General features: G+C 39.2%; 1 protein-coding gene across 2 annotated transcripts; it reads right to left on the bottom strand.

The window, feature by feature from the left end:
* Positions 1-9069: 9069 nt before the first annotated feature.
* On the bottom strand, positions 9070-91688 carry LOC139462408 (uncharacterized). 2 transcript variants are annotated; one of them, XM_071244105.1, is made up of 31 exons: positions 91603-91688; positions 91411-91487; positions 61002-61059; positions 55765-55836; positions 51000-51074; positions 47148-47220; positions 46428-46503; positions 45354-45454; positions 44456-44565; positions 41070-43413; positions 40645-40897; positions 39862-40272; positions 37383-37483; positions 36490-36585; positions 36110-36234; positions 34952-35048; positions 34463-34564; positions 31921-32055; positions 30930-31010; positions 29079-29228; positions 28555-28662; positions 27524-27689; positions 26216-26505; positions 25483-25591; positions 24114-24215; positions 23093-23148; positions 21086-21676; positions 19810-19896; positions 19011-19144; positions 18150-18298; positions 9070-17469 (listed from the first exon to the last, which is right to left on the bottom strand). In XM_071244105.1, the coding sequence occupies exons 1-31, from the start codon at positions 91686-91688 to the stop codon at positions 17345-17347; spliced, it is 6540 nt and encodes a 2179-aa protein (XP_071100206.1). In that variant the 3' UTR covers positions 9070-17344. The 2 variants fall into 2 exon arrangements, with proteins under 2 accessions (XP_071100206.1, XP_071100207.1); XM_071244106.1 differs by lacking the exon at positions 39862-40272.
* Between the last annotated feature and the right edge of the window lie 10321 nt (positions 91689-102009).

Below are 102009 nucleotides of genomic sequence, written 5' to 3'. Positions count from 1 at the left end.
TGAATCTACAGGAAGTAGAATCTGTCTAAATTCTTTTTTTGTATGGGACCAACATTTTAGAGTTTTTGGACCGATGCACAGATAAGTGGGTTCCATGCCTTTGTTAAAGTAGCCAAGTAATTTCGAAACAGTAAATGGCGTCCAGTAATAACTGCAGTGCAGTTTATTCAGGGTCTGTTTTTAACAGATTCAATTGTATATGATTACAAATTTTGTTGGAGCATGACCCTGGTTACTGGTATAAACTTCATAGGTATGAATATATGATCTCAACTTACGAAATAAGCCAGTAGGTCTAATGTGAAGCCTCAAGCTGTAGTTGTGTGTAGAATTGTGTCAGCTTTAAATATGTTAATCACCGTCTGCCAAACTCAACAGTAAACTTAATTTACACAGCATTAGGCCAAAGCAACCAAAAGTAATGTTTCTCGCTGTCATGTCATTCATTTTAAACTGAGCAAACAATGCTATTTTTCCCGTTCCGAATGCAGCCATTCCTAACTTTTCTCTTTTTAATCTTCAAGGCTGCCAGCCATGACATACTGTGTACAAAACTATTACAAACTGGTTGTTGCCAAGTTCATGGAATATACTTTCTTTTCTTGTTGGACTCAAATAATTACTCTTAGTTTCAAGCTGGAATTGATGAGAAACATTGTTTTATATTTTTGATGGCCTCTTTGAAGTGTTTCGATGCCAATGATCAAAGGTGTGATGTAGAAATGCAGTACCAGTTCCAGTGTTATACTGATACCATCTCCAGGTCAACGAAGACAAGAGGACCATGGATGTGTGTTTAAGGATAATGGCAATATTTTGTTTTCAAATGTTTATTTGATGTTTTAAGCCCAGTGTTCATCATGGTTATTGTGTTGTCATGTGTCTCTGGCCAATTTACATTACTGATACTTTCTTCTATAATTGTCTATGTTCTTAGATTCGCATAACCTAATTCCTAATAGTTGTGGAGCACATCACTCGTGTTGTCATGGTTTTAGTGCAGATATTGCAAATCCCTCATAGTTTTTCTATATTTCATCAAACTTTCCTTTTCAAGGCCAGATCAATTTATTTTCTTGTTTTGCAGATGTATTTACCCGGATTTAAAAACACTTGTTTGACAATGATATAAGATCATACACTGAAACATCACTATTATGATAATTAAGAATGTCATCATCCTTACTATCTTTACTAGTAAAACATCCTTTGTTTACTTAAAATACGCCATTTATAATAATTCCTTACCTCATTACATCACAGCCATAATTCTGCCTGTTGGCTGCCCTCACACTATAAATTGTTAGATTGTAGTTCTCTTCACTGTCAACTATCCAATACGTAGTTGTGAGGAAAACAGCATTAAGAATGCACTAAAACAATTTTAAGTAATTAACGTCAAACCCTCGCAACATTTGATAAAAATATCAATTTCCCCCTGCTTTTTGACATATTGATCAAGAAATTCTGAAAACAAGATTTTAATGTGAAATGGCTGAAGGCAAAAAGTAGAACCTCCACATGACAATTTAGAATCAAATCAAGGTTTTTTGTATAGTTCTGTTGTTTTTTTTCTGGCCAGTTATTTCTGGTATTCATTCAAATATTACTTCTGCAGCTCATTTGGGTCTAATTTTGATAATATCAACGCAATTAGCCTACACAATGCAGTCTTTGCAAGAATCTTACCATTTTTTGTCTTTGAAGTACGATGAACTTTTCCTATGAGTGTTTCCTATTCTTGTTTCAGATACATTTCTAGATGTTTAATGAAATATTTATATCACCTGTCATTGTAAATATCATTGAAAAGTCATCTGTTTCACACACCCAATGTATGTAGTATGTTACGTTTGTGTAGATTTTATATCTTATTTTGCAAGTAGTCTTCATATAGTACATACTGGTAGATATATATCGACAAGTGCAGTATTATATTGTGATATTTCCCCAACCTTTTCATGTATGTTTTGTAAAATGTTGCAACCATTGTGTTTTGTACTTTGTAGAATCTCCTAATGACATACTGGAATTGCTGTTTGTTTCCCACAAGATGTCAAAAGAAATGAATTTTAAGAAATAATTCAAATCTGCAAACATTTACAAAATGGTAAAATTAAAAATTAAATTTTTTAGAATTCAGCATGTAGAAACCCTGAGAATTTTCGTTTATTAGTTTCATCCTAGTCGGGATTGCTGTTTGTTGTTGAGGCAAAATAAGGCATTAGTTTTTTACATTCCTTATTTCAGGAAAATTGATGTGATGTGGGTTTCTTAATTAGGGATGCCCTGTATTACCGGTAACCTTTGGAGATTTAAAATTTCATTTACTTTTTCACCAGTTTGCGTCTTAGCAGTAGAAACCACGCTGAGACTTTAGTTTGAGTTTTGGCAGATGAAAGCGGTGCTACTGGTGTTGTTTTCTTCACACTGGGTAGGCTAGTGTGATAACTGCTGTTAACAGTGTCACACTGCAGCCATTAGTCATCAAAACTAGTCTCAGGAATCAACAGAGTAATTGTGTCTTCAGCCTCCCATATATATCACTTCTTCTCCCGACACCCCAGGGGTACCTGCGATAAAATGTATGAAAGTGTTGCTTGAGATAAGAGGCGACTACAATGTATACTAAGACGACTAAGATCGGGTGTTGGGGCTTGTTGACTTGGTTGAATGCATGTCATTATGCTCAGTAGTAAGTGGGTAGGGGAGGAGATGGGGTGGCATGTACGAGGGGGTCGTGTCAGGTGACATGTGGCATATTCCACTTGATTTCCAAGAATGTCGTGTCTTTTCTTGTTTTGTTTGTTGTTTAACGCTGCACTCAGCAATATTCCAGCTATATGACAGCGGTTTGTAAATAATCGAGTCTGGACCAGACAATCCAGTGATTATCATCATGAGCATCGATCCAGGCAATTGGGATACCATAACATGCATCAACCAAGTCAGCGAGCCTGACCACCCGATCCTGTTAGTTGCCTCTTACGACCAGCATAGTCGCCTTTTACAGCAAGCATGGGTTGCTGAAGACCTATTGTATCACGGATCTTCACGGGTCTCATGTCTTTGCACATGCTCAGAAGCCTTTAGCCTGTTATAGATGGGAATTTCAATGTAAGAAAGACACATCGGGTATATTGCATAACAGAATAGAAAAGCTTGTTGTAAGAGGCGACTAAAAGGATCAGCTGGTCAGGCTTGCTGACTTGGCTGATGCATGTCATCATATCCCATGTAGATCAATGCTCATGATGCCAATTACTGGATTGTCTGGTCCAGACCCGACTATTTACAGACGGCCATCACAAAGTTGGAATATCACTGAGTGCAGCGTTAAACAACAAACAAACAAACCTGAATAGAAATGTCAGTTGTGTGTGACACACACTCTACAATTTTTATTAGTTTTAAGGATTCAAACAGCCAGACCATTTCGCATCCCCGGGACTCGCAGTGTGTACTGTTTATACCATTCACTATTTGTATGCACATTGTACGCAACATTTTCTGTCTGCTAAACCCTGGAGTCAGGAGACAAGATCTAAGCAGAGAACTTCATTTGTCACACCCGTTCATTTTGTAGAATTTGCTGTGGTGTTTTGTAGTGGAATTTAGGGGCGGTCGGGTAGCCTCGAGGTACAAGTGTACCGGTGTCCCCTGCTGGAATATTGCTATAAGCGGCGTAAAAACTCACTCACTCACTCACTCACTCACTCACCCACCCACCCACCCACTCACTCACTCACTCACTCACTCACTCACTCACTCACTCACTCACCCACCCACCCACCCACTCACTCACTCACTCACTCACTCACTCACTCACCCACCCACCCACCCAAGGAAAAGAGATACAAATCATGTTTATGTATGGAAATAGTTATTGGAACAGTTATTTAGGACGAAATGCAAAGTTTTATTGTCAAATGCTGGGCTGGCTCTCGGACGCCGGTTGACATCGCCAGTTGAAAAAATGTGAGATCTTCGACTCCGTGTATAAGACGACCCCCCTTCTTAACCCCCTCATTTTAGGTACGAAAAACTCGCCTTATACACAGCGATATACGGTATGTGCAAAAATGGTTCATGATTGAAGTGTTAAAGGGTCCAGCTGTGCTTCATGATCTTGAGCTGATTTACAGTCAATTAACTAGTACCAAGTGTGAAATAGACATTAGTTTTAGGTAGCTGAGGTAAAGATAAACCGCTAGATTGTCACTTTTACTGAGTCTAGTCCCCACAAACTGATTATGAATTTTGAACATGTTCATAAACTCACAACATTATTGTGCTATATTCAAAGCACAACTGTGTTTTGAAAAGCAGAGTTAGAAAAAAATAGCTATGAGCTGAGTTATTGACCTTGAATATCCTTCTGTTTAAATATGAAATCATTTTATATTGGCAGAGCGGAATGATTTAGGGAAGGCAATGAGAAGCTTAGTAAAATACAGACTGCCCAGGTGTCTTGCTGTTACAAATATGTGTCAATGAGTGTCGCTGTCTGTGGTGTTTATTCATTGCTATGAAGGAATTTATTTGCATGGTTGATTGTTAATAGCTTGTTGATATTAGACTGTGATAGTAGTACAATGTTACTCGGAAGGAAGTTCATGTCAATCCAAAAAGTGGATGTGTCAATTTTTTTAATGCATTTAATTAGGATAAAACTAGTTTATTGATAGTCCCTGGATAATACCTACATTTTGAGGTAATGATGACAGAAAACGTTCTTGACACTGGACTCACCATTGATGTTTTGTTTTGCTTGATATATTGTTTGTGTTTGGAGATGGTACACAGCTTTCTGTATTGTGGGCTACAGAATTATGATGGCGCTTATGTAAAAAATATTTTAACAAATTATTGAATTGAGGATGTGTTTGACATTTTCATTTGATGGCCTCTTTGTTTAACAGGTTAATATACAATTGTCATTTTGGAGATAATGAATATTTTGAATATCATTGTTACATCTTATCTTTTTTCACTGTCTTGTTGATAATTATTGATTGTCTATACATGTCTAGATGTCTTTCCATTTTGTAATATATTTTTAGGAATGACAATAGTACCAGACAATGTACCTGTGTACGTATACTGGTGCTACACTCTTCATACTTTTAACAAACTTCATGATCAAACAGTTTACATTAGAAAATACATTCTTTTTCTGTATTAGTATTATCAGGGTAATTATAATACTGACATAAAAATTCACTCTGAAACATAAGATAGTTATATTTGTCCATGAGAAAAGTTGTTGCTCTCAGTCTAGTCTGTGTTTGAGTCACATCCTGTGATATGTGTACCATCGGAACTGTAACAGCCATATACATACATGGTTACCAATATTGTGCTTATATTTCCTTACCAACCTGTATCCATCTATACTCCGCCCCCTGTATTCCCTCGAACTACCCTGTGTGTTCCCACTTACTATAACCCTGCATTACTCCCCATGGTTTCTGCTATGCCCTATATTCACAAGAAGCCCTCCCAAATATTCACTAGAAGCCCTCTGGTGTAGTAATTCTTTGTAGGCTCTCCCCTGTATTCATTCCAAGACAACCCTATATTTACTATAAGCCCTCCCCTGTATTCACTATAAGCCCTCCCCTATATTTACTATAAGCCCTCCCCTATATTCACAATAAGCCCTCCCCTGTATTCACTATAAGCCCTCCCCTATATTCACTAGAATCCCTCCCCTATATTCACTTGAAGCCCTCCCCTATATTCACTTGAAGCCCTCCCCTATATTTACTATAAGCCCTCCCCTATATTCAAAATAAGCCCTCCCCTGTATTCACTATAAGCCCTCCCCTGTATTCACTATAAACCCTCCCCTATATTCACTTTAAGCCCTCCCCTATATTCACTTGAAGCTCTCCCCTATATTCACTTGAAGCCCTCCCCTATATTCACTTGAAGCCTTCCCCTATATTCAGCCTGAGACTTCCTGTACTCAAAAACTTTCCATCTATTCACTGTAATACCACCCGTGTATTCATTGTAAGACTACCCCCTGTATTCAATCTAAACTTTCTTTGTTCAAGACTTTCCATATAGTCACTCCAGGAAAACCCCTGCATTGAATTGTTGAACCACTATTCACCATGTATCCCACTATTATGCTATATATACTTATACACCCCACCAGCAGCTGGTGCTCCAACCTGTCTCACTGATGTAGATATGTAGCTGTATTTGAAACATGTAATACACAATGTAGCTGTATTTGAAACATGTAATACACAGTAATAAATAACAACAGTCTGCATTATACTAGCTTCAGTTAAAAACTAATGAGAGAGTCTTGACAATATGACCCTCGTATCTATGACTTTGTTTACCATGATTCAATTTACCGCAAGCTTCACAAATGTGATATTCTGGACAAGATGTGTTTAAATCTAGCACATGGTGTATCTTGTGTAGACATACACAATACACAATCAAGCATTAATAATTCAAATAAAACATCTTAATTCAAACCTTTACACAGAAGTTTTTTTTAACTGTTTTGACAGCTATCGCCAACGCTAATTTCTGTATTAAAATGCATCTTGCATTGTGTGTGTATATATGTTGCATCTGTTCCTGTTAAATGGTTGTACACATTTGATCAAAATTTACCTCATTGTAATTATCATGACATTCCATCATCACCAACGTTCCGTATAACCATTCCCTGTGTCAGGTCAGGACAGCTCTTTAAAAAGGCCAAACACAATCAGTACAGTGATAATGGATGATGGTGTAGTGTACTTGTTTTATGTCTATCAGCAATTTTTCTGTTTCTGACACTGTCTACTGCTTCTGATAACAACAGTAAATGCTTCATGTGAGGTATGACTCATAGCCAGTTTGCGATTAATGTTTTTAAATGTTTTAATAACAATATGGTTTTGTTTTTTTATGGAAGGGGAATAAATATTTGTCGATGACATAGCTGTGGAAAAACAGAATAATTTTTTAAATGCCTTGCACATATTCCTGACAACTGATTGTGTATGGCCTCTAATTATTTGCAATATTCAGCGTATTGACACAATTATGTTTCATTCTATTCTCACAAATATCTTCATGGTGTCAAGAAATTGTTTACCTATTGTTGGCTGTAACATTGTTGATTGTAAACATGTGTAATTATTCTTATATATCTAATTGTAATATATCCAGATGTGTTTGTTTCTGAGTAGATATCAGGGACTGTCTCAAAACATTCCCTTTACCTTTATTGAAAGGAATTCCAAACGGACTGAAAATATTTTATTGCCCTAGTAAAACACTAATTATTCACATGCTTCATTCGTCAAATCCTTGAACTATTAATAGCTTTACATAGAATAGATTACCCACCTTCGTTTAAAGCTGATAAGTGGAATTTTTAGTTTAAAACGCACATGGTGGAAGCTTTTGCCTTTTCAATTGATGCCATATGATTATCTGAGAGTTTGCTTTGAGAACATGGGTCTTGAGGAAAATCAGCTTAGAAACATAGTGTGTATTAAACTAAAAATCATCTGAACTTATATATGTATAGCAAAAGGTAGGATATCTTTATGAATACAATATGTTTAGCAAAAGGTAGGATATCTTTATGATAAGAATATTTTTCAGCAAATTCTGATCAATCAAATCATGTTTTATCTCAAGGAAAACAGTTGACAGTTGTGATCAGAATAGGGGACATGACAGTGACTATATTAACCTTGTGAAGTAATTCCTGATGTTTACAGGAACTGCAATATATTCCTTTTATTCCATCATCCACCAACATGCATAAGACATGCATCTGTAGACAGTATGAAATATCGATGTACCCTTATCAAACATTGGGTAGTATATGTTAACATCGGCATCCTATCTCCACTGCCTAGTCTGGAACTAGACAGCAACTTTAGTGCTTTATATGTATTGGACATATACTACTCAAAAGAGGTTAAGGACCTCATTTTTTCATATTACTGTAGTTAATCGGAGTATTAACTATAGTAATATGATAGAATGTTTTTTTGTTTAACCTCTTTTGAGTAGTATACGTAAGAGGATTGTTGCAGATCATGATGCTATCTTTGATGATGGTGAAATATATTGAATTAGGACTGATATTAGGTTTTTGAAGTTGAATATCTGTCAGTGGTATTAGAATCAGGAAGTAGGATGAAAGTTCCGCTTTTAATATCTCTTGACGATATTTGCAAGCTGTGTTAGTATTTGTACAATGACATGTGTTTGATATGCTTTTGCCCCCATAATACATGTTGCCTAGTGAGTTGTTATTGCTGGACAGTTGAGCTTGTTAGTCTGCATGACTGAGATTTGGTTATGTTTTATTGTTTTATTATGTGAAATCTTATTTCAAGAAAAAAATAAAGCAATTTTGATACACATGTAAGTTGTGTTCTGTATACATGCTGGCATATGAAGATGCTTTGATTAGCATGCCAGTTATATCACTGGTGTTATAGCTATATGTTATAAGCTTGATGTTGGAGAAAGCCCTGCAGTATTGCAGTTCTGACATTTTTCCACTTTGCTGAGTGAGTCAGTTGGGTTTAACGACGCTTTTATCAGTATGACATTGCGGCGTGTCAGCTTAATGTGGGAGGAAAGCCAGAAGTGATGCAGGTCCCAGTGTTTACAACTTTGGTGAAACCAACGAGCACGGGTACAGTGCTGTGCTGACATAATCGGGGCAAACCAGGATTCGAACACACAATCATAGGTTTCTGGCTTGCCCAAGGGACGCAACTCTGCACTGCAATTCGTGGCACCTTAGACGACTGGGCCACCTGTGCCCCCTCCACTTTTCTGAAATCCATGAACATGGGTAAGGTTCTGACAGACTAAGAAACATGATAGGGGAAAACTGATTTCAATTCACAATCATAGGTAATGAAACCCCAAGGGCACAACTCTGCTCTGCGAATTGTGGTGCTTCGACGGCTGGACCACCAACAACACCCATGTGATAAATGGCTTAAACACCGGCACATCCACAAAGATCACACAACACAACAATGGATTCTAAACATTAGATAAAACAAACAAGACGGATCAGATGGCATGATGTTTAATATTCACTTCAACAAGTGGTATGAGTGAGTACACGATGTATATGTTAGCTATCTAATATCATATTGATGTGAGGCATTAGATAATGGTATAGAAATATATATACACTGGCTGGTAAAAAATTATGCTAAAAGTCACCAACAAATAACAGAATAATTTCTCACTGGTCAGCAGTCTGTGTCGATAGTCTGTACAAGTTTGATTTTAATGTAGCTTCACTCAGTTTTGTGGGGACATGTTACTTCATCAGACAAGAGTCATTGTCTTATTGTAGGAGTACAGGGAATCTTATTGGGAAGGGGTATACCAAGTTGGTCACACTGCCATACTGGTACAAGGCAGAGTCTGTTTAACATAGAGATTGTAGTGCTAAATTGACTAACGATTATTATAGCACAACCATCACTTTACGTACAGGGCTCTGGATCATTTAAGAAAATAATAAAATTTCCAAAATTTAGCTTTTAGCAATATTCCAGCAATATCACGGCGGGGGAAATGGGCTTCACACATTGTACCCATGTCGGGAATCGAACCCGACTCTTCAGCGTGACAAGCGAACGCTTTAACCACTAGGCTACCCGACCGCCCCTCATGGAACCATGACACATACCTAACATTAGTGTGTGCCATGTTAACATGTCTACAGGAATGTGACCATGAGGCAAGATGGGGTTAATCTTTTCTTCAGTGAAACCAATGATGTAGCTGTTCGAAGACATCACCAAAAGAGTGACCTCAACTTCATCATAGCTATACAAAGGGCGACAACTTCCTCGGGGATAAACACCTTTAAATTTCAAAGTGCCTGTCAACACAAAATTAATTTCAAAAAAGTGTTTCACTGCTTCCATAGCTGCTGAGTAAGATGGCTTAACACCTAGTTGAACAGTATTTATGTGGCTTTATTCAGCTTTATGTGGACAATATTGACAATATTGAAGACTCTCAAGACAGAACGGGGTAATCAAGGCTTCATGGGATGCTGGCCTGCCAGGGGGGAGGACACTGTCCTGAAATAACATGCCCAGGCAAACACCAAGTGAAGCTACCATACACACAGGCTAACAAGTTGCTTCCATTGCATTAACATGGATTCTTACTAATAAAGGTTTGATTTGAGCAGTGATATAAATCTATTATAGACTGAGCTGACATATTACCCAAGCAAAAGCTATCTATTGTTGAACAACCATGACCTGTTATCACTCCACACAGACAACCTAAGGATAATTACCGGTACTTACAACATAATGCCAGTTGATATGGTGGGCAGCACAATCTGGCTTGCTGCTTGATCTTGGGGCTGCAATGTGTTACTACTCAACATTAGCTAAGTGTTATGTCTTTATGTACACTCAATGTAGTGGTCTATGGGAGATAGTACCGGACGGCTTAATGTGTTCATGGTGTGGTCTAGGGGAGATAACTCCGGATAGCTTATGTTATAAAATGTACTCTTCAGTTTGGGAGTAAGAAGAGGGGTGGGAGGAGGGGTGGGAGGGAAGTTCCAATCTCTGCCTGCATGTATACCATGTGCTCTGTGTGAATTACAACCCGTATTCTACATTTCCTGAATCCATTATACAACACTAAGGACCAAAATAGTCATCTTTAGTCAAATATGTGATCCTTAGCAAATGTTGAGTAGAATAGGTGACTGACTTCACAGTCATCTTAACATCAACTACAACATGATCACAATATGTTTTCTGTGAATGTGTGTGTAGCATGGTTTCCCGCCTGTATCTTTGATTTTTCTGGCCCCGATATAACGATGCATAGATTTGCTCAGTTTATGTCTGGTTGTAAACTATTGACAGTTGCTGAGTGTGTGGCTTAGGTCTTTCACTGCTTTTAGCATTCTCCAGCAATATCAGCGTGGAGAATGGACTTCACACAGTGTACCCATTTGGGAAATCAAACCTAGGTCTTCTGTGTGACAAACTTTAACCAACTGGCTAACCCAGCCCCCTAGGGACACATCATGTCATATTTGTGGGAGCTGTCATTTTTGTTAGAGAAAGTGTACTTTTTCAGACATACCTAAAAAATACAATTTTTCACTGGGAAAGTGATTCTTTCACATTTCTATAGTTCATCTGTCCTGCTATGACAATTTTACCATAGTAATATGAAAGAATAGGTGATCCTTGACTTTTTTTAGTGGTATATTAATTTTATGACATCCAGTCTGTCCAGCAAAACAATTATTTTTGGTCAAAAACCTGAGGGCAAATTAGTTCGGGAAAAGTACACAAAATGTTAGTTTTGGTTTTCTGGAATAAGAAATGGATTCTTCCATCCTCAGATTACATCCATATCTTATGAGATATAAGTTCACATCTAACCTATGGATGTTGGCATAGCATCTATATTGTAACTAAGATGTTGAGGATAGCAGCGACATGGTCAGGTCATGGTAGCCTCTATAATTACTATGCAGTGTAGCACCCCCAGGATGGGGCCACTTGGCACATTTACATATATACAAGCAAAACACTGCCAGAAACACTGTACATCATTTGTTCAAAAGTAGATACAAGACAGTTGTCTTCAGAAACAGGGCAAACTGTTGGATAATGTCATTCTGAACTGCTCTCAGCAACACAAATGTGTCTCTTGAAAATATCATGCGAGGCTGGTAATTCATACAAGCTTCTGTGAATCTAACGATGTCAGTAGTGTCGAATAAAAAACTAACCTTTACACATTTCTACTACGAACTAAACTATACTATTAAGCAATCTCATTGGATCACAGAGGGTTTGAAGGCGGGGAAATATGTAGACAATTGACAGTAATATATATATATATAATATGGGTATATATATACCCATGACTGTTCAAGTTCTCTTACATAGCGAACAGGTTATCTCCCCTTCTGAATACTCTCAACTGGTGAGGTAAAGAAAATAAGATATTCAGCAAGTGTGACAGGAGATAATTGCCAACTTTGATTTATTCAGTACGAAGCCAAACAGCCAGGAAACAGGTAAAAAATAAAATTAAGTACTTTTAATTATTCTTAATTCAAAATCATTTCTAGGACATTTACTGCTGTTGATACATGATGTGCCCAGCAATATTCCAGCTCACATAGCGGCTGGTAAATATTCAGTGTCATACTGAAAGCATGAGCAACGATCCACACCATTGGGGCAAAGTGACATGCAGTCAGCCAAGTCACTGAGTGAGTGAGTTGGGTTTAAAGCTGCTTTTAACAGTATTCCAGTCATATCACGGTGTGTCAGCCTAATGTGGGAGGAAAGCCTGAAGTGATGCAGGTCTCAGACATTTACCACTTCGGTGAAACCCACGAGCACGGGTATGGTGATGACAAACTTAGAAACATAATCGGGGCAAACCGGGATTCGAACCCACAAATATAGGTTTCTGGCATGCCCAAGGGACGCAACTCTGCACAGCGAATCGCGGCGCCTTAGACGGCTGGGCCACCCATGCCCCTGCCAAGTCACTGAACCTGACAACCCAGTCATCTCTTACAAAAAACATAAGATGCTGAGAAGCTATTCTTCTGGATTCCCACAGGGTAGGATGCTAAATAAACTGGATTCAGGGAGCAGGAAACTTTTTACCATACAAAGGAATCTTTCAGACTGTTGACTATGGGGAACATATGGACAGGACCATGTAGTGAGTGAGTGAGTGAGTGAGCTGTGTTTAATGCCACATAATACAGTGTGTCAGCTTAACATGATAGGAAAGCCCACAGATCACAGAAAGTGACACAGATCACAGAAAGTGCCACAGATCAAAGATGTTTTCCACTTTGGTGAAACTCACCTGCTCAAGCACAGTGCTTATGCCAGCAATTATGATCATGGCGAATCTGGTAATTGAAACCAATGATCAGCAGATCCTGACCTTAGTAAAGGGACACAACACTGCAGAACAAATATCGACACCTATGATCCACGGGCCATTACGCCCCTTGTGCCATTTGAATGAGTGAGTGAGTGAGTGAGTGAGTTTGACTTTATGCCGCTTTTAGCAATATTCCAGCAATATCACGGCAGGGGACACCAGAAATGGGCTTCACACATTGTACCCATGTCGGAATTGGAACCCGGGTCTTCGGCGTGAAGAGCGAACGCTTTAACCACTAGGCTACCCGACAGCCCCCCATTTCAATGAGTAGGGTTTGGCGCCACTTTTCACTGTTCTACAGTTATATCATTGCATCAGCTTACAATGAGGAGGACAGCCCGAAGTGATGCAGGTCTTATGACGTTTACCACTTTGGTGAAATCCACGAGCACAGGTATGGTGATGACAAACCTAGAAACATAATCAGAATGAACTGGGATTCAAACCCACAATCATAGGTTGCTGGTGTGCCCAAGGGAAGCAACTCAGACGACTGGGACTCCGTGAGGAATCAAACCTAGACCTACTTGGCTACCTTGTTTTAATCTTACATTACAGGTATGTACAGAATACTATTTCTTGCTTTCCATGATTAGCACCATCTGGGTAACTATCTCCTGTAACACTGTACATATGATTGCAACACAGATCACAGTTGTAGATATCACGAGGGATGGACTCACAACCTGCACGATAACAACGCTGACTATCCCAGCATATACGGTCAATGATGCTGTACTTGAACTGCAAAACTACAAAACTGTTTACAATGAAAGGAATGGTTATGTAAAGGTTTCTTTATACAAATATGAGCTGAAAATAATTTACACTAATATATCACTATTTAAATGGAATGTAAACTAAATTATTCACAAATACTGTACACTAACAAACCTCACAGCTACAAATATCAATCTGTTTGGAATCTTGAGAACCATTCAATTATAAGCAAGACTTTCTTTGAGGGGGTAAGGATTTATGGCCCAAAAATTCAGGTCAGCAGATCAAAATAATAATAATAATAATATAAATATAACAATTTACAATATTTTTGTTTATGTCCCCTCGCGATACATCATAATTCATTTTGAAATTTTTCAGATAAGTTCTTACTAAGGTTTTAACCATAGTTTTTTAAATAATTTGTGACAGTTAATGAGTTTTTTAAAAACATTTTACCAATTTCTGGTCGGCAAAATAAAACCTCAACTGATTTTCATTTATTTTATTTTTTCACATTTCAATTTTTTTTTGAGTTTGTGAATCCATAAGCCAGGCTTAAAAATGTCTGGTCTTCCATGGTTTCTGTCACAAATAGGATTAACCTATAAACCATATGAGGTATCACTAAATATTTAGACAGGCTCCCAGGAGAAGGTCACTGAAACGTTACTAAATACTAAGGGTAACACTTGATTAATATTTCCACGTGTAATGTTAGTATAAAGACTGCTCATCTGATTCCCAGTAAATGTATAGAACTTCACCATGATTATCCACTGTAAAATTCATCCATTTTTTTATGATAACTACTCTGGACGTATTCGCCATCATACCTTTGTTCAAATGTTCACATGACACGCCACCAGTCCAATCCAATTACTAGAGGTGATATCATCAGTACACGACTTGTCATGCCGATCAGAAGTACCACGTGTTCAGGGTGTATATCATAACCAAAGGGAAATATGCTACACGAAATAATCAAGATGATACTGCTCCTATTGTTCAGGAAACTAAGTCCAATTCTATCACTGTCATCATTCACACTTGCACCTACATCTAAAAAATATCAAGAATAAATCATTCTTTTTTTTCTTCAAAACTAAAACAGTTCTGTCTTGTATGTTAATTATACGCACATGTGAAACCTATACAGAAAAATCACATCTATCTCTTACAAATAACATGGAGCACTATGAGAAATGCATTCATTGTAGTGATCTCTGATTTCTACTCGATGTAAACTACCCTGGAACGACTTCAGTACTTCCTCAAGATATACACTGAAACGTAAACCATTCTTGTTTAAGTCCACAATAATTCCTGCACTCTAGAAATGAGTAACCAGTAACACATAGTAACATTTCAAGGCATAAAGCAGTTTGTTAAATGCTTAGAATATACCCTAAATAAATAAGATGGAAATTACACAACGTTAAGCAAAATCCATATCCAAAGTTAAGCATTTGCCATATCTATAATTTTCACAAAACTTCGAACTGATTACAGTGAAACATGATACAGACCAACTTGATAAAACATTATCAGTCACTTAAGAAGACATACATGAATCAACACAACAGAAAGCCTAAACAATCTTAAAAGAAAAGTTTCCGTGCATGCTCACTTCATATCCGCCCCTAATTAAGAGTCTTGTCATTAAAATATGAATCAAACATATAATGCTCAAAAACAAATGAATTATACTGACCATCTGATTCTACTCTAAGAGTATTTGTCGTGAAAAGATTATAAAACCATTTAATCAAAATTCTGATATTTACATCCATATTAATAAAATTAACAAAAACAATTCAGGAAGGCAAATACAATTTACCAAGAACTTCACAACATTCTTGAATTGCATTCAACACATGTCCAAGGAGCTTTGATGAAGAAACAATTTTTAACGATAAGTTCTACATCTTGCAAACTATCTCCTGACCGCCATCTTGATCATACAAACTCAACATCTAATAAGGCACACAGCTTCACATAATGAGCTCATTGTCATCACATGAGGCCACACCAGGTTTAATGCTCTGATAAAATACAGCATGGTACCCTTAAACACAGATTTGATCATGAATAAAACTTACAAAACATCCACAGAACCCTTCAACGTGCATCATTAAAAAGTTGCATAGATGCAGACACACAAAACACAGAGGTTCCATCCACTGTGTGTTCCAATAGCTTCTTGATTAGGAAAATATAACACTGATCCAACAACATCCTGACACCATCAAATGCTGTGGGCATTAAAATTCCTCAAATTTCTAGAATAAAAACGGCATAAATATACATAAATGGTATCAAAACTGACAGTTTCATGTAACAAGATGGCAAGATTAGGATTACACACCCACTTGCCTGTGTTGTAAATCCAGTGATCCTGTAAACTAAATCAAGGGCAATGGGTTGTCAAAAAGACACAATGGTGATGATGGCGTTGTCTTGCGTAGCGTCAAGTTATCCCGCGTAGGCTTCCAGTTACAACAAAGTCATCCTTGACAGCTCTTGCTTACATGATAAATCTGGCATTACATGGATAAGCTGGAAGGTTTGACAATGGTGCACTGGATTGTGGTCATGAATCTCCTGCTCACTTTCACTAAGTTCCAGTGCCACGATGTCATGAGCTGCTGAATCTGCTTAGCTTCTTGTCCTCTTCTTGTCCCGTGATTGTGTGAAGGCACATGATATATATACACTTAGTCTGTTTGCAGCAGCCTTCCGTGAATTATCTGCAACTATTCTATGAATCTTGCGGCCTTAATTCTATTCGTAGTTGACCTTGTCTGTCCAGAATGATTGAATTTTGTTTAGAATGATGATGACTAAAGTCAATTGGTTAGAAAACACTGTAAGACACATTTGATTTTTAACATACAATGTGGAGATGTTTTTCAGTTTCCAATACCACAGATATCCAACTGGGAATCTTCTTCTACTGTTGCAAGATATATTCCTGCTTATGTACAACCTCTAGACTACAGAATGCACTCTCATTGGTCAGGTGCATCAAGGATTATTCTCTGAGAACACCATATAATGGCCTAGTGTTCTGCATGTTAATTCTGTATATGAACCTTAAGACACACAGGACATATAATTTGTCACAAGAACATGTAGGAATGTCACATGATCATGACTTGTCCACACTTCACATAATCCTTGGAATGTCACATGATTCTTTGTCTGTCACATCATTCCTTTTGTGTCACATGATCCTAAGAATGTCATGATTTTCGTTATGCCAAATGGTCTTAGAAATGTCACATGATCCTTGATATGTCACATGATCCAGGGAAAGTCACATGATTCAAGGAATGTCACAAGATCCTAGTTATGTCAGATGATTCTTGATATGTCACTGTTATGTCACATGATTCTAGATATGTTACATGATCCAGGGAAAGTCACACGATCCAAGGAAAGTCACATGATCCTAGTTATGTCACATGATTCTAAATATGTTACATGATCCAAGGAAAGTCACATGATCCTAGTTATGTCACATGATTCTAAATATGTAACATGATCCAAGGAAAGTCACATGATCCTAGTTATGTCAGATGATTCTCGATATGTCCCGGGATTGTGACAAGTTCACTCCAGATAGTTGTGCCAGGTGACAAGATCACACAAGGACATTGCTCCGCTGCTGTGTGTAGGTGGTGGGTGATGTGTGATGGATACCACTCTCCACACCATGAGGGAACGCCTCTGCGAACTGCCCCCCAGACCATGTCTTCCGTCTGTCAGCTGAAATCAACACATACGTTTACTTTTCTTTCAGGATTAATGCAAGATGTTGAAAGAGACATGAAGAACACATAATTACAGTGGAATTAGGGGTAAAGGACCAACCAATTGATTTCTTTAGGAGGACGGAGTTTTGGATTTTGTTGGCAAAATTAGATATTTTATTAATTAAAACTGTGAGCCTGAATCATTTTTTCTGAATTTTAATGTTTGTGGCAGACAAGACCATTTTCTCCTAAAAGTCTGAAGCAGAATTACTTTTCTTATACTTTTTGGGGACAATTTATTTTATTCAGTGAAATGCCAGGCCCAACACCACACCACACCACACCACACCACACCACACCACACCACACCCCTGTGTAAACGTTCATGTATCACAACCTCATATTTATGCAGTGAGTTTTGTTTAAAGCCACATTGAAGAGTATTTCAGTTGTATATCATGTCATATTGGTTGTATATCATGTCATATCATCTTGATATGGGATGGAAGTGATGCAGGTCTCAGAAGTCCACCAATGGTGAAAGCCATAAGCATAACATAATCAGGACAAACCGGAATTGTCCCACGATTAGAGGTTTCTTGCACACTTAAACAATGCAACTGTACAGTGAATTGCAGAGCTTTAGACTAGGCCACCTGTGCCTCCACCCTATTGATGAAGCTGTGCACATACCTGCATCTTGTTTGGTCTTGAGTGTCACCTGCTTAGCCAGGTCCTGACCCAGAGCCAGAAGTTGTGACCGCCGCTGTTTCTCAATCTCCACTTTGCGGTGAATGTTTTGACCAATATGACTGATGTCGGGCTGAGACAAGGAGTGTACACTGGAACAAAGACAACATGCAGCATCAGCAATGATCACATACTTCATACCAATATCTTTTGATGCGATCAGAGGGAAGCAAAGGGCCTTGTGGTAAGCCAATTGTTCAAACCACTTAGCACAACTGTACAAGTCAGAATTTTGTACATCCTACCATTCTACCATGTACCTGGACCATTCTGTCCCACACAACTGTGTACCCCGACCATTCTGTACCATCTCCCCATGTACCCTGACTTCTGTACCATCTCATCCTGTACCCTGACCATTCTGTACCATCTTATCATGTACCCTGACCATTCAGTACCATCTCATCCTGAACCCTGACCATCTCATCCTGTACCCTGACCATTCTGTACCATCTCATCCTGTACCCTGACCATTCTGTACCATCTCACCATGTACCCTGACTTCTGTACCATCTTATCCTGTACCCCAACCATTCTGTACAATATCAGCTTGTACCCTGACGATTCTGTACCATCTCAGCCTGTACCCTGACCATTCTGTACCATCTCACCCTGTACCCTGATCATTCTGTACCATCTCAGCCTGTACCCTGAGCATTCTGTACCATCTCACCCTGTACCCTGACCATTCTGTACCATCTCCCTATGGCTTATTTACTACTCTAACCATTGCTGCAAGCTGATCCCAACATGGCCATACCCCTGTATTCCAGCCCCAACTACCTGGATGAATGGACAACCCACCTCTGATTGGCTAGGATCCTCTTGATCTTCTCTGCCTTCTCTATGCGTTCTATTCTCTGTGCATCAGTAAGATCCTCTTCATCAGAGTCAGGAACATAACGCTCGGGGATGTCCACCTTGTCAGGCCGGAACAACTAAAACACAGGTTAATGTTGGTAACACCGGAATAACTAGCAATAACTAGCAACAACTGATCACAGATCATAATGGCAGAACTTCTGCTTCGATGAGTCAGTGGTTCACAGCATGAGCCACATACAATCTGTCATTGTGAGTATTGTTTTACGCTGCTTTTATATTCTAGCAATATCACCCGGGGACACCAGAAATGAGCTTTACACATTGTACCATGTGAGGAATCGAACCCAGGTCTTCAGCGTGACAAGCGAATGCTAATCCACCGCCCAGGTCATTATGATACTGTGACAAAACAAGAAGCCAGGGCCCCATTCCCAAAAGCGATCTCAGCCCCACAACCAGTAGTCGGACTACCATAAGCCTATGTTAAAGTATATGAGTTACGATCATCTTAGCACTAAGATCGCTTCGTGGAACAGGGCCCAGGACACAGTTTAAAGTCTTTCTTGCCAGCTGGTCACACATCCATAAACAATAATATATCATGAGATGTCACGAGCAATGTCCAACACCGTTGGGATACTATGACACACAATCAACCAAATCACCGAACTTCAGCCCATGATCCATGTAGTTATCTGGCACGCCCAACATAGGCTGCTGGGGACCTATTCTACCCAGAAAACACCTGGTTATAAAAGTTAGGCAGAAATTCACTCACAATCTCCCGCTCAATGGTGTATTCATCAAACGGCTCTGTGTCCACCTTCTGGGTAGAGCTCTTCACTATGTCAGGCACATTGTCAATCTGAAGGAAGAACACTAAGTTTAGCTGTTATGTCTCTATGTGTGGACATTCACTACTCTAAAATATAAAAATAATTTCAGAGATTATGATATATCAATTTATATGTCCTGTCTGAAACTTATGGTGTAATAATATACCGTAGAACATAAATAAATGACATGCACTTAGAACATCCTGATGTTAATGATAAACTATTTCCAAAGTGCAGACTACTGTAGATGATAAATCATGAAATTGTAGCGAAAAATGCTACTCTCCCTTGTTCGTGTTTCAATAGTGACACATTGGACATACTGCAAGTTCATTGTCACATCAGGGTTTACTGCTTATATCGGAAACAAGGAAATACATAACAAAGCTCCTAATAAACAATGTAATTGAGCGCTAGAATTAGTGATTTTCCACAAGTACCTTGTCTTTGAAAGGCATTTAGAAGTGATACACATAAGGAAGAGATTTTATGGATGTCAACTTCTATATTATGAGGAACACCACGTTTAGGCGTATATGCTTACTCCTTCATCACCTGATGAATAGATTCTCTTCCTTATGTGCACCATATCAAGTGTGGGTTTGTCTATATAGGTTGATCAAGCAGTTATAAAAGTCGCCAACCATGTATGACACCATAATTGTTGCAGTAACTTTGTCAATTAATCTCCAATCTGATAATTACCAGCTAAACATTGAAAATGTCCAGTACAGTGAGTGAGTGAGTGAGTGAGTGAGTGAGTGTGATCTTTTGCCACTTTGGGTAATATTCCAGCAAACATCATAGCGGGCAGTACAGTAATAGCAGTCGCAGTGTTATTGATTGCTGATTAGTTTATAAAGCCTAAAAGTAGGTCTACTTGCTTGAGTTTTATAACACAGGCCAGGGGTCTTTAATTTAGTAATTATAACATAAATATCACATGTGCAGCGTATTCTGAATAACAAATTAATGGCCATAGCAAACTTATTTTTCTCCCAAGAGACACAAAAATAATTATTTTCTTACTCATAACAAACAGGTCAAATTCAATCAGTGTCAGTAACCATCCACGGTGAATCCAACAACGAGCATGTAATAATCTCATTGTCACTTAACCATGTTAACAACAATTACAGATTGCTGAACTTCAATAATTGTCATAGTTAACCATGACTGGATCTAATAATTTACATATGAACCACCAGCAAGACTTACCGATCTGTTCATGATAAGATCCCCAGCCGAACTGTGCAACGTGTTTCCCAATAATGATGAAGTCTCCCTCTTGTAGGGCTCACTGCTTGATATGGTCATGTAACGACCTTTAGGGGACTTCTTCACATTGAAGATGCCAGCACTACCTTCTCTTGCCCATGGCTTAGGAGCATACACACGTGATGCTTGTGCCGACCTCGCACCATTAGGTCTGAACACCACAGGAGTGGAGAAGGCACTGTTTGACGTCTGCACCATGTCACGGTTCCCATCAGGAGGGCCTTGTTCTGAGGACAAGTCCATTTCACTGAAGAAGGGCCGTGCAGTGAAGATGCCGCTTGCACTGCTGGTTTTGTCTTGGTAGGGGATGAAGGGTTTGGGGGCCAGGAGTCCGATGGAGGAGCGGCGTGAACTTGGGTAGGAGTTGAAGTTGGTGAGGACTGGTACAGAGGCTGTGCGAGCCAGGTGATCTGCATGTGGCAGGTTCTCATACACGGGACCTGGGTCAGCAGCTCGGTCTAGGTGGGAGATCTCTGATGCATAGCTGGAACTGATGTCGGATGGATAGCGGACGTGGTTGGGAAGTTCAGACTGGAGAGAAACAAATAATTGTCATGGTAACTTATGTATTTTTGTACTGTGGGTTTTAAACATCAACAAGAATAAAACAATGATTTAATAAGAGGCTCTGAAGATATGAAGAAGTATGTGAATCTCTGTAAACAGATTACCACTTAATTGATTCTTGTCCAGCAGTTTCAAAATATGAAATTAATATCAGCAATTATTATGCCCAAGCTCTTGCTAAGCCTCATGATTCAGAGAAAACTTCCAGAAAACTCTAAAAATCACTAAAATGGTGAACAGACTGTTTAATTCACCACTATTACATATGAGCAGACCTGTGAAGATTCCGGGGTAGAATAGGTCTTCAGCAACCCATGCTTGCCGTAAAAGGTGACTATGCTTGTCGTAAAAGGCGACTAACGGGATCGGGTGGTCAGGCTCGCTGACTTGGTTGATGCATGTCATCGATCCCTATTGCGAGGATCAATGCTCCTGATATTTATCACTGGATTGTCTGGTCCAGACTCGATTATTTACAGACCACCATCATATAGCTGGAATATTGCTGAGTGCGGCATTAAACAACAAACCAACCAACCAACCAACATATGAGCAAAGTTGTGTGAGTAAACTAATTTTGATTTCTTTTCCAGAAAGTTATTTCAGGCAAAGTCATACAGATCACATCTTCCCATGGCAAGAGAGTTAACTGACTTTAAAAGTCCAGTTTCCACCCTTGCCACACTGTGCTGGAATTCTTGGGCTTTATCGTAGCGCCACCAGTGGTTATTACGAGTTATGTCCCTTCTAAGCCTCTCCTAAGGACCAATCAGATTCCACCTCTCATATCACTTGCATTTGCTTCAAACAAAATTGCGGCGCCAAGTCAAGATGATCTGATCGATAATCAAGATCTATATTGTGATAAAACGAGTCTTACATCGCAAAGTGCATCAAATCAAGTGAGCACCTTGATTAAAAACATGAAAAGACTGTGAAAATATCTGTTGACAACGAGTTGGCGGTGCATATGCTTTTCAAATCCTGCAATCGACCGAAATCTGCATGACAGTTTACCAACCGGATTTCGAATTTGTTGCGCGATTGTGATTGGACTATGCATAGACTCGTTAGTCCAGCCAAAATGTAACTCCATAATATCTGCCTAGTTCGGCAAAGGTGGAAACTGGACTTTTATAGTCAGTTAACTCTCTTGCCTCGGTGAGATGTACAGATCGCTGCATCCTTTACATAATATTCCAGGGGAGGATACATATCTATTATCAGATGAAGGTTATGACCTATACATAAAAACACATCAAAGCTCTCTCCTTTTCTGCCATCAAGGAACAGTCAGTCAGCAAATAGTGAAGACAGCAGTATTTTAGTTCTAGCGTCATGAGGATGAGGGCCTATTGTGTAGAAGAAAACAACACTTACATCACTGTCTGTGGGCAACTGTTGGGAGCTGGACAGGGAATACCACCCAGTGCTGCCTACAATAAAAACATAACATCAAGCTGATCCTCAATTTGCCTAGGTCATCTCAAAGGTCAACATCAACTTAGAATTTGAGACATTTTACATATAGTCTGGAAGGTAATTTAAGGTACCAACGTTTACTACAATATCTGAAAAACTGTCGGACCTACTCCAGTCAAAGTTGGTATGAGATTATTAAACACTCATACATAACTGAATATTACATTAAAAGACAATCGGTGCATGAATAAAAAATCTGTATATTTAGCTATCATTATATTTCATCAACAACCAGACCTGTTTGTCATGGGTGGAACGAGCATTCATTGAAACAGCCATCTGCATAATGCTACCCCTGCATCACAGGGCCATATGACACAGTTGAACCAATCAACTCAACTCGAAAGGGTGCACAGGAATCACGAATATGCACAACAGGTCTGGTTGTTGATGAAATATATAGTGATAGCTAAATGGACAGATTTTTTATTCATGCACCGATTGTCTTTAAATGTACTATCCCCAACGCTATCCACTACACAACAAAGGCGGTCAAGTAAGCATGAACTGAAAGGTCACAACAGCATCCAACAAATTACACATAAAATCTATTTTTATTTGGTTACTACATTTTTCCCCAAATGAGTGACCATTTTAAGACTGAAAAAAAATAATGTAATAATGTTTAAGATGTATGTAACTGTTCTAAATACTAATAGTATATAGGCTTGACTTGTACGTACGCAGAAAAAGCTTCATTGGGGATTTACGCGAGCTGTTTTTAAACATTTGAGTTTTTCATTTAATGCACACGTTTCTGTATGCAAGTTAATTTAAAATAATTGGGATTTGAATATTTTTTGGGGTATTTTACACAAATACTCTGCTTATCTGTAGCTCTGAGCAGACTAACCCCTGTGCTGTCCACTACACTGCCTACTGCACTGTCCCCCACGATGCCCCAGACTCATGTCTATACCTTCATCCTCACGTCGCATCTTCTCCCTCTCCTTCCTCTGTTCAGACTGGCGCTTCACATCACGAACAGTCAGCACCTTTGGTCGTTCTCTGGGAATAATACCTGCAAGGAATTCCATGGTCATTGCAGGTCTTGTAAGCAAGATATCCTTTATTTGGAAAGGCAATAACTTAAGAGAGGCATAAACACAGCACAAAACCCTCAAATAGAAATGGAGCATCCATCATATTAGTGATTTAAAGCATTAGATCATCTGATATATTGCCGGTACACCTGTAAATTGTGATACAAAACTTGAAACAACAATATGTACTGCGATACAATTTGAACAGTTCAGCATATTGAGAAAATATGTACACCGGTATAAATGTGTTTCTTTGGGTACTTGTCGTATAATGAATATCTTCTGGTACAGCATATTTCAGATGAATAGTGGACCCTTGAAGAACCGGGGTACACTAGGTCTTCAGCAACTCATGCTTGCCGTTAAAGGCGACTATGCTTGTCGTAAAAGGCGACTAACGGGATCGGGTGGTCAGGCTCGCTGACTTGGTTGATGCATGTCATCGATCCCAATTGCGTGGATCGATGCTCATGATGTCAATCACTGTATTGTCTTGTCCAGACTCGATTATTTACAGACCGCCATCATATTGCTGGAATATTGCTGAGTGCGGCGTTAAACAACAAACCAAACCAAAACCAGATGAATAATATTTATGGTATGCACTGTCTAAGGTAAAATAGGCAGGTGCCGTCATAACCAGAGCAACGATACAAGCGTTTGTGTCTAAGATTACTTTGGCCAACACATTTATCTCACCAGTAATGGCAGCCCTGCTTGTTATTACAGCTCAAAATGACTAATTTGTTTATGTCTTCGCGCTACATACCTCAAATGTCAATGACAATATATAACAATGACACACCATCAATGTCATACATTGCAACAATGTTCCATTGGTCTGTCCTTGTGAGAAGCATTGTATAATGGGTACATATTTTACTCCATATACCCTGGGATCCCGGGTGAGTGAGTGAGTGAGTGAGTGAGTGAGTGAGTGAGTGAGTGAGTGAGTGAGTGAGTGAGTGAGTGAGTGAGTTGTGTTGTCATTAATGATATTACAGTTTTATCACATCTTGTGAACTGAATGAGGGAGAAAAGCCCGAAGTGATGCAGCTATTAGACATTTACCAATTTGTGAAACCCATGAAGGCTGGTGCTGACAAACAAGAATCATAATCAGGGCGATTCTGGGATTTGAACCCACAACTGTAGGATTCTGGCATGACAAAGTGATGCAACCCTTCACAGTGCAGGAGATGACTGAGTTGCCCATGCTGCTGACTGAACAAAAGACACACTTACCGAAGAACCTCTTGGTGTTGTCGTCTGCCTCACTAATATCCCAGGTGGCATTGGGGTCATCCGGGTCGACCATGTTGTCTGTGGCGTCTGTTGAAGTAGCCAGGCTACTCTGTAACATGAAAGTCAGTGTAAGGTATTCTATCAACGTTTGTATTGTTGTGACATATCTACTAACTACCTTGTCGTCTCTGCAGGCTGATGATCTGGATCCCGTTCAACAAAGCGATTGTAGTACCAAGGTGATCGTAGCTCCAATACTTTGTACAAAGAGGCATGATGACTCACAATAAACAAAGTCACACATTGTGACTAAGTATTCCTCATTTCAGTTTTCCCCAATCTGACCAGGGCCCACTTGCACAAAACGATCTTAGCGCTAAGTTGGTCGTAACTCCAATACTTAAGCATATATAGCCTCATGATAGTTGTAGCGCTAAGATCGCTTTGTTCAAGTGGGCCCTGGTCCCCATTCCACAAAGAATTCTTAGTGCTAAGATCTTAACTCACATACTTTAACATAGGTTTATGACAGGCCTAGCACTAAGATCACTTTGTAGAACAGGAACCAGGAGACCTCAAGTGGGTTCACCAGCTGACCTGCTGTCTCTGGTGGCTGATGACAGAGAGCCTGGTCATAACTCCCATACTTTAACACAGGCTTATGACAGGCCTTGCACTAAGATCACTTTGTCGAACGGGAACCAGGAGCCATCAAGTGGGTTCTCCAACTGACCTCCTGTCTCTGGTGGCTGATGACTGGGAATCTGGACACAGGCTGGTTGAGGCCCTCTGCATAGCTCATGGTCATCATCGGTCGACCTAGACTCTCCGCTGCCTTCTCCTGGTCAGCACCTCCTGGGCTGGTCCCTGGCGACATCATCCGTAGGTCACCCATGCTCTTGGATCTGGGGGTCAGTTGATGGGGGCTACGGGGAGACTTGGAGCCGGACATGTCAATACTCTCCATTGTATCCAGGTCTGTAATCATATAGCTTGTGTTCTTCTTCCTTGTTGGCTCAGAGTCTGAAATCAGAAGAACAGTGGAATAAGTACATAGTGCTACCACAGTGAGTATGTAAGTGAGTTGGGTTAAACACGGCTTTGAACGGGCTTTGAACAGAACAAAGGGGTCCAGTCCTTAGACATTCACCAATTTGCTGAAACCCACAAGCACGGGTATGGTGCTGACAAATCTAGAAACATGCTCAAGGGATGCAACTCTGCACAGCCTTAGACTACCAAGGTTACATAAAAATGTCACTACATACATATAAGTATGGTAATCCTGGCAAAAGCTATCATCTACTTACAAACCTAAAATTTGGCAAAATGTCTGCCTGCAAAATAAAATGTGTTTCAAGTAATGACAAACTGTCAGTACCTTAAGTGCAAGAAATAGTTCTAACTCTGATCAAAATTTTAACATTTTCTTTCAAAGCATACAGAAACATGTGCATGACATGTGTTTTGGGTGAACAATGCATCATTGCACACACATTACACACTGAAAAATCCCAAATAGGCAGAAATGTTTTATAAACAATTACTTATTGTAAGGCGCCCATGTCCAAAATCAACCTGAAGCCATGTCTACTGATTGAGGAGTGAGTGAGTGAGTGAGTTGGTTTTAACGCCGCTTTTAACAGTATTCAAGTCACATCACAGCGTATCAGCTTGATGTCGGAGGAAATCCTGAAGTGATGCAGGTCTCAGACGTTTACCACTTTTGTGAAACCCACGAGCACGGGTATGGTGATGACAAACCTAGAAACATAATCGGGGCGAACCGGGATTCGAAGCCACAATCATAGGTTTCTGGCGTGCCCAAGGGACGCAACTCTGCACAGCAAATCGCGGCGCCTTAGACGACTGGGCCACCCGTGCCCCCTACTGATTGAGGAAGAAGCCATGTCTACTGATTGAGGAAGAAGCCATGTCTACTGATTGAGGAAGAAGCCATGTCTACTGACTGAGGAAGAAGCCATGTCTACTGATTGAGGAAGAAGCTATGTCTACTGATTGAGGAGGACATCCTGTGTACCTTTATCCATGAGGGCTGCAAGCTGGGTGCCTGAAGAGGAGCGTCTGAGTGTGTTCATGGCCTGGGACAGGCGGCCTCTCTCAGCTGACAGTCCGGCCATGATGTTGTTCACCTTGGCGAGTTCCTTCTCCATCTGCTGCTTGGTCTTCTCAGTGTCTCCTCCGCCCTGCAGCACCACATAGGGGGGAGAGTGTTCAGTGGTTACATTTGTTTGTGTTGCTATAGCAATAAATAGTCTGCAATATTCCAAATATATCATAGTGGCCAGTAAGTAACAGAGTCAGGGACAGACAAACCTGTGCTTGATATTATAAGCAACGTCACACACCATCTGGGAATGATGACAAAGATTCAAGCCAGTCAAGTCTGATCACTCAATAGAATCCTGGGGACCTTTATTAAGTCAAGAAACCACTTGGTGTTTTTTGATGTACACAAGTCCATTAATAAACTTCAAAACTGATACCCACACAAACTTTGAACAAAAGTGAGTTGTGTTTAATGTCACTTTGAACAGTATTTCATATCACAGCATGTTGGAAAAGGCCCAAAGTGGTGAAGATCCTTAAACTGTATCACTTGGGCAAGAGTTAGTGAGTTGGATTTAACGCCGCTTTTAGCAATATTCCAGCAATATCACAACGGGGGACACCAGAAATGGGCTTCACACATTGTACCCATGTTGGGAGTTGAACGCCGGTCTTCGGCGTGACGAGCGAACACTTTAACCACTAGGCTACCCGACCGCCCCACTTGGGTAAGACCAACACAAGTATGATGTTTACAAACCATGGGCCATAACCAAATTATATAAAATTAGTATATAAGTAAATCCTCAAAGAGTGATAGAGTTGTAGCGTGAGTGAGATGGGTTTTCTGTTGCTTTTAGCAGGGAACACCAGAAATGGGCTTTACACACTGAACCATGTAGGGAACCGACCAAGGCCTTCAGTGTCACAAGTGAACTCTTTAGCTTTGAGGCTACACTCTATTCCGATTCCTCAAGTTAGTTTGTCTATTCTGTGACCTACCAGAGACACAGCGCTCCTACTCCTGGAGAGTTCTCCATTAACCTTGGTCCTGAGAAGTGCCACCTCATGCTCCAGCTTGTTGTTCTCCGCCGTGGTTTCCTCCAGCTCCTGCAACACATTATCCTCTCAAGTACACATCAATTCCAGCTCAGTAACTCCTACAGAATGTTTGCTTCACAATTCTTGGGTTAACAAGTACACCCGTCTTCAAATTCTCACATCTTTATTTCATTAGGCAGAATAATTACATGGGCGGATATGAAGTTTCGACATTATTTCCTGATGGGAGCCCTTACAATGACATCAATGCTTTGACAACAAGAATGCCTTATTAAATCAAGGTCCTAATGTGATAAGTGACCACTTAACCATTAGGTTATCCCGAAGCCGTCAAGAACTAAGACTAATTACAAGTCAGAGCTGTTTTTCTGCCAAACATCATGGTCCTCTATTGTAAAAGTAACGAGACACTGAGAAACTGTTCATTGTGCCTGTATGTCATAACATTGCATGTGCTCACTGACCTGTGATGCCTCTGCTAGCTGTTGCATGATGAGGGACAACTCCTTCTCAATGGTCAGCTGCTGGTGCACCAGCTTGCTCATCTCACGCGGGTCGTTCCGCCAGTGGTCCTGCTGCCTGATGATCCCCTGCAGGGCTTTCTCTAGCAGCTCCTGAAATACAGACATCAGTAGTGTGATATCCTGGACTGAAAAATGTCAGTTGGTGTCATGTCCTCGACAAAAGCATAAGTAGGTGTCACGTCTTCAGGTGTCACAGAAACAGCAGGTGTCATATGTCTTTGACAAAAATGTCAGTGGGTGTTATGTCTTGGACAGAAACAGCAGGTGTCATAAGTCCTTGACAAACTGTCAGTATGTGTCATGTTCTGAAATATTACAGAAATGTCAGTAGGTGCTATTCCTGGGCAGGAACATCAGCAGGTGACATGTTGCGGAGAGCTATATCAATAGGTGTCATGTCTTGGACAGGCACATCAAAAGGTGTCATGTCTTGGACAGACACATCAGAAGGTGTCATGTCTTGGACAGACACATCAGAAGGTGTCATGTCTTGGACAGACACATCAGAGTGTGTCATGTCTTGGACAGACACATCAGAGGGTGTCATGTCTTGGACAGACACATCAGAAGGTGTCATGTCTTGGACAGACACATCAGAAGGTGTCATGTCTTGGACAGACACATCAGAAGGTGTCATGTCTTGGACAGACACATCAGAGGGTGTCATGTCTTGGACAGACACATCAGAAGGTGTCATGTCTTGGACAGACACATCAGAAGGTGTCATGTCTTGGACAGACACATCAGAAGGTGTCATGTCTTGGGCAGACACATCAGAAGGTGTCATGTCTTGGGCAGACACATCAGAAGGTGTCATGTCTTGGACAGACACATCAGAAGGTGTCATGTCTTGGACAGACACATCAGAAGGTGTCATGTCTTGGACAGACACATCAGAAGGTGTCATGTCTTGGGCAGACACATCAGAAGGTGTCATGTCTTGGGCAGACACATCAGAGGGTGTCATGTCTTGGACAGACACATCAGAGTGTGTCATGTCTTGGACAGACACATCAGAGGGTGTCATGTCTTGGACAGACACATCAGAAGGTGTCATGTCTTGGACAGACACATCAGAAGGTGTCATGTCTTGGACAGACACATCAGAAGGTGTCATGTCTTGGACAGACACATCAGAAGGTGTCATGTCTTGGGCAGACACATCAGAAGGTGTCATGTCTTGGGCAGACACATCAGAAGGTGTCATGTCTTGGACAGACACATCAGAAGGTGTCATGTCTTGGACAGACACATCAGAAGGTGTCATGACTTGGACAGACACATCAGAAGGTGTCATGTCTTGGACAGACACATCAGAAGGTGTCATGTCTTGGACAGACACATCAGAAGGTGTCATGTCTTGGGCAGACACATCAGAAGGTGTCATGTCTTGGACAGACACATCAGAGGGTGTCATGTCTTGGACAGACACATCAGAGTGTGTCATGTCTTGGACAGACACATCAGAAGGTGTCATGTCTTGGGCAGACACATCAGAAGGTGTCATGTCTTGGACAGACATATCAGAGGGTGTCATGTCTTGGACAGACACATCAGAAGGTGTCATGTCTTGGACAGACACATCAGAAGCTGTCATGTTCTGGAATGAAATGTCATAGAAATGTCAGTAGGTGTCATGTCCTGGACAGGAACATATGTTGTGTCATGTTCTGAACAGGTAGGTGTAAATAAGTGAGTGATCTAGAAAACCAAGTTGTTCACTGCATGTTCAGCGACTAACAATGGAAAGTCCACAATACATACATGTGTCTAATTTCTTGGAGTACGAACCTTATCCTCCCTGAAGCTGACAACCTTGAAGGACTGCTCTTGCAGATTCCGATCCAGCTCATAGAGTCTCTCGAGTTTCTCCTGGAACAAAACATAATATAGCAGAATAAAGTGAATGGTAATTGATGTCAGTCAGCAACATTACAGCTATACCAGTAAAATATCCGTCAGGAACATATGTCTGGCCATGCAAAAACAGTTATCAAAATCACATTGGAAACACTATTCGTCATTTCGTCCTTCTGACATGCATTCTGTACTGGAATCTCCATGTGGCTATGCTTAGCCTATGCTATCTAAGAGCTTACAGATAGAAATGACAACAATCTTCATCCACATCACGATGGCCTATGAGTAAAATTGTGGGTCCTGATCAACCATTACACCAACACAGCAAGGTTGTAAATGAGATTCACGCTACCTTTCTGATTCTTACTTTTCTTCAACCTGGGACATCTTCGCCACGAGTACCAAATTAAGTGACTGAGGTTTAACATTGCTACGAACAGTATCTAAATTATATCAACGTAATGTGGGAGCACCGACACAGGCGGTAGACATTTACCATTAGGAATAAAACAACATCCTGGCATATATAAGGGGAACAACTGCACAGTGAATTGCAGCACTTCAAGATCACTGGTACTCAGTACCATACTGAAACATTACTTATTACAAACAGCAGTTTCTAATGAGTGAGTGAGTGAGTCGCTTTAAACAGTATTCCAGTTATATCACAGCGTGTCAGCTTAATGTGGGAGGAAAGCCTGAAGTGATGCAGGTCTCAGACGTTTACCACTTCGGTGAACCCCACGAGCACAGGTATTATGCTGACAAACCTAGAAAAATAATCGGGACAAACCGGGATTTCGAACCCACAATCATAGGTTTCTGGCATGTCCAAGGGATGCAACTCTGAACAGCGAATGCGGCGTCTTAGACGACTGGCCCACCCGTCCCCCCCAGTATCTAATGAATTGTTGAGACAAACCTCAAGATCCACCTCCTCTGCTGACAGCTGTTTGATCTCCTGCTCAATCTCCTGGACAAACTTTTTCTCCTGGTGTTGTCGTGAGAACAGCAGCATGTCCCGGGGTTCTGTGTACTGGTCTGGCCGGAGTAGGTGCTAGCAACAGGAACAAAAAAAGAGTCATACCAACTGGAGGCATGTTCAAAATATTGCTTGAACTGCTCATCAAACCAAGGAAAATATTCATGTAACAAATGTAAGACCATTTTTCAAGGACGAAAATCTGTACAGACATTTTTTTGTGTAAACTTCATCAACATATGATATTACTATTATCCTGTAACTCCAAGAACAGCATAAGAAGCAGTGTACACCCCCTTCCTCAACTGTGAGCTTCATGATACATCAACATATTTCTGATATCTGAATATTCCAAAAGCAGTATCACCAGTGTACACACCTTCATGTACTGAGCATCAAGAGCTATTCATCACATTCCTATTAATTGAATATTCTAACAGACAGGTATAACCATTGTACACACCTTCATGTACTGAGCATCAAGAGCTATTCATCACATTCCTATTAATTGAATATTCTAACAGACAGGTATAACCATTGTACACACCTTCCTGTACTGAGCATCAAGAGTTATTCACCACATTCCTATTAATTGAATATTCTAACAGACAGGTATAACCATTGTACACACCTTCATGTACTGAGCATCAAGAGCTATTCACCACATTCCTATTAATTGAATATTCTAACAGACAGGTATAACCATTGTACACACCTTCATGTACTGAGCATCAAGAGCTATTCACCACATTCCCATTAATTGAATATTCTAACAGACAGGTATAACCATTGTACACACCTTCATGTACTGAGCATCAAGAGCTATTCACCACATTCCTGATATCTGAACATTCTAACAGAGTGGTATAACCATCGTACACACTTTCCTATCCTGAGCATCAAGAGCTATTCAACACATTCCTAATATCTAAACATTCTAACAGACAGGTATAACCATAGTACACACTTTCCTATACTGAGCATCAAGAACTATTCAACACATTCCTAAAATCTGAACATTCTAACAGAGGGGTATAACCATAGTACACACTTTCCTATACTGAGCATCAAGAGCTATTCAACACATTCCAAATATCTGAACATTCTAACAGAGTGGTATAACCATAGTACACACTTTCCTATACTGAGCATCAAGAGCTATTCAACACATTCCAAATATCTGAACATTCTAACAGAGTGGTATAACCATAGTACACACTTTCCTATACTGAGCATCAAGAGCTATTCAACACATTCCAAATATCTGAACATTCTAACAGAGTGGTATAACCATAGTACACACTTTCCTATACTGAGCATCAAGAGCTATTCAACACATTCCTAAAATCTGAACATTCTAACAGAGTGGTATAACCATAGTACACACTTTCCTGTACTGAGCATCAAGAGCTATTCAACACATTCCAAATATCTGAACATTCTTACAGAGTGGTATAACCATCGTACACACTTTCCTATACTGAGCATCAAGAGCTATTCAACACATTCCTAATATCTAAACATTCTAACAGACAGGTATAACCATAGTACACACTTTCCTATACTGAGCATCAAGAGCTATTCAACACATTCCTAATATCTGAACATTCTAACAGAGTGGAATAACCATCATACACACTTTCCTATACTGAGCATCAAGAGCTATTCAACACATTCCAAATATCTGAACATTCTAACTGAGTGGTATAACCATAGTACACACCTTCCTGTACTGAGCATCAAGAGCTATTCAACACAATCATAATATCTGAACATTCTAACAGAGAGGTATTTCCACGATTATACAAACCTTCATGTACTGAGCATCAAGAGCTCTTCAACACATTCCTAATATCTGAACATTCTAACAGAGCAGAATAACCATCGTACACACTTTCCTATACTAAGCATCATGAGCTATTCAACACATTACTAATATCTGAACATTTTAACAGAGCAGAATAGCTGTCGTACACACCTTCCTATACTGAGCATCAAGAGTTATTCAACACATTCCTAATATCTGAACATTCTAACAGAGTGGTATAACCATAGTACACACCTTCCTCTACTGAGCATCAAGGGCTATTCACCACATTCCTAATATCTGAACATTCTAACAGAGCGGAATAACCATCGTACACACTTCCCTATACTGAGCATCAAGGGCTATTCACCACATTCCTAATATCTGAACATTCTAACAGAGTGGTATAACCATCGTACACACCTTCCTGTACTGAGCATCAAGAGTTATTCACCACATTCCTAATATCTAAACATTCTAACAGAGTGGTATAACCATCGTACACACCTTCCTATACTGAGCATCAAGAGTTATTCACCACATTCCTAATATATAAACATTCTAACAGAGTGGTATAACTATCGTACACACCTTCCTGTACTGAGCATCAAGAGTTATTCACCACATTCCTAATATCTAAACATTCTCACAGAGTGGTATAACCATCGTACACACCTTCCTGTACTGAGTGGCCAGCATGTAGTTGTCTCCCCCGTACAGACTGCCCATAGTCACCATGTTGTCCACCAGGTTAATGAGGGGCTTGTACACCTCCAACTGAACAAAACACATCACAGCTGTCAGTCACACATCACACAACAGGGTTACATATAACACATTACACACTGACAAGGAAAAAAACTGTCATATTAGTGTCCTTTGAGCAATGTTGAGTAACTTCAATAAAGTCTTTTTTACTTGTTTTCTTTTCTTGTCCATAAAAAGTGTATATGAAGGTATAATTTGAAAACATTTTATTCAAATCAATCTTAGAAATTGTTGGTCAGACGAATAAAGAGAAAATATCATGAAGTTTTGTCATTATTGATTTTGTTTTAGACCACACTGGATGAAAAAAACAAGTCTGGCTGAAAATAATCTAAAACAAATTCCTTATTAGTTTTCCCTATTTGTACAGGTTTTCTCCTGGTGGGCGTGCCCCACCTTGTTTTCCAGTTCCTCCAGCTGAGTCTTGTAGTCCTTGTACATCTGGTGGTCCTGCTCCACCTCATGGTCTAGCTCTCCCTCCGAGTTGGAGCGCCTGCAAACATGTAGACATCATTACTCCCTCAACGGACAAGCATGCAATTAGTACTTATCATAACCAGTCAACAGACAAAAGTTGCATTTAGAAAAGCATAAGATAATATTGACCAATCGACTGATCAAACAAGTTTGACATTGTTGCCCAATCAATGGGTATGTATACATTCAAACAAGTAGACATTATTGCCCAGTCAAGGGGTATGTGTACATTCAAACCTGTATCGCTCACCTGAATATTTACGCAATCATTGAATCCTCATTATGTCTATCTCTTAGTTCCATGGAAGAAATCGCTTAAAGCAATATAGCCAAATAATCCCTATTTGGCCCCGCACCTTGATTTGTACAATTTTGAATCCTCACCACAGGAGAATGCTTCCAACCAAATATCCTTGATATTTTTCTCCTAGTTCCAGAGAAGAAGTCGAATAAAGCAATAAAGCCAAATTAACCCTATATGGCCCCACTGCTCAGCACCTTGGGGGGTCAGCCCCACCATTTGTACAATTTTGAATCCCCACCACCTAGGGATGCTTCCAGTCAAATTTCGTTAATTTCCAATATGTGGTTCAGAAGAAGAAGTCGTTTGAATAAATTGTTCACGCACGGACGGTGGACGGACGACTGATGCCATGGTATGGCATAAGCTCACCTTGGTCCTTCTGACCAGGTGAGCTAACAAGTAGACATTATTGCTCATTCAACAGATCGCTGTGCATTCAAACAAAAATACAGACATTATTGCCTATTCAATGTAACACTGTGCTTTGAAACAAATATAAAACCATTACAGATTATTAAACAGATCACTGTCCATTGAAACTAGTTCCCAGAGACTGCTCAGTCAATGGATCACTGTGCATTCAAACAAGTAGACATTTGGCATGAGGCTGTTGGCCTTCCAGTTGTTGGTAAAATAAAAGATGTCCATGTCTTCTAGATGCATTCCAAACAATGTATTGCAGACCAGACATTCCTTGTTTTCACTGTATGACCTGTAATCTGGAACTGTGTTAGTGCATATCTCTGTATATCACCCTCACAGGGCCTACTCACTGCCTCTTGTATTCGCGTTCACTGAGGCGCCGCTCCTGCAGTCTCTGGCGGTAGAAGTCCTTGGCCTTCTCCAGGGCGGACTGGTTCCTCCGCAGCTGGATCAGCAGCAGCACCAGCTCATCGTGCTGAATAGTAATAATAATCATAATCATGATGATGATGATGGTGATGATGATAATAATAATGTCCTCATGATGATTATGTGTCACTCATAGAAGGCAAGGCTCTTCACCCAAGAGGATTATGATCAAATCTCTTAACATTATTACCCTTGTCAACTCATCAGAGTTTCAATTGCATTGTCAGCTCCCTGGACAGTACGTGTCTCACACTTTCCACACAAAATATCATAAGGGTACATTACTAGACATTGTACTTACAGTTTTGCCAATGAGGTCCCCAGCAGATATGCTCATCCTGACTCGGCTGCCATTGATTGGGTATTTCTTGTTGAGATTCTTTATTTCTCTTGTGGTCTGAAAAAAAAAGACATCAACCTTTTTGTTATGAATACTTTCTTGAGATAGGATTTACATGTTATTCAAATACAAAGGTGCATGATCTCATCATCCCCAACAAACTAAATGCAATCCCACCACCAAATAATAACAGCACAACAGCCCAGTCCCCCAATTATTCAGCCCCGCTGCTCAACATAGCCCAAACAACAACCATCTACCCAACTGCCAACCTTAAAACAACACCCTAAACACTAGCCAAAATCAGCCCAACTGCTAAACAAAAGCATCAACCTCATCACAGGCACAAACCGCCAGCAACCAACCCAACAGCCTCATCACCAAACAATAGCCCCAAGAAAAACCCATCTGACAGTACCAACATCTAACCACAGCCCAAGGACCCTCTACATCAGCCCCATCCCTTCCTCACCAGCCCCAACTCCCTCCTCACAGCCCCACTGCATTCCTACCAGCCCCACCCCTATCGCACCAGCCCCACCCCCTCTGCACCAGCCCTACCCTCTCTTCACAACAGCCCCACCCCATCTCAACAACAGACCCACCCCCTTCTCACAGCCCTACTGCCTACCTACCAGCCCCACACCCTCTGCACCAGCCCCACCCCACCTCAACAACAGCCCCACCCCTTCCTCACAGCCCCACTGCATTCCTACCAGCCCCAGCCCCAGCCCTACCCTCTCTTCACAACAGCCCCACCCCCTCTGCACCAGCCCTACCCTCTCCTCACAACAGCCTCACCCCACCTCAACAACAGCCCCACCCCCTCTGCACCAGCCCCAACCCCTCCTCACCAGCACATCTCCGTCGGACATGTTGGGATCCTCCTTCACTGTTGACATGGCTCTGGGCAGTTTCTTCTTCTGTGGTCTGGCATATGTCTCCTCTCTGGGACCTGAAACATGACTCCTTACAGTCAGACACAGGTGCAGTTGGTGGACACAATTCCTCAGAGGAATAGGCAAACACCAGGGGGAGGTTACTGCAAGGGTACCCAAACTTAGTCATTAGATGTTTCAGTAAGCGCAGTATAAGAACCCCCCCCCCCCCCCCCCACCCCCACCCCCCCCATACAGCACTGTCTGAGGATGAGCTAAACTTACTCTAGTCAAATGATATTGCCTGAATATGCCAAACAGTGAGTTAATTTATAATTTTGTTGAATAAAAGCATAGTAAGTGAATGAGTGAATTGGGCTTAATGATGCTTTAAACAGTATTCCAGTGTTCGTTTAATGTGGGAGGTAAGCCCAAAGGTCAGAGACATGCTGACAAACCTAGAAACATATTTGGGGTTTAACCGGGACTTGAACCCACAATCATAGGTTTCTGGTGTTACCAAGGGATGCAGCAAATTGCAGCGACTTAGACACCCGTGCCCACAAAAGCATAATAACGGAATTCATGAACAACAACATAACCCATCTGACACACAATCAACCGGTTCACATGACTGAATCGTGACTTGACCTTCATTAGTCTGCTCTTGCAACAGGTCTTAGGGGTCTATTCTGCCATGGAAGCACCATTAGGTGAAAGTTTGATAAAGCTTGACTTAAACATTGTTGATGACAGGCCTCAAAGTTTAAATTATTACCATGTAGCCAAATGGCTACAAGCATTTTGTTCCAGGTAGTCAGTGGTAAAATCAAGAAGTCCAGCCAATATTGAAGGTAGCCAAAAGCATTTGAAATTATCTTTTATCAAATTACTATCATAATATGTACAAGTCATAGCACTAGTCTTGAAATTGTATATTAGTGGAAACTGTACTTTTTGTTATTTGTGACTCAAACAATGAAGCAATTTATGCAATTTAGATATATCCTTACTAATTCAATGAGCATTGTCAACTGAAATAAAATACTAATTTCATTAATATTTCTGTATTTCTGTTCATTGTTGACTTTGGGAGGACTTATACGCAAGTACAACTATTAGCAGAGATGTTTTCCACAATCAGCAGTTATCTATTATTGTGTCTTCAAATGTGAAGCAATAGAATTTAGTCGCCACAAGATATTTTCAAGGTGGTCATTTGGCTACCTCTGAGTTTTAGACAGTAGACAAATTGAAATTTAGGTCGAATTGGCGACTGTTTTAGTCGCAACTTTGAGGCCTGGATGATGCATTCCTTCCTCCTGTACAGATGATGCTCTCCACCATAGCATTGAGTAACCAGCAAGCACTAGTGATTGGCCTGCCACACAGACAGTCATCAAGCTTGCTACTACACAGGGACAAGCTCGCTACAGATGAGAGCTATTTGCAAACTGCTATTATCCATCACCAAATGTCAGTTGTCAAGTGTAAAATAAAATAATAAAATATCATTTTGTTAATGATCAAGACAAAAAAACATAAAATTCAAACTTTCAAGAATTGTTTTCTCAAACAGGTATCTTAAATTTCAAACATCTCCCATCCAAAACATGCAGCACAATCCCTTTTATCAAAAACCATTTGTTCGTAAATAATTTTTGACATATAAGTTGATTAGCGCTTCTTGATGTAACCAGGACGTGCCGCCTGCTTTTTAATCATGTCTACTCATGATGTTATATTTATCAATAAAGATTAGCATTACAATTGGTTTTAAAGATAAGTAAATCACTGATTGAACAATCGGTTGAAATTCCACTGTACTTTTACATTGATGTTAGATGTGTGAGGAATGGTACAAGATATACATGTACCTAGAATTGCTCACAGCTATATGGGATGCCTATTTGGGCTTCTCAAAACTGTTAAAGTTGCAAATGACAACATTGATATAAAGGTACACAATTCTGTAGTAATGTCAAAGTTGGGACCAAGTCCTAGGTTAGAGATAGCGTCAAGAATATTTTTCTCAAATTCAAGAAAAGCATATGTTTGACATAATAGTACAAGGGTACAGGTTCTGCAGTAGTTTAAAGATAAGATTTTGACAATGCAACACCCCATGATAAGTGAAACAAGGAAAACAATTAGTTAATATCAATATCATAGCTGAAAGAAAGTCATCATAAATACTACAATATATCAGCATCATAGTGTTGCTACTGCAAGATGTGTAACAAACTTGTGTGAGTTTGGAAACGGTGCCTCATGCATGATCAGGTGCATTATTAGTTGTAGTCAGCTGACTGGCCATGCACACCCGGGATGAGGTTAGCTGAACTGTATAATGGCAAACATCAGGGCTATGAACTGTTAGAACAGAGTTGAACTTGTCATTAGAGTCAGTGGTGGTATAGATCTGAAATGTTGGCAGCAGGGAACACTAGGGTACCTGTCCATTTGTCCTGAATATAACTTTTGCCGATCTCTCTTGCAATTTCTCTTGTCATTTGAATGTAATTTCCATCATGGTCCTCAGCCTCCCTCTGTCCTGTATCTACCGGACTTTGGTCAAAGTGTGACCTCAAATCATTGCTAGCCTGAAATGGGGAGTTCTCGGTGGGTTTCCGTTCCAAGGTGGAGTTATCTCCCTTGATACTGCTAGTGCAGGACGATGGAGGACGGAATGCTGATCCTCGTTCATACAAGTCTTCTGGTTCATCTAGGTTCTTAACATACGAGCCCCCAGGACTATATACTATAGGGCTGGGTACTCTAGTTTCGGTGTCTGAGTAAATGGGGTCTTCCCGCTTGGTATCCTTTAGTTGAACAGGAGGTTGAATTGTGTCCAAACCTTTCCTTGCTGATCAAAAATTGATGGTTTAAGTATTTTCAATTGGATAACATTTTAAAGTTTTCTACAAGATGAGCTGATAATAGATCGTGGCATATAAGGAACACCTACAATGAGTATTAACATCTACAATGCACAGATATTAAACGATAATCATGAGAGATGAGTTAGAGAGACTTGTGACCAACTCAAAACAACATCTATCAGACTGACAGAAACAACAGGATGACGATTCCCTTACAATGGTCCTCACAAGGAATCTCCCTCAGATTGAAGCAATACAATACATGGACAACATATAATAACATGATAATAACATGATAATAACATGATAATAACATGATAATAACATGATAATACATTTAGACAGTTGGTTCCTACCTGCTGTAAGGTCTCGCTGGCTCTGTCGCAGCTGTTGGACTCTTTCGTATGCACTTCTCAGTTCCTGTGCCCCTCCCCCACTTTGGGGACGACCTTCACCTCTGTCGACGTCTCTGGTTTGCTTCTGAGGTTCAATTCGCCCATAGCCAACTGGGATCTCATACCTGTTTGACATTGATAACTGTTGTTCATCTGAGCCTTGTCCGAAACTGTCTCTTTCCCTGCCTTCTTGAATTACCTCCCTTGGATCACGCTGAATAAAAAGTTCACTTATCAAAATATTATTCAACTTTCCATATCAATGACATAAAAGCTTTACGACTGTAAAAATGGGCTATATATTTTCCAAAACTTACAATTCCCTACAAAAAGACAATAATCTGGTCAAAATAAAATAATTATTCTGACCATGACTAAACTCTAACCTGTTGTGCAGGTTCTCCATTCCGTGGAGATGGGTACTGGAAGAAGGGTGCCTCCTGCCTCCTGCGTGCTTCATTCTCAACAGATACAACTAAATCATGCGATGTTCGGGGCGTCTTTGTCTGGGCAAGCTCTCTGGCCATTTCCTTGCGTATCTGAGTGGGATATGGAGGTCTGCCCGGGGACTCCTCATTTCCCTGACCTTGAGGGTCTGCAGACAAGTTCACATAGGTTGGTGGGATGTTTACAGTGAGGGATTGGTGCCTCCTCGGGGAGTCGGAACCATGTGGGGATCCCTCAGTTGGATAGCCACTGTATCTCATATCATGTGGCCCAGCTAGATTGCTGCCAGATGATGATGGCCTCAAACCTGGCATATCTGAACGTTGGAAGGATCCATCCCTATCATCTGATGGAGGTTGGTCCATAGCCCTAGATGATCTCTCTCCATGGTAACCATTAGCATTTGGGTAATCAGAAGCTCTGGAAGACCTGTCACCATGGTAGCCGTTAGCATTAGGGTAATCAGAAGCTCTGGAAGACCTGTCACCATGGTGACCATCATGTTCAGGATAGTCTGATGCTCTGGAAGCTCTGTCTCCATGGTTACTGCCCATGCCTGAGAACTCGGATGCTCTGGATAATCTGTCCCTTTGGGGCCCATTATTACCAGATTGTATTTGGCGATGCTCTGTTGGTTGATAATTTTCATCTGGATACAAAGCACCATGACTACCAAGTACAACATCATCTTGAGAAATCCTTGGTTCTCTGAAGCCAGGATCTTCATCCTCTGCTGGATATCTATCCTGACTGTAAGGACCTCTGGAATAGGAATCCCTCTGAGCATCTCTCTCATTTGGAGTACCTTGGTAACCCCATCTTTCGGCAGGATTGCCTCGCGGATCCACATGTCGAGGATCCACACCCCGAGGATCCACATCCCTTGAATCTTGGCCATAATAGTCCCCACTGTGTGGATCTTCTTGGTCTCTGCTGCCATACCTTCGATGGTCAGGTTCTTGTGGGTGCCCAAATCTTGGATCTGTATCTTGCCCATATGACTCGGGTAGACCTTGTGAGTCTCTCTGGTCATAAGGATTAAACCCATGTGATCCTGACCTTTGCAAGTCACGTATGCGAGCATATGGGACTTCCCCTTCCAAATGATGTTCTTGAAGATCTGCCCTGGAGTAACTTCCCCTGGGATCAGTAAAACTGTGTCTTGGATCACTCATACTGCCTCTATTTTGACTTAAGCTCCTATCCCTCTCCTCAGTCATCCTATTTCTCTCCATGTTCTCCCTATTATATGGATCATTGACATTGTATCTGCCATCAACACTAGCTCTCGACACTGTCGACATACTGTTTCGGTCGTGAGGTCTCATCATGTTAGGATCACTGGCTCTTGACAAACTGTTCCGATCACTCATACGAGACATACTGTTCCGATCACTCATACGAGACATACTGTTCCGATCACTCATACGAGACATACTATTTCGATCATTCATGCGGGACATACTATTTCTATCATTCATGCGGGACATACTATTTCGATCACTTTGCCTTGCATAGCTATCTCTCTCGTGAGGCCTTGACAAGCTTTCCCTCTCATAGGGCCTAGATAAGCTATCCTTTTCATGAGGCCTTGAAAGACTATCTCTCTCATGAGGTCTTGACAAGCTATCCCTCTCATAGGGTCTAGATAAGCTATCCCTCTCATAAGGCCTTGATAAGCTATCCCTTTCATGAGGCCGTGATAAGCTATCTCTTTCCTGAGGCCTTGAAAAACTATCCCTCTCATATGGCCGCGAATTGTTATCCTTCATATGAGGCCTGGATAAGCTATCCTGCTGATACGGTCTTGACATACTGTTTCTGTCACTATTCCTTGACATGCTATTCCTGTCATGAGCATCCCCCAACCTATCTGGATGGTGGCCATCTTCTGGGCCAAAGTCATCAGGATGTGATCTAAAGTCTCTTGAGTTCCGATTTGAAGGATTTTCCACCATGCTTCCAGCATGACTACTCCGATTACTTGGGGGGTACCCAGACCTGGGATCCCTGGGGTCTTGATGCTCCTGATAGTGGCCATCATCTCTCCTGCGGTCATCGTAAGGGCCTCCCTCATGGTGTGCTGGGTACTCTTGGCTGAAGTCTCTTGGGTCTGGAGGCTCCATGTCCTCCTCGCGATGCATCTTGCGGTAACTCCCGGGGTCCTTCCAAGACCTCTGTAGCTCTGGGTTTGGGGGGTAGTCGGTTTCGTCCTCCCCACCCCGGGAGTGGGACCGATGGCGAGGTCCACCAACACGGTTGTTGTTTGTCTCTCTAACAAACCTTGAGGAAAACAGATGACAAGGAATGAAGGAAGGCAGAAAACATTTGCTGCTGTACAATAAAATTTGAATTATGTTAAAAAACTCAAATTGATTAAGAACATATCAGCTGATAGGAAATTTCTTTGTCAACATACCCAAAATATATTTATCATAAAAATGTGAAACGCTTTTACAATTACATTTTAAAATAGATGTTGACAATATATCAATCGGGCTCATCTAAAAAGATATCAGTAATCTAATGTGAATTTCTTTGTCCCTCCAACATTGGTTTATAATAAAAGTTGAAGCTACTCTACATTTACATTTGGATGTTGGCAAATAAATCAATAGAAACCCATCTCAATGATGTGGGTAAATATCTTTCATATGCCAAATCTATCAAAATATTCGAATTTCCATAAACTGGTTTGGCTTGTTGTTTAACGCCGCACTCAGCAATATTCCAGCTATATGACGGCGGTCTGTAAATAATCAAGTCTTGACCAGACAATCCAGTGATTTACATCATGAGCATCTATCCATGCATTAGGGATATGATGACATGCGTCAACCAAGTCAGCAAGTCTGACCAACCGATCCCGTTAGTCGCCTCTTACGACAAGCAGTCGCCTTTTACAGTAAGCATGGGTTGCTGGGGACTTTATTCTACCCCGGATCTTCACGGGTCTTCAATGAGGTTTACAGAACTGATAAAGGATATCTGATAAAAATATTGTGTAACTGCTGCCTTCTAAATGTTTACACATGGATGTGGATTATTCCCCATGAATTTGTCTTCAGCATCCATGCTTGTTCTAAGAAGTGATCACAGGACTGGATGGTCAGACTTGCTGAATTGGCTAATGCGTATCATAGTATCAGGAGTTGCATAGATTGATGCTCATGATATCAATCACTGGGTTGTCTTGTCCAGATCGATTATATATAGACCACCATCAAATAGCTGGAATATTGCTGAGTGTGGTGTTAAACAACAAACAAAGAAACAAACAAAATGTGGATTATACAAACAATTCAGCAGTGACAGACACACATACCCCTGCTGGCCCTTCATCATGGCGGCCTGGGTCAGCAGAGCTAGCCACCGGTCAAGGTCACCTTGGTTATCGGTGGCAAAGTACAGGGTCTTCGTGTTTTCATGCTCCAGCTGTGAGAGAAACAAATGAAAGACAATTTCCTTAAGCATTTCCAACATACCTTGTCCTGTATAGTCTTATTCCTCATCATTTTCTTAGAATATTTTCAAAAGAAAACTGTATACACAGATCAATAGTTGAGCTTATAATATCAAGTCCTTCATTTGGTACTGTCTAAATTAACACTATCTCTTTTCATTTTGGTGAAATCTAAGAGGGAGAATTTCAGGGGAGTTGAATCCATTACTCACGATCCTGGCTGGTAAGGGAGACAACTCTTAAACCATTACATGTGAACCTGGATGGGGAGGACACCTCTTGAACCGTGTTGAACAAGGTCATGGACAATATATGACAATGGCGTACAGATAAAAATGACAAAACCCTTTCCATAAATCTCTGTAAAGAAATGAGTTGATTGTACGATTCCAACTATATCATAAGCATGTGTTTATGAATCACTAACAAATAGTGATGATACTAGGTTTTCATGAAGAAGGTGTGCGTATCCTGCCCCACCATGACACCCATCACAAACACATGCAAAGGCAAGTCAATTGTTCACCATAAAGACACAGGTACATACAGTACAAGTCAAAATAGGGAATTGCATTGGACATCATTTTTGTCACTGATGCGGAAATAACCTCCACATGCCTTCCATAAGACTTTTGAAAGCTTTACTAGAGCCTTGAATGTTGTAACCTTCATCAAACAACTTCTGAGCAAGAGTGGTATGATGCCAAACACTGCAGTCTGTCACTAGTTACACGTGAGAGCCCTGGCTGTCTCTACTCACCTTGAAGCCATAGTCCCTGTAGACCTGGTCCGCGGTTGTCATGATGTTGATCCTGTAGCTGGGCAGCAGCACCGACGTCACCACACTCGTTTCGTCCCCATCTGTCAAACACGATAAATAGGAATGACAGCTAGCCACTTTCTGTCATTTTTTCCTCATTTCAAGGAAAGTATACATCATTATATAATATTTTTTTTAATAATTTACAAGAACTTTCTATTCATACAAGAACATTTTGAGGGAAACCAATGAAACTTAATAATTAAATTAAACACTGTATTCAATAAATAACTCTTTAAACTTAAGATGTGCCTTTCGGGCTCTTCCATGCCAAATGCTGCTCTCCACACCACATACAGTGGAAGTGTCACTGTTTGATCTCATTCAGTCACTACAGTGTCTTTAGTGCCTTATGCCTGAAGCAATAATAATGTTAATATTCCAGCAGCAATTATTTTCTTTGTTCCTTGTGAAAGGGATGGGATAAATATTGCTTTTAACAGTATTTCAGTTATGGAGTCTCAAGTGATATAGACTGAAGTGCTTGAGTGAGTGTGTTGGGTATAATTCCATCTTGAACAGTATTCCAGTTATATCACAGCATGTCAACTTGTTGTGGGAGGAAACCCCGAAGTGATGCAGGTTGCAGACATTTACCTCTAATGGTTCTGACAATCCAAGAAACATAACTGAGATTCAAACCAATGATCATCAGTTTCTGGTGAGTCCAAGGGATGCAACTTTACACAGCGAGGGCCTCAGACGACTGGGCAACCCATGCCCCCAATGTAGACTGTAGATGTTAACCACTTTGGTGCAACTCACGAACCTGGGTATGGTGCTGCCAGGGTTATTGGTATCATGGCAAATCTGAGATTTAAACCCATACTGAACATATACAGCTAATGAGCAAATGACACCACTGGGACACCGTGGCCATATTCTCTTACACAGTTTCATGGGACAAGACATGTTACCATGGCATTTGAAAGAGTTTGGTTTAGAATAAAATCATATTCCTCGTCATCAACACGATCTGAAGTTCTAAGAAAAGATGTTATTTTCACTACTCACCTTTGTAGACAAAAAGTGCAAAGTCAGCTATAACACACCACCTCTTCTTCCATGTTTTGCCTATGGCACCACTTTCCTATGATAGAAATACTCATTTAAGAAGAAGAATCAGAATACTTAAACCAGTCAACAAGTCAATAAGTAATAATATCCTGGCCAATGGATATTGATAGTGCTAGCAAGCTATATAGAATAAAATGTGAAAAACACTTACTGTATTCGATGTAATAAGCGCCCAGGGCGCTCTCAAAATTAGAAATAGGGGGCTCTTATTAGAATACAAATTTGAGTAACAAAAACAGATTTGAAAAATTGTAAATTTTTGTGGTTAATGCTGACAGCCTGAAATGACAAAGTCTGCGCGTATTATACACGACAGGTATATTTTCCAGAATTTCATTGCCCATTATTAAGAGTGCGTAAAATACACAAATAGATAAGTCTTGTGTACATTGATCAATCGGAAGGAGGTGCTAATTAGGATTGTTCACATTATTAGCAAATATTGCCGTGCGCTCTTATTACTGCAGGGCGCCTATAACGTCTTTAATGTTATTTTCCTGCTTATGAGCAAACATTTTAATTGAAGCTAAAACAATTGCAAAATACCTGATTTCCAAGAACCTTGACAAAATAACACAACATGCTAAAGGGACACTTAATATAGAATATGCAATTCAAAACAAATTCTTCATCCAGCAAACGTGAACATTGACTTACAAATCTGTACAGCCAGCCCTTCCTCATCACTGTTGAAGCAGGATTTCGCTTGGCAGATGGAGCTTTGATACTTCTGAAAAAGAAACATACAGTACTGAAAATATTTGGATTATATATTGAAATAATACTAGTCTTTAAACAGTCTACCATTCATTTAGGCTTCAGAGATTAAGTTTAAATGATTATCTGCAGATTCAGGTTTCAAATCAGTTAAGTTTCTTGGACATGACAATCAAGCAAAATGTTCAAATATTTAGCGTAAAAAATTAGTGATGGAACTGATCCCTGTCTATGAGTTAAGTTTCTCAATTATTTGTAAATATTTGATTTCTTGTTTATTTGGTGTTTAATGCCGCACTCAGCACTATTCCATCCATACAATGGTGGCCTGTAAATAATTGAGTCTGAACAAGACAATCCAGTGATTGATATTGTGAACAACCATCCACACCATCAGGGTACGATCACACACAATGAGTCAAGTCACCGAGATTGAGTGAGTGAGTTGGGTTTAAAGCCACTTTTAACAGTATTCCAGTTATATCGCGGCGTGTCAGCTTAATGTGGGTGGAAAGCCCGAAGTGATGCAGGTCTAAGACGTTTACCACTTTGGTGAAACCCACGAGCACGGATATGGTGCTGACAAACCTAGTAACATAATCGGGGCGAACCGGGATTCGAACCCACAATCATAGGTTTCTGGCGTGCCCAAGGGACACAATCACCGAGCCTGAGCACACAATGCTTTTAGTCACCTCTTACGACCAGCATAGGCCGCTGGGGACCTAAGGGGATATACTCGGTATGTTAACAAACATACAAGACAACTCATAGTAATACATGTGTTAATGTGCTGCATTGCTCAGAGCCAATACTTGAAAAACAAATTTAAAACATGCATGAAACTAAAACTTTTAAGATAATATACTCCGACACTGCTGCTAATTTAAAATATCTGTAATATACACAAAAAAATATGGTCATGTACAGTTTCAGTCTCCATAGTGGATGAATTGTTTGATAGGCATATTGGACATAGTGGACGCTTATAAAGATTACCGTATTCGACGAAATAAGCGCCCAGGGCGCTCTCAAAATTAGAAATAGGGGGCTCTTATTAGGATATTACTTGGTGGAAAAAACAGAGTTGAAAGATAAATTGATATGCTGACAGTCTGAACTGTTTATATACGACAGATACATTTTTCCAGAATTTAATTGCCCATAATTAAGGGTGCATATAACACACGAGTGCGTATTATACACGAATAAATAAGTCTTGTGTACATTGATAAATCGGATGGGGGGCTAATTGGGATTGTTCACTTGCCAATATATTAGCAAATATCGCTGTGGGCGCTTATTAGAGCGGGCCGCTTATTACGTCAAATACGGTACTTCCAAACTGGTCCAGAAGTTGGGGCACCCCCTAGAGCAAGGCACTTAATATGATGAATAGAGCATATGTAATACTGACATACCACTTAATCCAAACATGCCAAACAAATAACATGAATACAACAGAGGGCTGATAAATCTGTGTAAATCTATGTGTACCTTTTACCTCTTTTATTACCCTTCTGTTGATCTTGTGTATAATACATTTTTATCTTATAAGACTTATCGTCAATACAAGTTACTGATCTCATATTTATAGGAAAGGAAAAAAAGGCCCCTTTTTTAAATAGTTGGTTTACAAGAATTTTAGTTTAAAATTCAAGGTGGTCGAAAAAAATAAATAATTTCAACTTCCAGATAAGTACTGCTACTACTGAATGAAAAACAAACGTGTTAACATCGCAAGATACGAAAAAAATTTTGATTGTTTTTATTGTTGACGAATAACAATTTATATATGTAATATTCACCATTTCTTACAATCAGCAGTGATAAAATCTCATGTGCTTTCTATTTCACATAATTATAAAATGGAGTTGGCTAATTTAATTTATTCTTTTTAAATTTTCCCCTTCAAATTTCAGGTTTTGTGGTTATTGGTCACTCTTAAAAAACAAAAAATAGATATAAGGCCAAAGAAAGGGTAAATGGAGTTTCAGCCTGATATACCGGTAGATATATACCTGATATGAACTGATAAGCCTAACCTTGTCACTATGTTCACGTAACTTATATAATGAATTACCTGTAGGCATGAATTGTTAACAAAGAATTGTAAGGCATATAGTATCGTACAAAGGTTGCATGTTTACAAGCTTCTCAACGGCAGTTAGCAAGACATTACAATGCCATATCATAACCTTTGAACATTATTAAGGATTTAGATACTCGATTACATAAACTAACCCCATGTCATGAACAATTCTCTTAAAGCCATAACAAACTGCTGATAGTATTCTCAACACAATGGGTTATGAATAATAAATTTACTGTAATGAACCTCAGAGAGAGAGAGAACAAAGGGTTCTCTGTGACAGCTAACATGTGAAATTTAACAGGAATTATCATGTTATTTGTTACTAAATCCACTAATGATGCCGGTAACAATTTCAAAGGATCTGATTACTGCTGATAAAAGAGGCTACACCTTGATACATCAAATCCTGTACTATGGCTAGTTTACTAAATTCTTGTTCAATGGATAAGGACAATTCTAAAGGAAGATGTGATAAGAAGCAATATTTTTTGCTCACCAGATTTGAATAAATAAAAAAATAAAAAAATCCATTGTTAAATGCTTTGTTATTAAGAGAAAATGTTAGTAATGCATATCATAAACTTTGAATCATTGAGGATTTAATACACAGATTCATAAACTGCTGATACAATTTGCTAATTTTAAATATAGATTTATTAAACAATAAGGTTTAAAGTTAGTGTTTTATTCTTCTAAAACTTACATTTTTTCTACTTACACAATACCAAATATTGAGGTATTGAAATGTGTAAAAACATCTGCAAGGTACAATGTGGCAAAGAGGAGGCCAACCATTGAGACAGAGAGTGTCAGAAGCCATCTTCGGCGCCAATACAACTATGGTCAATGGTCAATGGTCAATAACACATATAGTCAATATCACATATAGACACTATCACACACAGACGCTAGGCAATAACACATATAATCAATATCACAGCTGAGAGTTGGTCTTGGTCACCACCCATCCAAGTACTATCATCCATACATAGCCCCCAATGCGACCAGCAAATCCCCACTTTGGTCACCCAATAGGCATGTAGTACTGAGATGTGGTCCTGCTACTGATTCGCACAGCACAAGGGTGAGACATTAGCCACTGGTCTCCTGGGTAACATGGAAAACTTAACGGACGAGTAGTTTTCTCTAAAAATCTGATCAAGTAACCATAGTCTGGGTGACCTCATCGCGCCTCCCATCCAGTGTTTGAAATAAGTGCCTGCCCACAGGCCCATGGCAGGTAGAACTTGTGTTGGGCCCACAGTTTCAAATTTGTATGGGTCCTTACGGCCTCCAGTAAATTTGTGTGTCGATTTAGGTGCATAATAAACTGCAGTTTTTCAAATGAGGGCCTGAGCTCCATTCCACATTAGGATCGTAGCTCTACAACAGTCATAAGTCTATGTTAAAGTATGGGAGTACCGATAATCTTAGCGCTCCGGACCCTTTGTGAAATGGGGCCCTGAAGTGTTTAGTCAAGGCCAGCAGCTTTTGAAGTCTGTGGGTCCAGGGCCCACTTGCACAAAGTGATTGTAGTGCTACGACTATTGTAAGCCAATATTAAAACATGGGAGTTACTATCATCTTAGCGCTAAGATCACTTTGTGCAAGTGGGCCCAGATGGCGGCCTGGCATTTTTTTTATTTGAAACACTGCTCACAAACACAATTTATTAGAGGATTGTAAGTGCTCCCCACCTTTGTTTGGCCAGGAACTTCTTGGAGTTTCTGTCAGTGGGACTGAGTGGCGCCTGTGGACTATGTGGTGGTGACCTGCAAAGACAAACCATAGCAATTTTAAAACTATGAGTAGGTGTGTGGGTGTGTGGGTGTGTGGGTGTGTGTGAGTGAGTGAGTGAGTGAGTGAGTGAGTGAGTGAGTGAGTGAGTGAGTGAGTGAGTTAAGCCAGTCAGCATTATCCCTGCTATATGATGTCGTGTTTGATATGCATTTCCTAGAAGTTGACAGATGACAAAGTACACACAGTTTATGGATAACAACTGCTTCATTTAACTGTAATGGCTACATTTTGGTATAGATCCAGCTTGACAACCGTATAAGGATCTATATAGAATCGTGACCATTACAGTAAAACAAAGAAGTTGTTTTTCATAAATTGTGCCTGCTTTGGACCAGGCACACACATGAATGAAAGCATGCAACAATCCACAGCCTCGGTCATGATGACATACAATCAGTCCAGTCACCAGGCCTAACCATCGGAAGCTCTTTATCACATCTTATTAGGACAATCATAAGATGCTGGGGACCTATTCTACCCAAAGGGACAGATGCATTTTGTTATCAAAAGTTAACATAACTAAACTATATCAGACAGGCAAATTTTACAACAGTATTACTGGATTCGAATAGCATCTGCTGACCAAAGTTATAATAAAATACACACACAGCATATTCCTTAAACATGTTAAACTAAGTTATTATGTTGAATAAATCTCACCAATGAGTTTTGTTTGTTTGTTTGTTTGTTTGTTGTTTGTTGTTAAACGCCGCACTCAGTAATATTCCAGATATATGACGGCAGTCTGTAAATAATCACGTCTGGACGAGACAATCCAGTGATTGACATCATGAGCATCGATCCACGCAGTTGGGATACGATGCCATGCATCAACAAAGTCAGCGAGTCTGACCACCCGATCCCATTAGTCGCCTCTTACGACAAGCATAGTCACCTTTTACAGTAAGCATGGGTTGTTGAAGACCTATTCTACCCCAGATCTTCACTGGTCTCACCAATGAGTAATAGTATTGCATCATGTTTACACTGGCATACAAGGTCCCCTTTCAAACTTTAAAATGTGTTTTTGGTGTATCCAGTGTGAGAGACATTACTGAACCATGAACATAAACAGTCAATCTTGTGCTTCATTACAAACAAGGTGGAAACAGCATACAGGTGATTTCTAAAAATCTACCTCGATGATAGAAAAACATAAGAACTCAAACGTGTGCCCCACTTTCTTTATATTTTGGTTGGTACTCAATGCCACACTTAACAATATTTGAGTGATATGATGGCCGTTTGTAAATAATCGAGTCTGGACCAGACAATCCAGCAAGTCAACGAGCCTGACTTCTCAGCACAGGTTGGTGGGGACCTACTCCAACCCAGGATCCCACGGAGTAGTGTATGCCTAACATGCCCACGGCAATCTTTGTTATATTATATAACTCCCTTCCCTGTGGAGAGCAGCATTCAGTAACCTGATCAACCAATGAGACTGGAATACATGTAATAGACCATGCTCTTTCTTACAGTGTAGCATGTGTATTCAATAAACATATTTGTACAGGTTAACAATTTCCTACAAATGAAAGTTGTTTGTACAGAAGAACACGGTTCATGAAAGAGAAGTTCTAAATTAATATGATGGACCAACATACATTTTTCTTATTCAAACGTTTGTTATTATATTGTGTACGGATGGTTAACATAAAGTCACTGGAGGGTCATTTCAAACACAAAGATCATTGCTTTCACAGGTAATTATCCTCCATAGGACTGTGTAATCAAAGGTTTGCACAAGTTTAGGAGTATGCTACAAGTACAAATAGAAAGTCATATCAATGGTTCAAATGGTAAAACAAGGTGGTGTTCCAGATTTGTAATATTTATAGTGAGTGAGTGAGTTGGGTTTAACGCTGCTTTTAACAGTATTTCAGTTATATCGCGGCGTGTCAGCTTAATGTGGGAGGAAAGCCCCAAGTGATGCAGGTTTTAGACGTTTATCACTTTGGTGAAACCCACGAGCACGGGTATGGTGATGACAAATTTAGAAACATTATCGGGGCGAACCGGGATTCGCACCCACAATCATAGGTTTCTGGCGTGCCCAAGGGCGCATCTCTGCACAGCGAATCGCGGCGCCTTAGACGACTAGGCCACCTGTGCCCCCTTGTAATATTTATAAAAAGCTGAGCAAAAGGGTGTCACACTTTGCCTGAAATGTAAGTTACTATTTACAAAGATTAAAAATTGCACCACAGGTCACAAAGTGTTGGATTATAAAAAAGCTTTCTGCCAAATATATTCACCATGTTCACAACATTTTCTCATTGCAATATTTATATTGTTCCTTCTAATTTTTGAAAGTCTTTAAGGATGCATTTAACCATACTTTAGTAGTGTATTCAAAACTGTAATAAAATATTCAACACTTGTCTTGACAAAGCTTAAGCAGAATTAGGTTGAAACTGGTATTAATCCCACAATGATAGGTTTCAGGCATGTCAAAGGGGAGCAACTCTGCAGAGTTAATTGTGGTGCCTTAGACTGGGCCATCAGTGCCCTCACTAAATATGTGAACACTTTGTGAAACAGAGCCAGGCCTTTTTCTCGGCTTGTGTAGGAGTGCATTTTACAACCAGTGAATGAAGCATGAAAAAGCTACTGGCACAGACGAGCCCTTGTTTTGCAGGCTGTCACATTCGTAGGTGGAAGTGTCAAGACTGCATCCTGACCCTAAACGTATTTGAAAAGTCTGTATTGATGATTTAGAAAAAGAATTGAACAAGAACCAAGGAATGTTTATCATTAAATAATTGTACGCCATTGTTGTACAGGATTTCAAAATATCCTTTGCACCACATGAAGCTTTTCTCATCCACAGGCTTTTTTATCTGAAATATTCCAAACACTTTTTTGCTGAAGCAAAACACAAATATTTGATTGTTTTATTCAGGGGGCAGAACCTGTGACCGATCTTTGTTGGGGGGCACCTGTCTGGCTTGGCTATTGACATGCTGCCATCGTGGAACCGAAGTTTCCGTGTCAACAATTCTCCCTCATCATGCTCGTATTATTGACAATCAACAACTGTTTCTGTCAATATCCCAACAATAAAAAGAATGATTGGATCAGCAATATTTCTTTATCATCTTTTTGATAGTGGAATCAATGATCTAGAATATGCAACAGTGTGTCCCATATTTTCAGGGCTTAAGTTGATTTCTGTTTAACAGAGACATTTATCCTTTACTTAAGGCGAAATAGGATTGGAACATCCCTCTTCAATCTGGCATTTTTCACATCACACTTTAATTAATTAACACAGTATTAATGGTTATTACTTACATCTGTTTCTTCCAATGACAAATGTCTAGAATCTACACCAAAAAAATATTTTATGAGATCAAATCTAAAGATGCCAACTCTAAAGTGTGGCAGTTAGGAATATCTGGGATAATTTGTGTCTAACACTAGGTCTACTAGTGAGTGAGGTTTTACGCCGCTTTTAGCAATATTCCAGCAATATCTCGGCAGGGGGCACCAGAAATGGGCTTCACACATTGTACCCATGTCAGGAATCAAACCCGGGTCTTCGGCGTGACGAGCTAACACTTTAACCACTAGGCTACCCGACTGCCACTCTAACACTACTAATTAAAACAAACAAAAACAATAGTAATCATTATTATAAAACATCTTTAAAACAAACAACTCAAAACCTGTGAACCTTTCTGATTATTAACTGGGTGTATATGAGACAATGCCTGCAGGTCAATATCTAGTCATACTTTACTGACAATGTATTTTAATCAATATTTTAAACAACAAATGAGGTCAAAACCCATTTATGAAGAATATCCCAATACATTTACATCTATCGAATGGTGTATGATAAAGTAAACCTAGTATGAATGAGGACACCAAAAAGTGCTTTTCCTACTGTACCGATGTAAAGAATTGAACCATATGCAAGGTAACACTTTAACCATGTTAACTACTTGACTAAACCTGCATATCTGTTGGTGAGTAAGTGAGTGAGTGAGTGAGTGAGTGAGTGAGTGAGTGAGTGAGTGAGTGAGGGAGTGAGTTACACTAGGTTATCGCCGCTTCGAACAGTATTTCGTTTATATCATGTCGTTGCCATTTTGATCTGGGAGGAAAGTCTGCCTTGTCCTAGGTCTTACAAGTTTACCACTTTGGTGACACCCATGAGCATGCATAATTAAGGTGCTGACAAACCTAGAAAGAAAACCTCTTCACAGTGAATTGCGGAGCCTAAGACATGAGTTTTGTTTAGTTTCTTGTTTTACGCTGCAATATTCAAGCTTTATGACGGCAGTCTATAAATAATCAAATCTGGACCAGACAATCCAGTGATTGCCATCATGAGCATCGGTCTACACATCTGGGATATGATAAAATGCATCAACCAAGTCAGCAAGCCTGACTTCCTGATCCCGTTAGTCGCCTCTTACGACAAGCTTGGGTTGCTGAAGACCAATTCTAACTCAGATCTTCATGGGACCCATTATCATGTGAAACAAGGACATATTTGTTGTGTGACGATTGAGATCCATCTTGTTGTTTGGCAGCACACACTTAATACAGGATTTCAACATGTAAACAGAATAATTTCTTTTGTTGTAAACAACAGACATCATATACAACTCAAATGGAAGTTTTTAACAAGGACAATAAGATTATCTTTACCTGGAAGTTGTGTCATAGAGTGAAGGCCGGGCACTTAGTGGATGGTCGAAGGTGGTCGTGCCACTGTTATGACTGCAATAGAAATAAAGACAGTTTGAAAGCTTGTCAGATGTTCTGACATCTGTCATGACATACAAGTATATGATTAACCAATAACTGGTTCTGGTATCCATGGTAATCATGGCAAAAGGGTAAGTGGAATTGACATATGAAAAGCTGTAGAAAATTACATTTTAAATATTGTTTTGTACTAAAATATGCGATCAAGAATGCCAGTGCTGGGCTAAGAACATCAATAGAAGATTGCACATTCTTAGAATTATTTGCATACATATTTCAGGCAAATGTCTCTGTCAAGAACATAATCTAAATGATTACATGTACATTAAACATTGAAGGTTATTCGCATGATTAGCAATGAGTAATTTGACATTTTCAAGCAAAATATTGATTATTTCTGAAAGATGTTACATCATAATGGGTACATCCTTAAAAAACAAAAGTCATCAAAAGATGACAAATCCCCCTAGCCCCACAAATTCGACAGAACAAATCATTTGACTGTTAATTTAACATGTTTAATTCCAACTTGATGAGATAATTTCTATCTTATCTCTCCGTATGCAAGAGTAGTTATTGTGGTATCAAAACAATACCATGGAATTGGGATTCAGAACTTTGTATTTCTATGTCACATACACACCAATATGAACAGGGTCAAATTCAAAGTTGTTGTCATGGAAATGGAAAATATATAAATTAAAAAAATCCCTAAATAGCAAAAGGCACCAGTTGACAACCTGGTCTTTGTGTGTGCACAGTATCAAGAAAGAGTACCTATTAGTTTTAGATGTAGGGTCAGGACAAACACACTACTCATAATGAACAGAGTCAAAGCCAAACTTGTTGCCATGGAAACAGGAAATAATTAAAAAAAATAAAATTCCTAAATAGCAAAAGGCACTTCAGACCTTTATTAATACAGGTAGCAAGTTAGATGAAACAGCTTGAATAGTTTTTTAATTCTTTTCTGGAAACGACACATACCTCCGTTTCAGCTAAGGCTAACTTGCTTCCATGGAAACAGGGAAAAATGTAACTTAAATAAATTCCTAAATAGGAAAAGGCACCACTTCAGCCCCTCATTAATACATGTAGCAAGTTTGGATGAAAAATCTTTCAGTTTTTAGGTTATGCTCTGGAAACAAAATACAGATGGTTTCATAACCATGCAACATATCTATCAATATATCAGACAACACTTAGAGATACAACAGTCTCACCACAAACTAAAACCCAGACACATACGATGCATAATCCCCTGAATTGCCTCTTGCATATAAGGCATGACAGGATGGCACAGATGGGTGTGTTGGCATGTGACAGCTAGCTCAACACTGCGGTGGTGATACAGCAGTGAAACAGCAGTGAAACAGCTCCATGCATGTCACTCAACAATCTAGCTTGACCTCACATGACCAACTTGTACCCCTCAACATGGAAAATCTCAACTTTCTCAGTTATTATACGATCTTAACTTCCTTGTTGAGAGAGCGACATCTTTTGTTTTATTACGTAATATTTCATTAAATATGGAGTAATAGTGACATTTCCTGAAATACTATTTTGAGCATGTTAAGCAGATGTCAAACTACTAATAAAAAGACAGAGGTCTTCTAAATGTCTTTGAAAGTCCTCAAAAATATTTTGGTTATAAACATGTTAGGAATGTCTGATGATCACGTCATCTCAGTCAAACATGAACGAGATGGAGGCAGATGAGTGTGGAATGTTAACATTTCTTACAAATATACTGATAGCAATTAACCATGTTGTTTATCGCCACACTCAGAAATTTTCCAGATACATGACGGAGGTCTGTAATTAATCTAGTCTGTAACAGACAATCCAGTGATTGACATCATGATCATCAATCCATGTGATTGGGATAGGATGATATGCATCAACCAAGTCAGTGAGCCTGACCACCTGGCCCTGTTAGTTGCCTCTAATGACAAGCATGGGTTACAAAAGACTAATTCTAAGCTGGATCTTCACAGGGCCAATAAACCATGACTAACACTTTCACACCTTTATCTGGAATCGCCTACATCATGCATGGGAAGACATAATACATTTCAAACATGCATTTGGTTCACTTCTTTCATACTTTTTCAGATTTTATTAATCAACAAACTTTGACCATGTATACTGACCTAAACATGTCAAAATATGTGGGAGCCCCAAAATTGAGTGTCAATAAAATACAAAATTTAATAAGAATTACAACAATCTTAAAAGTTTTAAAAGATCATAAATATTCATTTGCGTAAAATCTTGATAAAATTATCTTACCCAATAAATGCCACTTATGAGTTCAGAATTTGAATCCGTTACTGTATCCATGATGAACACTAGGAAAATAATCAGCTGTTGGACTTATTATAAGGAGTGGCCTGGACACAAGTGGGTCTGGCTAATGGTCATGTGCGGCCACCATTCCCTGTCGTCCACTCACGGCCAGGTTGTGATCACAACCCTTCCAGTACGATCAGCATGACCCCAGGGCTTGTTTTCACCCCTGTGGATTACTTTACGGATCAACTATTATTAGGAACACTGCTGCAAGGCCAGGTATCAGTGGAATGTTTTTCTTCATGTTTATTTTCAAAACTACAACAATTTACGTGGCAGCAATGTGTTATTCTGAATTCTGTAGATTAGTGGCCATACACCTTGTTAACAATTCACTTTGGTCTGCTTGATAAAGAGTGAGTGAGAACACATAGTTTCACATCACATTCAGTAATGGGACCCATGAAGATCCAGGGTAGAACAGATCTTCAGCAACCCATGCTTGCTGTAAAAGGCAATTATGCTTGTTGTAAGAGGTAACTAACGGGATCGGATGGCTGGAATATTGCTGAGTGCAGCGTTCAACAACAAACAAACAAACATTCAGTAAAGTCATTGAGTCCGAGTCAGTCAAGCTAGAGGCTGACAGCATGAGCAATGATCGTCTCCTGGCAAAGTTAAAAGTTTTGAAAAGTTGAAGTCATTTAACTCTTGTCTAGTATCAAACTTATTGAAAGCTCCACCAAGGCCAAAACACTCCACAAATCAAGCATGATGGACAATCTTGACCGCAAGTGTTGACATGATGGAGAAGTTTGCACAGATTAACCTAAACATAACCTCACATTTGTCTGACCACTCATGTTGACTGATATATGGTGCAAGAAAAAATTCTCAAAATGACAGTGACGGAGTCCGTTACTATGCCTAAAAATTCCATCCATTTTGACTTTAGTGACACTAGCAGATATCTGAATAAGGGTAAGCCATTAAATGTCAGAAGAATCATGTGCTATTGTTTCGATGAAGTTCATTTGTCAATCTTTTTCGTAGACACAAGTACATAACTCTAATGGAATAACAGAACACAAAGTGTAACACTGTTAAATCTACTACAGCACACATTAACAATGATTGTGTTTTTAATAGGTTGTCATTAGCAAATTGACACCAGCCTCAGTAAATATTTTTGCCACAAGCATTGTTTGAAGGTAGAGATGATAAAAGAGACACATTAAGATTTTGCTTTGAGGCTCTCTGTGACATTAAAAGTAAGATCAGCTACTTGTAATGGTTGTTTCCTTTCTGTGTAATGAAACACCTAATGTAGTGCCAACAACAGACTCTAACACTGACAGCTGAGGGTTTTTTCACTGCGCGAATCTGCATACAGGACATGGACAGATTTGGTGGTGGTGGTGTGATGATGTGGGCGGAAATATCCTACTGTTGCAGAACACACTTGGTGCAAATTCTGTGGAATTAACGACACAACGTTACATGGATGAGATTCTACAGCCACATGTCCTTCCCATTATGCAACAAGTGAACGTCATTTTCTAACAAGACAACGCCCGACCTCACACTGCAAAACCTTTTTTCAGGAATCACAACATCCAGGTCTGCCAGGGCCCTCCGTGTCTCCAGATTTAATCCCAATGAAACATTTCCGGGACGCGCTGGATCAACAGCTGCAAGGACGTCAGTAACAACAACAGAAACTCTGACCATTGGCACAAACTTAACCACTGCAGGCAGAGTGGGTGAACATTCCCCAGGCCACAATTCGGGATCTGATTGCTTCCCTGGGATGATGATGCCAGTCAGTTTTAATCTCTAAAGTTTTAAGTTTAATGGTGTGCATACAAGATATGGAGAACAGATGCCCATCCTCTTGAAAATTTACTGTTCCATGTGTGCCATATGGAACCTGGGTCAATGACAATGATGTGTGCCAATTTTGAACAATCAATTGCCATCTGTTGATTATGTATATGATACATAAAATACATCACTTTATTGATTTATGATCCAGAAATCAACACTCACACAAGTAATTTGATTGGATGGCCATTTGTAACACATTGCTATTGAAATCAGGCTCAAAATGAAGCTATGGCAGTTATTTAGGCACAATGTATTTATCATAACAGAATAACTTCTTTGAGTGGCATTTAGAAGTTGGAATGGTAACTAAGACAAAATTGTTATGGATGAGCAACATCTTTATTACAATTGGGCGACGTTTCGGAGAGATCAAGGATACTACATCCCTCCAGCTTACCATGATCTCATCAGCTCGCCAAAACAACACTGAACTATTATCTCCCCACTGGCTTCCCATACATTCCTTCTTAGTAATCCTTGTGTTAATCCCATACCCATCAATTACTGTACATCAACCCCATCTCTTGTATAAACTTGTCCTATCATGATTACCTAATCAATCAGTGTACATCAACCTTATCTGTTATATAAACATATATCTATTGTTATGTATATATATCATGCTCATACCTAGTTTGTACATCATTTGCTTGATAATGGTGTTAGAATCTACACCGAAACGTCGCCCAATTGTAATAAAGAAGTTGCTCATCCATAACAATAAAATTGAAAAAAGAATTCATGCATACCTGTACACACCCAACTTAAAATTAACTTGGTATGGCAATTTATTTTGCATATTTTACGCAATTATGCAGGTGATCTGTAGCTCTGACCAAAGTCAGCTACATGACGATGCTCTGTAAATAATTGAGTCTGGACCAGACAATCCAGTGAGTGATATCATGAGCATCAATCTACACAATTGGGATACAATACATGCTTCAACTACGCCGGCAAAGACAGATAGAAAATATTGAAATACAACTACTTACTCAAGAAAATATAAAGATCCATCCAATGTGACAGCTTGTTCCCAGCCAGGAGGGAGGTCTAAACAAGGAAGAGAAGGACAATTACTTCTGTGCTGAAATGATTAATAACATTGTAACGATACAGAACACAAACATCATAAGTGTAAACTAAACTCTCGGAGTATAATCAAGCTATCAATGAAAGAAAACATATAACATATATAAACAGTGAAGAAAAATAAACAAGGGAGTTGACAAGAAAATACAATAATATTTTTTTAATAAAAAAGTAATTAATTATTCCTGAATTATGATGATAGAAAGATGCCCTGCACACATTTCAACTTGATAATTAATCTCTTGTATGATTATCCTTTGTACACATTGTTGTTCTGATGATAAATGTTTTCAGTTAACCTGTTTTAGTTATAGTACTGGGTAGTCACTCTCATCAAACTCTGCCATAGCTTATTACATTATATTAGCCACCTGTTACTTGCAGGCAACATTTAATTACACAGTGTACTACAGTGTTAAATGTTCTCTGTATATTTGCAATTATGGTAATACTTTATTTATTTTGTGTATAGTCACAACTAAAAAATATTATATGTATATTTTTATTTTCATTTTCAAATACTTATTGAACAAAGTTAAAAATGCAGAAATTGTTGAAGAATGGAATCAATGAGGCATAAAACAATTTTGTTGAAATAATTCACTTGGCAGTATACTCATTATCATGACACATGAAATGTTACCATGTTTCTACCAATGTACAAGTACTCTGTCTACCAAATTAGCCTAGGAACCGGTCAATTGTTATGAGGTGGCATGTGCGTATTGGGGGAGGGGGTGCAGCACACCTTGAGAGTGAGACAAGTGTGTGTGTTCAAATTTGGACACCATTTCAGCATTGGGTATTTCAGCCACATTTGGCAGTCAGGACCTTTACAAAATTAATACTTACTAAGGTTTCCCCTAAAATGTTTGAACTGACAGGATCATAATATCCCAGTCACCATGGTTATTTGCACTCACCCTCTAACTATTACCTGAACAACACACCCGATTCTAAGAAGACATAACAGATTCTAAGAACCTATAGCAAGAGCATTTGTGATCAGCACTTTACCCTACTTCACTGAACATGCTGAATATAAAGGAGTAGTCAATAACAAATTGTTATTCCCATACCGTTATTCCCATACAGGGTATTATAGCCTTTAGTTTATGTGAGGTTTCAAACTACTCTCCCAAGTCCGGGCCTCCTATACCCTAACCATGCTAACACACCAGAATCTGTAATCAGGGATATTAATATAATATTCTTGTGGGTGGGTAGGGGGTTGGCAAGCTGGGAAAAGGCCTTACGTTTGTTTGCTTGGTGTACGAATTCTCCAACACTATAAATCCAAAAGTTCGGATAAAAATATAATCAGAATGACAAGGCTATTTTTATACTGCTGACAGTAAAAATTGAAATGATCGTTTTGACCAAAAAATAATACAAGGGTCTTTTATATGACCTAAACAGAATTTTGTCAAACAATAAATTGTCATCATCACTTTACCAATTTAAATCAAACTTTCAGATGATCCTGTACAACATGTACAATGCATTTTATTTCTTCTTTTTTCACCTACAGACCAAAAGTTTCAAAATCAAACTCCATATAACAAAAAAAACAAAAAACAAACTTGCAACACTCAGGAACATACACATGTCAAGTGAACATTCTTTTGTTTAACCTGATGATAATTTCTTTTTTTTAGAGCTTTTTCAAGAACAGATTACTATGAACCACACCCACCTGACCCTCCCTCCCTCACTCCACCTCCAAAGTAATTTCTTTGTTGTTGTTTCACGCCACACTCAGCAATATTCCAGCTATATGACAGTGGTCTGTAAATAATCAAGCCTGGACCAGACAATCCAGTGATTGACATCATGCGCTTCGATCCACACATTTTGGGATACGATGATATGCATCAACCAAGTCAGCGAGACTGACCACCTGATCCAGTTAGTCACCTCATACGACAAGCATAGTTGCCTTTTACAACAAGCATGGGTTGCTGAAGACCTATTCAACCCCTGATCTTCACGGGTCCCCAAAATAAAATGGTTGTCCCCTAACCGTAACTGTATTCTGCTCGTTTCACTCATTCTGTTTCCTGTTTTACCAGCCTGATATACCCTAGACTAGGGCTGCAACGATACAGGAAGGTCACGGTACAATACGCATTTCTCGATATTCTGGTCACGATACGATACGTATCTCCATAGGCAATGATACAAAAACAAGACTCAAAGCATGTCAACTTTCATGATTTTGGAACAGTCAACATTATTTTATAATAATAAGACAACTGAAGTTTTTAAGCTTCAAAATGGAACTTTCTCTAACTTCCCTTCAAAACAATTCAAAGTTCAAACACCAGAAAATAATTAATGTACTTCACCGGTGATACAACTTCAAAGAATTTATATTCATTGGTCGAAGAAATTGTATCTGAAATTTATGTTTATCAGGAATAATATAATCCTATATCGTGTTACTTTAGTTGCAGCTTTTACTATATATGTATTTAGAATTATAAAAACCACGAGCGTAGCATTTTGGTACTGGTGATAGCTGTTGCAGAATATTTTTACGTATGGAACAATTTGACCAGTCACCGTAGGGACTTCCCGCGCGACAGGTATTTCGATTGCGAAAATGTTATCTTGACATATATAAGCCAAATTACCACAAATATGACTTTTAACAAGTCAAAGAATGGCATTTTTAATATATGTATCCATTCTTTAACAACTTAAGTTCGTATCAATGCATCAAAAGCGGTAATCTGACCGTGGTTGCTGTATCTCTTCACACACGATTTCACCTAACTTAATGAAAACAATATTACATGAAATTTTGACTAAAATTAGTAAAATATATTACAAACACATGTCCAGATATACAAAGAACACGTTTTAATAACAAGATAGTATAATGATGGTATTGAATTGCGTACTTCAGTTCGGTTTTGCTGACTGGTATTTCCGGTGTCATGTGCTTGCGGTGATCAGCTGATAATGTTTTATGAGATGGGGAAAAACATCTGTCAGTGTAAAACCTGAGCTTATTAAAAAAGTAAGTACGTTTTTCGGAGCCATGCGTTACCGCGAGCTATAACCAAGTTAGCGGTTTATTGAAAGGCACAATAGCGAGGAAACACTGTACTTGAGATTTGCGTTTCGTATCGTTGCGTATCTATATATGGGCCCACGTTTATCGTATAGTGGGTCAAGTACCGCGATGCATCGGAATATCGGTGTATCGTTTCAACCTTACCCTAGACCAGCCTGATATACCCTGGGCCAGTCTGATATACCCTAGACCAGCCTGATATACCCTAGACCAGTCTGATATACCCTGGACCAGCCTGATATACCCTAGACCAGCCTGATATACCCTAGACCAGCCTGATATACCCTAGACCAGCCTGATATACCCTAGGCCAGCCTGATATACCCTAGGCCAGTCTGATATACCCTAGACCAGTCTGATATATCCTTATATACCCAACACCAGCCTGATATACCCTATACAAGTCTACCCTTACATACCACCAAATGCTCAAAACTGTGAAGCAGTACACAGGAGCGGAGGCCTTCTCCCTTGAGCCCTATACCTGCACCGACAATGACACTGTCACCTTCACCAGTGTCTTCCTTATTTACTTTCTAATTAAGCGTACTGCGTGTACAAACATTGGCTTGTGTGGTGCAAGACGTTACGGTTCACATGTGATGAGATTCAGCCACAGGGGATTTACCCTGACTATGTCCTCACAACGTCTTAAGGGATCCTGTGTGAGGGGGATTTACATTCTGGTGTTGTAACATTTACCTGGTCAGTTACCTGTTGATTAGTAAAACACCTGTGGGCGGGGGAACTTATCAGATATTATCAGAATGATTAATATCTTTTTGTGGGAAGTTTATCATCATATGGAATATTTATCATTCAGCATTATGATGTTTAGATAATGATTAAAGATGCCAGAAATCATTTGCATTTAGTTAATAGTGCTCAACAAATTTACAAGAAAAATGATACCAAGAACAGGCTTCATCATTTTTATTTACTACTCAAAAGAAGTTAAGGACTACCTGAATCTTTCATCCAATTACTTTAGTTGATCTGCCAGGCCTAACAGTTTAACTACAGCATGTACAGTAACATGAAATAATCGGGTGGTGTCTAACTTCTTTTGAGTCGTATACATTTTATCAGTTTAATCATTTCTATATTTCTAGTGGATTTTCTTCCAAGGGTACGTCACAAATATTAATTTATCAACCCTGCTAGCCTCTAAATAAAAAAACAACTGCAAACATAAGACACTTTCATGGAACGGAACTTTTCAGCATGACCACAAACACTTTAATCACTGGACCATCCCAATCCCCTACAAACAAATTATGGCAAATGTACAATAATTCAATCATATTTTGAATACAAACATTCATCATGTTCCTGACATTATTGCTAACATCTCATAGGCAAAATAGTCTATTGAACACAGACAACAAATACTGATATGGTGATAATCATAACCATTATAAATAACTATAGACATTGATAACATCTGAAAATCACATAGACACTCTATTGTATAAGCCTATACAATAAAACAAATTACAATTTTAACATTGCAAATATCAGATAAGAACAAGAACAAACCTTAGACAACAACTATTATATTTTGATTCTTAAGACAAACGACAATGTCAAAACAGTTACAGAAATTAACATTTCTTTACGATCCTACCTCAGTTGCCATGGTTATTGACTTCAAAGTTAAAAACATATAAATATTTGAAAAATCTTCTAAAAATCCAGAAGCATACAAAAATAGGCAGTTGTGCATTACCTGTATCAAATCTTTAGCAAGTCATTCTTACAATCAGAGGAAACATTCCAACAACTGACGTCTGCTTCAGCCAAATCTACTTATACTAAACAGACGACAACCGAGGTGACTTACGTCTTGTCAGGCCAATTTACATTGCAGTGGATTCTAAATAATCCTGCAGCAAACTCTATGCAGAAACATGCTAAATCTCTAAGACAGGAACATCCTTCCACAAACAACTCAGAAATACCTGGGACAGAGTCAACCATCTTGTGTCTGGTCCGAGACTGGCTGCAGGAGGGAATCGATGAATGCTGGTGGGAGTTAGCAACTTAGCATTTACACCAAAAAGTCAACCGTCGATATCTCCAAACACTTCAGAGAAACAAGAAGGGGAAGTGTCACAGATCCCAATCAATTTTCAGAGACAAAAATGTCTTCTTCAAAGAAATACTCAAGTATTCACATTCAAATTCATCAATATTTCTTGAACGTCAATATTTGTGCAACACAATGTTCCGATTAGACACAAACGAAACCTTTCAGAAAACAAATCCTGAAGGGAAATCTCATTTTCAACTACCGGTATCCATCATAAATCCCAATCAATCCATTATAATCTCATGCAACAGGTATTAACTGACAGAAGATACTGCTGCCTCTGTTGGTTTGGCTAAGCCTCCAACACTGCAGGCTTTACCCTGGCCAACTGGACACAAGATAAATACCACAATCATTACCACTATATTATCCTTGCATACAGACTCCTTGGTCTCGATATAAATGCCAGGTTAAATGCCCCTCTCCGAGGCAGGGTCTACACATTCCACTCATGCCTATGCTGGGAGAGGGTGAGTGAGGGACTGTATACACACTGTCATCAATATCTCAGCTATTACAGCTGACTGTCAAGTGGAGACAAGTGAGTGAGTGAGTGATGTAAGTTTTGATGCAGCGTTGAACAGCATTTCTGTTCTATCATGTTATGTCACAGAGTGTCGGCTTAATGAAAGAGGAATGTGTGACACATTTCACTGGTGGAATAAGTCTGTTATGCAGATATCATACAAACATATCTAATACTGCCCAAGCAAGTCTATAATAGTTGGCAAGTCTACATTTTACTGAAGAGAGTATCTGGGCTCCTTTTTACCTTTTTTATTGAGATATCTTAACAACTGTTTTTTTCTGAAAGATATTTTCATTTCAGAGAGAAGATGTAGTCTTTTGTGGAATCCATTGGCAGAGCAAGGATCACAATCAGGTTACTCTTGGAATTTACCCATCCAAACGGGATACCAGCGTGTTCAAGTCTAGAGCTGATAAATGGGTTTTTTCATTTGTTTTTTGTTTAACGCTGCACTCAGCAATATTTCAGCTATGTGATGGCAGTCTTTCGAAAAAATCCTGTTGGTCACCTCTTACAACAAGCATTATATAAGTCCCCTTTAACAACAAGCATAGGTAGCTGAAACCTATTCTCTTCTTGGGTCTTCACGGGTCAGCTGATAAACGATACCCTGAGACACTAAATCAGTCAACTGTGACATTGGAAACACTTTGTAAGCCGTCACAATACCCACCCACTGTATCTCCATTTTAAGGCAGTATTTATTTCAAGCAATGGGTACTCCAGCATTGTATAGCCATAGTTCATGCTTTAATTCAGAATGTTCTATTCTAGACCTGGGGCAACATGTTCAAAGTGGCTGTAGCTAACTATTGAAAGTCTATGTTGTACAAAAAGTCATAGTGATATTAATGATCACATTCTATCTGGGCTGCTTAGATTGGTAGTCCAAGGGACTCACATCATCTTATTGTAGGGGAGGTGACGTGAAATGCGGTTTAACGTCGCGTCCAAGATTATTGCACATATATAGCGGCAGTTTAACATGGATACCCCACTCAGACACAGTTTACTGACTCCGAGCTGAAAAGTCCTTGTTTTAGCCCCTTAATGCTGAGCGCCAGACAGGGTAACAACAAGTACCATCTTTTAACGTCTTTTGGTATGACGCGGCCGGGGATCGAACCCCGAGCCTTCCGCTCTCTGGGCGGATGCTCTACCACAAATTCCTGAAAAATTATTACCCAGACGCTAACAGATCAAGAATTTGAGAAGTCTTTATCTGAACATAATGTGCCTCATACTGAGGATATGGAGCACTTCGACTGTGAAGTCAATGCTAAAGTATTGGTATTACAACCGCCCTAGTGGTAACGTTCCTTTGTGGAATGGGGCCAAGTTGTGTTACATGCACTCTTACAGAGCTCTAGATAAGCTTTTGGTTATTTGGGTATTTTAACCAGGAGTGTGATTTTGATTGGGTATCCACAATTATTAGAGGGTACTGAATATTTTTTACCCACCTGTTTCTTAACATTTGGGTATTTTAACTTGAAAACCTGGTTTGTAAGAATCCCAGTTCATCACTAAAACTAAATAAATAGTGATTGATTGAGTATGGTTTTACGCCGCTTTTAGCAATATTCCAGCAATATCACGGAGGGGAACACCAGAAATGGGCTTCACCCATTGTACCCATGTCGGGAATCGAACCCGGGTCTTTGGCGTGATGAGCCAACACTTTAACCACTAGGCTACCCGACCGCCCCTCTAAATAAATAGAAGTATACTAGTTTCTATCTGCTTGCCCCTCAGACCATCTCTGGGAAGGCATTTTGGTTTGCCAAACCTAGAATTGTAAGAAAGGTGCTATTTTCTTCATCCCCAATCAGCGACTGTTGAAGATACATTGTCTAGGCATGCGCATTTCAATTGGAATCTATTTGTAATCGAGGTTGTTTGTTTTTCCAAATGCAACTGTCCATAAGCGAATTTGGCGATTGGCTGATACACAATCATTTCATCTAACAGTTGTAATATACACAATCATCTTATTAACATGATTAAATAGTTGTAATACAAATATCAGTCTTATTTCAATAGCATATTAGTAGTTTTTGTTGCGTATTTGATACATAAGGATTTGATTTGTCTGTGTATTTCAGTGTATTTAATGCATATTTTATAAAATATATGCAGCTCATCTTGAGCTCTGCTCTTACATGTAATTGTAAAAACATATCCTCAGTATAAAGTACACAATATTCAGGAAAGGATTTTGCCAGTGCTAAAAATACCACCTGCCCAACAGTCTAAGATGGTCTATTTTGCTGGCGGACGGTCAGTTTTAATCACATGCATGCTCAATGGTTGGAAGTTAAAGTTACAAAGTTGACAATCCACCAGTTTATTGTTATTTTCTGAAAACTAACATGAAACAGTACTTTTCTTACGTCTATCCTTTTGTTCCTTTTGTTAGTCTGGAAAATGCTGGACTGGAAACATTTTATCTGGTAACTTTGCAATGCTGCCAGTCCGTTTGTCTGATTGAAACTTTTGGGGACTTATACACTGATATTTCACAAATTCTTGATTTAATAGCGTCTGGGTAATTATTCATGAGGAATTCCATGAGAAAAAGTTGCGTCCCTTAACAAAACATGAAAAAAATTATTTATTTCTTCAAGGTCACATTAACTGTGATCACGGGCATGATGTTTGCCATTATGACGTCTGCTTGTGAGTCATCGTGACCTTCAGTGAATGAACAGGGGTTTTACATTGATTATAGCAACATAATGCCGTGGACACTGGATTAATAGACTTCATACATTGGACCCATTGGGGGAGGGAAGAACGCCCTGGTTTTGGGTGTGAAAAGGGAACACTTTAACCACCAGTTAAGCCACTGACCTCATGACCTCAGACAAGGTCAAGCTTTGCCGGTACCCTTATTTGTCTATCAATGTTCATTTTGCACCTTTAAAACGCACATATTTTCAGTTAGAAATTCCAGTTGTAAATGGGAGCTCCATGATGGCTGTACAACAATAACCATGAGAACAAAAAAAGCATTTGTGAAGCCTTACGCTTACTATAGATGGGATTTCCTTCGTGATTAAGTGAAACAAATGACTAAATGGACAGTAAAATTAATGAACATGCTACCATCATAGCAATTACACAGGTTTTAATGATTCAAACAGCCATATGTTTTGCATCCCATGTAACTCATAATGGACTTATTTGTGCACAGTATAATTTTCATCATTTATGTTTATGAGTTATTATTTATATCCAAACAAACCATAATTGTATTCACAATGTTTTTAATGAATTCTATATGTTCTCATTTAGTGCTCAGTCACACATTCAGGATATTTACTGCCGTCCTTGATAGGACCATTCCCGATTAAATTTTGTCAGAAGTCTGATCAAGTGCCTGTGATTCGTGGTGGGACATTCACAAATTTGTAAAATCATTTATTTAATCACGACAACAATCAGATATTTCCAGCCGAATTTGTCCCGATTCTCTTGTCCTCAATCCGAATCTGATCCGAATTGTATCTTCCGCATGGTAAAAAACAACCGTATCCTTCCCGACAGCGTCCTGATTCTCCCGAATGTGATCAGACAGTGATCAGACAGTGACCGGACATTGAACAGACGCTGATGTAAGACATCTGTTAGTCACATGATTGTCCGGTCCTAAAAGAATCGTGCGAAACGGCGTATTCTCACTCCAGTCTCAGCAGTTCTATGAGGAACATCGCCATCAGTAATTTGCAGATTGTCTCCATTTAAATTATATATAATTTCATCTATATATACGACAGCGTCCTGATCAACAGGACACTGTCCAGACAGCACAGGACATTGTTATGATCTTGATCTGATATAGCAGAATCTGTCACGACATAGTCACAATTGTAAACCGACGAGACAAAATTGTCCGAGTTTCCCGAATGTTATGGGATGCACCTTTGGGAGTGCTTGGCCGAACTCTCTGAGACCTTTCCTGAGCTGTATGACTCTGTTACGAACGTACAGTCAAGTCTTGTTAATCCGACAATTGCCTGTATCCGACACTAATGATGGGAACCGATAAAAATCGGTGCTATTTAGACATGTTACCCCGACAGTCTTGCACTCCGACTCCGACACACCTAACGAAGTACCGAAATCACGCATTAATCAGTCTCGTTAATCCGACACAGTGATCAGCGTACTCTGTGGTCAACTGCCCGCGTGGACACAGCCAGTGTTTTGATGTGAGACGAGTTGTCTGGAAGCTGCATATTACAACGGCTGCAGAGATACACTTGCTTAACAATAAACAATTAATGCTTTAAATAAAGAAAACAGAAAATAAAGAAAAAAGATTACCTCGATCTCATTAAAATCAGATACAAGTTCTAGCTATCGCCGAGGACATCCCATTATAGGTCACATCAGAACAACCTTTCGCGAACTATGACCGACCAATGAAATGACTAACAGGAAGTCAACGTTAGCCACTTAGAAAACAGCTTTCTTGAGCTTTGCGGTACCAGTTTCAAACTTGCGACTTCCATTGACTATGCATTTTAAAGTATTTTGAATAAGTTATACATTCCATAACAGTTGTTTTTATTGAGCTATAGAGTGAGTGAGTGAGTGAGTATGGTTTTACGCCGCTTTTAGCAATATTCCAGCAACATCACGGCGGGGGACACCAGAAATGGGCTTCATGCATTGTACCCATGTCGGGAATCGAACCTGGGTCTTCGGCGTGACGAGCAAACGCTTTAACCACTAGGCTACCCGACTGCCCTGAGCCATAGAGGTTGCATGAATAGAAAATATTTTTTATTTTTTTATTATGTGTTTGTACATGTTGTATTGTTATCTATCGTATAGTTGTCCGATTTTCAATCACATACGTTGATATCACTTAATTTTGTTTATCCGACATGCTCGTTAATCTGACATAATCATGTCAGATTAACAGGACTTGATTGTATACAACTGCATTCAGACAATGATAGGACATTCCAGATCACTGAGGATAGTTATACGACTTTTTCACTTTTTCGTGTAGTAGCGCTGTCTGATCTCAAACGGGAGCCATAATCGGCAGTGTGGACCCCTCATTACATAGCATGATGAACTAAAGGTCACAGCAGCAGCTTTATATTAAATTAAACTACTATATTTCTTTACCATGATGGTCCTTGCTGATGGTGCGGCTTCCTCCATCTCAGAAGAATGTGTCAAATGATCAAATACTCTGTTACAGTATTAACACTCCTTGAAACACAGGGCATTACTAGAAGGGGAGGATTCAGCGTCATTGTGACCTCAGACAACAATCACCCTCTCCATTAAACATCTGGTATAGTTGAGGTACAAATTCTTGGACATCAACATGATCAAGTTTCAGAATCACATGAAGTGATGGTCCAATAACACTCATTTGTAGGATAGGCTACGTTGGATGAATGATTACCAAATGCACTTTAGGTGAATTTGTTTGAGAAGTGCATTTTTGTAAACCTAATTAAGATAACCACAAATCAATATGACATGTTGACATATACTACTCAAAGGAAGTTAAAGAATACCCAATTTCACATAGGAGTGAGTGAGTGAGTGAGTGAGTGAGTGAGTGAGTGAGTGAGTGAGTGAGTTTTTAACAGTATTCCAGTCACATCATGGCGTGTCAGCTTAATGTGGGAGGAAAGCCTGAAGTGATGCAGTTCCCAGACGTTTACCTCTTCAGTGAAACCCACGAGCACGGGTATAGTGCTGACACACCTGGAAACATAATCTGGGCAAACCGGGATTCGAACCAAGAATCATGGGTTTCTGGTGTGCCCAAGGGACCCAACTCTGCACTGTGAATCGCAGCGCCTAAGACGATTCTGATTTCCTATATGACTCTAGTTACATGTCATTATGGTGGGTATGGCAACACACAGCCTTCCAGTTGTGGGTGTTCTTTAGCAAATTTTTTTGTAGTATATGATCATGATACTTATAGTCTGGTCAGTCTACGGAAAGGATAAACTACCACAATAGTCAGTAAGTCAACCATATTAATCAATCCAAGACAAATTCTACAATTCTATGATGTAACTTAAAGCAGAATTGCAGAAGAATTGTGGAATTTGCCATTTGTATACTTCAATACACTATAATGCATTATTTTTAAGCTTTTCTATAGCATTTAAGATGGAACTGAAACAAAATATGAATTGTACAATGAAACAAACTTTGAAATACATAATTCTCACTTATTATGGTATTTATGACTACATCTAACCATAAATCATGAAATAAATATCAGTGACGCTATGCATATGAGTTTGTATTGATTTTTTAGGGGGAGATAGTGGGTTTTACCTCAGAGTTTTGTAATTTAAGCTGCAGAAAGCTGGTAATATTACCTCAGAAGTCCAATAATTTTCTTGCAGAATTCGTCTGGATTAATACAATATATACCATATTTGAAGTAAAAAGCGCCCAGGGCGCTCTCAAAATTAGAAATAGGGGGCTCTTATAAGAATACAATCTTGGTGAAAGAGTTGAAAGATTGTAAATTTTGTGGTTTATGCTGACAGCCTGAAAGAGTAGTCAGTGAGTATTATACACAACAGATATATTTTTCGAGAATTTAATTGCCCGTAATTAAGGGTGCATATAACACACGAGTGCATATTATACACGAATAAATAAGTCTTGTGTACACTGATCAATCGGAATGGGTGCTAATTGGGATTGTTCACTAGCCAACATATTAGCAAATATCGCCGTTGACGTTTATTAGAGTGGGGCGCTTATTACGTCGAATGCGGTAATCATAAGAGCTCAATTTCATTTTTCAAGATTGAGAAACAGAATTCAGTACCATACCATCTTATACCTCCCCCTCACAAACAGCCTAGCCTCCCTCACCACCAGCCTAGCCTTACCTCACCACCAGCCTAGCCTTACCTCACCACCAGCCTAGCCTCCCTCACCACCAGCCTAGCCTTACCTCACCACCAGCCTAGCCTTACCTCACCACCAGCCTAGCCTCCCTCACAACCAGCCTAGCCTCCCTCACAAGCCTCCCTCACTATACTTCACCTCCCCCCTTGAACATGTTGACCCTCAAGCCACATTGCATTGTAAACAGAGCTGGGCTTTATCTGTGTTGTTCATTGTTCTAGATAACAAGGTAAGTAGCAACATTACCCCCTCTACCTGGCTTGTGTATCTTCCTGGGCCTAACTGTGTCACTGGCCAACTGCTGTTCTTTCCAAAACTTTCCCCACAAAGCAAATATTTGTGTGTTTTTCAAACATTTCTTACAGGTTAGCATGTTTCTCAGGTACGGTGTATACACTTCAACATGTTTAAAACATAAGGGAGGTTGTGCATATCAAAATATAAAGTCAAGCTATAGCACATTTAAAGGCTCTGCAGTTCACCTGAATATTTCACATTATGAAAATCGGATTCTAAATCACAGTAATATAAATTTACATAATCAAACATTTGTAACTTCATTTTAATTGAATTATCGCGTATGTGTAAAAGAATGTGAGAATAGAATGTGAGAGTGCAATTTTCTACACACTGTGACAGATATTCGGGGTGACTATTGGTCTGGAAATCACTATTGCCATAACTATTGATATTGAAAGAAATTATTGCCATAACTATTGATATTGTAAGCAACTATTGTGATAAATATCGATAGTTTTCAGTGTATCATTTTAGATGGATTTTAGAGTTGAATTAAACCTTGGAACTAAGTTTCCTTTGAATGTGATAACCATAACAACAAATAAAAAGTAAAGTTTGAGATATGACTGATTTTCTTTTTCTTTACCCTAAGAATTTAAGAAGGAGACACTTGCACATTACCATGTGTAAATTACTACCACTCATGATCAAAAGAAAAACAAATTTGAACAGCATTGCATGTATTTTATTGATATGGTAAATACAATCGAAACTATTGAAATTCCTAACTGAAATCGATACTATTGAACAGAAACTGATTTAACAATCGATTTCTTGAATTTAAGTGCTTACCAATAGCATTATATCAATATTTCGATTTATTGTGACACCCCTAATAGATATATTCACAGACATTTACTTTTCATAAAAATAGTCTTATGCAATTTTGGGGGGAAAGTGGGTAATAATACCTTCACAGGTATCACCAACCAATACATGGTAACCCCATCTTCCTTGATGTAAGAGGTAAAATTTAATCTCTAAACCATTAATTGAAGCGTACATCACGGTCAGCTTTGCATGTTTGAGGAAATGTGGAGGAATGGCGTGAAACAAGGAAATGAAAGTACACGAAGCATATAATGCCTTGTACTTTGCATCTTTTGTTTCAGGGTCCTTTGATGGTTAACATGTTGTAGCTTTATAAACATTAAACATTCCTGTTATTCATTGATGTCTCAGTGTTTAGGCAACTGATTTTATGCATGCACTATGATGACTAAGACCAGACTGCATGTTTTCTTAATGTTATCGTCGTCATTTACAAATCTGCTGACTCCCAAAAATTCATATGTGAATTATGTTGCTTTTTAAACTGAAAAGCAGTGGGGTTATTTTTCTACCGAACAGAAATAAGTAAAATGTTTTATATAAAAAATTCTTTACAGTCACTATAAATATAAATTATTTAAAACACTATAATCAAAACCTGTTAAATATGTATCTTAAATCAGAATGAATTAAAATGAATCATGAGAGGAAATAAAATAAAAATATTTCAAATCAGAATTTTCATATTTTTCTGTCTCGACCTACTGATGTGAATTTTGGCCAACAATCTGTAAAGCAAAAGTACTGATCAAATAACCCAGGTAACAACAATGGGCCATGGACAATGTGAAATAGAATTAAAGTGTAAGACACATAGGATGTCAACAGGACAAGATAAGTAAACACAGTTTTATCCTACACTTCAACACTGGATGCTAACAAGACGACATAGGCAAACACAGTTTTAAACGACAGTCAACACTAGAGTGTACAAAACTACAACAGTATCCCAAAGTGATAGGGTCCTTGGAGGTTGCAGGGTTTGAATCTAGGGACACTTAATTTTTTATTTTCAATATTAGTATTCTGACAAGAACCCACTGACCATTGCAGACTTTCATACTAAATTTTGACAAGCAGATGCTGCTAAGTTATAGGGACCAGGTAAGTAGTGCTAAGACCATCTTAACTCCCATACTTTAACATAGGGCTACTGTAGTTGTAGCCCAAAGATTGCTTTGTGGAACAGGCACCAGTTCTGTTCTGACATGGACCGATTGACCATTGCAGACTTTCATCCTAAATTTTGACAAGCAGAGGCTGCTAAGTTATAGGGACCAGGTAAGTAGTGCTAAGACCATCTTAACTCCCATACTTTAACATAGGGCTACTGTAGTCGTAGCCCAAAGATTGCTTTGTGGAACAGGCACCAGTTCTGTTCTGATACGGACCGACTGACCATTGCAGACTTTCATCCTAAATTTTGACAAGCAGAGGCTGCTAAGTTATAGGGACCAGGTAAGTAGTGCTAAGACCATCTTAACTCCCATACTTTAACATAGGGCTACTGTAGTCGTAGCCCAAAGATTGCTTTGTGGAACGGCACCAGTTCTGTTCTGGAATCTCCATGGGCAGTATGGTGGAGTGCAGTGTGGGCAGAGTCTTGTAAGTGTGGTAATATCTGCTTACAAACACATCTGAGGGTGAGAATGAATGCATCACTTTGTGAGAAGGGCTGATTTAGCCACCCATCCCCCAGCTAGCTGGCCATTACTGAGATATAGTATCCACATAAGGCAAACGTCTGGAGTATTTAGATATATGCATGTGAGAATATTTTTTGTCAAGATGTCATTAAAAGACTTACACAAAACACTGTATACGTTGTTCTAGAAAAGTGGCAAAAAAATAAAAAGAGTTTTGATCATATGACTTTATATAATGGTTTGTTTGACAATTTGATTTTTTCAAATTTGCTTGGGTTGTCTGTAAACATGTAAATGTTCATTCCTCACACCATCCAAAAACACTTTATTATCTTCAAAACATCATTATGATCACTGCATGTTCGGTTGGCTTAGTTTCATAATACAAATGCTGATTTAGGATGTCAGGTCAAGTGAGTAAGAGTGTTTAATGTCTATTTCAACATGTTCAGCATGATTAAAGTAGTATCACAACACGTCACCTGAATGTGGGGGGAAAAGTCCAAATATGCTACAGTGATGCAGGTCATAAGATGTTAACCACTATGGTAAACTGGAATATGGTGCAGGCAGATCAGTGATAATTGAGGAGAATCTGGAATCTGAACCCATGATTACCAGATCCTTGAATGGCTAAGGGACAAAACTCTGCACAGGCAATATCAGACCTGTAATACCGGGACCCCAATCCTAAAAATAAAGTTTTCAAATATTTATGAAAAGTTCCTGGACATGATCATGATGATAAACAAGCAAAAATACCTGTAAACAACAATAACATTAACAACAACAACAACAACAACGTATTCTCACAAGAAAAAGAAATCTATTCAAAAGCGTTACACACATGCAACAAAACATAAACATATGACAAGGAATATTGACAGATGCTGTCAGTCCCATTATATTTGATTGATTATGTGGTAAACAATGCCATAACGACTGTACTCAAATTACATCGCTGACTGACTTCAAAGTGTACTCCCTGCATACTACTGAGTGAGACTCTGGTGAAGTTGCCAGTGGCCGCCATTCAAAAAGTTTCCACTTGACCTACTCCCAAATTCCTGTGGACAAAGCCCTCATGCAGAACCACAAACAAACACACTGAGACGACATACCTGACAGTCAAAGGTATTAAGGTTGAATTACAGAGCAAAAAGTCATATCACGCTACCTTGGCAAAGCACATAGGTTATCACTGCAGTATCTCTGACGACCGTTAACTATCTGCGTAGGCTATGTGAAGTTTAGTATTACCTTGACTGAACAGCTTTAAAAGCCAACACACTGATGAGCAGACATAGAGCGTAGTGAGAATAGCTCTGGGTACAGCCTTTATTATGTTTATGTATGACACAGGGAGCTATGCCAGCACTGCAAGGCATGAGACACTGGTGGCACTCGACTCCATACACGTTATTCAACTGCATACAGGCTAGAGGCTGCAATGCCTGGATTGCGCTTTCATTTAATATTGTGCTTTGCATTCTATATATTGCTTTTGTATCTAATTTTTTTTCCTAATTCAAACACAACTGATTTTAAATAGCAGCAGATTCTAGAACTCCCATTTCTGCTTGCCATGGGCAAAGGTCCTTTAGTTAAATTGATCTCTGAAGAATACAAGCCAAAGATATGCACATTAGACTAACATCTGTCTTTGTAATGAACATATTTTACAGAAAAAAGCAGTTGTTCAATTGTCTCCAAAAATATAATAAAAGGGAGCTCAGAAACTCTCATTTTCAGAGTATAAACAAATCTGCAAAGCTATAATTGCTAGGAATTTTACAACATGTGTACTGACATCACTGTACCATCACTGACATGTCACTGAAAGCGTGTGTGACAGGAATATTTATTGACCCCACCAACTCTCCCCAAACACACCCCTCCCACAGCCAGCAGTGGTCAGTTTAGAGGGCTGATACTGCAGTAATCTAGACTTGCCCACTATTATAGACTTGCACGGACTGTATGGGATATATTTGTTTCAGGTCTGCATGAGACTAAAATGCACATCTAAGAATCATTTATTATCTTAGGAGACCTGTGAAGATCCGGGGTGGAATATGTCTTCAGCAACCCATACTTGCCGTAAAAGGCGACTATGCTTGTCGTAAGAGGCAACTAACGGGATCGGGTGATCAGACTCGCTGACTTGGTTGAAGCATGTCATCAATCCCAATTGCGTAGTTCGATACTCATGATATTCTGGTCCAGACTTGATAATTTACAGAACGCCGACATATAACTGGAATATTGCTGAGTGTGGCATTTAACAACAAACCAAACCAAAAACCTATTTTCTTAGAAAGTATTTTATCTACATTTATCATCATATAAACAATACTGATTAACACCTGAATATGTAACTAAAAAGATACCAGAAAGACCTCTTGCTATTAAATGTTGTTTTTCACCATTGCACACTACAATCAGCAATATTACATTTATCAAGTTTATATCTCAGCAAACTGGAAATGAGTGAGTGAGTGAGTGAGTTGGGTTTAACGCCGCTTTTAACATTATTCCAGTTATATCACAGCGTGTCAGCTTAATGTGGGCGGACACCCCCAAGTGATGCAGGTCTCAGACGTTTACCACTTCGGTGAAACCCACGAGCACGGGTATGGTGCTGACAAACCTAGAACCATAATCGGGATGAACCGGGATTCGAACCCACAATCATAGGTTTCTGGCGTGTCCAGGGGACGCAACTCTGCACAGCGAATCACGGCTCCTTAGACGACTGGGCCACCCGTGCCCCCAAAAGTGGAAATGAATCTTGACCAGACATCAGTCATTGATGGTAACATTGCTCACCCCTGAGAAGGGTCATGATGACACACTGGATGAACAACCAAGGTTACCATCGTCAAAATGAAAAGCTATAAAATGATTGTTTCATTATCATGGGTTGACGTAAAAATGTTAGGCAGACTTTTTAGACGACAGCATGAGAATCTTGTTGCTAAATGTCAGACAGGTAAGTATTTGTCATCACGCTTCAGCTTGCAAATACAGAGTTATCCCCCTTGATCATGGATATTTGATTCAACACCTGTTTGCTATCGTATTGAGTCATACCTCGGTATTTATAACAATTAGCATCATTTCAAACCTACACCTGGGAATTAATGTGAATAACACATTTTTTTACTCAAACAGTACACAGATGTTTTCATGTGATATAGTATAATGAACTGCTGTTTGCCCGTAGTGTCGAGCAAATGGGTGCAAATAGAATAGGTCCTCATCTCATGTGTACACACAACATGAATACCATGTTTACTGTCTTCTGTAGACAAACAGTTTCTGGTTCCTGTTTAAAACATCTTTCTTGACCAATATGTGACAAGAGAGCAATAGAGAAAAAGGAGATTATACCCCAATGAACATTTGTGGTCAACAATGGTCAACAATGGTCAACATGGTGAAGCAAAAACAAACCAAAAATCACTTTAATACCAAAAACATTTGCAATGCATTCATGTCCTATTTTGACAATGCTTACATCTGCTTAAAGGTATTAAATCTTTTAATGCAGACACAAGAACTTTCAAGCCAGGATTTAAAAAATAAGTCTAATGTCAACTGACTAAAATGATAAACTGTAAAATGAGACAATGGTCTGTAAAATGAGACCAACAATCAGCCTGGTCGTTATTGTTTTTATTCTTCCTTCATGATAACTATTTAATATCTCATTCCAGTTTGTGAAGCAGCTTTAGACTTTGAAACTAAAATTTCCATCAAAGAGATCCTGAACCCATTTGAGATAACTGGTATCAAACCACTCTCCTACCCACAGTTCCATGCGACCAGCATAGTACCTCTGCCACAGGCCGGTTCCATGTGACGATTGGTCACATCTTACATAGTCAACTCAAGATATTGCATATGTTTTCATCTGTTTCATTTTTGACAAATCTACATTTCTAGATAAACATATGTCATAGAATTGTTAACTTTCATTGAGAACATATCCTTAATCGTGAAAAACTATTTCCATTTGCGTAGTTATCCTATGTTTTACATTGGTTCTATGGCTCCACGTGCTGTCATCGAAGCCCTACGGAGAGCTATCGATACGGTCACTTTGATGTGTAAATATGTATTGTCATGCAACTCACTGTCGCAGTTGTAGGAGCATAGTTATATAATTATGCAAAACAATATGTAAAGTGCCCCCAAAGACTTGCATTAGTCCATTCTATTCTGATTTCTGAAAAAGCATGTTTGTTTACAAACAAGAGAAAAGTCGAAAAGTCTGGTCATGTGATATGCAAATTAGCCTGTGGCAGTGGTGTTATGCTGAGTCACCACTGCGCCGGAGTGTGGTATCAAACATATGTGTGATCGAATTTCAGGCCCCCCCCCCCCCCGATTGGCTATTCCATGGTGATGACCTAAGGTCAGATTATGACGGACTACTTTCCTGATCGCAAGTCATTGATAAGTTACATATGCTTCTATGAAGTTCACCTACGTCTGTGTTGAACGTAATGGTTTCAGAGTTTTAATACATGTTCTTTGACCATAATCCATAGATATGTTGGAATCTTTTTATGTAGGGTCACATTAGTTATGAGTAAGTAGTAAGCAGTATGTTGGATGACGTCTCTCATGACCACGGTGTTATGTGTTACTGCTGCACTGCGATCACAAGAATAGGCAAAATATCCATCGATTTGATGCTGAAATGGTGCACTTTTAGGTGTAAGAAACAGATTACTGCACTCGTGCTTGTTATATACAAGCACTCATGTGTTAATCTCAATCTCATTAAAATCAGACCTTAGTTCACTGCCGCTGAACAAAGATCTGAAGTCATCCCATTAGGGGTCATGTCAGAACGACGTTACATCCGACCAATCAGAGCGTCACTTAACAAATCATGAAAGTGACAGTCAGAATGTGATTTCTGATCATTCAACCTCGAAACAATACACGGGGTATTCTGAACAATCTAGACCGAATCCATACAATCTAGACCATCTATTATCCATTCCAGAATATTCTTTTGTTCAGGTTTCAAATCTGTGATGGAGAATTTGTCAAAATATGTTTCGAAGCAAAGTCGCCAATTTGAAATTAGTGCCGTAAAGCTGGAGAAAGCTGCCTTCTGATTGGTCATTCCATTGGTCGGTCAAAGTTTGCGCAAGGTCGGTCTGGCGTGACCCGTAATGGGATGTCCTCAGATCTTTGTTTAGCGGTAGCGAGAACTAAGATCTGATTTTAATGAGATTGGTATTAATCTCTATTTCTCATTTAACATGTCCTGCGCATGCCATAAGCATTAAAAACATAGCTACAAGAGAATCTTTATGATTACACACTAATATTTATGTCAGGGAAACATGATAAGCAGCAACCATGGCAAAGGACACAGTCAGTCAGATGTCTGGAGCAGGTTCTGAGATATCAACACATTACAATATTGATGAACTATTTCATTTGCAGCAACAAGTTAATCAGATATTGTTCTCTTTGCTGGTATTTCTAGTTTTATTGTGTTAACCAACTGCTGAAGGTGCTGTCAAAACCTTCCATTTTTCTCTGGTTATCACCAATGACACTTGAACACTGCTCGAATAAACGTAACACGCACACTCGGCAATGTCATGTGGATCAACCATGGTATCATCCTCGATTATCCAGGGTATTTTATCTCCCATTATTTTATGCTAAATACCCTGGATGATTTGAGCCTGATTCAAACTGCACAAAGCTAAAAATAACCATCCAGTCAAAGGAACCACTAACTTTAGTTCGTTATAACCGTAGTTCGCCACAAGCATTTTGACTGAACATGCTGAATTTCCTCTCCAAGTCGTCTCATCAAAGAAAGAATTTATCGACTTTAAAGGTGTAGCCCAATCACTGTTTTCCGATTGTTAATTGAGGGTGTAAATTGGGGCCAAGGTGTCAGTACTTAATCCAGATAATCACTTGTCTTCAATTGTTTATTACTGTTTTGATCATGTTACAAGTTACGTCTGTGACTGTTGATAGTCTGATTGGTGACACCAGAGCAGCTCAGGGATTAACAGTTCATTATAAACATGATAAACATGATAAACATTTGCACTGTCATTAACAGAGTACACGTGGGACCAAGTCGACATAGTGAGTTCGCTATATCCGTTGTTTGTTATATCCATTAATTTCATATGATAAATATAGAATACTAAACGAGCTCCCGTGTAATACCAATTTTATGAAACGAGTGAATAGTTCTGGTATCTGACGAGCGAAAGCGAGTCAGATACCACAACTATTCACGAGTTTCATAAAATTGGTTTTACACGAGAGCGAGTTTAGTATTTTATTTATTACTTGTCATTTATAATGTTTTTAGAATTATACTGTTGAGTGTAAATAGGCCGACACCTACACGATCCATGGCATAATCCAATTGAGTTTAACAGAATAATACTTCAAACACGTCAAAAGTTGAAACGTATGAATTTAATATCATACAATGGTCCACCTTTAGAATTCAGGCGTTCGTCCCACAAAATTATCGTAGTGCTAAGGCTATCACAACTCACATAATTTAACTTAGACTAAAGATTCTCGTTGCGCTAGAGTACGATCGCCTTGTGGAACGGGGCCTTGCAGCTCAAAGTTTACAATGACGTCACAATACCCGATGACGTCATTTGTTGAATTTTGTTGCAAGATCCATCGGCGGGTCAAAGCAATGTGACGTCAGCCTAGCAACAAGGTTGCTGGGGTCATCGAGTGTCCATAAGCTCCTCCCAGTGATCTATCATCTCCACACGCAATGTCGTTGAATACGCCAAGGGATGTTGAGAGCTTTCAATATTTGTTCGTGAAACGTGTTCCGAGAGTACATAAGCACGCGTTTTGGTATTACACAATGTGTAATAAAGCTGTATGTTTATTAAACGGGTGATCTCTTCACGGGCAAGTAATAAATACACTGCCAATGGCCAGGACTGATAAAATTGTGCGTTATAGCCATCAGTTCATTATAAGTGTGTTCATAATAAATGTTGTTTACTGCAACTGAAATGAATGAGAGAAGTTCTTTGCTAAGTTAGTGATAGGGGAATTAGAGTTTGTGACAGCACTTCCGAAATGACCCTGCGTGGAAGTCCAGTCAGAATTGCTAAGTAGCAGCCTCACGGAGCTTGTCAATCAAGTTAATGGATTCCATTTGGTATAAAAGCAAAATAGAGGTGAGGATTATATGAATGGATCACTGAAAATCAGTGAGGACATCAGGTGTTCACGACAGCTTCCTGTTTACTCTGCCATTTCATGTGGATCAACCATTTTAATCAATGTTAATGAAGGGCTATCACCATGGTACAACACACACCTATTTAAGATGTACTGAACTGATTGTCCCATCAACTGCTGAGCCTGAATCCAGTATTGTATAGCTACAGGAGTGTTCAATATCACCACAGTACATCTCCATCCTCCTCCCACCAACCAGTGCTGCTGTGATCGTGGGAACCAACTGCCTCTTTACAACCCACACCATAGGGCTTTCTAGATTGTAATCATTGTAATTTCTATGATAACCATGACTGGAGTTTTTCAGAGTTAATTGGCATCTTGGGACTTTTTAATGGTTGACTGGCTGCAAAGACACAATGGCTATTTATTGATCTCAAGGGCAGAATTACTATACAACAGTTCACATTTCTGTCAACACTATCTATAAATAAGTTATCATACTAGGTTGGAATTGTTCTTTATTTGATCAATGCATTTTAATTGCACATCTTCCATTAATTCCTACATTAATAACTCATAACATGACAAATGATGTACCACAGAACAAAGTTTCAGAGCACATAATACACAAATCTTTCCAAACTACAAGCTTATGTAATCATCATGATCATGGTTATAATTCTTTATCTTGAGTGAGTGAGTTTTTACATATTGTATCCTTGTTGGGAATCGAACCCAGGTCTTCAGCGTGATAAGCAAATGCATTAACCACTAGGCTACCCCATCGTCCCCCTTATGATAGAGACTTACAGTGATGTATTTCAAATAAGCAGCAGAAGAAATTAACACTGAGATTGTAGGTGCTGCAGGCTGAAAGAAAGCTTGATATTGACACTGTCAAGGCCATGTGAAAGGCAGTCCCTGCTGTATTCCGTGACAAAAAGATCAAAGTTCTGCAGTTGATTTTTGTAAATTCTGCAAGCATATAATGATAATTCTGCAAACAATTCTGCAAACAATTCTGCAAATGTTAAAGCTTAGTCTTTGTAAATTTAATATGGTTATTTCGGTTTGACTTGTGGTAGGCATTTTTATGATAAACGTGGCTAGAATAGCTTATTGAAGTGAATCTGGACAACTGTAAATATACCAGAATGCAAAAGTCAACTTCACTTCAAAACGACACAAATATCCGCTTAAACCACATTTACATCCAGTTTTTGCGTCACATGTTAAAATTCTGCAGTTTATTTGACAAATTCTGTGGAAATAATAACAAAAATCTGCCCAGGTTCTGCGCAAAATGTGATTTTCTGCAAGATAAGTACATTTCTGCACCAAGTGGGCATCTGCGGAATCGCGGAATCGAGCAGGAACTGGAAAGGTAATCCATGTGCTAACTGTGAGCCAGAGTGGATGTCTTGTCTCTCATCTGCATGATCTGCTTGACACGTCGTAAGGAACAGACTTATTCGGGAGGCGGGGTGACTAGTATTTTGTATCAAGATTAGATAATGTTTCAGTTAGTGTAGATTTACCGAAATGCGAGCCCTGGAGATACCATCCTAGTGACATTGAATTGCCAAGGTAGCTGTTCTTTATTTGATAACAAATATTATGCTCATCATTATCATATTCTAACAGCAAAATGAATATAAATTTGTTTCTTAATCTGTCCAAAACTGTTAATATTTTCCATGCCACTCCTCAATGCTTAAAGCATGTAAAGACTAAAGAATCTAGTCTATTTTGGTGACCCTCCCCATGAATTCCCAATTCTAAACATATATATTACATGTACAATATTCATGTTCACTTTTCACCCGGTAAGATCCTGGGTAGAATAGGTTTTTCAGCAAACGATGCTTGTCGTAAGAGACGACTAATGGGATTGGGTGGTCAGGCTCGGTGACTTGGTTCATACATGTTATGGCAACCCGATTTGCATAGATCGATGCTCATGTCAATCACTGGATTATCTGGTCCAGACTCGATTATTTACAGACCACTGTCATGTAGATGGAATATTGCCGAGTGCGGCTTAAACACCAAACCAACAAACACGTTCACTCTTATCAATCAGATGCTTTCATTCCTACCATCATCAACATGTGATCAATATAAGAGAATGATTGCTTACCGACCAAAATGATGAGTTGTGGTATTATGGGATTAACATCAGCAATACATATTAATTATTTCAATAACAAAACACTTGCCAAAATGACAGAGTGGTCACCCCGAAGACCCAGGTTCAATTCCCGTCATGTCCCCCTGCCATGATAATGCTAAAAGGGGTGTAAAACCAAACTCACTAACTCACAATGACAAAAAAGTGAGCTTCTTTACCATGTTCAAAAGACATTTAAAAAAATTCATTCATCAAGAATTGGTGTAAATTGAAAAAAAATGGTAACTAATTTATTGAGCAAAGAGCTTTATCATGCTGTGACAAGACATGTTCAATACCACAATGTCTTCACTTAGCTACTCAACCATTAGCAGTGTCAATATTCCTCTACTATATCAATTCTTAATGAATTCTACAACGCTCTATTACAAACAGAAAGCAAAGAAGATCGTGAAAATATCCCCCGTCAATAAAGTTTATTCTTGCGAAGACTGAAAGCAGCATTCAGCACTGTGACATCAATACACCATGTGTACATCCTGCAAAGACGCTCAATGTCTCGAGGCAGAAGCAAGACTGAAAGCCTGCTGACACGGAGAGTATGTAGCATGATATTGACATACAACATCTCTGGCTGATTCATTATTTCACAGATCACATTAGCGCTAGGCAATATTCAATTTATCATTTCATATAACTGTTGTACGTGCTGCACAAAAACCAGGATAGTATTGATGATATTTTCAACATGTGATTGGGATAAAAGGTCCATAATTTACATCATAGCCTATACAAAACCAAAATCCATAACACACTTCTATTGCATAAGCACCTGTTAGGTCAACAACTAATCATGGTAATAGCTGTTGATTGAATTCATTGTACCGGGTATTCATATTGCAAAATAAGCTTAATAAAACATCCTAAACCTCAAATTAACACTATTACCATACTTCCTCTGTCTTAGTGCATGAACTTTATAAAGATTATTTTGGCTCATTGTTTACCGGAAGCTTGGTATTTATCATGTAAATGCTTTTGTAATGGCTGCCTTTCTTTGTAATTGATCAGCCGGTAATCACTAAATGCTTAAAAACATGATTTTTTTCTGAAAGATCCTATTTTTTTTATTGTAAAGCTGAGCATAAACCAGGTAAAAAAACATTTTGTTTTTATTAGTCCTTTTACCAGTGAAAGCTAGGGTGTAAAAAATGTCCATGTGATATATTAGCATGGCTTTTTATCATGCACTAATCATATCTGTTTCTGATATACAAAATTCAGCTGTGTTCACTCACTCAAACTAAACACTATCAAAGCCACTGATTGACCTGGAGACTAATCAGAAAGCTGACCAGGATGCCGTTGTACAAAACAACCATAGCGCTACAACTGTCGTAAGTCTATGTTAAGGTATGGGAGTTACAATCACCTTAGCGCTAAGATCGCTTTGTACAACGCCACCCTGATGTGCCCTACTTATAATAATGGAGATGTCCTCAGATCTTCACATGAAGAGGTATCGGAACAAAGACCTGATTTTAATGAGATTGCTTGCAAAATGTTGATAGAAGTAATAGAAATGTTTTCCTAACCCTACTCCCAGCTCATCAGCCATTGCTATGATCGTGGCTCCAACCTCTTGAACATGTTTACCAGGCTACCCTAAGTTGCCGCTTGCCAAAACCATTGCCCCTTCAACCCTTCAGGAGGAAATTTCAGTTAAGTTAATTAGCTGATCCCTAAATATATACACTTCTTTAAATTAATTAACTGACTATTATAATAATCAATATTTGCACGCTGGTGTGCAGAGCACCGGCTCTATCATCTGAGTATCTACCAGAGCATCACTGTTGATCTTTCAGACGTGTAATCAGAACACACTGGCATTACCATCATTAATAGAGTAGGCAGATAATAAATAGTGTGCGTACTTATAATCTGCTAGCATCCATACACTCGATGCATGCTCAAAGCGCTAACATTATAACCGATGGATCAGTGTCCACTTGAATTTAATTCTCAGCTCCCTGCCCAGTATAAAACCCAAGCTGCCTTGTCACGCACTAGGAAGTTAATGGTCACATTACCATCTCGTCCTACCAGCTACCATCCTTACTGCTAGGTGAACATAGCACATTTTGAACTGAGTCACTTGCCTAAGGAGACACATGTGCTACATGTGTGGAGAAACTCTCACGAATCAAGCTGGTCAATATGGTCAGTGGTCATCCATCCAACTTCTCTTTGCGACTGATGTTGCTTAACTTCACCTGATATCTGAGTTGAGCACTGTGTACAGGACCACATGCCACCAGATACAGCTAATCCGGTTATTGGTTTAATCAACAAGATCTGCTACATGAACTGCACTTGCCATCCTAAGGCTCATCATTAACTCACTGCTTGTTTGCTTGTTTGCTTGTTTGTTGTTTAACGCCGCACTCAGCAATATTCCAGCTATATGATGGTGGTCTGTAAATAATCGAGTCTGACTCGATCCGGTGATAAATATCATAAGCATCGATCCACACATTTGGGACACAATGACATGCATCCACCAAGTCAGCGAGCCTGACCACCCGACCCCTTTAGTCGCCTTTTATGGCAAGCATGGGTTGCTGAAGACCTAGTCTATCCCAGATCTTCACGGTTCCATTAACTCCCTGAGTACAACAATACACTGCTTTCCTTGTCATCTGACCCTGCTACCACTGTCATTTCTTGGTCAAAATGTGGAATCTGTGATGCATCTCAACACTTAGACAAGATAGAGTATCATGCAACACGAGGTTTTACAGTTTGCCAGGCAACTTTAATTGACATAATGCCTCAATTTACAATAAATTATTTGCTTGTATTTCTTATTTTCTAACCCATTTTAGCACTGTGTCGATGAAGCAGATGGGCAAACACAAAATGCACTCAAAAAATATTTTTAATCGCTTTTGTAATAATTGACAGACAAATGAGATGAAACAAAAATTTATATTGCGATAGTCTGTCATCTAGAAACAATTATAGTGTGTCCCAATTCATTTATGTGCACTGTATCATGGCCTTTGTGCATGGTATCATAGACACCTGAATTTTACAGAAAAATAAAAGTTTGATGCCTGTCTGATTCTGAAAATAATTTTCCATTATAGTTATACCTCAAGTCAGAGACGTCAGATGGCAAACCATTATGACATACTTACATGCATTGAAGGAGCCTTCAATTGATGTTGAAAATACTGTGCACATGTGTACACTACTATTGTAAACACTTTCAGTGTGTCAGTGGAATCGATATACCACATGTACTGACACAAGGTCCTGTAGTTCCACAATACTATAGCATCAAATATCTCATGTATATGGATTGATCTGTGTGTCAAAACATCTCGGTCCACAACTCGACACAATACCCTGATTCAAGTTATTGTATGTCCTACTATTCCCATCAGATCACAAGAGATGAAAAAACATTGAATATTTGTAGTTTCTAATAATTCAATATACATTATGTTTCCACTATCTGTACGTATTTGCTTAGTGAGTGAGTAGGGTTTTACGCCACCTTTAGCAATATTTCAGCAATATGATGGTTGCGACACTAGAAAGATGCTTCCCACATTGTACCATGTGAGGAATCTAATACGGCCTTCGGGGAGATGACCAAACACTTTAAGCACTAGGCTACCCTACCGCCCCACATATTTGCTCAGAAAATAAACAGAAATAGCAATATAGTTATCATGAAAGGGATGTTTTCTGGGAACTGTTCTCGACAACGGTCAGGAAACAATGGTCTGCATTCATCATTGCAAGTTTGAAATATAGAGATTATCATACGAGCATGTGTGTCAGGCTGATTTAATGAAACAAGTGTCGGAATTCTTGTATTTCCTCAGTGAGCGCGAGGGTAAACATGGAATTCTTACAGTTTTGTAAAATCAGTACAACACACGGGAGCGTAGTAATTTCTTTAATACACATTATTTTTCTTAATTCTTTCCAGCTCCCCTTTAAAATAATGCAGTGATCACCACCACTGTCCAAGAAAAACACAATTTGTCAAATGACATCATTGTGTGTGACTTAATCAGACTCAAACGACATCAACAATGCCGCCTGGATAACGGAAACCATACACTGGTGCGCGAGAAGTGATATTTCCACAAGTGTACATACAACTTTTATGGACTCTGTTATTTCTAACCATATGTGTAATAAACAGGCATATAACACTGATATAACATATCTATATATAAACATGATATAAGCAAGTATAATATAGTGATAACTATCACCACTGTCCAATGTACGTGTATATTACATTACAAGTTTCCTGAAACATTTACACTGTACAAGCTATATACTAGTATATATATGATATACCCAGGTAAATATATACTTTATTTTATTAATATATGTCCATATGCTTAACTACCATGTATACATTAACTGTGTAAAGAAATGTCCTCTTTGTTTATATGCATCATAGGATCTTTATAAGTTATTTGTTTTGTTTTTCACAAAGGAAAATGATTTGAGCAATTTGCAAAATCTATTACCATGATTGCATGTAATCTGAAGGTTTTCTGCTGGTAGAGTAAATACCTGTACTACACAGTTCATATGTCCACATTTTCTATCTGAATGACGATCAAATAAGATAAAATAAATTGCATGCCATATTCGACGTAATAAGCGCCCATGGCGATATTTGCTAATATATTGGCTAGTGAACAATCCCAATCAGCACCCCTTATGATTCATCATTGATCAATGCACACAAGACATATTTATTCGTGTATAATACATATTCGTGTGTTATATGCACCCTTAATTATGGGCAATAAATTCGGGAAAATATATCTGTCGTACATAAACATTTTTTCACAAAAATAAAATTCTAATAAGAGCCCCCTATTTCTAATTATGAGAGCACCCTGGGCACTTATTACATCAAATATGGTATATGCTGATATGCCTGAAGAATACATATAGACTCCTTAAAAATATAAACCCTGTCAAAAATGTCACTGTCATTATCAGTGATTATCACATTAATCCGTATCAAAGTTTACGTACCTAAAAGAAATAAGTAACAGTTTCACTCAAGGTAAAATATGGAACATACAACCACCTATAAACATATTAAAAGTTATATTTAATTTAAAATAACATCAATAAACATCTCCAGCCCCTGCTTAGATAGGCAATGGCTGATCACAAACTTGGTGAACTTTCTGACGATTTTTTTTTAATGTCAATCTCACACAAGTGCGTCTGAATTTCTGTTTATACAAACTTTACTATTTGTTCATCTGTACATCTAATAAAGTCTATAGTTTAAACAGGTGGTCCGTCCTCGGGTTAATGTGACCTAACCTTTCTGATGTTCAACAAAACGGGGTCACGGTCGCGATTTCACTCTGACAGTTGACTGTTTTACTATGTTTATCGACTTCAACATACAGCACTGCACTCGGCATTGAAACACGCGTAAAATACACTGTATGTGTAGACAGGTATGCATGTGCGTCAACACGACTAATTACAGGTGTGTATTACCTTGAGCGGGACTGTTGCCGGTCTGCACTGGACGCCCATTTAATGGGTGAAGCCATGTCGTAGTCTGTGATCGCTCGCTGCAAAAAAGAGAAAGTATGACAAAAATTCATGATGAATTTACCTGTCGCCACACGACTTTGATGCTCAATAACTAACGCGCATGGCAGGTGACGATTGTCAACTTATACCTACTTGATGAAAAACACTCTACCATCCCTTGTCACTGAATAATTCCAATCTGGTGGAAGCCTGTCCCCTTTTGGGACATCGGCCGCCATTTTGAAACTTATAAACTGCACACCTAGCTGTTCCAGTTCCCTCCCCTGGCGAGGACAATGGCTGATGACATTTCAGGTGCGTTTACCTGGGACGCTCGCACAGGTGTGCCATGTCTTGCATTCCACCGTGTACTCAATAACGGCGAATGGAGAGGGCGGATCGGAATGTCATTGAAGGAAATATGTAATGTGGACATGAGATTCGGAACAGCCCAGTTGTCTTTATATCCTAATTAGGTCAAAGAATAAAATACATACAAGTTACACATGGTTGTGTTCGTTACTATGTTGTAAATGCAGCTCATTGTCAATTGATTTATGCTAAATTGTAGTATGTGTGTGTGAGAGAGTATAGACCCCATACATCATGATTTTATTATAAGATGTGTATGGTATAGGATCCGTTATATATTAGCAGGAAATGTATTCATTAATAACTGAAAGTGCATAGTATATTTGGTTACTTTTACAGAGTAGTTAATCCCTTTTTTTATTATTTGTTGTGTATGGTATAATATAAGTTATATAATAACAGAACAAGTCATTTAAGGTAGTCTGGTTCCATCCAATAAATGTCTTTTAAGATTATTTAATCCCGTTTTTTTAATAATATCAGATGTGTATGGTATTGTGATAGGGGCGGTTATATAATAGCAGAAACAGTAATTTAATTAATAATTGCAAGTTAATAGAATGTCTGGTTACATCAAATAAATAACTTTATTATTAATATTAATTATAATCCCGTTTTTTTAATATATTTTAAGATGTGTATGGTATTGTGATAGGGGCGGTTATATAATAGCAGAACATGTAAATTAATTAATAACTGCAAGTTAATAGAGTGTCTGGTTACATCAAATAAATGACTTCATTGTTAATGTTATTTATAATCCCGTTTTTATATATTTTAAGATGTGTATGGTATTGTCATAGGGGCGGTTATATAATAGCAGAAAGGTAAATTAATTAATAGCTGCAAGTTAATAGACTGTCTGGTAACATCAAATAAATGACTGTTACGATTAAGTAATCCCGTTTCATAGCTCGCCTTACTGAAAGTCAAGGGAGTTCAAGTCGTGAGGTTACTTGTCGTAGAAGTCGCTGTTGCCATCAGCGCTGTGATAGTAGTTGCTGTGGAGGGACTAAAGTTCAGCCCATACCATGATCAGTCATGCTGTGCTTCATAAGGAGACGGAAACGTTCTTATTGATTATCGATTTTTAAATTAAGCCGATCAATCGTACTCCTGAAAAGATTTGACAGTTTTGTTCAGTGTACGGTATTATATGACGATGCAGACGGAGATCAACCTACAACTTAACCTGTTTAACCTGGGGATACGGAGGCAGGACGGTGTCACATTATACTCCTTTGTTGCATGGTAATTATACGGGTTTCGGATGGGAAACTGCATGGGTTAATAGTAGGGGCATTGTGCTTGGTATAAAATAAGAGACTAGCTGTACCTGGTCGATTGTCAATTTGTGTCAAACCTACACTTGTTTTTTTTGTTTTGTTTGTTCATTAACGCCGCAATCGGCTGTATGACAATCCAGTACGAACCAGACAAACCAGTGATTGATAGCATGAGCAGCGTGACCTCTGTTATGGAAATAAATGGGATAACCTGAACAGCGATACCAAGGTATTCACACGACGTGTATAACCACGAAGTAGACTACGGTATGTTTTTTGAAGCCAGACCGTGCGAAAATGTGAACGCAAGGTCCAAGTAAATAATTACTTGCAAGGGTATATGCTTTGGGCTGGGAAAATACCCTGCTGACGGGTTGTTTTGTAAACTAGAAAATATAATAACTCTGAAATGATACGTCATTTCACTTAGACGAAGAAAACAAACACTTAATGCTGGATCTACTTTCAAATCTGTCTTAAGGAAGCAATGTTTTTCAGAGCAAGAAATACACATTAACATTTTATTTCACAACAACAGTCATATGTTCTATTTATTATGTATTTTTCTTATTGATCTTACTGATTGAGTGCCATGACAAAGTTGATATTGTCACGAGTGCCACAGACGAGAAAATGTCAACATTGTCCGGCCGCTCAATGAGATAAATATTTTATTTGACAAGAAAATGACTAATGTTCGTGACCAACTCGTGCTTGTTGCAAGGTTACGGAAACATCCGAGTGATGACAAAATGGCCCAAACTGCAGTATTGCATTTCCTGAGAATGAATTGGATCGGGTTATTCTCGGTGACTTGCTTGACTGCATGTAATCCCACCCCGACTGCGTGCGACGTTGCTTAAAATATTAACCAATGGTTGTCTGGCCCAGACTATTTATAACAGGCCGCCATGAAATAGATGGGATATTGCTGATTGCGGCGTTGAACAACATTCACTATTTCTCTAAACCCAATCTCATTAAAATCAGATCTCGCCAAACAATTAAAAGGAAGAACTAAGATCTGATTTTAATGAGATTGATTGTTACCCCTGAACGAATATAGAGGGGCGGTCGGGTAGCCTAGTAGTTAAAGCGTTCGCTCGTCACGCCGAACCCTGGGGTTCGATTCCCGACATGGGTACAATGTGTGAAGCCCATTTCTGGTGCCGCCACCGTGATATTGCTGGAATATAGCTTTGCGTAAAACCGTACACAATCAATCAATCAAACAATATACACACATGTCGCATTAACTTTTTGTATTAAAGAAACGCATTGGCGCCATTCGCCAAGGACAAAGCTGAATTACTCTCCACATGCTTACCGTATTTGTCGTAATATAAACGGACTCGTTTTATCACAGACCTACGTCATAATATTGGAATATTGATACGACTGCGGCATAAAACAACACTCAACCACCCACCTACATTTCAGTACGGTACGGTGCTTCAGACATCTGGTAAGCTACCCACGCATTTGTTTTCAAAAGGGCCACTTCTGAAATATGTAATAAAGATTGTCTATGCAATAGAAATTTTAATTTGTAAAATGAACAACTGGTAGTTTAAATATTGACTGAAATGAGACCCGACAGAGTGTTTTGGGAAGGTCTCCAAGTGACAGAATCTGTAAAATGGGTATTGTACGACACTTCGCTTACTATTCCTCAATAAAAAGAAATGCTATTTTCACATTCATTAACAATACATAATGTATATGTACACCATTTTAACACTGGGCAACAAACGTGTGACAATGACTGCCCAAATAAAAGTGTATGGAGAGGCTCATTACAGCTGTTCTGGCCAAGCTTAGATACGCATTCATCTAACTGTGAAATTTGTACAGACAGTATGTACCACGTTCAGAGAAAACGGGGTATATTGTACACCACGCGTAATACATTTGCGTACGTTCCATGGTATCCACGTGTAGTTTTATTCACTGATAATTTAACTAATGAGCGTGTGTTTGCTATTGCATTGAGAGACAACCTTCTCATTGTTATTTATATGTAAAGTAACTTGTTACATTTTCCAAAGAAAAGGAGGGCTGAATGTTTTGTGGTCACCGTATCCTACCCAATTACAGTCTGTCCAGCTGATAAACCAAAATGGTAAGAAATGTTCTTCCTTTCTGTTTAAAGTATTTTGTTTAAAAAATAAAGACATGGAAATACTTAAAAGGTGCATGTACTTATTTTATGTAATTGTGTAAGTTATATGGAAATTATGGCCCAGTATTGAAATACTCCAACTATACGCATGCTAAACACTAGTGGTTTATCCACTGATAACCTCTCTAATTTTGTACATAGAAACACGTCTTAATATTAATAGTCATCTACATTTTGAACTTTCTCTGGCTGAACACGAAAGTAAAATGTTTGAAGAGAAGCGTTATGATAAGAAACATAGGACACTATCTGCAGAAGCCATGACACAAAAAATAATAAAACCCCACAGTTTTTGTCAAATCGTAATGTCGCGCCTGACTTATTTATCTAAGAAATGTGAAATGCTCCAGCACTCCAGCTTCACAAAAATTGAATACACAATGCCATTTAGAAAGTGGTCAAATGTAACTAATGTTATATTTGGGATAACACTTTCTTAGTAAAGTACAGATTCTAGTACTTTTTTTGGGTTGAGTCCCGTCCGGGATTCGAACCCACACCTGCCAGAAAATTGAAATACAAACGTTTGTGCACGAGAGACCATTGATTTAATGAAAGAATAGCGCTTATGAATATTTTACGATACTTCATTTAATATGAGACAATATTGGCAAAGACATCAAATGCACTGGTCTCGCTAAAAGGGACCTTTGCAGTCAGTGACTTGTGTGAAATTGAAACATATTCTCTGTGTGTGTAGGGAGATCATTACCGACTTGACAAATGTCAGAACAGGAGAGGTAGATATAGGATAACGACTCTTTTGGGCCCACGGAAAATATAAAGTCGATGAAAAGTTGACATGGAAATTATGAGACATGTTCAAATGCTGTTCACTACATTCCCCCCAAATCCTTTTTACACATGCATGTTTTTGATTTCTGACTTGATCAAATACAAAAGAATGGTTTAAAACGTATGGATAAAGGATATTTTTTCTAACGTCACCCAAGATAAAGTTATGATGTTTAAACTCTTTTTATCTCTGTCCCTGAAGGAGGTTTGCCTGGGTACGTGTGGTTTTACGCCGCTTTTAGCAATATTCCCACAATATCACAGCAGGGTACACTGGAAATGGGCTTCACACATTGTACCCATGTCGGGAATCGAACCCAGGTCTTCGGCGTGACGAGTGAACGCTTTAACTACTAGGCTACCTGACGGCCCCGCTTGGGTCAAAGACTTTCTCATATTCAAATTAAAACAAAAACAAAACCCTTAAAATTTATTTTGGACACATTTTAGCCTTAACGATGAAATTAGTGTTGTTTTTTGTCCAAATAGGCGCGTGTTGAAATGATCAGTTCTCATTCTCATTCACATGAATGCATCTGATAACTTTTATAGTGAAAGTTTTCATCTTTTCTCATCCTGTGCACATACCTCATCTTGTCCATTAAGTGGGGTTTCGAATCATCGCGATCATACCTGCTATGACTGATAACTGAAGGTACCACTTACAGGCACTGGAATATGATGGTCGTTATAAATGCCCCGAGTCGGTTGTATATCCCGGTGAAGCATTTATTCACCAGTGGCATCAAATAGGAACTATCTTTCCGAGGCAAGAAGATTAACTGACTATAAAAGTCCAGTGGAAACTGGACTTTTGAAGTCAGTTAACTCTGGACTTTTGTAGTCAGTTAACTCTCTTGCCCCGGGAAGATGAATAGGAACATATATGCATCTGCATAATATTTCGGGGGTTAGACTTTTTCTCAAATTTTATTTCATATGTAAGGTAAAAGGGGTGGATGAGAGGATCTGCATCTCAATTAAATCTATCCGACATTGTTTTTTGAAACTTCCGTTAAATTGGCATTCGCTTACCCCTGTGATGACCCGACTTAGAATTGACACCCAGCAACCCATTCTTGTCGTGAGAGCGACTAACGGGATCGTTTGGTCTGGCTCACTGACTTGGTTTTGTTTACTTCCAAAAACGGATTTGTTTACTCCAAAACGAAAGGGATATTTCACATCGCATTGTATCTTATTGTAACACAACGAAACCCACCGCATTTGTATTGCCGTTACAACGTCCTTTAACTAATGTGAGCGGATTTAACGTTGCTTTAATACCAGTTATGTAACAGGGTATGTAGACTTACATTATATGCAACCCGTGAAGATCTGGGTAGAATAAGTCTTCAGCAATCCATTGTTGTCGTAAGAGGCGACTAACGTGATCGCATGGTCAAGCTCGCTGACTTGGTTGATGCGTGTCATCGTATCCCAATTGCGTGGATCGATGCTCATGATGTCAATCGATTATTTACAAGCCGCCGTCATATAGCTGGATTATTGCTGAGTGCGGCGTTATAAAAACAAACAAACAAACAAGATTGACTTAAACCCTTGGAGCTTCCGAGAATATATCTAAAGTACCCAGTAGGCGTCGACTTAATGGAGTGTGTCGTTGCTCTTGCTGGCATCTTTTGGATTGCCTGACCCTAACACAATTATTTACAAGGCGAAATATAAGATGAATGTTGGTCCAATTGTAACATTCTTTGGGTGGATGCGTTCTTTAAAATTTGAAAATGCGGACGTAAAATCCTCCAATCATCCCTGCTGTCCATGGTGGTAATATTTGTTTTGTTTGTTGTTTACCGCCGCGGTCAGCAATATTCCAGCTGTATGTCGGCGGCCTGTAAATAATCGAGTGACTTCCACATTTTGCATCGGAATTTACAAAGAAATCACCTTAGCAGAGAGAAAGGGCCATCGGTATGATACAGATGCATGTGGCAACGACCTCAGGCGACGCGCGCATCGCAATCACCAGAATGATGACGCGTTTCCGCCAAACTGGAAGTACTAGGGTCAACCTTGGAGCTGCTGACTATCCGTGTTTGACACTGCGAGCACGCAACCGGCCAAGTCACCGAGCCTGACCACCCGATCACTTCTAACCCAGACCAGGGGGCAAACTAATGAATACAGTAAGGGCATTTAAGATCATCGGGTATGACAGGAAGGACTGCAGTTGCAGATGTTTTTGTTTGTTTGTTGTTGAACGCCACACCCATGCAGCAATATTCCAGCAAGATGATGTCTGTCTGAAAAAAAATCGAGTTTTGATCAGACAATCCAGTGATCGATCCACGTATTTGGGATACGATGACATGCATCAGCCAAGACTGACCACCCGATCCCGTTAGTCGCCTCTTACAACACACTGGGTTGCCAAAGACCTACTCTAACCCGGATCTTCACGGGTGACTCGCAGAAGTAAACTGTTATGATATTAGTTCAGTAGTTTCCTTATTGAATATTTAGAATTTACGAGGGGCGTTCGATAAGTTTTGCAACTTCAATATAAGACCAAGTCGCAGAATATCTTTTGCACTTTTATTTTGTCAATATAATCTCCATTCACCTCAATACACTTATCCCACTTGTCTTTCAAGCTTTTAATACCACTTTTACAGAAATCCGCAGATTGGACCTCAAACCACGCCTCTGTGGCAGCATGTATGTCCTCGTCATCCTGGAAGCGTCCTCCACGTAGAGCAGATTTCATTTTCCGGAACAGAAAATAGTCACTTGGGGCTAAGTCTGGGCTGTAGGGTGGGTGATTTAACTGTACAGCCCAGACGTATGTCATAGGGTGAATGAGTGAGTATGATCTTTCGCCGCCATTATAAAAATGAATATTCCAGCAATATCACTAGAAATAGGCTTCACACATTGCACCTATGTGGGAATCGAAACCGGGCCTTTAGCGCGACGAGCAAACTATTTAAGTAATGTTACCCCACCGCCATTGTGTTATAGCGACCCTTCTACAGTATACATGATTGAGACATTAAAACTCACAATTATGAGTAAGTGAGTGCCTTTGGTTTTAACGAGCAATATTTCAGCAATATCCCGGCGTTTCCTCTTGATGTGGGAGGAAAGCTGGAAGTGATGGACGTCTTATACTCTGTTAATACGGCGAAAAATTGCATATATGCAAATTTGCACACATATGCAAATTTACACACGTGCGCAAAAGTATATTTGCTGTGCATTCATACGAAGTATAAGTCCCATAAGCAGATTTGGAGTAAATTGTCAAAACCATCCATTTCTGTCATAGATATGGAAAAGATCAGACTGGAATGTTTCCGCAAACGCAGAGGAAGGAGTGGTATGACATGGTTGTTCTGCATCACTTCGAAGAAACAGACTGGCTAGAAAACTTCAGAATGAGAAAGGAAACATTGGATTTCATTTGCAGAAGACTTGAAGGTGAACGCTCTCCTTCCCAAGACACTGTTGAAGAACCATTGGGTGTTCTAAAGAAGGTACCAATTGCCATTTATTTGCTTGCAGAATACAGGACAGTCGGTAATCTCTTTGGTGTTGACAGCATATGACAGCATAGGTGTTGATGATGACCTTGTGCCCCATCTGAGCATTGTGTATAACAATCATGTCCATGACGTCACGGGCTTCAGTCAGCGAGGACCACGATGCCCGCGTGTTTGCCAATTCCGATATTTACATTCAAGGTGATAATGGCATTCTTTTCCCCACATGGAACCAGAAGGTTGGTGATTCCAATATGCCAGTGGTACTACTTGGTGATGCGGCCTACCCATTAAAGACTTGGCTTTTAAAGCCTTTCTCCAACAGAGCCAATCTAACTCCTGCTCAAGCCACATTCAACTATCGCCTCAGTAGGGCAAGGATGACGATAGAGAATGCCTTCAGTCGTTTGAAGGGACGGTGGAGATGCTTACAAAAGCGATTGGGCATCGATGTGGAGTTTGCTTGCACAGTGATTGGCTGTTGCATTGTCTTGCATAACATCTGTGAGAGTGTCAATGAAACCTACAGGGATGAGTGGAATGAAGACACAGATGATGACGCAGATGATGAACAAGAGGGCGAACAGGATGGAGGTGACGAACCTGTCCGTTGTGCAAAGACTCTTAGGGTTTAAGTTGTTCTTCAAAACAATTCTCTTAATCCTAAAAGACATCTCGTTTCATCGTCGCTCCATGCAGATCCACATTTTTGGCCCTCATTTGTTCTTTTTCTGCTAGCCATTATTGACGGTCTGGTCTGTTTGAAGTCTAGACATCAACTGGTATCATTCTGACCAATGATGATTAAGCGTTGCCAATTTCCTCACGGTAGCAAAAAATACACATCTAAACTGCATATAATCACAGGTTGTAGCAAATTTGCAACTAGTCCCAACTAGGTGCAAATTTACTCATATGAGTAAAATCTGCACATGACTAAATGCGTCCATACGGTCAAATTTGCTCACATAAGAAAATTTGCACATATGCAAAAAATACACACGTGTGCAAATGTCGCCGTATAAACAGAGCTAAGACATTTGCTGATCTTGGAGAAACTCACGAGCCTAGTTTTGGGGGAACCGGGATTCGAACCCCCAGTTATATATGTCTGGCACTCCTGAGGGGCGCAACTCTGCCCATCGCATTGCGACGCTTTGGACGGCTGGGCCTCACTCCTAGCCTCCTTTTTTTCTGTTTGATCGTTTCATGGTTTATGAAAACACTCATCGATCCTAAAACTACTATAGTCATGAATACACAATGCCTTTTGGAAAGTTGTCAAATGTAACAATTGTTTTATTTGGGATTACAGTTTCATAGTAAAGTACAAACTCTAGTACATTTCTGGGTTGAATCCCACCCGGGATTCGAACCCACACTCACAGCGTGAGGCACCTAATCCCCAGCACACAAAGTCAGCGATCTAACCCACTCAGCCACCGAGGCTTTATTTAAAAATTGTAATTCCAAAATGAACATTTGTTATAATACAATATTTTTCTGTTTGAAGAGTCTCCACAAATGGAGATTTTATTTTACTGGGGCTGTAAACACTGCTTCTACAGTTCCTATAGTATTAATTCAAGAGCTGTTGCTATTCTATTTGCTAAAAATATAGACTTTGCTCTTGACAATGATGTAAAAGATAATGATGGTAATAGTTTAATCGTCGAAATCACAATCGATAAATATAAGTTTGCTATCATTAACCTTTATGGTCCGAATGTTGACGACCCTACCTTCTACAATGATCTTGAAACAGCGATAAAATCACTAAATAGCGATCATATAATTATCTGTGGAGATTGGAATGTAGTTCAAGATTATTACTTTGACACCTTCAATTATAAACACAATAATAATCCAAAGGCTAGAGATAGTATAATGAAATTAAAAGATGAAATGGACCTAGTTGACCCTTGGCGAGAGAGATACCCAAATGAAAAAAGATACACCTGGTGCCAACCATCTCCATTGAAGCAAGCTAGACTTGATTACTTTCTTGTGTCGCATAATATGATCCCGTCTATTACAGCTACTCAAATAGAGCCAAGCTTTATTTCGGACCACTCTCCAGTATCAATGTCATTTACCCTAACTGAAATAGACAGAGGGACAGGATTCTGGAAATTTAATAACTCGCTTCTCAGGGAAAAAGACTATGTAGCTATTGTAAAAAAAAACAATATCAGAAACAATTTTACAATACAAGAACTATGACTCTACTGACAGTGACTTTACCATAGACGACTAGAAGTTTTTCGAAATTCTTCTCTTGCAGATAAGGGGCGAGACTATTATATATTCATCTTATAAAAAGCGCCAACGAGAAAGAGATGAAACTGAACTCGTATCTAAGATTAATCAGTTAACTGAGGACATGGATGCCACTAACGACATTGAAGCCAAATCTGAG

The sequence above is a fragment of the Haliotis cracherodii genome, unplaced genomic scaffold (assembly GCF_022045235.1).
Source record: "Haliotis cracherodii isolate W230 unplaced genomic scaffold, xgHalCrac1.p SCAF_15, whole genome shotgun sequence".
NCBI lineage: Eukaryota > Metazoa > Mollusca > Gastropoda > Lepetellida > Haliotidae > Haliotis > Haliotis cracherodii.
Note: the sequence above shows the minus strand (reverse complement) of the source record. Positions and strands in the feature narration are given on the sequence as shown.

Coding starts and splice junctions, on each gene's coding strand:
- LOC139462408 (XM_071244105.1), bottom strand. CDS start 91,688: ATGGCGGCCGATGTCCCAAAAGGGGACAGGCTTCCACCAGATTGGAAT. Junction 51,075..55,764: donor CTCTATGACACAACTTCCAG/GTAAAGATAATC, acceptor TTGTCTTTGCAG/GTCACCACCACATAGTCCAC. Junction 36,235..36,489: donor GGGACCTCATTGGCAAAACT/GTAAGTACAATG, acceptor ATTACTATTCAG/CACGATGAGCTGGTGCTGCT.